The 138036-nt window shown below is 39.2% G+C and overlaps 21 protein-coding genes, 3 non-coding genes and 2 pseudogenes across 32 annotated transcripts; 12 read left to right on the top strand and 14 right to left on the bottom strand.

Moving 5' to 3' along the window:
• Positions 1 to 1720: 1720 nt before the first annotated feature.
• Positions 1721 to 7847, top strand: LOC121775505. Its single transcript, XM_042172583.1, has one exon. The coding sequence runs from the start codon at positions 2085 to 2087 to the stop codon at positions 7719 to 7721; it is 5637 nt and encodes a 1878-aa protein (XP_042028517.1). The 5' UTR covers positions 1721 to 2084; the 3' UTR covers positions 7722 to 7847.
• On the bottom strand, positions 2637 to 2743 carry LOC121775634. The gene has a single exon (XR_006045180.1). It is a non-coding gene; the product is annotated as a small nucleolar RNA R71 (small nucleolar RNA).
• A 5276-nt stretch (positions 7848 to 13123) lies between the features above and the next one.
• Positions 13124 to 16290, top strand: LOC121775549 (myosin-2-like). The gene is made up of 7 exons (XM_042172638.1): positions 13124 to 14015; positions 14324 to 14417; positions 14511 to 14609; positions 14684 to 14784; positions 14956 to 15156; positions 15326 to 15750; positions 15851 to 16290. Exons 1-7 carry the CDS (start codon positions 13599 to 13601, stop codon positions 15870 to 15872), a joined length of 1359 nt encoding a protein of 452 aa, XP_042028572.1. The 5' UTR covers positions 13124 to 13598; the 3' UTR covers positions 15873 to 16290.
• LOC121775550 (putative transferase At4g12130, mitochondrial) lies at positions 13928 to 25377 on the bottom strand. 6 transcript variants are annotated; one of them, XR_006045146.1, is made up of 6 exons: positions 24608 to 25377; positions 23649 to 23872; positions 23403 to 23501; positions 23142 to 23300; positions 22785 to 23077; positions 13928 to 14037 (listed from the first exon to the last, which is right to left on the bottom strand). XR_006045146.1 is itself a non-coding variant. In XM_042172640.1 (6 exons), the coding sequence occupies exons 1-6, from the start codon at positions 25045 to 25047 to the stop codon at positions 22842 to 22844; spliced, it is 1059 nt and encodes a 352-aa protein (XP_042028574.1). In that variant the 5' UTR covers positions 25048 to 25377; the 3' UTR covers positions 22653 to 22841. The 6 variants fall into 6 exon arrangements, 2 of the variants coding, with proteins under 2 accessions (XP_042028574.1, XP_042028573.1); XR_006045147.1 differs by lacking the exon at positions 13928 to 14037 and adding an exon at positions 17922 to 18056; XR_006045145.1 differs by lacking the exon at positions 13928 to 14037 and adding an exon at positions 20636 to 20772.
• Positions 16744 to 18116, top strand: LOC121775552 (annotated as a pseudogene).
• On the top strand, positions 19580 to 22457 carry LOC121775548 ((+)-bornyl diphosphate synthase, chloroplastic-like). The gene is made up of 7 exons (XM_042172636.1): positions 19580 to 19819; positions 19921 to 20197; positions 20447 to 20828; positions 21113 to 21331; positions 21482 to 21611; positions 21707 to 21955; positions 22127 to 22457. Exons 1-7 carry the CDS (start codon positions 19580 to 19582, stop codon positions 22403 to 22405), a joined length of 1776 nt encoding a protein of 591 aa, XP_042028570.1. The 3' UTR covers positions 22406 to 22457.
• Positions 25378 to 25518: 141 nt separating the features above from the next.
• Positions 25519 to 27916, bottom strand: LOC121775551 (ribosomal protein L11 methyltransferase-like). The gene is made up of 7 exons (XM_042172641.1): positions 27581 to 27916; positions 27417 to 27497; positions 27085 to 27225; positions 26574 to 26639; positions 26304 to 26471; positions 25843 to 26160; positions 25519 to 25719 (listed from the first exon to the last, which is right to left on the bottom strand). The coding sequence occupies exons 1-7, from the start codon at positions 27857 to 27859 to the stop codon at positions 25621 to 25623; spliced, it is 1152 nt and encodes a 383-aa protein (XP_042028575.1). The 5' UTR covers positions 27860 to 27916; the 3' UTR covers positions 25519 to 25620.
• A 54-nt stretch (positions 27917 to 27970) lies between these two features.
• LOC121775369 (PRA1 family protein H-like) lies at positions 27971 to 30219 on the top strand (the record flags this gene model as incomplete). The annotated part of the gene is made up of 4 exons (XM_042172447.1): positions 27971 to 28455; positions 28643 to 28779; positions 29637 to 29708; positions 29812 to 30219. Coding segments are annotated over 4 exons (789 nt in total), but the record flags the coding sequence as incomplete, so codon positions are not given.
• Positions 30220 to 30889: 670 nt separating this feature from the next.
• LOC121775368 lies at positions 30890 to 31537 on the bottom strand. Its single transcript, XM_042172446.1, has one exon. The coding sequence runs from the start codon at positions 31523 to 31525 to the stop codon at positions 30890 to 30892; it is 636 nt and encodes a 211-aa protein (XP_042028380.1). The 5' UTR covers positions 31526 to 31537.
• A 5311-nt stretch (positions 31538 to 36848) lies between these two features.
• Positions 36849 to 40229, bottom strand: LOC121773513 (PAP-specific phosphatase HAL2-like). Of its 2 annotated transcripts, XM_042170390.1 has the most exons (5): positions 39917 to 40229; positions 38324 to 38993; positions 37612 to 37976; positions 37439 to 37487; positions 36849 to 36933 (listed from the first exon to the last, which is right to left on the bottom strand). In XM_042170390.1, the coding sequence occupies exons 1-3, from the start codon at positions 40068 to 40070 to the stop codon at positions 37673 to 37675; spliced, it is 1128 nt and encodes a 375-aa protein (XP_042026324.1). In that variant the 5' UTR covers positions 40071 to 40229; the 3' UTR covers positions 36849 to 36933; positions 37439 to 37487; positions 37612 to 37672. The 2 variants fall into 2 exon arrangements, with proteins under 2 accessions (XP_042026324.1, XP_042026323.1); XM_042170389.1 differs by lacking the exon at positions 36849 to 36933 and having other exon boundaries at positions 37264 to 37487.
• Positions 40230 to 43253: 3024 nt separating this feature from the next.
• LOC121775354 (pyrophosphate-energized membrane proton pump 2) lies at positions 43254 to 49200 on the top strand. 2 transcript variants are annotated; one of them, XM_042172431.1, is made up of 15 exons: positions 43254 to 43411; positions 43798 to 44117; positions 44750 to 44953; positions 45269 to 45420; positions 45540 to 45687; positions 45804 to 45936; positions 46073 to 46245; positions 46475 to 46595; positions 46710 to 46897; positions 47029 to 47466; positions 47552 to 47716; positions 47829 to 47984; positions 48071 to 48182; positions 48383 to 48602; positions 48944 to 49200. In XM_042172431.1, the coding sequence occupies exons 2-15, from the start codon at positions 44025 to 44027 to the stop codon at positions 49041 to 49043; spliced, it is 2403 nt and encodes an 800-aa protein (XP_042028365.1). In that variant the 5' UTR covers positions 43254 to 43411; positions 43798 to 44024; the 3' UTR covers positions 49044 to 49200. The 2 variants fall into 2 exon arrangements, with proteins under 2 accessions (XP_042028365.1, XP_042028366.1); XM_042172432.1 differs by having other exon boundaries at positions 43301 to 43441.
• Positions 49201 to 59752: 10552 nt separating this feature from the next.
• Positions 59753 to 60922, top strand: LOC121773359 (zinc finger protein CONSTANS-LIKE 4-like). The gene is made up of 2 exons (XM_042170189.1): positions 59753 to 60431; positions 60515 to 60922. Exons 1-2 carry the CDS (start codon positions 59904 to 59906, stop codon positions 60770 to 60772), a joined length of 786 nt encoding a protein of 261 aa, XP_042026123.1. The 5' UTR covers positions 59753 to 59903; the 3' UTR covers positions 60773 to 60922.
• Positions 60923 to 62444: 1522 nt separating this feature from the next.
• LOC121773668 (universal stress protein PHOS34-like) lies at positions 62445 to 65015 on the bottom strand. 2 transcript variants are annotated; one of them, XM_042170570.1, is made up of 3 exons: positions 64201 to 65015; positions 62813 to 62858; positions 62445 to 62677 (listed from the first exon to the last, which is right to left on the bottom strand). In XM_042170570.1, the coding sequence occupies exon 1, from the start codon at positions 64909 to 64911 to the stop codon at positions 64201 to 64203; it is 711 nt and encodes a 236-aa protein (XP_042026504.1). In that variant the 5' UTR covers positions 64912 to 65015; the 3' UTR covers positions 62445 to 62677; positions 62813 to 62858. The 2 variants fall into 2 exon arrangements, with proteins under 2 accessions (XP_042026504.1, XP_042026505.1); XM_042170571.1 differs by having other exon boundaries at positions 64224 to 65014.
• A 723-nt stretch (positions 65016 to 65738) lies between these two features.
• TRNAS-AGA lies at positions 65739 to 65820 on the top strand. Its single transcript has one exon. It is a non-coding gene; the product is annotated as a tRNA-Ser (tRNA).
• A 1697-nt stretch (positions 65821 to 67517) lies between these two features.
• Positions 67518 to 67952, top strand: LOC121775367 (tRNA (guanine(37)-N1)-methyltransferase 1-like). Its single transcript, XM_042172445.1, has one exon. It carries the CDS (start codon positions 67518 to 67520, stop codon positions 67950 to 67952), a length of 435 nt encoding a protein of 144 aa, XP_042028379.1.
• Positions 67953 to 75322: 7370 nt separating this feature from the next.
• LOC121773678 (tRNA (guanine(37)-N1)-methyltransferase 1-like) lies at positions 75323 to 78922 on the top strand. The gene is made up of 9 exons (XM_042170583.1): positions 75323 to 75724; positions 76129 to 76227; positions 76494 to 76613; positions 76730 to 76896; positions 76980 to 77050; positions 77505 to 77647; positions 77892 to 78003; positions 78288 to 78400; positions 78484 to 78922. The coding sequence occupies exons 1-9, from the start codon at positions 75485 to 75487 to the stop codon at positions 78616 to 78618; spliced, it is 1200 nt and encodes a 399-aa protein (XP_042026517.1). The 5' UTR covers positions 75323 to 75484; the 3' UTR covers positions 78619 to 78922.
• A 2461-nt stretch (positions 78923 to 81383) lies between these two features.
• LOC121774120 lies at positions 81384 to 82422 on the bottom strand. The gene is made up of 3 exons (XM_042171041.1): positions 81975 to 82422; positions 81787 to 81894; positions 81384 to 81717 (listed from the first exon to the last, which is right to left on the bottom strand). Exons 1-3 carry the CDS (start codon positions 82338 to 82340, stop codon positions 81532 to 81534), a joined length of 660 nt encoding a protein of 219 aa, XP_042026975.1. The 5' UTR covers positions 82341 to 82422; the 3' UTR covers positions 81384 to 81531.
• An 8609-nt stretch (positions 82423 to 91031) lies between these two features.
• Positions 91032 to 91104, bottom strand: TRNAR-ACG. Its single transcript has one exon. It is a non-coding gene; the product is annotated as a tRNA-Arg (tRNA).
• Positions 91105 to 91435: 331 nt separating this feature from the next.
• On the bottom strand, positions 91436 to 96021 carry LOC121775543 (cyclic nucleotide-gated ion channel 4-like). The gene is made up of 6 exons (XM_042172632.1): positions 95185 to 96021; positions 93909 to 94127; positions 93488 to 93801; positions 93197 to 93305; positions 92664 to 92987; positions 91436 to 92155 (listed from the first exon to the last, which is right to left on the bottom strand). Exons 1-6 carry the CDS (start codon positions 95665 to 95667, stop codon positions 91640 to 91642), a joined length of 1965 nt encoding a protein of 654 aa, XP_042028566.1. The 5' UTR covers positions 95668 to 96021; the 3' UTR covers positions 91436 to 91639.
• Positions 96022 to 99085: 3064 nt separating this feature from the next.
• On the top strand, positions 99086 to 100124 carry LOC121773263 (probable dynein light chain). Its single transcript, XM_042170075.1, has 2 exons — positions 99086 to 99634; positions 99849 to 100124. Exons 1-2 carry the CDS (start codon positions 99326 to 99328, stop codon positions 100008 to 100010), a joined length of 471 nt encoding a protein of 156 aa, XP_042026009.1. The 5' UTR covers positions 99086 to 99325; the 3' UTR covers positions 100011 to 100124.
• Positions 100125 to 100603: 479 nt separating this feature from the next.
• LOC121773261 (3-deoxy-manno-octulosonate cytidylyltransferase, mitochondrial-like) lies at positions 100604 to 103404 on the bottom strand. Its single transcript, XM_042170074.1, has 8 exons — positions 103063 to 103404; positions 102846 to 102891; positions 102571 to 102657; positions 102349 to 102473; positions 101706 to 101845; positions 101555 to 101606; positions 101356 to 101466; positions 100604 to 100994 (listed from the first exon to the last, which is right to left on the bottom strand). The coding sequence occupies exons 1-8, from the start codon at positions 103300 to 103302 to the stop codon at positions 100902 to 100904; spliced, it is 894 nt and encodes a 297-aa protein (XP_042026008.1). The 5' UTR covers positions 103303 to 103404; the 3' UTR covers positions 100604 to 100901.
• Positions 103405 to 103676: 272 nt separating this feature from the next.
• LOC121773264 lies at positions 103677 to 108498 on the bottom strand (annotated as a pseudogene).
• A 2667-nt stretch (positions 108499 to 111165) lies between these two features.
• On the bottom strand, positions 111166 to 115417 carry LOC121773260 (probable ubiquitin-conjugating enzyme E2 26). The gene is made up of 8 exons (XM_042170073.1): positions 115018 to 115417; positions 114829 to 114943; positions 113674 to 113763; positions 112648 to 113547; positions 112454 to 112517; positions 112104 to 112243; positions 111724 to 112035; positions 111166 to 111631 (listed from the first exon to the last, which is right to left on the bottom strand). The coding sequence occupies exons 1-8, from the start codon at positions 115062 to 115064 to the stop codon at positions 111329 to 111331; spliced, it is 1971 nt and encodes a 656-aa protein (XP_042026007.1). The 5' UTR covers positions 115065 to 115417; the 3' UTR covers positions 111166 to 111328.
• A 2814-nt stretch (positions 115418 to 118231) lies between these two features.
• LOC121773850 (stem-specific protein TSJT1) lies at positions 118232 to 120299 on the bottom strand. The gene is made up of 4 exons (XM_042170767.1): positions 119978 to 120299; positions 119039 to 119279; positions 118649 to 118769; positions 118232 to 118548 (listed from the first exon to the last, which is right to left on the bottom strand). The coding sequence occupies exons 1-4, from the start codon at positions 120187 to 120189 to the stop codon at positions 118352 to 118354; spliced, it is 771 nt and encodes a 256-aa protein (XP_042026701.1). The 5' UTR covers positions 120190 to 120299; the 3' UTR covers positions 118232 to 118351.
• Positions 120300 to 131680: 11381 nt separating this feature from the next.
• On the top strand, positions 131681 to 135810 carry LOC121775366 (mitogen-activated protein kinase kinase kinase 18-like). The gene is made up of 2 exons (XM_042172444.1): positions 131681 to 133180; positions 135757 to 135810. The coding sequence occupies exons 1-2, from the start codon at positions 131888 to 131890 to the stop codon at positions 135808 to 135810; spliced, it is 1347 nt and encodes a 448-aa protein (XP_042028378.1). The 5' UTR covers positions 131681 to 131887.
• A 761-nt stretch (positions 135811 to 136571) lies between these two features.
• Positions 136572 to 137958, bottom strand: LOC121773528. The gene is made up of 2 exons (XM_042170405.1): positions 137591 to 137958; positions 136572 to 136890 (listed from the first exon to the last, which is right to left on the bottom strand). Exons 1-2 carry the CDS (start codon positions 137874 to 137876, stop codon positions 136724 to 136726), a joined length of 453 nt encoding a protein of 150 aa, XP_042026339.1. The 5' UTR covers positions 137877 to 137958; the 3' UTR covers positions 136572 to 136723.
• Between the last annotated feature and the right edge of the window lie 78 nt (positions 137959 to 138036).

The raw sequence follows: 138036 nt of genomic DNA, 5'->3' as shown, positions 1-138036 counted from the left end.
CATCAGCTATTAAGCAATGTAAGTAGCAAGTAAATGAATAATGAATTTGCAAACTACACTCTTATCAGGAAATTTGTCCACAAAGTAACACTCCACCTTTGCAAAATTGAATATAGTGACTAATTAATTAGCCATGACTAACTAAACATGAAAACCATAAACCATAAACAATAATATAGTGTGGAGTAATACTAATACTTCACACTATTGGTAGAGATTTTTGGCAGATTTAGTCCTCAATACCTTGCTCTCACTTCTTGAAATTTTCTCCACTGACTTCCCACTTTTCGACAGAGCTTTGGCTAGTGCCTTCGTCTTCCTAACTGATGCGAAGCTTATTTCCTATTCTTTACCCCGGATTTCATGTTAATTATAACTCACCAAGTCGTGCTTTGAGTGTAGTTTCGGGTGTTAGAAGCTGGAAGTTCGTCGGAAATGCATAGCTGAGATTCCAGAGAGTTCGCCCGGTCGGGCGTTTTGATGTTGCTAAACGCCCGATCGGGCGTTTCCATTTTGTGCATGCGGAGTCCAGAAAGTTCGCCCGGTCGGGCGTTCTGATTTCAACTAAACGCCCGGTCGGGCGTCTCCCGCGAAGCCATGCAGAAGCATATCGCCCGGTCGGGCGATTGGTCCTTCTAAGTTCGCCCGGTCGGGCGTTACGCATGAGGATTCCAGAAAGTTCGCCCGGTCGGGCGATTATTGACGACACAAAATGCCCGGTCGGGCGTTTCCCCACGATACCTCCAGAAGCCTTTCGCCCGGTCGGGCGATTATCCCTTCTAATTTCGCCCGGTCGGGCGTTTGGTGGTTCAACTGCATTTCAGCAGTTTTCTCGGCAGTTTTGCTGGGGAAATAAAAATAGAAAGGAATTTACAGAGAAGGGGGGACAGAACGGAGAAGAAGGAAGAAGAGAAGAGAAGGAGGAAAATCTACCCGACACTCCGACGATCCGACTCCGCCATCCAATTCTACTCCGAAAGAGCATGCCTTCTACGGTTTTAATCATTGAATTTATCATGTATCAAGACTAGGCTCATTTGTTGCTCCAAGTTGTGAATTAGACTCGTTAGAATGCTTCTACACTTTTGAACTCATGTTTGATATCATTGATTGTGTTTAATGCGTAATTCTATTACTTTAGAGGCATCTTTTGTGATAGATATCTAATCCTTGTTTATTGTCTCTTTAACATAGACATGGATGGATTAATCAATTGTTTGCTATCAAATTAGAACTGTTCAGGGGATAAATTGATAGTGGATTAGGTAAGTGATTATAGTAGACGACGTTCGTTCCCGCGCATCTGCAGGAATTAAATGTCGTTGAAAGTTGGTTCATGGAACAAGTGTTCAGCTGACTGTGAACTATACGTCGTAGACATGTTCAGTGCACGCGATTAGGTTGATAAGTTAATCCCAAATTTGTGTGTGATAAATGTGTAGAATGATTCGAGTCTAAGGAGCAACTTGGAGTGACCTGTTTTTCTCGTGTTTAAAATCCTTGCGTAGTTAGTTTGTTAACTTAGTGTCATTAATCATCAAAACCAAAAATCGAACCTTTTTATGCTTTGTTTAGCGTTGAATTTTAATAATCATTCCCTTCCCTGTGGATCGACACCTAAAATACTACACACGAAGCTGTATTCTTGCAGTTAGTGATAATATTTGGGTAATTAAATTGAACTTGCGTGCGAAATTGATTTGTTTTACAAACCAGTATTATCTACACCAAGTTTTGGCGCCGTTGCCGGGGAAGGCAATCGATTATTTAGCTTATAGTTTTTGTTTGTTTTTATTTTGTTTGATTTTACTTTTTGAGTTTTATAGGTACATTGTTCGTGTTCTACGGTGTGATAGCCATCTACCACGTCCGGACTTGAAGACGAAGGAGTGTATTATTTTAGGTAATATTTAGCTAACTCTTAGTTTAGTTTTAGGTAGTTTTGTTCGCACTCTAGCACACACTTTTTATAGTACTTACCCCGAAGTTGTCGAGAGGTCTCGCTTTCGGTAATAGGAATTATATTGTGCTTGTGCTTGGTGTATTTTCTGTTGTGTAGGTAAAAATAAAAATAAAAAAAGTGAATGCACACGCGATCACAGGGTACACCACCGTTTGGGTTGCTCTGTTATCAAAGAAGAAGAGTTAGAGGATCGCCTACTGAAATCTTCCCGGACTATCCGAGTCCAATCAGAGGCAACTTGTTCAGCGAGCCGAGTACAGAAAGAGATTCAGAATCAGAAAGTGAGATGGCAGATAACAATGAGATACCACCACCTGTTGTGAGGTTTGGCGATACACTGAGATCGGGAATTGAGTACCCCGGAGAGTTTGCTTATGCGAACAACAACATCAACATTCCACCTCACTATATTAGTTTGGTGAATGGGGGGAATCTTTTCCATGGACGGGATGATGAGGACCCGGTGAGCCACCTCAATGCCTTCTACGAGTTGACGAACTCTCACAGACCCCCGAATGTGGAACACAATCTAATCAAGAGGGTCTTATTCCCATTCTCTCTGAGGGAGAAAGCAAGAGCTTGGTATGACTCTATCCCGGGCTACAACATAGCAACGTTCCAAGAGTTGAAGACGTTGTTCCTCTTGGAATACAATTCTCCTATGAAGATTGAGAAGTTGAGAGAGGAGATCACCTCTTTCCGACAAAAGTATGACGAGTCCTTCGCGGAAGCATGGAAGAGATTCACGGAATTGATAAGGAAATGCCCAAGTCACGGACTAGCTCCGGGGCATGACCTTTTGAAATTCTACAAGGGACTCAACAGTGAAGGCACGGGATTGGTGACTGCAGGTTCGAATGGGAACCTAGATGATCTAACTCACGATGAGGTGAGGGCTTTGTTTCAAAGGCTGGCCAACAATCAACGGAATTGGCACAATCCAAGGCGAGGGGCTGATAGAGCGGGAGATACATTTGGTGCTACCAAGGATGCGGAAAGAGTGACCGCAATTGAGGCTCAACTGGCGGACATTAGCACTCAAATGTCGTCGATGACAAAGGCAGTTAAATCTCTTCAACTGACTCCTCAACCCCAAGCTGTGACGGTGATGAGATGTGGATTGTGCCAAGGCGGGCATCATACTGATCAGTGCCCAAGTCTTCAAGGACCACCTGTGGAAGATGTGAACTATATTGGCAACAATCGCCAAGGGTTCAATCAAGGCAACCAATTCAACAATCAGCAAAATTGGAGACCTCAACAAACGGGATGGAATCAGGCTGGTCCTAGCAACAACTCGGGAAATCAATGGAGGAACAACACTCAACCGCCGGGTTATGAGAAGAAGCCAACCGTCGAGGATCAGTTGGGGCAGATTCTCTCTTTCATGACTAAGAGTCAAAAGGAGAACGAAATTTTCAAGGAAAGGACGGTGGAAAAGTTTGGGCAGATGGATGCGACAATGAGGAATCTTGAGACGCAGATAGGGCAGCTTGCCACGGCATCACACACGAGGATTCCTAACACCATCCCGAGCAATACCGTACCTAATCCGAGAGGCAATGAACAGTGTAAGGCAGTGGTCTTGAGAAGTGGTCGTGAGTTGGATTCGACACCATCAATGGACGGCCAAGGTACTTCCGGCATCTCACACGCAGGGGCGGATGAGATGTTAGGCTTGCATTCCTCGCACGCAGGGGCGGACGAGGCATGTAAGGGAAGTCCCGCGTTGGTGCAGGGTGCCCAACATGGTCAAGAACAGGCTGCATCCGGCAGCAAGGAAAATGGTGTAGAAGCCGAGTTAAGTGAGAAGTTTTTGGCAGAAAAGAAGGGAAAGCAGAAAGTAGAGATGGGATCAAATGGACAGCTGATGACAAGTCCGGCATTAGACCCGAAAAGCAAGTTCAACTTCCCTGATCACATTCCTCCTCCACCATATCCACCGAAGAGGAAGAAGAGAGCTCCAAAGGAGAAAAGCTTCGAGTGGATGATGAACGTGATTCGAAAAGTGAATGTGGATGTATCGTTGGTGGACCTCTTCACTAATTTCCCCAAGTTCTCCAAGTTCTTTAAGGACATGATGGCAAACAAGGAGAAACTTCAAGACGAGGGAATAGTGGCATTGAGCATGAATTGCTCACAATTGATTTCGGGAATGATGCCCATGAAGAAGAGGGATCCGGGAAGTTGTGTGATTCCTTGTGAGATAGGCAACACAATTTTCACCAAATGTCTATTGGATCAAGGATCGGGGATCTCACTGATGGCATTGAAAACAGCACGTGCCATTGGACTGGAGAACAGAATGGAGCCCATCGACATTGCCCTACAACTGGCTGATCATTCCATTGTGAAGCCCACTGGAATAGTAGAGGATGTCTTGGTCAAGGTAGACAAGTTCGTCATCCCCGTTGATTTCATAGTATTGGATATGCCCGAGGACAAAGAGGTGCCAATTCTGTTTGGCAGACCGTTTCTTGCCACAGGGGACGTGTTGCTAGGAGCAAAGGACAACTCGGTCACGTTTAGAATTAATGGTGAGCAAGTGACCATTAATGTGGAGAAAGCGATGAAGCATCCTAGTGATGCAAAAGCGTGCTTTAGAGTTGATGTCCTCGACAAGTGTATCTTTGACAAGATGCGTTGCTCGGCAAGTATAGAAGGAAGCGTTTATGATAAGGGGAGCTTGGAAAGAGACTTTGGTTCGATAATTAAAGTTGATTTTGATTTTGATGAAAGTGAGGATGCTCAAATTGATCAACCAAGTCTAGAGAATGAATGTGTGGTGGATACTTTCGTGGCGGATGTGCAGCCCTCAATTGAAGTACCACCAAAGCTAGAATTGAAGCCACTCCCGACAAATCTGAAATACGCATTCCTTGGTGAGGATGAATCTTTACCGGTTGTGATATCGGCGATGTTGAATGATGAAGAGGAGTTGAAGTTGATAGAGCTACTGAAGTCACACAAGAAAGCTCTAGGTTGGTCCATTGCCGACATCAAAGGAATTAGCCCCGCAATATGCATGCATAAAATCTTGATGGAAGATGGAGCTAAGCCGGTAAGAGAGAGACAAAGGAGGTTGAACCCACTTATGCAGGAAGTGGTTGAAAAAGAAGTGAAGAAATTGCTGAAATATGGGATGATCTATCCCATTTCCGATAGTGAGTGGGTTAGCCCGGTACAATGTGTACCAAAGAAAGGGGGAATAACCGTGACCGTCAATGAGAAGAATGAGGTTTTGGCAACTCGATTGGTGAACTCATGGAGAGTTTGCATGGATTATAGAAAGTTGAATACGGCGACGAGAAAAGATCACTTCCCGTTGCCATTTCTGGATCAGTTGCTCGATAGGATTGCGGGTTATTCCCATTATTGCTTTCTAGATGGATATTCGGGGTACAATCAGATTGCAATTGCCCCGGAAGATCAAGAAAAGACGACATTCACATGTCCTATTGGAACTTATGCCTTCCGTCGGATGCCTTTTGGTTTGTGTAATGCACCGGCTACATTCCAACGTTGCATGATGGCAATTTTTTCTGATATGAATGAAGACATCATGGAGATCTTCATGGATGATTTCTCCGTCTTTGGATCCTCATTTGACTTTTGCTTAGAAAACTTGAGACGGGTCCTACAAAGATGTGAAGAATCAAATCTCGTGCTCAATTGGGAAAAGTGTCAGTTCATGGTCAAGGAAGGCATAGTGTTGGGACACAAGGTGTCAGAGTTGGGGTTGGAGATGGATAAGGCGAAGATTGATGTGATCTCAAAGTTACCTCCCCCAACGAATGTGAAGGGCATCCGTAGTTTCCTTGGACATGCGGGATTCTACCGACGTTTTATAAAGGATTTTTCAAAGATTGCAAAGCCACTTTGCAACTTGCTTGAAAAGGATGCCAAGTTCGTCTTTGATGGGAAATGCCTTGAGGCATTTGAATTGCTGAAGAAAAAGCTAGTCGAAGCTCCTATTATTATCACACCCGACTGGTCAAAGCCGTTTGAGCTGATGTGTGATGCTTCGGACTATGCTGTGGGGGCCGTTCTAGGCCAAAGGAGAGACAAGGTTCTACACGCTGTCTACTATGCTAGCAAAGTACTCAACGAAGCTCAACTGAATTACACCACGACAGAGAAGGAAATGCTAGCAGTAGTGTATGCTTTTGAGAAGTTTCGTGCTTACTTACTTGGCACGAAGGTGGTAGTGTTTACGGATCATTCGGCTATCAAGTACTTGATGAACAAGAAAGATGCAAAGCCTCGGTTGGTGAGGTGGATCCTTTTACTACAAGAGTTTGATGTGGAAATCAAAGACAAAAAGGGGACCGAGAATTTGGTAGCCGATCATCTGTCTAGATTAGAGGGATTGGAAGAGACGGAAGATGAAAGAAAGAAAAGGATAAATGAGAAATTTCCCGACGAGCAAGTGTTGCAAGTGGAGGCTCGGGAAACATATGTGCCGTGGTTTGCCAATTTGGCAAACTACCTTGTCACGGGCATTATACCAGAAGGGTTGTCATCTAACCAAAAGAAGAAGTTTTTGAGTGACACTCGCACATATGTTTGGGAAGATCCGTTTCTCTTCCGGATTTGTAGTGATGGAGTGATTCGAAGGTGCGTTGGAGAGCATGAGCACCTTCAGATTTTGTCTGCATGCCATGATTCGTTGTATGGCGGCCACTTTGGAGCACGACGAACTGCTTTTAAAGTGCTTCAGTCCGGATTCTTTTGGCCATCGATCTTCAAGGATGCAAAAGCCTATGTAGAACGATGTGACAGTTGCCAAAGAGCCGGCAATATCTCGTGGAGAAATGAAATGCCGATGAATAATATTCACGAGGTAGAACTTTTCGATGTTTGGGGAATAGACTTCATGGGACCGTTTCCCAAGTCTAATGGGCAGCAATACATTCTCGTTGCTGTCGACTACGTATCTAAGTGGGTAGAGGCAGTGGCCTCGGCAACCAATGATGCCAAAGTGGTGTTGAAATTTATCAAGAATCACATCTTTAACCGCTTTGGGACACCACGAGCCATTATCAGTGATGGAGGAACTCATTTTTGCAACAAATTGTTTGAAAACCTCCTAGGAAAGTATGGTGTCCAACACAAGGTTGCTACCCCTTATCATCCCCAAACAAGTGGTCAAGTTGAAGTCTCCAATCGTGAGATAAAGCGGGTGCTTGAGAAAGTTGTAAGGCCGTCTCGGAAGGATTGGGCTCAAAAGCTAGATGATGCTCTGTGGGCCTATCGAACGGCGTATAAGACCCCGATTGGAACTTCACCATACAAATTGGTATTTGGGAAGGCTTGCCATTTGCCGGTAGAGCTTGAGCATAAAGCTTTTTGGGCTTTGCAAAAGCTTAATTTGGATTATGATGCTGCAGCCGAGAAGAGGATGTGCGATATGAATGAGATGGATGAGTTTAGGCTTCATGCATATGAGAGCGTTGATCTCTACAAAGAGCGTGCTAAGAGGGTACATGATGCAGCCATTAAGCCTCGTCAATTCCATGAGGGACAACTGGTCCTTTTGTACAACTCTCGGCTTAGACTGTTTCCGGGCAAGCTCAAGTCAAGATGGTGGGGTCCCTATGTGGTGCACAAGGTATACCCCTATGGTGCTGTGGATGTTCGGGATCAGAAGAATGGTAGCATTTGGAAGGTGAATGGCCAACGCTTGAAGGCCTATGTTGGAGTTGAAAGTGGCACGGAGACAGAAGAGGTGGTCACACTAGAGAATCCGAAAGTGTAGACCAAAGATGAAGAAGGTCGAGCCAACGACTATAAACAAAGGCGCTGATTGGGAGGCAACCCAAGTTTTTATCTTTCTTTTATCTTTTGGTTTCATATGTTGGAGGTTTTGTTTGCTCAATTCTTTCCTCCAACATTTATTTTGAATTGAGTGTTCTTTTTGTAGTTTTTGTTTTTTTTGTAGGAGCAATTGGGAGTTAGGATTGGAGCTTAGGAGGAAGCACACCTGCAAAGGATTTTTACACCCACCCTCCCACCCGAATGCACTATGGACGTCATGCCAAGTTTGGGGGAGTTTCCTTTCCCTTTACTTTATTTGTCTTCTTTGCATGCATTGAGGACAATGATGCATTCAAGTTTGGGGGGGTTATGATTGATTTGTGATGTATGTTTTTTGGGTGTTTTGCGTGATAAAGATGTTTTGAATCTATGTAGTTGACGGGTGCATGCTTTATCTTCGGCTTTCTGGTTAGGAAATCTTACTTGATTTTACTTCATCTTTGAAGCTTAGGATGAATGGAATGGGTGCATGAATCTATTTGAAAAAGCATGTTGTGATTACATCCGATTTCTTAAGTTGAGGAGAGTATGAAAATCGCATGACTTGTGGAAATTATTTTGGATTGATTTGTTTTATCGAGTGAAGTGCTTGCGTTCGTTTGTGTTAACGATATGGGAGGACAAGGCACTAGGATGAACTCCATGGCCAAATGATCACATGCCTAGTCCTACACATGATCCCCTAGAAGCCACTTTGAGCTTAATTTCCTATTATTTGTGTAAACACTTAGCCAAACACTTAGCCACTGAAATAAGCCTAATTTTAGCCTCATCGAAAGACCTTGCTACTGTTTGGGTGCTAAATACTAGTTTGAGCTTGGTGGTTGAATGTTGAGTGTTGGGTGGTGTATTGCAAAAGTGTAGACATTTCTAGACTTGATAGAAGGTGAAAAGAATGAAGTTCTAAGAGAAAAAAAAAAAAAAAACAAGAAAAAGAAAAAGACGACCTCCAAATTCACAAAAGTCGAGGTCTTTACAAAAAAAAAAAAAAAAAAAAAAAAAAAAAATAAGTTGATGAAATAAAGATAGAGCTTCTATGTTTGTTTGTGTAATCTCGTCTGGAATAGATCTCAAGTTTGGGGGAGTGTGGGTTTGGTTGTAATTTTGTGTTGTTCGATCTTTGGAAGGATGTTGTAGGAGGGAAGATTTTGGCACTCAAATGTGTAGCCTTTGAGCTCACTATCCATACTTATCCTACCTCGTCCCTAGCCCCATTACAACCTTGAAATAAGACCTTGGACCTTATCGTTGATGCTTGTGGATGTTGTGTAAAGAACTTGGTAGAGTTAAAGAGGTTCGATTTGAAATCTGTGAGTCTATGTGGTTAGTATTGCTTAATGAGTCAATGATGATGGTTTGAGTTGTTTGATCGCATGCTTGGACTTATTTTGAAGTGCACCTTAACTTGACGTTCTAGGGGGATGAGTGATTGTTCTTGAGAGTGGGAAATCTCGATTGGAAATGTTGGGGGTTTAGATTTTGTCACTCACGTCCCTACATGATTCTTTGTGATGAAAATTTCTCTGCGGGGTAGACTTGCGTTGAGTTTTTGTGCTAAAAAATGTACCTTGCTCGGGGCGAGCAAGAGCTTAAGTTTGGGGGTATTTGATGCGAAGCTTATTTCCTATTCTTTACCCCGGATTTCATGTTAATTATAACTCACCAAGTCGTGCTTTGAGTGTAGTTTCGGGTGTTAGAAGCTGGAAGTTCGTCGGAAATGCATAGCTGAGATTCCAGAGAGTTCGCCCGGTCGGGCGTTTTGATGTTGCTAAACGCCCGATCGGGCGTTTCCATTTTGTGCATGCGGAGTCCAGAAAGTTCGCCCGGTCGGGCGTTCTGATTTCAACTAAACGCCCGGTCGGGCGTCTCCCGCGAAGCCATGCAGAAGCATATCGCCCGGTCGGGCGATTGGTCCTTCTAAGTTCGCCCGGTCGGGCGTTACGCATGAGGATTCCAGAAAGTTCGCCCGGTCGGGCGATTATTGACGACACAAAATGCCCGGTCGGGCGTTTCCCCACGATACCTCCAGAAGCCTTTCGCCCGGTCGGGCGATTATCCCTTCTAATTTCGCCCGGTCGGGCGTTTGGTGGTTCAACTGCATTTCAGCAGTTTTCTCGGCAGTTTTGCTGGGGAAATAAAAATAGAAAGGAATTTACAGAGAAGGGGGGACAGAACGGAGAAGAAGGAAGAAGAGAAGAGAAGGAGGAAAATCTACCCGACACTCCGACGATCCGACTCCGCCATCCAATTCTACTCCGAAAGAGCATGCCTTCTACGGTTTTAATCATTGAATTTATCATGTATCAAGACTAGGCTCATTTGTTGCTCCAAGTTGTGAATTAGACTCGTTAGAATGCTTCTACACTTTTGAACTCATGTTTGATATCATTGATTGTGTTTAATGCGTAATTCTATTACTTTAGAGGCATCTTTTGTGATAGATATCTAATCCTTGTTTATTGTCTCTTTAACATAGACATGGATGGATTAATCAATTGTTTGCTATCAAATTAGAACTGTTCAGGGGATAAATTGATAGTGGATTAGGTAAGTGATTATAGTAGACGACGTTCGTTCCCGCGCATCTGCAGGAATTAAATGTCGTTGAAAGTTGGTTCATGGAACAAGTGTTCAGCTGACTGTGAACTATACGTCGTAGACATGTTCAGTGCACGCGATTAGGTTGATAAGTTAATCCCAAATTTGTGTGTGATAAATGTGTAGAATGATTCGAGTCTAAGGAGCAACTTGGAGTGACCTGTTTTTCTCGTGTTTAAAATCCTTGCGTAGTTAGTTTGTTAACTTAGTGTCATTAATCATCAAAACCAAAAATCGAACCTTTTTATGCTTTGTTTAGCGTTGAATTTTAATAATCATTCCCTTCCCTGTGGATCGACACCTAAAATACTACACACGAAGCTGTATTCTTGCAGTTAGTGATAATATTTGGGTAATTAAATTGAACTTGCGTGCGAAATTGATTTGTTTTACAAACCAGTATTATCCACACCACTAACATTCTTCGATCTCTTCATGGGTCTCTCGGCCTTCACTTTCCTGCACGATAAATATGATTACTCAAATGTTGGGACATTCGAACTGATGGCAGCAACACGATTATTTCCAACCCAACACCAAGATACAATCGTCCTTTGCCACTTGCAAGAATTATGGCTAAATTGAGTTTTCTATAAGGCGTAATTGCAGAATATATATCATCAACTTATACTCTCCATTTTGTAATTTCAGCATCAATTTCTTGAACCTAAGACCAAGGGTTGAAATAGAAAAATGGACATAATTTCGTGATTTATTTTGAAATTACTCTCTTATAACAATAGGGTGAAAAATTAGAAAATTTTAGCTGTTAGTGAGTACAAGTAATGTAAATATTAAGTAGTCAAGAATAGATAGGTATAAATAAACCATATAGTAGTATTTGATGTGGGTTAGTTGATCAAACAAGAAATCAATCAATCCATAAAAATGGATGGTAGACGAGGCATTTTATTTTGGTAAATGATCAAATTATTTCCAATAATCCTAAACTATTTGTCTACTCCTAAAAATATCCCAAATTTAGAATATGTCAATAAAAGACCCTTAGGCACTCACTATTTAGATTGTACCAAAAACATTTTTTATCGACCAGAAGCTAATAGTTATTTCTACGTGAGCAAAAATTACGTCGCATATATGAGTGGGGGGCAATCTCATAAACAGGTGGAGGCAGTGATCCATTAAAACTGCCACTATCTAGTATGACCAAAGATTCGCCAAAAATGATCTGAATTACGGAAAAGGTAGACTTGCTTCTCCTAAATCAAATGCTCTACTTCTCTCTCCAAATAAACTTCGCATTTCTGTGCATCCATTGTTTCCTCCGATATCCAGCATAGCAAGTGAGCACTAGCTCAATATAAAGAGCAACATGAGCACCTTATGAGAAAACAGAGACGTGCAGTTCCTTGGCTTCATCATTCACTTCATTTGAGAACTTTTCAGCAGCATCAATAAGCCTCAAAACATGCTTCAAGTGGTTTTCACCCCAACTAGAAACAACAGACTCAAATCCAACTAATATCTTGTAGAAACGACATCTACAGAGCCAACCATCTCGTCAACCAAAACTGCTAGTGAGCACATTCTTGGTTCAATGTAAATACTTCGGGTCTTCTATTGATATTATTGAATGTTCACATTTTTTGGGATTATGCAAGTAGTTTAGGATTTAATCTGATAATTTCCCTATCACCCCCAAATTAGACGCTTATGCCGTAGTGTGACAAACTAGACTTAGAAAAGTTGGTGCAGCAGCTCAATCATTACACGTTATTAGAATATGCATAAATTTGAATAATTTAGCGCTTGATTAAAGGTGTTAGCTCAAGGAAACTGGAATTAAAGATTCATCATTTTTGGTATTGTAATGATCCCCTCAATCAGACCTAGAAACTAATTAATAAAATAAACAGGATAACAATGAATAAAATTCAGAGAAAGAGGGGAATTAGAAGCAGAAGCTGAGCTAACCTGAGAAGTCCTCCGCCAACATAATCTCTTTTGGCGGTCTCAGATACGTCCATGGCTGAAAAATTACGAATTGCAGAAACAGAAATAGAATCAATCCCCGATTCAGGTGTTAATACTAACACATACATACAGAAAGAGAGAGAGCTGCGACCTTGAGGTTCATCTGCTGCAGAATTGTTGGCGGTGGAAGAATCGACGGCCATAGCAGTCGAACTATTCTTCTTCTTGTTCCTGTTCTTCGCCATTGTTGTCGTCTGTGGCTGAATTCGGTTTGCTTTTGTTAATCAGAAATCGAAAACCCTAGAAGAAGATGCCTTTTGAGAAAAATGGATTTTTATTTTGTGTTGATTGGGCTCCCAATGGTTGCTATAAATGGGCTTGGGCTGATGGTGCTCTATGATTAAATGGGCTTGGGCTGATGTGCGCTCTATGATTAAATTAGTTGATTAACCAAATTAATTAAGAATGATTATCAGTTAGTCGAAAACAGAATATTTTTTATTCCGGTTAATGTTCAAGAAATAATTTGGTTGCTAGCTATAATGATGATTAATCAATTATAAATGAAGAAAAAACACATGAGTCCACTGTATCATCAAAATTTAAGAAATAAATAACGTTATAAAATATGCTGACGAGACAACTACATCATGATAAAATGAAAAACTAAGCTATCATAATATCAGAAAATCTACAATTAAAATGCACAAAGTGGAAAATAAGCACCTACATGCTGGTTATATTATATTGAACTCAATATCTCTAGCTAACAAAAGCACGAAATATCAACCTTACTTACCAATTCCACCCGTTTTATATTTGGCGCTAAAATAAGAATAGTAGTAACTGATTTTTGTCCCAAAGATTAACCGCTTTCATTTCCCTCGCAAAATCTCTCTCCACCGTTTCAATTCTGTTTCCTGATGTGAATCCTCATGAATTTCCCCAAAAAAGCCCCTAAAATCTCCTAATCTCATCCGAAAAAGAAACCAATATCTCCACAAATATCAATCTCCTCGATTTTTCCGTTGCTGCAAATATCAATCTCCTCGATTTCCGATGCGTAAATCGATTTTCTGCAACACGCATTCGCGGCGGGAAGACGAGCTCTGATTCCGTTTCCGCTTCTTCAACGTCGAAATTCTGGTTATTCGTTGTCTACTTTTTTTCTCCTCTAAATAGCTGATTTTGTTATTCGAAATCTAAATAAAACGGCGTCGTTTAGAGAATCGTGACTCGAATTGGATGAGTTTCGGCGAATTACCTCCCGGAATTAGGGGGAAAAATGTCGTCGTCAGCCGCGCCAGGTTCGTTGGAGGAAATGCTGGAGAATCTGAGGCGAAGAAACCCTCAAAAGCCCAAGGACTTGCCTCCGGCTCTCCCGGCGCGGCCGACCTCCCGCACGCGCCTTCCATCCAACAGGCGCGCGGCGCTGCCGGATATCGTCGAAGCCGTGATGGAGCTGAGCTCGTTGAATCATTGTGGGAACTCGGAAGGATCTAGGTGGAAGAGCGCCGCGGCGAAAACGGTTAGACAAGTGAAACTAGGGGAATTACCGTGCGTCGCGGCTGCTTCGGATGAGTCCAAGTTGGAAGAGAAGCTTGCTAGCCTTCCCCCGGCCTCCGAGCTATGCCACGAAAAGGAGGGGTCGAGCTTTACCGAGTCCGAGCTGCAACAGGATACGGAATGTTTTATCGAACAGGTATAAGTCCGTTTCCCTTTTCCTGTTAGGAAATAAACACAGACAATCACGAACATACACAAAATAGACACATAGAATTGTTTTCTAATGTGGAAAAAAATAGTGGAACATGTGACCCACTTTTATATATACTGAAGATTTATAATAACATGTGAGTGCGTGTAGTGTGGGTCCACTTAGCAGAAATGGAAAAACAATATAGGTCTTTAAATTGTGGACATGACAAAATGAGTCATTATGCTGTGGACGGAGGGAGTATTTTAAAATCCGGCGATGTTTCGTCTTATAATTATCGACGTTGGCTGCAGATTGGTGCGGTTGAGATGCAGAAATGCTTCCGCGGTCATCTTGCATGTCGGGATTTTCACCAACTTAAGGATGGAAGTATCACATTGCAGTCATGTAAGCCATCTCTTTCTGGATCATCATGTTTAGGGTGTGTTCGATACGTATGGAAATCAGTTTTCGTGTAGAGTGAAAAATACATAACTGCAGATGTTCGCGGTGAAATAGCGAGAAGAGAGTATATTGCATTGTTGAAGAAGAAGGTTGATAGCCAAAGGCTGGATGAGGCAGTTGTGCAACTACAATCTAGTAAAGCTTCAATATTTTAGTAGAGTGTGACTTCGTATGAACTTTTTTCGGTTTGAAAGTATTTTCTCGTGCAGTAATTCGTGGATGGGTGATACGGAGACAATATATCGAATGTCGAGAACTTGAAGAATCGAATACCAGTGAAGCACCGGAGACAATGATTTCTCAAACGCAGGTACTTTATTGTACTTAGTAAGCCATGACTTAACTACTATCATCGTCCACAAAAAATAGTCCTGTTTTTTCGATTTCATTTTTTTTTTCTATATATCTATTACTTTACCAATTATGTATTAAAACTTACGTTGTCCACTGCCAAATTTCAAAGCCTTTATTTGTTGAGTAGGAGGTTCGAACAGGACCGTCACTCTCTGCGAACGAACTGCAAAAGCACCTAGTGATAGCAGAATCGAATCTTGCAAAAAAGGAAAGAGAAATTGTTGTCTTGAGAGAGCAACTAGAACAGTATGAGGCGAAGTTGTTGGGATACGAATCTAAGATGAAATCGCCAGAGGAGATGTGGCGCAACCAGGAGGCATCGTTACAAGTGAGTTATTCGTTGTCACGACTGATTTTCTAAGTTGCAGGACAGACAGAATTTGACTAAAATTCATGGTTTTCCTATGCGTCTTAATATGCCTTAACTCGACCGTATGTATGAAACCATTATTGGTTCGAGAAATGGTTGACAACTAGACAAGGACTTATTGTTGCAGATGAGTTTGGTTGCCGCAAGAAAAAGTACCAGTTCTGAGAAAAGTAACACTGAAAAATCATCAGATACTGAATCGCCTCAGTTTTATGATTGCGATGATGCCTCTTCTGTAATTTCTAGTTCGGGTTCCCTCGCCAAATTTCCCTGCAAGAGTATTACAGCTTCTACATGTGGGGACATGGGTGGCTTAGAGTTAGCCGTTCCTCTCGTGAATGAGCAGAAAAGGCATAAGTATGGTGACGAAGCCCGGGCAATGATTAAGTTGAAGTCATTGAATATACCTTGGTTAAGTCCCATAGATGAACTGCATAATCTAAAAAATAGGTTATCTGCATGGAAAATGGGTTTCAAGAGCCGGTCAAAGGATGCGAACGCGAAATCACAGAAGCCGGGGGAAGCTGATGGTAACAAAGCTCGTCGAAAATGGTACTACAATTTAGGATGTTGAGTTAGAGCTTAAATGTTTATAGTAATTGGTACAATTTGAGTAAATTTGTTGTGTAATTTTACAATCTTGATTTTGTAGGGCATCTTTGAAACTGAAGTAAAAAAAAAGGCATTATTATCGAGCGGAAAAATGTTTCAAGGAATTTAATGGAGAAGAACAAGAAACCGAGCGGGCAGGGCGACCAAGTACAAATGTGGACAGCGACGACCTCTAAGGGCCGCTTGAGCCCAGCCGACACTGGGCAATAGGCTGCCATTGCCCAGCGGCGGCCAGTGAAGAATTCCTTTGCAACTTCCCATGAAGAACATGAGTTGTTGCTTTGTTTGTAAGAATTCCTTTTATTTCAAATTCTTAGTTTAATCTCATGGTTTATTTTGTCTTTTGGTTGAATATTTTCTTTTTGTTGAACTAGTTTGTACATAGAGAGTTGTCGTTGTTTGTAATAAATAAGGCGTTGTCTAATTGAATTGTTCAAAAGTTATTGTTTTGAATTATTATGTGTGACATGAAATACTATATTTTTGGGGTTTCAATTCTATAAAGGGTTAACTTTGTTATTTTTATAGTTTAGGGGCAAATTATGTTGTTCACTTTGGAATCTATGCACTCCCCTAAATAAAACTCACCACAACTCCCTATATTTATTCTTTGAAAGAGCATCAATAATGGTTGTCGAGAAGACTCAAACAACTAATTTATTATATCTACACTTCATATCTAAATGTATTAAACCCTATAAAACTAATGCAATTATCAATTAACTTAGTTATCTTATCATATCCTATAATCCTAACATGCCACATCTCTACCCTAACTCAAATAATCTTTATTTTGATCATCTCCATATATATATATATATATATATGGGGAAAGTACTGATCTACATATTGCTATACATAGATGACTTATATAGTGTTTGACAGAGAAACTAACTAAAACCAAGAAGCACAAGATTTTAGTTGGTCATAAAAATGTCTACCATTAGCATGCATGTAGCAATCCTTAGCAAGCCAGTATATCTCCAAAATTTGGAGATGATTAGAGCTTCAAAGGAGGAATATTTCTCTCGTACTACACCCGCCTCCCACCTCTACACTTCTTGCTCGACACAACCAGAAGCTCATCAAATCCAACGACGCTCTGGAAACTACAAGCCTTCCCTTTGGGATTTCAGTTACATTCAGTCTCTCAACAATCCGTATAAGGTATCGTTCATCGTCCCTTCCCTGCAAATCTCGTTCCAATCTATCTTTAATTATTAATTGAGAGTTAAGTTGGTTATTGTTGTCAAGAGTCTTATTACATTAGTGGAGCCATAAAGATAGGTTTAGCTAATAGATAAAGTAGGTGATGTTTTATTTTTAGCTATAAAGAGAAATGACTAACTTGGGACGGAGGGAGTACTTCAGTTTCATCCCTGATAGAATATAGATGTATTTGTATAGGAGGAGAGGCAGTACTTGGACAGGAGAGAGCAGAACTGATTGTGCAAGTGAAGATTTTGCTTAAGACAAAGGAGCATGTCCAACAGTTAAGAGTTGATTGATGACTTGAAATATTTGGGACTGTCTTATTTTTTTCAAAATGAGATTAAACATATTTCAGGCTCTATATATATTGAGCACAAATGTTTTCACAATAATGAAGCAGATGATCAAAGGGATTTGTATTTCACAGCTCTTGGATTGAGAATTCTCAGACAGCATGGTTTCCATGTTTCCCAAGGTGATAAAACTTGTTACATATATGTTTATTTTGATATATTCACATGCGATTTGTCTCACATCGAAGATGCAAAATAAAAGTTATCATCCTAATCATTCTAAATATCTAATGAGTCACTTCTCCTATATATAACTGGGATGACGGATGAGATCTCACTAGGATTTGGTTGGTATCCCCTTAACGTATCAAGTGTGCTTCAATGATCCGTAAAATCTAACAATTTATAACTGCAGAGGTGTTTGATCGTTTCAAGAACGAGAAGGGTAGTGATTTCAAGGCAAGCCTTGCTCGAGATACTAAAGGAATGTTACAACTTTACGAAGCAGCTTTCCTTTTGATAGAGGGTGAAGATACATTGGAGCTTGCAAGGCAATTTTCCACTAAATATCTTCAGAAAAAACTTGAAGATGATGAACTTGACGACGATCTTTCATCACGGATTCGCCATTCGTTGGAGATCCCTCTTCATTGGAGAACACCAAATCTCGAGGCAAGATGGTTCTTGGATGCATACGCGGTGAGGCCCGACATGAATCCAATCATCTTTGAGCTCGCCAAACTACATTTCAACATTGTTCAAGCAACACAATTAGAAGAACTCAAACATATCTCAAGGTGATTAATACTCCCTTCGCCCACACCACAAGTCTCATTTGCTTTCAACACGGGATTTAATGAAATGGTTGAGTGTGTTATGAGTTTAAGTGAAATGAGTTAGTGGAACGCGAGTCTCATTAACCAGATATAGAATTCTAATAGGCAGATGGGGTATTTCTTTCGAGGATTTTTTTTTAATATATATATTTAGTTTGCTAAAAAAAAAACAGTTGATCATCAACGAACGAAAGGATGACAGAAAAATAACGAAAGTGAACCCCAACTCTTCGAGGTTGGGGTGGAACTCCCACACCGTGGGCTTGGAACCAGCTACAAAGGCTGAATTTAACGAAGTTTCCCTGTCTTACCTCACTTGGATCTGTCATTGCTAGTCTCTAAGACAAGTTACAATGGATTATTCAACCGTCGCAGATTGTTCTGGGATGGACTATATTCTGTCGGAAATTGTGTTGGCTCTGGAAAAGGAAGCAGATCCTTCGGTGCTAGCGACTAAACATTATCATCAAATTCCTTCGAAATAGCCTATTACGAAACCAATTATGTTTCAATTCATATATAGAACTTTGTTCTCTGATCGATCTTTCTTGAATTCAGCTTGAGATGAAGAGAGGTGACGAGGCAAAATCAGTCCAATGCTACATGAAGGAACAAAATGCTAGCGAGGAAGAGGCGGAAGAACACGTAAGGTTTCTAATAAGGGAGGCGCGGAAGGAGATAAACACGCGCATGGCGGACTATCCAGTCGGGGATGATTTGGTTGTGGCTATAGCTAATACCGGAAGAGTGGCGCAGTTCATGCATCTCGACAGAGATGGCAACCACTCTCAATTACATCAACGGATTGCTAGCATGCTGTTTCAGCAATATCACTAACAATGACGGATCTAAGTGGGGTTGGGGTCCAGCAAAAAACTCAATAAATTCGGGTTTTAGAGCTAGCTTCGCCCCAACCCGACATCCATTGCTTCTGACAGCGACAACCACCTTTCTTCTTCGTCATGTCCGACCCCACAAGTTCCATTTTCTGGATCCGTCATTGATCACTTAATGAATCAGAGAGTGCTGTCACAACCAATAATTTTTGTCTAGGAATTTAGATAGCGTATTATTCATGTAATATAATAGCTGTCAATACTCAAGATACACTGGCTGCTTAAATATAATATTAGTAACAATAGTTTTTAATTTCCTGATCTAGATCTTGCTTACATATAATACTATATGTAGCAATAGTTATTAATTTCCTGATCTAGATCTTGCAATTTATAGCTAAACGGCAAATAATAGCCTCTTTTTTCATAATAAAATAAAGTAGTAGTATAATTTTAAAGGCCACATTATGGTGGACCCGAGTCACTCGATCCCAATACATTTGGATAAATAGCCTCTCTTAGTAACCCGTTATATTACTTATATATATTTGGAAGAGAAGCCAACTAAAACCAATAAACACAGAGGCCAAAAATGTCTACCATTAGCATCTTGCATGTAACAATCATTAGCAAGCCAGCAAATTATCTCCAAAACTTGGTGTCGGGAGCTTCCAAGGCGAAGCGTCTCCCTCCCTGTACTACACCCGCCTCTCGCCTCCGCGCTTCTTGCTCCACAAAACCAGAAGCTCATCAAATCCGACGACGCTCCGGAAACTATAGGCCTGCCCTTTGGAATTTCAGCTACATTCAGTCTCTCAACACTCCATATAAGGTAGTACCATATTTTATTTCTATATACTTTACTAATGTTACATTAAAACTTGTGTCGTTCACTTGCGTAGTTGATGACAACCTCTAGATGTGTTTGTGTAGGAAGAGAGACACTTGGACAGGGAAGCAGAGCTAATTGTGCAAGTTAAGATTTTGATTAAGAAAAAAATGGAGCATGTCCAATGGTTAGAGTTGATTGATGACTTGAAATATTTGGGAATCTCTCATTTTTTCCAAAATGAGATTAAGCATATTTTATGTTGTGTATATAATGGGCACAAATGGTTCCACAATATGGAAGCTGATGATCAAAGGGATTTGTATTTCACAGCTCTTGGATTTAGAATTCTCAGACAACATGGTTTCCATGTTCCCCAAGGTGCTAAAACTTGTTATATATATATATATGCTTTTAACATTTTTTATTTCTAAGTATATCAAATCCAGAGAAATGGCATGCTATACAAATTTACAATTGATACGAGAACCATCCGTGAATACTTTTCTCGTTTCCATATTAGCATTATTTATGTCATTTATTTAACAAGTTACAAAAAATCAAAGCTCGATTTGTCAATTTTATTGATTCCCTTGACGAGCCATAAAATCTGATAGTTTATAAATGCAGAGATGTTTAATTGTTTCAAGAACAAGAATGGTAGTGATTTCAAGGCAAGCCTTGCTCGAGATACCAAAGGAATGTTGCAACTTTACGAAGCAGCTTTCCTTTTGATAAAAGGTGAGGAGACACTAGAGCTTGCAAGACAATTTTCTACTAGATGTCTCCAGAAAAAACTTGAAGATGATGATACTGACGACGATCTTTCGTCATGGATTCGCCACTCATTGGAGATCCCTCTTCATTGGAGAACACCAAATCTAGAGGCAAGATGGTTCTTGGATGCATACGCGTTGAGACCCGACATGAATCCAACCATCTTTGAGCTTGCCAAACTACATTTCAACATTGTTCAAGCAACACAATTAGAAGAACTCAAAGATGTCTCAAGGTGATTAGTACTCCCTCTGTCACTCTTTAGAAATCCAATTTGCTTTCAGCACAAGTCTTAATTAACTGTGTCATGAGTTGAATAATTGAGTGGAATGTAGGTCTCACTTTTATAGTATTTTTATAATAAAATGCGAGTGGAATCAATTATCGAAACATAGACATCCTAAAATAGTAACATGAGACTTCTAATGAGATAGTACATAACTCGGGACGGATGGAGTATTTCTTTTGCGCTTAAATAAAGGGAAAAAAACTCATTTTATTTCAAATATGTATCTTTAGGTGGTGGAAAAATTCAAGCCTAGTTGAGAACCTCCCATTTGTGAGGGATACGGTGGTGGAAAGCTACTTTTGGGCAGTTGGAGTGTTCGAAGCTCATCAATGTGGGTATGAACGAAAAATGGTTGCGAAGGCTACTACTCTGATAACAGCTCTCGATGATGTTTACGATATCTACGGTACACTAGACGAACTTGAATTGTTCACGGACGCAATTAGAAGGTCTGTACAATATTATCACATCGTTGATACTTTATACGTTCAGTGCAATCAGTTCTCACGTTATCATTATGAAGAAAACTTTTATTCGAACTATTTCTACAATTCTAACAACAAGAAGTTAGATTGATTGAGATTACGCATATATTTCAGATGGGATATTGAATCAATCAACCGGCTTCCCGATTACTTGCAATTGTTTTATTCCGTAATCCACAACTTTGTTTCCGAATTAGCACGTGATATTTCTAAAGAAGATGATATCACATCTCTACACAGACCGGTAAAATTAGACGATTCCAATGTGACCGTACGAATTCCATTTCCTGGATCCATCACTGATTATATTATTTACACCTGGATTGTTGTTGACTGCAGTGGGTGGATTTGGTTGAAGCATATTTACAAGAGGCAAAGTGGTACCAGAGAGGATATACACCAAGCATGGAAGAATACCTTAACAACTCCATCATTTCAATAGGGGTTCCTGCAGTGATATCTCAACTACATTTTATGTTAGCTGCATCCAAAGAGAAGCTAGTCATGGAGGACTTGTGCAAATACGACAACGTAATTCGCCTTTCCGGGATGCTTGTACGACTTCCTGATGATCTAGGAACATCACAGGTAATCACATCATTTATTACTTCTAATTGATGATACATCTTTGGTTCGCTACACAAAAGCAGTTGATCGTCAACGAATGAATGACAAACAAATAATAAAAGTGAAGCCAATTATGTTTCTTTTCATATATAGACGTTCGCTCTCTGATCGATCTTTCATGAATTTAATTAGCTTGAGATGAAGAGAGGTGACGTGGCAAAATCAATCCAATGCTACATGAAGAAACAAAATGCTAGCGAGGAAGAGGCGGAAGAACACGTGAGGTTTCTGATAAGGGAGGCGTGGAAGGAGATAAACACGTGCATGGCAGACTATCCAGCGGGTGATGATTTGCTTCAGGTTATAGCTAATACCGGAAGAGTGGCGCAGTTTATGTATCTCGACGGAGATGGCAACCACTCTCAATTACATCAACGGATTTCAAGCATGTTGTTTCAGCTATATCACTAACAATGGCGGACCTAGGTGGGGTCAGGGTCCACAAAAAACTCTAATAAATTCGGCCTTTGGTGCTGAAGCTGCCGACGTCAACCCCATGAGTTCTATTTTCTAGATCCGTCATTGACCACTTGATGAATTGGAGAATGATCTCACAATTATTCGTTGGAGTTCTAGATAGTGTATTATTCATGTTCCGGATCAAACTTTTATCGGGTTACAATTGTATCGTGAGCAAAAAACAGTGACGAAGCCAAGGTTTCAAGTAGCAAACTAGTCCATGAGATATAGTATAAGCTATATGGATGAGATATCATTCTTAATTTACTCTACGGCTCTACCAATATCAACGACTCAACGTGTGTAGAACAAAAAGGGATGCAATGCTTACCTTGAGCTTCTGATTCATATTGCAAAAAAGTTCCCTGCTCGAAGTCGCATACAAATCCTACGTCTTCTGTTGCTGATGAAGAAACCACTCCGGCGGCCACCATTTTGGCCTAATAGTCTCGACTTTGATATCTTCCCGGCCGTTGATGGTCAAGGCGCCCGCCTCTTTGAAAGCTTCCTCCAAGCGCACGAGTGCCAAACCACGAGACCCAAGGGCAGTCATGACTGTCCCGGCTTTCTTTTTAGAAGCATTGCCTATCACTTCCGAACCTGGAGATACTTGTTGCTCCACCTCTGAAATTAAATCAACGCAGAAATTATCTCGGTGAATCACCAAGAAACGCTTTAAAAAGCTTACCTTTTCCGCTACCACTCAAGAATCGAACAGGAATCAAACGTTTTCGGATTACTCCACGGTGATGTGTACGAGCAACAAGTTCTTGGCCAACATAACATCCTTTGTCAAAGCTTATAGCATTTAGACCAACAAGATTGTACTCGAGGGGTATTGCCTCACCTAAACAAAATGACGTCGACTTTCTATTTTTAGCTTAAAATCCGAAACCCAAAAGCAGTTAGAAATACCCAAACAGCGTAAAATAAGGAAGTGTGAAATCACCCTTTGGAATCTCAGAAGAGCCTTCTGCAACTCCCTTCTCTAATCTCCAAAGAAGAAAGTTTCGTTCATCCGTTTCCTTGTCCTCCTCGACTAGAGGCGCTACAGAAAAAAGATACATGTACCAGATCAATACAAACCGGATATAAAGTCACATGCCACAAGTGAATCGAAACAAATGTGCCAATTTGCAGTTCGGAACAATTGAAAATTTAGTGGTCGATAAAGGGGCTAAAACAAGAAGCATACGTGTTGCATTAGACGGAAAGATGCCCCTATATCCTAGACAAGTCAGTCGGGGATCGTTATGCCAATTCCAACCAATGTTATTTCCTTGTGAAGAGGATACATCTGACTGACCAACTGTACCACCCCAGCCAACAGAATCAAGTTCAAGGCCTCGACCAAACCGTTGCCAGCAGGAAAAGTCCTCCCCGACATTCTCAATATCAACCTTGGACCTCAAACGATATCTGTTAAATCGAGATCATAGCAAACATTAAATAGTAAACCATGTCATCACAAAGGTGCTGAAGCTTAAAACATTCAGTCGGTCTACTTATTCAAAATAAAGGCTCGCCTCACATCATAAAGAGTAGGTTAGAATAATTTCACATCTCCATAAAGGCTCGCCTCACATCATAAATAGCTATTTAGCATCCACTTTATAAGTATGATGCCGTTATAGCATTGCTCAATCCCAAGTTCCATTGTAGGATTACAGTTACAACTACACATTACCCCCAAACTGCCAAGAAGGCCTAATTTTCCCTTAGGGTCGGCCAAAAACGCCATGGCTGCCCACCAATATGCAATTTTTAAAAAAAAAAAAGAAGACTCGAACGATTTCACCTAGGATTTTTAATTAAAGTTACGTTCGAAGATAACAATTTTAGCTTCGTGTTCACTTTTCAACCCCCATTTTGTTCACTTTATGTTCAGTCCCCTTTCGTTCACTTCAGACTGCAAACTATTTCAACCCAACGGGTCTGCACATCCTAAATTATCACTCCTAATATTAGAACTCCAACAACACAATTTCAAACATAACCATCTAATAAGCACATTATTTGGCATCCAAAATAATCCAATTTCAGTTTCACATATCTTTAGAGTTTAGAGCAAAGACAAAAAAATTCAAGTAAATTTACACAAAACTCTACAAATATCAAGTCAGGCAATATAAATAAAAAAACGAAATCGCTCACTTTTTCAAGGCAGCCAAGAGCTCGTCGACGACAGATCCATCCACATCCGCATAAAGCTCCAGCTCACCCGGGTCGGGTCGGGGCGGTCCGTACAAGAAAAAATCGTAGAGAAACCTCCCTTGAGGAGTCAGCATCGCGGCGTACACCGGCGCCGCCGCAGTTGGCGGATCGTCCAAGCTCCGGACGTCGTTGGTGAGCAGACCTTGGAGGAACTTGATGGTTTCGGGCCCGCTGAACCGGATTATGGATCGGGTTTTTAAGAGACACGCCGTGGGACCGGCGGAATGGAGATTGGGCTGCGTGGAGAAGAATTTGGATGTAAGGAGGCGGAGAGAGGAGTTGAGGCCATGCATTTTTTGGAGGTAAGCTGGGGAGGTGATGGAGGAGTACTGTACCTGTTCGATGAAATGTGTCTTCATAGATGAATAGAATCGTCTCATTTGGAATTACTTGAAATTATTCAAATTTGAAATAGGAATTAATTTATAAATTACTACCAGTATTTTAATATGTCAAGCTACCTAATTGTCTTAATTGAAATTGACTTCATGTATTATTTTTGTTGTATGATTGTATCTACTGAAATATATAGAGAAACGTCTTATCAACTAAGTTGCATGTAGTTGTCAATCACGTTCGAGACTAATTTCTTCATTTTTCACTGAAACCGGTAAAGCCTAACAAACCGGTAAACCAGAGTATATTGGTGTTAAGTTTAAAAAAATAAAAAACAACTTACAAAACCTCAGCACCACACAACAATATCGGACTCGCCTATTTTGCAGCACACACATTACATCCTAACAAAGCCCACACAATAAACACAATCTGCACACATTATCGTCCCCTCAAATGAAGCAAGCAAAGAGAGATCTGATAAGCACAAATAGCATGAAACGGATAACTCATGATAATAAACCAAAGCTATAACTTAAACTAGTCGTTAGTTTTCGAGAATTTAAATGTGTACTCGGTGAGATTGAAATAAAAGGACTAACTAGACCACAATTCACTCATGCTTTCTTGACACCACTAATGCATGCCCAATCATCCATCATTGATATATTGATGTCTTCCAACAACTGAGAATAACGTTCCATCACCACAGGGACCTGCACAAGGAGTAGCAACAATTATCCAACAATATTGATGTTCAATTTGTTTGGTGAAAGTTGGAAGCAATTGCTTGTTTCCTCAACCATGATATCAGAAACTACAAAGGAACAAGTTTTTACCTGCTCGGATATGATCCCGGAGATGGCGACTGCGGCACCGGGCTTCGCATACGAGACGATCCGGTCCGCCAAGTCCAGCAGTGGATACAGCAGTACGTTAGCAATAACCACATCATACTTGTCTTTCTCAGCAATGATCTTTGAGTCGTATGGCTCGTCAACACTGATGTCTTTGCTCTCAATTTGAGCACCGTCCTTGCTAGGAACGAGACTAAGCTGCAGCTCCTCCGGTCCTATCTTGTTCAGAGCGGCGTTGTGGCGTGCTGATGTGATCGCCTGTGCCTCTATGTCGAATCCAACTGAGAGATGCGCTCCAAACTACACTACTATGGCAAAGTAAGCCGGAGGAACAAGATATATAAACAGTCATAAATGTATATTTTCCAAATCAAAGACCTATTCATTGGGATTTCAGTTCATTTTTTTGAAAGCTGAATAGAAACACATTCGAATTTAAATACCTTGAGTGCCGCTATTGCAAGAACTCCAGATCCTGTACCATAGTCAAGAAAATACTCTCCTCCTTTTATTAGCTGATGCAGCAGCAGTAGGCACAGCTTTGTCGTAGGATGTTCCCCGGTTCCAAATGCCAAACCGGGATTCAAAACTATGTTCGTTGCTTGAGGATCCTGTTTGTTCAATTTGGCATAAATTTGTACCCTCAAATAATTTCTAGCATTGCAAGATCAATACTTGTGGAATTTAAACACATGTAAGACTTGGAATCTCACTGGGGGTTTTCTCCATTCAGGCACAATCCAGAGGCCCTCTGTTATTTCCACGGGACGAAAAGATTCCTGGAATTTGCAGAGAAAAAGCAGAGCCAGAAACATCATTATGGTTCACCATAGCACACTAGATTTTCCCCTGAGGTTGGGTTTAGGGAAAAATGTCAAAGTTAAGATATAATCAGTCATTTTTAAAGTAACGGGATTGACCAGAACTTTACCAAACTTAGTGATTTTTCTGGCAAATTGCCCTATTTTTTAATGGAAACCATACTATATAGTACATAAGAATCTTAACAAACCAGTTGGATCTCAATATCATACCAAATATCCACTTGGTCTAGTTTTAACAAACTGAAGAGTACTGAAGATTCCAGTAGCAGCCAGTTGGATCTCAATATCATACCAAATATCCACTTTCTACCTATGTTTCAAAACCAAGAAAGCTCATATCTCAAGTTCTCAACTTATAGATTTGGACACAGAAGCTAAAATATCAGTTGGTTCAAAATACCTGAGTTTGTTTAATCCAATCCATGTGATCTTGCTTTTCAACTTTGTATTTAGGTATCTCTTGCAATCCAACCGAGTCTGCAGCTAGTGCAATGCACTCGTTAACATCCTGTTCTACATCGAACGTAGAACCGATCCATATCTGTCAAAATCAAATAATCATAACTTGGCTATCACTAGATCAAATCACAGTGATCCACAACTAGATTGAGCTAAAAGGAATAGTGTTATTCCATATAGCCCTAATCCAAAAAATAATCAAACTTTTGTTATCAATTTGGGCATTTTCCTCTTTCATCACAGAAATTGAAATTTCACAATGTTAAGTTATACCTCATCGGAATCGGAGCCGTTTTGTTCGTCAATGGTGGTAGAACTCGCTCCAAAACACATGAGAGACTCCGACAGCGCGTCCTACCATCAAAATTCATCTCTCAAACAACGCACCATATACACAAAAACACAAGTAATACAGAGAAGAAATCGAGAAACTTTACAGAGATGTGTTTTGGGCAGCAAATGTGAACGGAAAGGTAAGGCGAAGTGAATGAATTGTGGCTAGCGCCATTGTTGAATGGAAGTGTGGAATAATTGGCAGCGGCAGACCGTTGCTGCTGCAGCTGACCTGCTCCGATTGGGGGGAAGAGCGAAAAGCAGCTTAGGGGAGGAGGATTCCGGTGAATGCGGCGGTGCAAGGAGGAGAAACTGGAGGCTCGACTGTTGAACTTAAAGTGTTTGAAGAAATGACTGCGAAGAGAAGAGAGTGAAAGTGACATCGGCGGTTATAGTCGTTTGCAGAGAGAGAAGTGAGAAATAGGGATTGGAGGGATAAATATCGAATTAATTAAAATAGAAATTAATCAAATTATTTATTTTCTGTAAATAAAAGTAGAGTCTTTCTTCCTAAAAAACAGAAATCACTCAACCCGAAACAGATGTTCGACCCGAACCCGCTATCTCTAAGCGTACCCGAATCCGAATTCGAATCATGGCTCCGCGACTCCGGCTACCTCGAAATCGTCGACCAGCGCGCCACCGACCTCCACCGCATCTCCACCGCCGCGAAGCCATCCGATTCCGCCGCGGAATCAGCCACAGCTAAAATTAGCAGCAGCGGAGCATTCATCGTCTCGCGATTCCTCTCCCGTGTATGGACTCTGCTGTCGCTGCTCACCTTCAACCCTTTCTCGAAGCTCGCCGCCACCGATTTCTCCGGCGACACGCCTCCCTGGACTGTGGCTTTCTTCGGCTCCTCCGAATCGTACTCGTTCCCGTCCTCTCGCTCCCAGGCGCGCCTCCGTGTCCACGAGAACGTCAAGCGCTATGCTCGCAACTACACCACCCTCTTCTTCCTCTTCTTTGCTTGCTCGCTGTAAGTAATTGTATTTTCTGGATTTGTTGAGCAAAAATTTTGCAGGTTTTGGATTAAATTGGGGGAAATTTGTGCAATACCGTTTTTCCCCCAAATTGAAGCTTAAGAATTTGAACAATTGAAACATGAATATAGGCTAGAGAGAGTTAAACCACAAATTGCACTCATAGTGTTTGATGTAATGCAGGTATCAGCTGCCTTTAGCTCTTTTTGGTCTTCTTTCGTGCTTGGCGCTTTGGGATGCATTTAGGTTCAGTGGTGATCGATGGAGATTGGATGGATACCCTCTCTTGAGAGAAGCTCTGATTCGTACCGCTCAATGCTGTGAGTTGATTTTGCCGCTTTCGTATTTTTTTAGTACTGGGATACATGAACAAGAAGCTGTATGAGTATATTATCATGCTTATGTTTTGCAAAATCAAACATTTTACTTCATCGGCATAAAGCTGTTGGAGGCTGCCAGCCGTGTCTTTCCAGCCTGCCGGGGGGATTATAGGCTCGGGAATGGTCATCATACACCTCCTCCCTGCAGCCTACAGCACGATCAGAGCTGCCTCCGGGAAGCTGATATCCAAGTACCCGACCGCTCCGGCCTACTCGATTCTCGATAATCCAATGTGTTACAAACCCGAGTGGGTGCACGAGTGTGTCAATTCCAATCATATCTTGATCATCTTCATCTATTCATGACTTTCCTTTTGGATTGTAAAATCTTAAATTGATTATCTAGCTTAGGAGAACTTAGTGAATGAACATAGCTAATTTGAGCCACATTACACCATAATTTCTCCCTCTAGAGACCAATATTTTCTTTGTAAACGTTGTTGTTAAACCAACCCCCCCTCCGCGCCCACAATAAGCGAGACATCTTTTGCGCAAGAGAATTAAAACAGTGGTGTTTAGTGAGTCAGGTGAAGAGATAATAAAGTAAATATATGAAGAGGAACAAGGATTATTTTTTGCCAAATGAGGAAACTCGGTACATCAAGAAAAGGAATATCAATTACTGTGGGACGGAGGGAGTTATCCTTCTTGCCAGTTCTTTTTTGTTTTAACATAAGGTTAGATAGTTTTTTGTCTTCTGTTATTTGGAGAATTGTTTTAAACTCTTTTTCATTCGGGAACGAACTTTGTCTGCTATTATGCGCCATAGGAGTATTGACTAATCTCACTTCTTGCAGTGGCCGCAGTAATTCTGTTTATTTCCAATGTCCAGTTCGCCGTATTCTGCGCTACTGGTGTCAGTTTTGCAGGTATATATGTACTCACAATCATTGTTTCGCTATCTTGTTGCTGGTCCTTCCACGGGCTTCTCGTGATTCATACGAGCTTGTTTACTAACTCATATGTCTGCAGTCATGATTCTGCATGCTTCATTTAGGAAATTGACTCCAGCAAAGCAACCCGATCAAAGAGGTGGACAAAGGACGATGACGAGGGGACATGGCTAAATAATTGGATGCTTCATGTGGTAGTGGTACGGTTTCCTCTGCTCCCGTCGATTCCACTTGCAGAGAAATACCAGTTGTATCACAGATAACTCAAGCCTTAGCGTGGGGTTTGCCGTTCATTGCCTTCCCAAATGTGTTCAAAAAATCGCACAAGAACTCATTTTTTACTTCTTTAAGTTATGATGAATCAGTTTTTGTAGCTACAGAGAGTAGTCTGATGTAGTCCTTGTGTTATGGTGTAATTATGAATATACTCGGCTGAAGTTGCAGGCTACGGATGAGTGATGGCAATTTTTTGAGATGTTGAATTAAATGAATTATGTGTCGCTTTGTCATAAATAATTGACGTTAGAACACGATGAAATGCAATTTAATTGATAGTAAGATACTTATCCATATAATAATAGGTCGAGGTTCGAGTCACAAATGGTGCAAATAGGGAACCATTATTGGTCCTCTCAAAAAAAGTCTGATGTTACAAAATCAAAGCAAAAGAAAGTGAAGAATAGCACCTAAAGCCCGAACATCATATGAAGAGTTATCAATTGGACCAACCCTCTTGAAATGCACTCTGTCCCGACATAGGCTTCATTCGCTCAGAGTGAATGGATCTACGTCGGGCTCGGACAAAAAGAAACAAAGTGGCTTAAATAAATCATTTTATGCTGACAAACTCATATCAATCGAATTTTGATTAATACATAATTGACCGAACACTATTTGAAAATGATTCTTTCGCTCAGAAACCAAATGTTCCCCGAAAATCTTGCTCCCATTGGACCATTTGTATCTACACGCTTCATGTTCTCGATCGATTCATGAATCTCTAGTCGGTTCGACAAATCAAAATTATAAGAGGATCGAACCGTTTCTTCAAACTCTTTTTGAAACTTGATAAGTCCGCAAACTTTATCAGCAAAACATTATTTCCTTAATCACCACTGAAATTATCAAACCTTAACCCCAAATCTCCGACCAAACCCTCATGTTTTAATCGCATGGCACTCTTGGCATGCATTCACAAACCGCTTAAACCAGTTTGATTTCGCTTTCTTCGCCCCTTTCCGATCAGCAACGGCGCCGCTCTGATCACTCGCCCTCCTCGGCCCTGACGACGACGACGATCCCCGCTGCTTCAGCGCCGGTGCCGCCGCGATCAGCTGCCACCGCCGCGACGCCCCATACTGATACTGACAGCTCATCACCACCGGCGACCTAACAGCCCTCTCTCTCCTCCCGACGGCGCCGCCGCCGCCATAGTAGTGATGGTCACGAGCCCGCAGCGGCCGCCTCTCCGAGGCCTCGCTCGTGCTCGTGCGGGCGCTGCTGCTGGTGCTGGTCCTGCTGTTGGTGCTGTTGCTCCGCGACGACATCACCGACGAGTAGTCCTTGCTACTCGCGCGGCTGGTCGACCGCGAGTACGAGTAGGAGAAGGCGTTTCCCGCTTGCGCGGGGAACGCGTGCGGGAGAAGCTTCCCGTTGGCGAAGAGGCGGTCGGCCGGGGAGTTCGGGGACGCGGGGGATGCCACGCTCCCGAATTCGAACTCGTCCTGGTTTATGACCGGGAACGAGAACATGTCGCCGGACGGGATGCGTTTCGCCCGGCGATTGGTCTCCATCAGTCTGATTAATTAGTGAGATACAATATGAGATAAAGAACGATGAGTTTGGTCTAGTTTTATGTTTTTTTACAAGATGGATTGTATTTATATGAATAGAGAGGTGTTGTTAATGTAAAGAAAGGGTGGAAGGTTGTGTCTTTTGGGGTCCAATGGGGTCCACTTGTCTAGGGATGAGAATTAAGGTTGGGTGGTGTGCATAATTATGTTGTGGGGTTAATTAATTAGTTAGTTTGATTGGGATTTGGATTAACATGGTTGTTAATGATACAAGGAGCGTGGTCGTGCGGCTGACTTAATGAGTGCATAATCACATATTGTATGTGATCTAATTGTTCATCCATGTAATCATCAATTGTTACTTTACATACACACATATACTACTGTATGGTTTGTATAAAAAGAAAAAAGATGAATTAGGAATTGTATTTAGCAAAGGCGGAGCTAGAAATTTGTAGTATGAGGGACAATTTTGCATATGAAAAAATTTTAAGAATTTGAGGAGGGGTATTTAGAGAGAATTTAAAAGAAATAAATTTTAAGATATGTAATATATATGGGGTGGAATATATGAGGAGGGGCAGAGCATTCACAATGGCGCCTAGCGCACCGCCTAGCCGAGCCCCGGCGCTAGGCGGTCCGCTAGGCGAACCATTGTAACCGCCGAGCCGGTTTCCGGAAAAAAAATCACCTAGCGCTAGGCTGTGTGTGGGCGCTGGGCGATGCGCTGGGTGATCCGCTCGGCGCCATTGCAGGCTCCGGATCGCCGAGCGCATCGCCCAGCGGATTTTTTTAATTTTTTTTATTTAATTTTTTTTTATGAAATTCATTCTTGGTTGTTTCTCTTTTATAGAGACATCCTTGAATGTTTTATGTTCCACTTTCGATGTGGGACAAACTCATTCTTGGTTGTTTCTCTTTTATAGAGACATCATTGAATGTTTCTGATACGATCCCATATCTTAGGAACAATTATTTAGTAATCTTTGATTCACCAAATCTTTCTTGTTAGTTAGGTTTTAGTATTATATATATGATAGATTGTTATCATTTTATGCAATCAATGAATGAATGAATGAAAATCAATCTTTTGCCCAACAAACGTGTAGAGAATCTCGTGTTGCCCGACGGAGAGGAACTCCCGCTCACAGCCGGTTCTTGCTACCGCCGATCCTTCGCTAGGACGCCGGAGAAAGGGGATACGACGTAGGGCCGTATCATCTGGTGCTTTCATCCTGTGTAACTCATGAAACGATTTAACAACAACGGAAGGGAGCGTTGGGGTGCTTCTCGCCCGGATACCTTCCCGAACGGATCTTCCTGTCGCCAACACCCTATTGGCTGCCGCGATCCCACCAATTACCAACGCCAGCAGTTTGACGAAAGTGAATTCGAGAGTAGACCCATGGACGAGATGCGTCCCGATGATTCGGTTGGCAACAAACTGGATCGATTGATGGATAGGATGGATAAATTAGATGCTTGGAGAGAGGAGACGGACCGGCGGTTTGAGGATTTGGAACTTGCAATCCCGCGCGTGTTCAGCCAGTCGCTTGCCTGCGATGACGACGATGAATCGGAGTATGAGGATTATCGTCGCAAACGTAATTGGAATAGTAATCACCACATGGGATCGGTCCAAACCCGTCGCCCCACCTGTTGGTATCCTCCCGGTGATCGACCACGGCCGAGTTGCCAGTTGTACGACCCACCACAGTCACAGAGGCCCCCTTGTTGGGAACCACCGCCTCGCCGTGCATCGCGAGAATATTCGGACTCCTCATATGTACCGCCGTGGCAGCCGCGCTTCACCAACGTGGAGTCCTCATCAATATATGGGCAGCCGCACTTCACCAACAGGGATTCCTCATATGTACCGCCGAGGCAATACAAGCCCTCGACTATTAGGCAACCCACCTATTCGTCGGACGTACCACCACGAAATCCCCCAGAAATGGATCGTTTGAAGCTTTTCGACAGCGATGGCATTTCTTCAGACGACGACCTGTCCAAAATTGAAATCAACCAGGAATTTGCCAAAAACAAGAAGTGAGAGGAACTGCATAGGTACGAAGCGCTCAAGAAGTAGGGCAGAGTCGACTCGTCGTCCTCGGATTCAGAGGAATCGTCGTCTGGGGAGGAGGAGTTGAAGAAACCGAGTAAGAAGATTGACGCCAATTTTTTTGAGGTGTTGATTAAGGTGAAAAATCAAGACCCGATTTTGAGGGAGCAAGATGCAAAATTGTTCAAATCCGATGACGAGGATAGTGATGAAGAGGAGGATAATGCAAGTATGAAGAAGGGGAAGCCAATGTATTTGAAAGACGTCGTTTCGAAGCAATTGATTAAGGCGGGTCCAGAGCTAAGTGATGAAGAGGATGAAAGTGGGGATGATGGAGAGAACAATAAGTTGAAGAGTTATTCGCACGAGCAGAAGGAACTGAGGAAGTAGATTGTGAAATCTCTGGAGGAGGGGAAATCGGATGATAATAAGGAGCTGCCACATAGAGGATTTATGAAGTGCTTGCTAGCCACAAAGACATTTAACATCGGGCTAAACATGCCGGCAAATCCTGTTGTCTTCACGAATGTTCAGGAATTTGATGGGGATTACTATGTCAGGAGACGTTTGCCTATTTGGCGTGTGTTCGATCCAGGAGGAGACGCCTCACCAAAGCTTTTGCTTCCGACTATCGTCGTTGCTTCGTAATTTCCACCTTGAGGACAAGGCGGATTTCAACCGTGGGGGAGTTGATACGATCCCATATCTTAGGAACAATTATTTAGTAATCTTTGATTCACCAAATCTTTCTTGTTAGTTAGGGTTTAGTATTATATATAGGATAGATTGTTATCATTTTATGCAATCAATGAATGAATGAATGAAAATCAATCTTTTGCCCAACAAACGTGTTGAGAATCTCGTGCTGCCCGACGGAGAGGAACTCCCGCTCACAGCCGGTTCTTGCTACCGCCGATCCTTGGCTAGGACGCCGGAGAAAGGGGATACGACGTAGGGCCGTATCAGTTTTATATTCCACTTTCGATGTGGGAAAAACTCATTAATGAGGATGTTGTAATGTTATTTTAATTTTAATGAAGTGTGTTTTTTTAATTAATGTACTTTTTAAAATTTTAATATTATTATTGAATTTTTCCGTATTTGTGTCGTAAATTTAATTCCGTATTTTGTGTGATTGTTAATTATTTGTTTTATATAATTTTGAGTGATGTGGTTAGGCTATGGCTGGGCTATTTGCTTGTTTTGATGATGTGGTAGGAGGATTTTTAGTGTTGATGATGTGGTAGGAGGAGTTTGTGACTAAGCTATGACTGGGCTATTCCTATTGTGGATGGCCTCATGTCATCGTAGAGTCGCCGTCGATAGGCATCTTTCTTTTTCTTTTGTTGTTTAATTTCGTTTCTCTAATTTTTGTTGTCAATTTCTGTCTTCTACATTTTTCATTTTTGGATAGTGGAATATGAAGATGGTCCAAATGAAATCCCCTAAATATTAAGAATGGAAAACCATCATCAGTCCATCGATCATGAAGATTTACAATAGATGCATCATGCATGCATCTTTTTACCGTGATTTAAATTTCATAAATGATCTTTTTTTTTTCGAATGCAGTTAATTTCACGTGTTAGACTCTTTCACATGATAATTGTCTACATATATATACTCTTTCGTGTGATATGTTTTTAAATTATTGTGTTAGTTCCGACACAAGTATAATAGGTATAGGCAATCTTGCCAACTCTTGTGTCTTTTTTTTCATCATTTACTCTTTTATTTTCTTTCTCGCTGGCGATCTCCGCAATCTAAATAAAAGTTAAATCAATGATTCAATCTTGCCACTACTTATTTTCTTAGCATTGATAAAAAATGGTTCGAACTAAAAAAGAAGAAATAAAAACTCAATATAATTAAACTGATTTTCAAATTAATTTAATGTCTAGTTTGACTAGATTAGTGGATTTCCTGATCGGCTGATATCATAATTAATATCCTAATTAAAAAGACTAAATTTTAAGACCAAGAATAATGATGGGTTTTGAATCTCATAGCACCAATCCTATATTTTATCTCCATGGGTCTGAGAAAAAAGGGACTCAACATATACACGATACAACATGAATTCTGGCAATGCAGTAATGCCACTGGGCACTCGTGTCAATCCTAATGAATCATCGGCTAGCGAGGATCGCCTTAATCCTAATTACAACAAATTAAAATGCTTAGCCTAAAACTCAAGTCTTCAAATACAAATAACCTAAATTAGAAAGTAGTACTATCTAATAAGTACTTAGTTTATCTAATGATGGAAACATCTGTGGCAAGTGATGTTCCCCAACTGGCAGAACCATTGGGGCCATATTATATGTGAAATGTATCTCTGTCTTTCCACTTTAATCCTGGCTTTTGCTTCATTCTCATACATGCTTTTTTGTGTTGCTTTCTTGACCACCAAACCACCTTTTCTTTGTATTAAAATGTTCTACTACTATTATTTCAATTATTTTAGTTTCGTAGCTATATTTGATTGTCCGGATTCAACGACTGTAATATAATTCTAAGGCCCGATCTGCCCATTTCAGGCCCAAACATAAGCTAAAAGGCCAAGCCTAGGCCCGACCCAATCCAGAGGGTCTCCCTACCATGTTTAGGTTGACGCGACTCATTTGACACCTCTAATCTGAATGCCAAAGCAACATCACTTTTAGGGTTGGGTAAATGATTAACCGACCTAATCAGGTTTCGGTTACCGGTTATAACCGAGAACCGATTGGTTATAATAGTGAATCGGTTTAATAATATACTTAGTAATTTAATATAATTAATATTGTAACTTTTTTCCTTTTATTTCTTTTTTCCTCTTATTTCTTTTATTCACAATCACTCTAGTTCTTTATTTTTTTCACATATTCGAAGAGTTAGCAACACTAATATATATTGGAGATGGAGAAGCAATGTTATTTTTAATAAGGGATAATGAGATTCTAAAAACATTTTCCACCTTTTTATACTTATTTTTTTTTGCTATTTCAGTTCTTGGCCGGGTAACCGAGAACCGAACCTTATTCGGTGTCAATTCCGGTTCTTGGTTTTGTCAATTTTGGGTGTCAGTTAATCGACCAATCGGTCTGGTTCCTTCCCAGCCCTATTCGCTTTGATTCCTACTCATTTGTAATTTCTTTTGCTAAAATTCAATCCAACTTGTTAAAAAAATGGATAGTCAAATATCTTATATCACGAAACATAATTGTAAAAAATATCAATAGTTTTAGAAATATGGATAAAAGTCTTCCGCCACCAGCAAGGCCACGGGTCGCCGCCGTCGACAATAGGCTCCATCTTCGAAACGGCTCTCGTCGCATCTCCAGAGGCGCTTCAACGACACGGCCTGCAGGCCCGGAAAATAGGTTTAGGGGACGGGAAGGAAGCAAAGAGATGGCGAGGAGGGCATTAACGCCGCCGCCCACCCGTTTCTCCATCCCGTCTTCCTAAAACATTGCATAGTACAATATCTCTCTCCCTTCCCTTCACATGATTAGCAACTCTATGTATTTGTAAATCTTTTTAGATGATATACTCATTCGTCCGCCACTGATTGTCCCATTTGAGATCGACACGGATTTTATAAATGTGAAGGAATGTATGTGGAAAAGGTCAATGTAATGAGAGGCTCATTGTTATATAGTTTTGTGATTATATGTAAGTGAAATGAGATATGTAACAACGGAAGTCCCAAAATGGCAAAATGAGATATTTAATGGCGGACCGAGGGAGTATATAACAATGTCAAAGCATTAAGTTCTTCAACAAGATGACCACAGAGCTACTGAACATCCTTAAAACTCGGGCAGCTACAACGACGGTGTTTTTCTGAAGAAATTACAGTCACTCACCTCTTGGGTTGAGTGAACCAAACAACTCCATCATCCGGACTTCGTCACCCTGAAAGAAGCGGACACTTACGTAAAATAGAGACCAAAGCATCACCAACGCAAACGGAGTAGCCATGAAATATATTATATACGAGTACATTTCGAAACCAAATGTTACGAAAAGTTGGTCATACCTTCCATTAAGTCGCGAGATAGTATCTTTATATCCAGTTTGGTTGCTTTTTCGAAGAGAGGTCACAAGTTAGATGATTCCCAGCTAGCATAAACAGCTCCGATTAATTTCTCATGCAGTTGATGCCCCGAGCAAGCAATTATGCCTCTGTCGAGCCCTTCCAGGTATATTCCTTTGGAGAAATCGAGAGGGTGCCCTCCTGAATCAGTGACCACACCACCAGCCTCTTGCACGAGGAGAACACCTGCTGCGTGGTCCCATATTTTCTCTTTATATGACGAGCTTGCAAATCTCATGTAAATTTCAGCTTCTCCTCGAGCTATGGCAGCGTATTTAACCATGCTGTAAACACGTAAGGGCTTCTTTCTGCATTTAATATAGATATCCGTTTAGCATCCTTCAAAACAAATCTAAGTTGATCACAACAATGGAGACAAAACATTGAACTAAAATTCTGACATACATGAGATTGTAAACGAAACTCCAATATATAGCAGCTTAATTTAAACTATTTACACATCATAAATAGATTAATGTATTAAAGCTTCATGCTAGGGGCTAGCTGAATCAAGCTTCACTGGGAAACTTCAAGCACGTTCGAAGCAAAATGCATATTCCTGAGCTAGCAATGGCGTACATATATAATATTTACGATATTTGCTAATTTCTCAAGCACAAAAAGGGAGTACTAGTTAAGAGAATCAGTTGCACACCTCAGCCCAACGTTGCAGGCAACTCCTGCAGCAAATGAGTGATCCGAATTAGATTTTTCTACCGGTTCGCAGAATGTTGCTAGTGCAGGATTGCTAATGGAAGAAACCCGGATAAGCTTTGCAGAATTTGGCCACTCAAGCATCTCGTCACGATGAATTAAGGGTTGCATCCAAGCTTTTCTGCTGTCTTTCCTTGTGTACATCACACATCCTACTTCCCCAGATGGTTTATTCGACAATATAAGGTTTTGCTGGCTATACTTTTTTAGGCCATCGTCCTTCACAGGGTAATTTGGGCAGCCGAGCACTCCAATTTTGACATCCCCGCCATCAATCATAGCAAGGGCAATAGCATACTGATCTCCACGAACAAAACCTAGTGTCCCGTCAACTGGATCAAGTACCCAATGCCGGCCTGTACGCCCTCCGATGGAGCTACATCGGCTGATTGCATCTAGAACTTGAGAAGCACTGAGTGCGCTAACGGGACCCTGAAGACCAAACCTAGTTGCCTCCGCCAAGCATTCATTTACAACATCGACAACCCTTGCCAAGAGGGATGATGATTCGGGCCTGGATAAACTTTCAGTATCTTCTTCAGCAACAATGGAAATGTGGCTACCAAGAGCTTTGGCGAGCATCCAGCTTACCGTTGCTTGAACGCTCCAGTCTGTTAAGGAATAATGAATAACCAATAAAGATATAGCAATATCTTGGTTTCACTAAATGTTAGGAACTAAACGCACAAGTAATCATGAATATAAACGAGATTAACACGATAAATTTTTACCCAGATCGATACAATGGGCATCTACGTTTGGGGGTAATGCTAAGCCGGATTTCACATTAATTTTTGGATACAACTAACAAAGAGAGAAAACTTTGTACATGCAATATAGCGAGCCATAATCCTAGTAACAATATGAATCACATTGGTCCTAAAAAATGCACGCCATGATCGTGGAGTGATTCACTTCCTTCCCGGCTCCATATTCACAAATTGATCACGATAGCATGTTAGAGAATGAGGACGAAATACTTAACATGTTACATCAGCCATAAGGCAAGTGTTGAGTATGGAGTTTGGAAGGAAGTCATTGTATCCACGGTCACCGTGCCTATATTTTTAGGCCCAACCGATTCCTATTGTTACTAGGATTACGGCTCACTATCTTTGCCTATATATTTGTTCTCACATTGTAAGTTGTATCCAAAAATTACAGTGCATCACCCACAAACGTAGTATCGAACTACATAAGCAATTTCCGTGTTTATTCGTTTATATTCGTGATTACTTTATTTCCCAATATCAAGCTCCTCAGAGTCCAAAATTAAGTTAACAAAAGAAACACAATAAATTAAAGAACACAACAACACATGCCTACATTAACTTCTCCCACCTTGAAAAAAACATAGTTTCCCTTTTTCTATTCTCCACATTCATCCATTCTCAGAAGAATCGTTAACTTGGTCAAATAATCACGCCACCAACCCACAATATATCTATATATATTCATGATTTTTTAATATTATTAAAATGGGAACGAAATTAAGAATTAGGAATACCCAATTTAAGAATCAATGATTTTGTACCTGCGACAGTGACGAGGGAGTGATCATCCTTGGACCTAACTTGATCGGAGTTGGTCGAAATCAGCTGCTTTTGCACCTTTTCGCAGAGAGAGCAAGCCATGTGAACCACCCTCACCGCCACATTTAACTCTTTTGAGAATTCGTCATTCTCCATTTTCGTATGAAGAATGTGTTTGATAAAAACACGATCTTGAATTGGAAGAAAAAAAAATGGTGAATGTGGGATTTGGGATGCCCAAATTGTGGAATTTGGCAGGCTTTTTTCACGAATTTATGCCAATTTAAACCACAGAGATGTAGAAAGAGTGTTTCATAAAGTTGGGATTTTTATATGGTAGTGAAAGCAAAAAACACTTGATTTCAAAATTAGGATACTTGCACTTTTTTGTAACTTTTTATTTTCTTTTTCGTTTTCTTCACTTTTTATTTTCTTTTTCGTTTTCTTCACTTTTTATTTTCTTTATAGATTACGGGTTCAAACCAAATATGACTTCTATTGTGGAATAGAGGAGTCAAAATTAGGATACTTGCACTTTTTTGTAACTTTTTATTTTCTTTTTCGTTTTCTTCACTTTTTATTTTCTTTTTCGTTTTCTTCACTTTTTATTTTCTTTATAGATTACGGGTTCAAACCAAATATGACTTCTATTGTGGAATAGAGGAGTATACAAGAGGAACTCAATTGGTGCCTAATCTATAATCTATAATAATAATAATAAATATATAGAGCCACAGTTTTGGCTATTCACTTTTTGCCGCCAAACTTAATAAAATGGTACCCAAATCTTATTTTAGAATTTTTCAACAAGGATGAAACAATAATTTTTCAAATTGAAAAACTATACTACTGTATATCTGAATGAAAATTAAATGACAATATAAAATAAAAAACTTAACTTTGAACAAAGGGCAGAGCTATTGAGAATGACAGGATTTGTTTGCCCACTGCGAATGAAGTGTAAATCTTGGTATATACAGTTTAGTGACATGCACAAATAAATTGTTGATAAAAAACCATAGAAACATAAAAATTATCAAAAAATACTATGAAAATCAAGAGAAATATACATATCAAATTGTATATTTAAAAATTAATTTTATGATCGAGATGGCTCCATAGATCTACTTTTAATCGGCATTAGTTGCCAAGTTCCATAAAAATGCACTTTCTTTTGTAGATATTGATTCCAAATATATAAATACAGTAAAATACCAAATAGATGAAATACAATGAAATGAAAAATAATATCCTAATTAAACGAAAAACAATTCAATATATAAAAAGTAAGTAATTTATTTTTAGATCTATGTTTCTGGGCATTGTAATACGCCAAATTATATACTTTGGGCGTAGAGTTTGAAGGGTTACAAATTCGTTTTACAAAAGACGAATGCAAAATCTATGTTTCTGGTTGATGTTGCTAACAAAGCCCAAATAAGAGTAAATAACGAAAGCCAATTTACTTATGTACAGGAAAAAAATGTAATTTACGTCTCTGAAAATTTGTCCAATTTTTCCATTTTTGTCCGTCCCCCAAAATTTGTTCCATTTCACTTTTTACAATTTTTGATAGTGGATCACATATTCCGCTAACTCATTCCTACTCACATTTTATTATAAAACTAATATATAAAAGTAGGACACACAATCCACTAACTTTTTCAACTCACTTTCCATTACATTTCTTAAAACCCGTACCGGGTAAAAGTGAGACAAATTTTTAGGGACGGAGGTAGTATCTTTTATATTGTTATATTGACGTTTTAGTGAAGAAAAATGAAGATAGTGGACTTCTTTTATTTCTTTATTTCTCAATAAATTTAATATGAATATATATTGATCCACACTACTTGAATGAAATTACATGATTTCATGAAGTACTTATCATTTCTAACTAATCTACACTAAATTTTGATTAAACAATACGAGTACTATTAATTAAAATTAAGTCTACAAAAATACATTTTAGTCCACATAAAGTATTACTTTTACACGATTAAATATCTCAATTTAAATATCAAATTTATTTCATCTATAAAAATATTTTATTTGCAGTAATAAAATAGAAAAAATCATTTGGGAAAATATTTTTTTATTTTTTTATTTTTATATCATTTTATGGCTCACAAGTATAGAATGTAAAATTTGCAATTAGTTTTTAATACATTAATGTATATCATACTTGAATATTTAAATGATAATTTTTTACTTGTTTATATAACAAAAGTAATTATTTTATTAGTTGTAATTTTATGTATAAACTGAAAGCTACAGATAATAAACATATGCTAAAATGTTTACTTATCACACTTTTTATTGTAAATATTATTAAACCATTAAACTTATGTATATCAGAAATAACTAATATTTTAAAAAAATAAATATGGATTTTAATAAAGTGTTAGTATATAAATGAGATATGTCTTATTCTAATTAACATATTTACTAAAATGAAAACATAATTATTTCTATGTTATAGTATATTTTACTTTATTGCTTATCTACTCAACTCACAAAATAAAAATATAAAATACTATGCCGAATAGGAAATGTTTCACTTAGAGTTAGGAGGTAACTCTAAGGGAGAAGTACAAATTTTTTAAAGTGTACATAAGATATAAGTTTTTATTTCTGTTGAATTATTTATAAATTATAGAAGGATTCATTAAGTGAAATCATATGTCCCGTGCATAGTACGGGTGTTAATACCAGTAGATTAAAGGTTCGAGTTATCACAAGATAAATGTAAAATCGTCATCGGACATCTTTTGAAGAACTAGCTAGTCAATTAGGCAACAACTATATGAACCGTCAGCGATGGTATCAAAATGTTACTGATATGATGTTATTGAATCATTATTGGATCGCAAACGTGTTTGTATTTGAAAGACACAATAACAATTTGAAATAACACTTTCGACGATATCCAAAATGTTTTGATACCGCACTAACAATTCAAATAATTGTTGCCTAATTAACCGACTAGTTTTTTTAAGTCACGATAATAGCACGATCGAATATAATCAATTTCGAATACGATCAAATCGAGTTAATCTAATCATACCGACGTGATGATAACACAATCTATACAATTTGCCGAAACTTATTTACTACTCCACTTAATCAATTTACAAAATCAAATTAATTTAATCTGATCGTGTGATACGAGAACAATCCCGTATAGAAAATTTGCCAAAGCTCCATTTTTTTTTTTTTTTTTTGTATTTTTTGTGATTGCTTCAACTACAAGAGAAGAGAACCTTCTGAAAACACAATAACCGATGACGTGGCAGAGGATACGACGTGGCGAGACGTAATTGGCTTTGTCGTCAGTCGTGACAGGTAGAGTGTATACTGGTCGGGTCGCAGCGGAAATGGTAAAAGTAAAACCCAACACTCACAAAACCACCGTTCAACGCCTGAAACCACACTGATTCCGCCGTCGATTCCCGAATTCAGTCGCCGGAGCCCTACCGCCCAATCACGCATCACTCGTATTCTCCTGATCTATTCTCTTTTATTCAGTAATTGCTCATAAACTTAGTTGATTCTCTTCAATTAAGAAGGTCCTCGTTTCATAATGTAGTGTTTCAGTTTTCGGTGAATTGTAAGCCATCTGATTTGTGCTCAATGCTGGAAATTTGTGGCTTGTTTGTGCCGTTTCGATCCAGAGCCGTATTTATCCATATTCTATTTTGGAATATTTGCAAGCATTTACCTTTTTTGGGCATGATTTTGTTTTTTCTTATAGGTTTAGTTTGTATGTGCATTTGGATGGTTGGTTGCTTAAATTCAAAACGGGGAGTTTCTGATGCAATCTTGCTGAAAATTTATTTTTGGATTTGGCTGAGGGCTGATATTTATTCGAAATGCTTTCCAGGAAAGGGAATCATCAGAGGGGAGCACGTGGTGACAAGTGAAGTGGTGGGATAAAAGGGAGAAGCTATTCTTGATTCCGAAACTCACGAGCCGGTTTTCTACCTTTCGCTGCTGTAGTATAAAAAATTCAAGATACAGCGACCAGGTTCAGGGGGCGAGTTGCCCCAGAGTGGAGAGTTTATCCCTTTCCCCGTAGCACGGAGGGTGAATTCCTTCCAAAGTGTTGCCATGGATGATGATATGGAGGGTGGGAGCTTGGGGCCTTACCAGGAAAGGCCAAGGACATTCCCAAACATGCGTACTAAACCCTACACTCCACTGGTAAGTGCATCTATTCAACTTACGTATCATGTGAGCAGAACATATCATCAAACTGTATCTGTCTGTGCTCTAATTATCTTGATTTATACCTCTCCTGAGAAAATAATCTTGCTATATGTGGTCAGCTGCAAGTTCTTTGACATGTGACTAATGATTTAATGGCCATATGGATGCAAAAGAAACTTTGAACTTGTAATAGATTGCACATTCAAAATAAACTTTAGTTTGATATTACTTGTGTAACCGAATAAATCATACTCATGCCGGAGCGTGTACCCTTTTAGTATTGTGTTATAATGTTGCATGGCATAATTTACAGTTACAAGAAATGAATCTGTATTTGGGGATTAACTAAAGCTAAAACCATTATAAATGGTTTTAAAAACTATAGTTGGCTTCATCTATTTCTTCAAGGAACTTGCTTTTCTATCGAACTGACTAGAACCTCTTAGAATGTCCTTTTGTTCTGATAAACAGGTGATGTTTACATGGGTAAAAAGTATGAAGAATGAAGCTTTATTTTTTTTGTTTTTTCTTTTATTTTTCTTGCACTAGTTTTTACATCTTATCGTTGCATGTTTTTTTCCCTCACTCACCTCTGCTTAAGTGCTGACTGTAAGTTCTTTCTTCAGATATTTCGTCTACTGATGAGAATAAACAGCCGTGTTCTTTTGGTGCTTTTGATTCTTGGACTGGGAGTTCTCTTTTATATTGGTGCAATTACCTCGCCAACTATTGTGTTTGTATACACAGTTTGCATTGTCAGTTTTTTCGTGTCCATATACCTTACAAAATGGGTACTCTCTAAGGATGAAGGGCCTCCTGAAATGGTTCAGGTATTATTTAGTTTTGTTATTTTGGCTCTTTTGTGCAGTACCATTTTATACCTATTTCACCAAGATGCATACCAAAATATTGGTTATGACACATGCCTCCGTGATTTGCATTGACCTATAATTCATGTACAACTAAATTCCCAGAAGAAATTATATAATGTTAATTATACTTGGCTGGCAATAACATGCTGCCTTTTAGCCTAAATATTTTCCATCAAGGCTTTATTAGCCAGCATGACTCTCTGTATTCTCTCCTGTTGAGCTTTGAAGATTTCTTTTTCTTGATTTAAGTGACCGTATTGCTTTACATGCTAGATATCAGAGGCTATACGTGATGGTGCTGAAGGTTTCTTTAGGACTCAGTATGGAACCATCTCAAAAATGGCTGTTTTACTAGGATTAGTAATCCTGATCATATACCTATTGCGGAGTACAAGCCCACAACAAGAATCTTCTGGTTTAGGGAGGTCAGTCACCCAGCATTCGAAACTCCAGTCACCCAGAAACACACAATAACTGTACTTTAGCCCTCATATGCTACACAATTTCTAACAATGAATTTATCTGCTCTCCTGTGGTGATGCAGGGCAGCAACTGCTTATATTACTGTTGCTTCTTTCCTTCTCGGGGCTATTTGTTCTGGTATTGCTGGCTACGTAGGGATGTGGGTCTCTGTACGTGCAAATGTTCGAGTCTCAAGTGCAGCAAGACGATCTGCAAGAGAAGCACTGCAGGTGTCTGATTTTTGTTTTTCTTTTCTTTGGCATTACTCTCATATTTTGTTGGACATGTGTACTTCATGTTAGTTACAATGCATTTGAATTTCACAAGTGGCATGAATTTTTTTCAGATAGCTGTTCGTGCTGGTGGGTTTTCTGCTTTGGTGGTTGTCGGAATGGCTGTCCTTGGTATTGCTATTCTTTATTCCACCTTTTATGTTTGGCTGGGTGTAGATTCAACAGGTTCCACGAAGATCACTGACTGTAAGTTTCCCACCCCTGAGCTTCCTACCTTAATGGACTCTAAAATGCTGTTATTCTCTGTGTGCATTGTGTGATCTTTTCCTGCTCTAACACAAATTTTAGTTGCATCAGTCAACCATTATTTTTTCTCTTTCAGTGCCTCTTCTTCTTGTTGGATATGGTTTTGGAGCTTCTTTTGTCGCACTTTTTGCGCAGTTGGGTGGTGGTATATATACCAAAGCGGCTGATGTTGGAGCCGATCTTGTTGGAAAGGTGGAGCAGGGTATTCCTGAAGATGATCCAAGAAATCCTGCTGTCATTGCTGATTTGGTATGGAGGATTTCCTCTCTTTATTCTCTCATCATAAAAAGCATTTGGAAATTGTGTGCTGTTGTTGTGAGCAGCACAAAAACATGGTCCAAAAAATTACTTTGGCCCTCATTGCACAACATTTTTGGTGTTTACTTTATCATATGTGATAATATATATTTACCGGATTACCTTATCTGCCTTCATACATATTGATTGATATTTATTTCTTATCGTTGACAAATTAAAGGTTGGAGACAATGTTGGTGACTGTGCTGCTCGAGGTGCTGATCTGTTTGAAAGTATTGCTGCAGAAATAATTAGTGCAATGATACTTGGTGGTACAATGGCACAACGCTGCAAAATTGAAGGTACATGATCAATTCGTTTATGTAGATATCTAGTAATGATGTAACGACCTTACCATTTTGTATGTTTTTCTTGCTAAACTATAATAACCGATTCTTGATGTTATTCACTCGCAGATCCATCTGGTTTTATTCTGTTTCCTCTGGTTGTTCACTCATTCGACCTGGTGATATCATCAGTTGGAATCTTTTCTATTCGCAATACACGTGGATCTGGAGCGATTGGTGTTTTAGAGGATCCAATGGCAATTCTGCAGAAAGGATATTCTGTAACAATATTGTTAGCAGTTGTGACTTTCGGTTTGGTAAGAATTAATTCTGTAACAATGTTAGTTCTGGCTTTGTTTCCAGTAGAATTAATTTGTGCTTCTGTACATGTTTATTTTCTGGTGCACACTTTTACTTGTTCAATCTGGTCGTGGCACATATTTTGCAGTCCACCCGCTGGATGTTATACACGGAACAAGCACCTTCTGCATGGCTTAACTTTGCCTTGTGTGGTTTGGTTGGGATCATTACAGCTTACCTCTTCGTCTGCATCACTAAGTATTACACCGACTACAAGCATGAGCCTGTACGCACATTAGCTCTTGCTAGTTCCACTGGTCATGGAACTAATATTATTGCAGGAGTTAGTTTAGGCCTCGAATCAACAGCTCTTCCCGTTCTTGTTATAAGTGTATCCATAGTTTCAGCATATTGGCTGGGCCAGACTTCGGGTTTGGTTGATGAGTCTGGAAGTCCAACTGGTGGATTGTTTGGGACAGCTGTTGCCACAATGGGAATGCTCAGCACCGCAGCTTATGTCCTGACGATGGATATGTTTGGTCCAATTGCTGATAATGCTGGTGGAATTGTTGAAATGAGTCAGCAGGTACTTGAAATGATCTTAAGATGTTTACAAACCTTTAGATTACTTTTCAAGCAAGTCTAATGTTATGTGCAAACTAATGTCACAGCCTGAAAGTGTACGTGAAATTACTGATGTGCTTGATGCGGTTGGGAATACTACAAAGGCCACAACCAAGGGATTTGCAATTGGTTCTGCAGCATTAGCATCTTTTCTTCTGTTTAGTGCATACATGGATGAAGTAGGTTCATTTGCACATATAAAATTTCATCAGGTAAATATTCTAAGTCTTGCTATTTCTCTTTATACCTATGAAATAGGGGAAGTTTGAATCGAAGAACTCTTGTTAGGATCTATTAGTTTCATATCGTCTCGAACTATTACAGGTTGATATTGCCATTCCTGAAGTGTTTATTGGTGGACTTCTGGGCTCTATGCTTATATTTCTATTTAGTGCTTGGGCTTGTGCCGCGGTTGGTCGAACTGCTCAGGAGGTTGTGAATGAAGTAAGAAGACAGTTCATTGAGAGGCCCGGGATCATGGTTCGTACAGTAATTTGATCTCTCAAAATAGCTTGTACAGTTTTTTCCATCACTACGGTGCTCAATACCTTACTTATCTATGTCAGGATTACAAGGAGAAGCCTGATTACGGTCGATGTGTATCTATAGTTGCCTCTGCTTCTTTAAGGGAGATGATTAAACCTGGAGCGCTGGCCATCATATCACCTATAGTTGTTGGTAACTTCTTGCTTCCTTCTTTGCTCCGCTCGAGTGCACACATACTTCATTTATGCTCAATGATAGACATTCATGGATGCATATCTTTTGTGCCTTTCAACTGAATATGTCTGTGACTAATGTCAAAAATCTTGTGTCTAGTTAAGAGGTGATTCTAAGTGTTCGATAGATAAGCCATTAGAATTCTTTCCCTCTTGTAGGTATTGTGTTCCGGGTGCTGGGCTACTACACAGGCCAGCCACTCCTCGGGGCAAAAGTCGTGGCATCGATGTTGATGTTTGCCACAGTTTCTGGCATCCTTATGGCCCTTTTCCTCAACACTGCTGGAGGTGCCTGGGATAATGCAAAGAAGTACATAGAGACAGGAGCTCTGGGAGGCAAAGGGAGTGAGTGCCATAAAGCCGCTGTCACCGGTGATACGTAAGTTGCTCGCATTCATGGCTCTTGAAAAATCCGCAGGAAAAGCCATGAAGTTTGGGTTTGTTTCTAATTTTCCCAGAATGAACCAGAATTCGACCAACTTCATGGTTTTTCCAGCAACTTGCCCTCGTAATTTTCACACGACCTTTGAAACTTGCAATAATTTCACCATCAATCTGTTTCGGTCACCGAGGTGGTTGTGTCTGGCCGACTCTAGGTGAAGCATGCCATGTCAACTCTCTAGTTGGCGGCACGCTATTGCAATGTTTCATTGGGCATGTTGAAATCGCGAGACGAGTAAAGAATAGTAACGAATTACAAACTATTTTCCATTTTTGCAGAGTAGGAGACCCATTTAAAGACACAGCAGGACCTTCTCTTCATGTTCTCATCAAAATGTTGGCTACGATCACTCTTGTAATGGCTCCAGTCTTTCTGTGAAATGAATTGTCAGTCATCTCAGGAAATTACTGTTTCACAATACTCTTTAGCATAATGCGAATATATATATTATATACTTATATACGCTCGAGTTTTTTTGATGTAATCGGTGATGCCAATTGAAAGTAATATTAACATAACTTCTCTCTCTCTCTCATATTTTTTGCTTTGCCTTTAATTATCTATGGTTTCTTTGAGAAAAATTCTATTATGCGTGCACCCTCACGGTGCGCTCATACCCCGTTCTCCTCCACCAGCACTGAGCACGTGCTCTCCTTTTAGCCATCGCTCGTCTCCGCGGCAGCCACATCCGCCAGATGATTTCCTCTTCCTTGTTTGTTTTCATTGCCTCCCCCTGCACCGTTCTCACTGGCCGGGTTAAACTGAGATCCGGGTCGGGTTCGATCCACGTTCATTGTGTTTGGGCGTGCACGCGGTGTCTCCCTTTCTTTAATATGGTGCTAAAACCTTATGCTTTGAAGATGATATCAAATATTCCTACTATATAGGTGTAATAAGTTAAGAAATAAAGTTGTAATGCAAGTGTCACAGCATTCTATGCACTAGAACCTATATCCTTTAATAGAAAAAATTTATGAACCTGCCTCCATATTAATGCATTGAATTCGAATGAATGAACCCTATCTCGAAACTAGTGGACCAGTTCAAAAGTCAAACTATCCTTTACATAATCCACTTGGTATATGTGTACAAATCCACTTGAGATGGCAACAACACAACATCTAAACATTTTTATATATTAGACAATAAATCAAAATAGAGTCCAATTAACCCAAGGTATGGTTGAGTGGAACGTACTCATCCATCTTTAACCAAACGGCAAACGCTAGAAAATCGATTCTTGACTTTTAGTATGGATTAACCTCGGATCCGGATCCTTAAATCAGTTGTCTCACCCTTCAAAAAGCAAAATTAGTAAGAAAATTAGTCACTAAGTTCATTAAGTAGCAATTGAATTGATGAGGTCCACCAAGGATGTAAATGGATATAGGAACATGCTAGAGGTAGTTGGTAGATGATAGAAATAAAAATACAATTCCAAAAAAAAGGAACATGCATCAGAAATTGGATTCCAGACCCAATTCAGAGCATCAAAATCCTATCTCTTTAGCATCCACACATTTTTAATGAAGTATGAAGAAAGCTGTCCCATTTGCTTTCCTGCCCCGAATCAAATAACGGGTTGTTATTTAGACATGTCATCTATCAAGATTCCACAACACTCAATCATTTAATTTCTCATCTTCATCACACCCAATCTTCATAAGGGTATCCACAGTGGTGATAGCCCAGCAATAGCCCAGCCATAGCCCAGCCACAAACTCTTCCTGCCACATCATCAATACTAAAAATCCTCCTGCCACATCAGAAATAGCCCAGCCATAGCCTAGTCATATCATAAATAGCCCAGCCACATCAATAGCCACATCACTAATAACACAATATACGGAATTTAATTTACGAGACATATACGGGAAACATTAATAATACTATTTTAATTTAAAAAAAAGTACAATAAATTAAAAAAGTACAATAAATTTTAAAAAATGCTAAAATTTTTAAAAAGTACATTAATAATAAAAATTACATTAAAAAAAGTACATTTTACAAAATTACATAAATAAAAAAAACTAACTCCGAGCAGTCCTCCGCGCCCATAACTCTTCAATTAAATCATTTTGGAGTCGAATATGAGCTTCCGTTTGGCGCATGTCGGCATGTGCTTGTATAGAAATTAAGATAGAGAGAGTACTCGTTAATACAAGTGGTGCGAATGAAAATGAAGTGCAAATCGCGTATATATAGTGTCTCGAAAATTTAAAAAAAAAAAACAAAAAAACCGCTGGGCGATCCCGACGCTGCAATGGCGCCGAGCGCATCGCCCAGCGCCCGTCGACCGCCTAGCGCTAGGCGATTTTTAATTCCGAAAAACCGCTCGGCGGTTTTCGGAAGCTGCAATGGTTCGCCTAGCGCCGGCGCTCGGCTAGGCGGTGCGCTAGGCGCCATTGTGGATAGCCTAAATACTCATGTGCCATTCATTTATACATTTTCTGTTCATTTAATTTTTAAGTAGTTTAATTTTATGTTTTAAGTTAAAAGAGAATAAAATAAATAGAGCGGTACTTTCATTTTATGAAATGTTCCAGTTAAAGTGAGATGTTCCAATTTCAAGTAAATTGGAACTGATGGAGTACTAGTTTCTATGTCCGTTATTTATTTGTCATGTGTTGTCTCACAAATATTTTAATAATTTGATCGACTGAGTTTATTAGTGTATTGCGAGTAGAATATGTGTTTTACTTTTGAGAAAAGTATTGAATTATGGTTGATTCACCGGTGGAGAATTTGGTAAATAATTATCTCATATTTCATTTTTCATCCATTTGCAAATATTCGTCTCATTTACCTTTTTTAACTTACGGTAAATGGACCTCACAATTCCACTAACTTCTCTTACTCACATTTTACTAAAATTAATAGATATAAAATTATGAAGTATATTAAACTAACATTTTCTACTAACCTTGTCAAAGTAAGATAATTAATCACAGACACTGACAATATTACTCTCCTTCCTCAAGTAAGATTCATTTTTTCCCCAAAAATTATTCGTTTAATCGGGCTTTTATGATTATTTCCTTTAAATTATTTCTTTTTAAACATGTTCATCGAGAATATTAAAAATATTAAGATGCAAATTAAAACGAAATTGTTTTAAAGTGAGGTTGGGATACATATAAATAGGACAAAGATAAGCCCGCACGGGCTTAACTCAGTTGGTTCCTGGGTGGTAGATTGTCCCTAAGCAGACAGGATCGAATGCTGGCAGCCGCAGTGTGGGAGTTTCACCACTGTGGTGGCTCCTTGTGTGCTGGTTACCAGTGTAAGTTCCTCCCACCTAATGGGCCGCTGAGGTACCGTGTTTGAACCCCTCCATAGCGATGTCGGGCCGGGTTATGGGGGCGCTTGGGGTGAGCGAATCACCTTTTTTGTCCCTAAGGACAAAGATAACAATGGCTTCACAAGCTATGATTGGATTGAATCCGAATACAACACCCCATAGCCCATAGTGCTGTGCTGATCCAAGTGGGCCCCAGAATCCTAGTCAGAATAATGAAGCGGTTTCACGTGCCTCAATCCTTTCTATGGACGTCAATCCTCCATGTCACCAAGAATCTAATTTAGTTTCTTTAACGTGCCATGTCATCAAACAAGATAAAGCTGAAATCTCCTCATTGAAGTCACCACACAAATATCATTACTATCACTTGACATATTAATTTTTTAGGCTTCCGCAACGTGTCTCGTTGCTGTCTATATCTCGTATCAGAGAGACGAGACGGCACCGAGACGGCGTTGCAGGGATACGTCTCGGTCTCGTCTCGGCGGGTATCTCGTCCCGGAGGGACGGTTGGCGGGACAGCTCGCCATGCGACAGCGCCACGTGACGCGCGCTGGCGCTAGGCGTAACGCCCACTCGCCGGCCCGCGAGTGGGCGTCATCACGCTGACGCAATAAATCTTTTTTAAAAAAAATCGATTTTAATTAAAAAAATTATAACGGTAATGTTACCGTTTTTTACCGTTCAACGGTATTTTTTCTTATTTTTTATTTTTTTTTCTTTTTTACTCTATAAGGTCATCCGCAACGCTGTCTCTTATCCGTCTCTTAATCGTCTCATTTCTTCACTATTCATAGGCCACATTGTACTTTTCATCTCATCTCTTAACTAAGAGACAACATCTGCAACCCTCCATCTCTTAACCATCTCTTAATCATCTCATCCCTTAACTATTCATTCAATTTCATTTTTTATTTTTATTGCCAACAAATTCAATTAATAAAAACACAATTCATTAAATAAAATAAAATTACAACTTAAAATTTTAAAAAAAAAACACATAATTAAAATCCTAAAAAATAAAAATTACATAATTTAAATACAATTTTATAGAAATTGAGTAGAACTACTCCGCCGACGAATCATCCCCCGAAGACGGTGGCGGTGCACTCAAGCTACCTGGAGGCGGAATACCAATTTGTCTTGCCATATACTCAATTCCGGCAAGATCGGCTTGATGTTGGAGAGGCGTCATGCGGGATGTGTCAGCCATCATGGCGGTCAAGTACATAGACAATAGGGTGTTCGAGCCCGAGACCGAGCCCGCCTGGCTTGATTCGCCTCGGCCCCTCCTCCCTCTAGCCGCCTTCGCCGCCTTGGTCCCTTGCAGCCGACGATGCCCACGAGAGGAGCCCCCTGCATCGGTGGTCGTGCCCTCAACCTCTTGTGAGGCGTTGCCTGACCCGCCCTCACTAGATGAGTATTGGCCACCCGTCGTGTGCTTCGTGCATTTCGAGCTCGAGCTCATGCTGGACTGGACACCGTCGGCCCACCTTTCAACGTCTTTGACGGTCTCCCAAACATCGACATGTTTGAATTCTTTGCCGTTGTCGTCAAAAAAGACTCGCATAGCCGCTCTCATAATGTCGGCTCCACTGGCTCCGCTTTGGTATTGAGCCGCTTCATTCTTGTAGATGCTGCAAAATTTTTTGACATCTTTGTGACTCGGTTAAAATGACTTCGGAGCATCTTCATGGTGTGGCGGCGGGACCGAGACGGCTTGTTCTCATTGTAGGCGTTGGTGACCTTTTCCCAAAAACACTTGCGGGTTTGTTGATTCCCGACGATGGGATCGTACGAGACGCTGACCCAAGCGTTGAACAGAGTCATCGTGTCCTTGCGACTGTATGGATGACGACCTATATCCTCCTCCTCCTCGGCCGCATCCTCCTCTTCCTCCACGGCGTCGAATGCGCGACCCTTGGAGCTTCCACCGCCTCGTCCTCCTTCCGGATTGGGTTCATCCCGAAAATCCTCCCTAATTTGGGATAATCCCTGAGATTGCCCATACTTCGGGGCGGAGGGACAAGAGTATGCATCAACATCAAATAGGGTGGTTGGTACGCCGTCGGCGTCGACGAGCATTGGGTGCCCGACGTCGACGAACCGGAACCGGCAACTCCCAAGACATTGTACATGCCCCCCAGTCGCGAAACGTGTTCAAGTCATATTCACCAGAGCAGCCCTCGTTTCCGTCGCCGGACATTTTGAGATGAAAATTGGAAAGGAAAGAGAGATGATTTGAGACGAATAGATGTGTGTTTGTGTGTATAATGAGGGCGGGTGGCCAATACTCGTCTAGTGAGGGCGGGTCAGGCAACGCCTCACAAGAGGTTGAGGGCACGACCATCGATGCGGAGGGCTCCTCTCTTGGGCATCGTCGGCCACAAGGGACCAAGGCGGCGAAGGCGGCTAGAGGGAGGAGGGGCTGAGGCGAATCAAGCCAGACAGGCTCGAACACCATATTGTCCATGTACTTGACCGCCACGATGGCTGACACTTCCCACATGACACCTCCCCAATATCAAGCCCATCTTGCCGAAATTGAGTATATGGCAAGACAAATTGGTATTCCGCCTCCAGGTAGCTTGAGTGCACCGCCACCGCCTTCGGGGAATGATTCATCGGCGGAGTAGTTCTACTCAATTTCTATAAAATTGTATTTTAAATTATGTATTTTTTATTTTTTTTAGGATTTTAATTATGTGTGTTTTTTTTTAATTTTGAGTTGTAATTTTATTTTATTTAATGAAGTGTGTTTTTATTAATTGAATTTGTTGTTAATAAAAAAAAATGAAATTGAATGAATAGTTAAGGGATTAGATGGTTAAGAGCATCTCCAATGGCGGACGTCCGGTCGGACATCCGGTCGGACGTCGCGACGGGCGACCCGGACGTCCGCCACTGTGGCGTTTAGGGTCGGATACGGACGTCCCGTGAGGACGTCGGGTGTCCTCGGACGTCCCTGCGACGGGCGGGCGGACGTCCGCCACTGTGGCAAGGGTCGGACGTCCCGCTCGGACGTCCGAATTTTTTTTATTTTTTTTAAACCCTATATATACGGCTCGTTGAACTTCATTTCATTTGCACCACTTGTTGTTAACAAGTTTCTCTCTTCTTTTACAACAAATTTCATTTCTACTTTTAATGGAGAACGATAGGAACTCCCCGGCCACGAGCGAGTCACAGACTCCGGCGTTTCCCATCGACCTGGAGGGAAACGTAAGCGGAAATGCGACAACGGTACCGGGAATGGGACAGATGGGGGCCATGGGTGGGATGATGTCCCCTTATATGTACAATTGGATGGGACAGATGGGTGGTATGGGTGGTATGATGCCCAGGGCAGCCGGGATGGGGGGCATGACCCCAAATATGATGATGCCAGGGATGGGGATGGGGGGCATGACCCCAAATATGATGGGGGGCATGACCCCAAATATGATGATGGCGGGGATGATGCCGGGGATGATGCATGTGGGAGGGGGTGGCAGGGGTCCTGAACCACTAGCGGACGATGTCTATCGACCGGTTGTGGATATGCAGTCTACTGATACCCCTTCCACTTATGTTCCGGATACTCAGTTCACCGGCATAGACACTTTCTCTTTTGAGGAGTTGGGGATATCTCCAGTCAGGCAGACGCCCGATGATATGAGCGGGGGCAGGGGGAAGGGACGTGGCAAGGGCAAGGGGAAAGCCCCAGGGTCTTCCTCACGAACGGTGGCAGAGGAGGAGGATGAGGAGACGGGAAAGAGGACGATCTGGAGCCTGTGGGAAAACGTCGCGCTTGCGAAGGCTTGGATTGCAATTGTCGAGGATCCCTATGTCGGTGCCAACCAGCATATTGACAGACTGTGGCATCGGATCGCTGAAGCCTACCACACACACAAACCGGCTGGGGCGAAGCGTCGCCTTCCCGAACAGTGCCGGAAATAGTGGGAGCGGTTGAGGCCTAAGCTTAGTCGATTTGCTGGCCTCTACCAAAACAACCTCCGCCAGGCAAGCAGCGGTATGTCCGAGGAGGATGTCCGGAACCGTGCCTTTGCTCAGTACCCTGACAAAGCCTTGAAATTCAAACAATTCGACCAGTGGGAGGCCTTTTTCGTGGTGAAGGATTCCCCAAAGTTTTGTGGGGGAGTCGAATCGGGCTGGGCGAAGCGGACGAAGATCAACGCTTCCGGTGAATACAGCAGCAGTGCTGGTTCGCACGAGCTCCCGGAAGCCGACGAAGTGTCCCCGCTACCGCAATCAGACTCTCGCCGTCGTCGTCGCCCGGTTGGGCAAAAGGCTGCACAGCGGAGGGCTAGGGGAACCAGCGGCGGTAGTGGGTCGTTCGAGGTAGAATCGGAGGCCCCTACTCCCCAAGAAGATATCGACCGCCTCGCCCGCGCGCAGTTAACGACAAGCTTGGTCCGAACCATGCATAGGTGGCATAGCACGACCGATCCGCTGTACAAGAGGATGCTGAAGGATGTCATCGATGGATGTCGGCGCGATTTGGGGATGCCCCCCATTGGATATGATGGCGCCGAGATTAGCGGAGGGGACGATGGGGGCGGCACGGGCGACAGAGGCGGCACGGGCGACGAGGACAGCGCGGAGTGAGCCGGGGATGTTGGATTATGTATTTTTCTTTTTTTTGAATGACTATGTATTTTGCTTTTTTCTAACTATGTGTTTTTTATGTTTTATGAATATGTATTTTTGCCCGTATTTTGATTTCCCGTATTCCGTGTCAAAATTATATTTCCGTTTTTACGTAATTAAATTATTGTGATTTTTTATTGCGGGATGTCCTAGTGGGAAGGGCGGACATAGGAGGGGATGTCCTAGTGACGTGGCAGTGGGATGGGAAGTCCTAGTGACGTGGCAGAAGGTGTTTTTGGGATGTCCTAGTGGGATGTCCGCCCACTGGAGATGCTCTAAGAGATGGAGGGTTGCAGGTGTTGTCTCTTAGTTAAGAGATGGGATGAAAAGTACAGTGAGGCCCATGAATGGTGAATAGATGAGACGGTTAAAAGACGGATAAGAGATAGCGTTGCGGATGACCTTATTAGTTGTTGTTAAATATCTTGATCATATTAGTAGTGGAATAGTAATTTTCATTCATAATTTAAGCTTCAAAAGAATAATTTCAGGGGAGGGATTATAAGTTTTAACCATATGAGAGTATTTTATAAAATTACTATACATTTATTGTACAATTAACTATCTAAATATCATTTGTTAGGTTTGAATGCTTATTCAATAAAATGGTACTTCCTCGGTTCCATAATAAATGGCATATTTGGGGATTGACACAAGATTTTATGTGGTATTGTTTTGTGTGTTAGGTGGGGAGAGAAAATAATTTATATTAATGTGAGGGGGAGCTTTTTTTCAAAAAAAAAAAGAAATGTAACATCTTTTATGGGACAAACTAAAAAGGAAATTGTGATATCTATTATGGGAGGGAGGGAGTACACCACCGTAAGTCTTTGAGATTAGATAACTAAAAAGTTATTAGGCCATCCGCAATGGGCCGACGATGGCACGCCCGATGGTGCGCATCGTCCGCGCCATTCATCGTCCGCCCCCACTGTGGGTGTGTGGCATAGGCCGCGGACAATAGTCGCGGCCTATGCTTCGGGCGCGACTTAAACCGCGGATTATGGCCATCGTCCGCGCCATCGTCCGCTCCATTGCGGACGTCGCGGACGATGGCCATCGTCCGCGACAACGTCCGCCCCATTGTGAAGGCCGCGGACGATGGCACGCGGTTTCGTTTTTTTATATAAATCTCGTTTCTCATTCAGTTGTGCATACGAACATATCGACTATCTCTTAACATATTCTCTCTCAACATCCAACGAAAATGAATCCCGACGAAGACACCAATAGTTCTAGTTCGTCTGATTCCGGTCGTTCGATTGACGAAGCATTAGATGCAGCCGTTGAAGAGGCTATGGCGGCATGCTATTCGCAAATGCAGCGCGAGAAGGCGGCAGCTGCAGCGGCGGCTGAGCAAGTCCATCGTCCTATTCGACATAGGACGTATGTCCGACGCAACCACGAGGAAGCTCACAGGCGTCTGGTTGAAGACTATTTTGCCGATCAACCACGTTGGGGCCCGACTGTGATCACACCCACTGCAGGTGTAGAAGGAGGAGGATACAAATGCTGACGTGGCGCGCCATAGGGCGCCCCACTGCTGATGGTCTTAAGCCTATTTTGTGCCATTAAAAAAGTAATAATAATTAAATAAGAAAAAATAGGGAATAAATATATTTTTGGGTAAATAAACAAGAATTGTTAAGTGAATAAATCGTTATTGTTTATTTGGTCCACGAATCCCACTGTTTTGATGTAAGCATCTAATTGACCACACAAATTAAATAAATAATTCTACTTTTGGGTGTAATCAAAACTTTCATTCAATCACTAGATATATTAAAACCAAAACAGGAATGAATACTGGGGGCGGCTTCATGGTTTTGGAACAGTTAGATTTCCGCAAGTAGATGCAACTTGCACTTCCCTTTATTAGAGCATCCACTGCAGGCGGCCTTCCAAAATAACCCTGCCCCTTTCTATGTCCACATTCCCAATTTTTTTATCTACAGCCTCAATTTTTTGTTTCCGCCATTATAGGCGGATACTTCCAATAGCCTAAAATTTTATAACAAATTTTCATTTTAATTTTTTCATTTCGTTTTTAAATCAGCGGGATTGAAATAATTATAAAACGAGGTAATTGAGACCGAATATTCATTGTATTGGCAAAGGTAAAATTATACAACGAACGTCTAAAAAAATACAAATAAAAACGCCGACACCGTCTAATCAGTGGCGGAGTCCGATTCCTCCTATAAAAAATACAAATAAAAAATGGTGAAAATGGATGGTGGAGGAGTGGTATTTATAAGAGAATTTTTTTTAAAAAATAAATAAATTCGAGGGGGCTAAGGCGCGTCGGCCATCGCCCCACTATAGACCGGCGCGCCTATCCCCCACAGCCCCGTCCTCGCTCCCTTCCCGCCGCTACCTCGTCCGCCCCACTCTGAATCGTCCGCCCCGGGACGGACGTTCCAGCCACTACAGATCGCCCCCTCCTAGCCGTCCGCCCCTTTCACCTATAGTGGATGCTCTAATGACTAATTTCTTCCTTTGTTAATGCTAATAATTATCACTACTAGTATTTAAATAAACAGTATACTACTAATATAAAAAGCTAATACTACTGCTAGTATTTTATATCTCAAACTATCACCTTTTCATCTATAATAGCTTAAAATTTCAACATTTTACGTTATCGTTACGTTGATGTTCGATTTTCAAGATAAAATAATATCAAAACACAATTTAGGATTGAGTTATGAAATTATTTTAGTCATTGGAGGTTAGCTATGCCTAATTATTCTATGATTATCCATCTAAGATTGAGTTGTGGGGTTGAATCTCATGAACCAAACACACTACAAATTTAATCTCGGATACAATCTTACCACTTGAACATCCCTACCCCTATGTCATGCTAATTCTCACCACGATTTGATATTCAACTTGTTTTCCATTCTAGTACATGGAGTATAACTCAACATCGTTTTGGCAAAATTAATTTATACTAGTATTGTTTTGTGTCTAAATAATCTACTTTTTGTGATTGAATTTTTGAACTTCCAAGACATTTTATAAAAATGTTAAAAAATTGGAAAGTGAAATAGAAAAGCAATGACATTTTTATAAAAAATAGTGAACATTGAAAATATAAAATAGTAGTAGTAGTAGTCCACTTTTATAAATATCATGCCCACATTCAAATCCCCCATTTCTATTGCTCTCCAAAATTTATCCAAAAACAAAGAAACACGTCTACAAAAATCTATCCATACATAAAACAGAGCATATCTACATAGAGAAGGATAAAGGGGAGAGAGAGAGATCGGATTGAATCAATGGCGAAAAGCAGGTGTGAGCTGTGCAGCAATCCGGCGAGGATGTTCTGCGATTCCGATCAAGCGAGTTTATGCTGGGACTGCGACGAGAAGGTCCACGCCGCCAATTTCCTGGTGGCGAAGCACTCGCGCACGCTCCTCTGCCACGTCTGCCACTCTCCGACGCCGTGGAAGGCCGCCGGCCCCAAGCTCGGCCCCACCGTCTCCGTCTGCCACTCCTGCAGTCGCCGATCTCAAACCGCCGAAGACCGATCTCGCAGCGGCGGCGAAAGCGACAGCGACGGAGAGGATCGGGAGTATTCCACCGCCGAGAGCGACGATTCGAGCGAAGACGACGACGATTACGATGAAGATGAGGAGGAGGAGGAGGAGGAAGGTGACGTGGATGAGAATCAGGTGGTGCCGTGGTCGGCCTCCGCTTCCGATTCGCCGCTGGCGGTTTCGACCAGCGGCGGCGAGGTGGAGGAGGAGAATGTTTCTCTCTCTTCATCTAAAAGAGCGCGTGATGATCCTTTTCCCTCTTCTGAGGTAATTTCTCGTAATTTTGATTCTTCTTCCGTCAAATCGGTTCGCATACACGTTCAATTTGATTAATTAGGGCTGGTGATTAGGATGAGGATGGATGCTCGTCGTGGAGGAATGGGGAAATGAGTTATGAAATCGAATCCTATGAGAAATGTAGTTCATCGTCGTCGGGAATGTTGAGACCATTGAAGATGAGGAGAGAGGGCGGTGGTGGTGCGCCGGCGGAGGCGTCGTCGGGGACGGCGGCGATTGTGGAGAAGCTGCGGAGGTTCGAGCAGGAAATCGTGAGGGAAGAGAGAAGTGAAGCCATGATATTAGGTCTCTGCAATCTCACTAGAGATTGATTTCTGGAATTCTGATCTACAACAATTTTTATTTAATTATTTTGAGTTAGTTTTTGGTTTTGAAGTAATAAAACTCCATGTGTATTAAACTATTGATAGTTTTTCTGATCATTTTTTTCATCATGAATTCTAATTATCTCTTTTTTATTACTTCAAATTAGTTATTCTCAGTTTTCGGTTAGGCAATTTCAAGCCCGCTTAACTGAACAATACTCTAAACATCGTGTCATAGTAAAAGCGTTTCTTTAGATGGAGCGAGTGTCCTAGTTTCCGAAATCGACGTTCCCAAAACAAAAGAGCAATTTCGATTAGTCTCAATTAACCAACTAACGGAAAGCCAATTGATTCGGGTTCCTCATTTAGAAACTTTCCAAGATCGGTTATTACTTTAAATTAGTTATTCTTAGTTTTCGGTTAGGCAATATCAAGCCCGCTGAATTGAACAATACCCTAAACATCATGTCATAGTTGAAGCATTTCTTTAGATGGAACGAGCGTCCTAGTTTCCGAAATCGACGTTCCCAAAACAAAAGAGCAATTTCGATTAGTCTCAATTAACCAACTAACGGAAAGCCAATTGATTCGGGTTCCTCATTTAGGAACTTTCCAAGATCGGTTATTACTTCAAATTAGTTATTCTCAGTTTTCGGTTAGGCAATTTCAAGCCCGCTGAACTGAACAGTACTCTAAACATCGTGTCATAGTAGAAGCGTTTCTTTAGATGTAACGAGTGTCCTAGTTTCTGAAATCGACTTTCCCAAAACAAAAGAGCAATTTTGATTAGTCTCAATTAACCAACTAACGGAAAGCCAATTGATTCGGGTTCCTCATTTAGGAACTTTCCAAGATCGGTTATTACTTCAAATTAGTTATTCTCATTTTCGGTTAGGCAATTTCAAGCCCGCTGAACTGAACAGTACTCTAAACATCGTGTCATAGTAGAAGCGTTTCTTTAGATGTAACGAGTGTCCTAGTTTCCAAAATCGACGTTCCCAAAACAAAAGAGCAATTTCGATTAGTCTCAATTAACCAACTAACGGAAAGCCAATTGATTCGGGTTCCCTAGATCGATTAGTAGTCAAAATCGATTTGATTAGTTTACAGCCATAAGTTTTTGACGATTGAATTACAAGCAAAATACAATAATTAACAACTAAGGACCCATTTATTTTTAAAGATAATACTCTCACAACTTAATTCTATACGAATAATCTCATGATAATGAGTCAATAGTGACGTCCTTCAACTAAAATAACCACTAACTTCGTCTTAGAGTTATAGCAACAAAACAACACCTAAGAATAAGTTAGGAATCGTAGCAAAAAACCACTAATTCATAATTGAGGTATTCTAATTTGTAGAGCAAAAAATCACCAATTCACACACTCTCTCTCTCATACTAATACTTCCTATCTCTCTTATCAAATTATTTTGTAAAAGCTAGGGTTTAGGGTGATACACACATCTATTGTTCAACAATCACAAGTAGAAAAGACTCACAAACTTCGTATGTCTAGAGTTCTCTTCTCAAATTCTAATAAAAGCTAGTATTTGCAAATAAGAAGATATTTGCCTGGTGATATACACATACATCTATTGTTCTATATTCACCAGTAGCAAATAGCCTTAAAGAAAAGTATCAAGAAGATGATGAAAAACCAAAGTCACGAAATTAACCAAATGTAACTCAAATATCATTCAAACTGATGGTACAAAGGAAATGAGAAGAAATCTTGAGGTATACAGAAACTAACAGTGATTTACATATTACAAAAGACAATGACATGGTTTCGCACACTCAGCACATAAGATACCGTTAGGATACAAGTGAAAATGTTACATAAGGATGGGACGCAGTAACAATGATGGAACGAAATACTGCTCACGAAGATGCCTTCTATTGTGCTGCACTTAACAAGGAATAATCATCAGAATTTGACAACACAAAGAAATACACTCTCAAGAAAAGCTAACTTCTATAACCATTAGGCAGTATATGGTAATATTGACAACAAAAACTCGAAGAAAGTAAATACAGACCGGTGTCCATGAAATAGAGCTTTGAAGCCAGGTTGTAATTAGGAATCTGCAAACAAGTAACCCATAGTGATTAGAAAGGCAGATGTTTAGGGGGTGTTTGGCTGAACTTAAAAAGTGTTCAGCAACAATTCTAGAAATGCATAGTGATTAGGAAAGGATACTCTGAATCATAGAACCTCTTAAAAATGTTCGGCAAAAAAAGTTCCTAAGAATAAGCTCCGACAGCTTATAAGCCTTTCAAGTAGTTTTTTCAACTCATCTTCTTGTTTCATGATCTTATAAGTATTAATGAATTTACAAACACGTCAACAAAAACAGCTCAGCCGAACAACCTGTGTCTTATAACATGTCAAAAGTGCATGAAAATGCAGTTCAGGGAACATCCTCCCATGAAGGACTTAAATCTAGACATTCCAAACCCCAAGTCAATAAACCTAGCCAACATCTCAGTCTTTCAATTCAGCATCAAAGTTTTGTTAATCCAAGTCATGGTGAGGCTCGAGCATATGGGTTCAATGTCAATACCTAAACCGACTAACAAGCCTACTTGTATGAACAAATTTGAACTGAGCATCACACATACTATATTAGAAGTACATTAAACGGGAAAACAGAAATGAGTCCTCATTTCTCTAAAATTTGTTTAATTTTGGACTGCACTTGTATTAAGATCTAAGCTGTAGATCTTCTTCGACAAACTTTAAATTCCACAGCTGAGTGACTATTCAGTACATAAAACTCATCATTATTAATCTAACAAACACGCAAAAGCAATATCCTTTCTGGCAAAAACACTTAATCTACACAAGAAAATGATGCACTAAATTAGCAAGTTGGATCTTTAGTGCCTGTCACTACTTAAAACGAGTAAAAGAACCAAAATTTTCTGTTCGCAGAGAGGCTTGCACAAATCAAGAACTTCGACGGTCATTTATATTGCAGTGTCCAGGTAAGAAGCATTGCAAATAAGGTTTTCTAGATAAGTAATCTTAAGCGAATGTAATCCCGAAGTATCTACAAGTGAAATACGTGTATTTAACGTGCCGCAACCAAGGGGAAGATTGAGAAATTAAAGAAAACAGACATTATGAGCAATACATAAATGGACTAGCTTGCCCTAATTGAGCAAGGATCAAACAAATGAACATAAATACATACCAAATATAGATAGCCACACTCATCCCACTAAAACTACAAGGAAATAGGGCACCAATCGGTATAACCTCGTCAATTATCATACACCAATTCAAGCATTTAATTTTGACATCCATCATAAACAATCACACAATTCTAATTAATTCCATCTAAATTGGATATGATTGATCAAATTCGTCGATCTAAAACAGCTTGAATTTACAATGAATGCGTACAAATAGAAAAAAGCAAACCTAACATTGACGAGAGGGCACACCTTTTCTACCATCAGACGCATCATGATACTCAGGCTCATCCTCATCCTCGGCCGCAGACGCCACGGACACGACAGCCCCTTCAGCGCTCTCCTTCTCATCAGGATATCTCACAACAACAACAGGACAGACGCAGTGCCTCACGCAGTAATCGCTCACGCTCCCGAGCCTCCCATCGCTCCCCCTCTTCGTAGCCCCAAATCCCCTTCTCCCCATGATCAAGGCGGAAAGCCCTAGGCGCTCCACCTCCAAGCAGAGGCGCTCCTTCATGTCGTGATCCTTCACAATGTGGATTTTGAACGGGATCTGCGCGTCGACGAGCGGCTGCGAGAGATCGGAAGCTTTGGTGGTGGTGAAGGCGTCGAAATCGTCCTCGAGCTTGCGCTGCGACTCCTCGTTGTCGGCGTCGACGATGGAGAGGTCGACGGAGCCCCAGTCGGCGCCGTAGAGGACGGAGGTGGGGCGGACGTGGACCAGGATGACGGCGTCGCCGGGGCGGATGTAGTGGCTGACCGCCCACTTGACGGCGAAGGCGGACTCGTCGCTGAGGTCGACGGCGATGCCGATCTTGCGCTGCGCGTTGGCGGTGGGGGTTTCGGTGGAGAGGGGGGTGGTGGGGGGAGGGAAGCGGGGGGAGGAGGAGCGGACCTTGATGGCGGCGAGGGGAGGGAGATCGGAGTCCGGCTGCATTGCGGTGGCGCTAGGGTTTGAGTTTGGGGGCGATTTTGGTTTGACTTCCAGCTGGATTTGAGTGAAACTTCATTTATTTTTCGAGGTTTGAAAATCGGAGAGGTTAGGTGGTTTTTATTTTTAAATGACTAAAATAATAAGGAATATGCCTAGAAGTTTCTAGGCGCATCTACATTATATGACATCTTTTTTTTATAGAAGTAATTGGAATCAGTATGTTTGCTATGGATTATCATCTTCAATTATACTTCTTCCATTTAAAATTAAAATTAGGTCTAAGTTAGTACTTGTTCAAATTAACTCTGTAGTGGAATGATCAACTGAACCTTGCTTGTCTTATCTAGTAGCAATTGTTAGTAGCCATTACAGGGAAGTTTTATGTATGATGGATGTACTTAAATTATATTCATATATGGAAAATCAAGATCGGGTGATTTAGGGGAATCAGGATGGTTAGGTAGGTCAAAGGATTAGAGCACGTGGCTATAAATCAAGGTGCCGGTGGTTCGAATCTTACTTCGCTTTAATGGGAAGGTAAAGAATGATGACTGATGAGAATAATAGACCTAAGAGTTATGGAACGTATGACTCTTTAGACCAATATGCTTTGTTTATGGAATGCTATGAAATTTTAGAAAATACTAGTATTAGTTTATTAAATAGAGTATATGATTTTAGAGTTTGATGGATAATTCTCCTCACAATTAATCTCCTGAATAGATGATTATTTTATTTTGTTTTATTTTCATTTTAAAAATACCAAATTAATTTATGCAAGTTAGAAAACAAATATATATAATTAAAATATTCGTAGACAAGACATGCCAGTGGACGTGCCGGAGTGGTTATCGGGCATGACTAGAAATCATGTGGGCTCTGCCCGCGCAGGTTCGAATCCTGCCGTCCACGTTTTTAACATTTATTTTATTTATTTTCATTTTTCTATTTATTTTGTTTATATTCTCTTTTTTCATTTAGGTATAAGCTACTCTATAGATAGTACTTATTAGATTTTATTTCTTGCCTATGTTTTGTACATTTATTTTAAACTTTTTTTAGTTACGTGTATAATAAATAGTATACTTTGTATTTTAAAGGACTACTAGTACACTAGTTAGAATATAATCATGACAATGTAAATAGAATGTAATTGGATAATTAAGTAAAGGTTGTTGCTGCACTAGTAACGCTGGGCCTTAGATCTGGAGCTCGTTTCAGAATCTATCTCTATTTCTTTTTGCTACGGCTGCAATCCATCCTAGAGCTTATCTCCGTATAATGAGCGCCTATTCCACAACTGATCTCATTTCCACATCATCAGTATTTTATATATTTCACTTTTAATTGTCAGTGTGAAATAAAATGATAATAACAAGAAAAATAAATTAAAGACAACTCAATAAAAAAATAAATTTCATTAAAAAGAAAATATCCTACATTAAAAAAAAAAGAAAAAAATAAACTACAAACATTGAAAAACATTGTGATTGGAAATTAGTACTTAAAATGTAGAGTGAAATTAAAATGAAGTGGGATGAATGTGAATAATTGGTGAGAATATGGTATATATAGGGGATAACAATTGAATAAAATTTTAAAAAAAGAGGATATCGCCGCGGCCGCTAGATAGGTCTTTGGGGCGGAGGCGGTTAACAATGGTGATCTGTCCCCTCACCACAATGGGGGGCCAATGATGGCCGCCGAGCGATCGGCCACCATAGTGAATGCTCTTAAGGAAGTTACATATGTTGCTGCTGGTTGTATCATCATTCGAAACAACAAACCATGTTGATTTTACAACTATTCACGAAGCGTATGATTTTCTACCGTTAATCCTTCCCGATTGGCATATGAATAATATTAGATGGTTTGAAGTTTCCATGGCAACATGACCTTCCCACATTAGACTTGAAATAGATCATTCAATCATGGATTATGGAATAAATAAATTTAAGACAATAATAGCATCCATGGATAGACAGTAATAGCATATTTTTAGGGAGACCAACACCACAGCCAATTTTCCTGCATTTTGGTTGACTAAGAGATTGCTACAACTAAATGTATTCAATTCTCATTCAAGAGGTTGACTCAATATTCTACTACCATCTTGTAGTCCTTGACTCTGTCTTGTTTAGATTTAAAAGTTCGTCCCTTGTTCTATAACTAAAAAATCTCAATCTTTCAACATTTTTCAACCTTTTAGATGTATAGTAAATCTATCCATTTTAAAGTGTCACAAATTTTATACTACTATTACTACTACTACTAGTTTCAAAATTCATACTGTACTAATATAATTGTACTCCTATAAAATATGCTCCCTCCGGAATAGAAGTCTCATTTCATTCTGGCACGGATTTTAAGAAATGTTAAAAAAAATGGATGAAAGAAAGTTAGTGGAATATGAGGTCCACTTGTATATATTAATTTTAAATGATACGTGAGTGGAATGAGTTGGTGGTACGTGAGGTCTCTTTACCATTTATAGTAGTAATGAACTAAGACTCCTATTCACGGACGAACTAAAATGGAAAAACGGGACTGGGATGGAGGGAGTGCTTATGAATTGACCTCATCAGTCTCAAGTTGCCGTTGGCGCAACAATGGCGACTAAGCTTTCCCTCTTCCGACCAATCACACTCTTTCCCCCGCCGCATTTCGCCGCCAAGCCCCGCTTCATCGCAGCCCTCTCCTGCAGCGGCAATTCCCCTCTCTCCTTCTCATACGGCCCCTCCCTCCACAAAGGCCACTCCCCTCTCCCTCTCGACTCACCAATTCCCCCCTCCCCCTCCCTCGACGAAGCCGCCTTCACCCGAGTCTTCGACATCTCCGCCCTCCGCGTCCCTTCCGCCATCTGCTCCACTCTCGAAAACCGCCTCCGCGGCCACCTCCTCAACTGGTCCCGAGTTAGGAACATCGCCAGAGTCCCAGGCGACGAAATTAGGTCAATTTTGCCCCAATCCGACGAATTAGAAGATGAATCGCTGGTGGCGCTGAACCGCATGTTGTACGGGATGGCGGAGGGGGACGGAGAGTGATGAATCCGCGAATTTTTGATGATGATAAATGCTCGTAAAAATAAATTACGACACAGAGATTTACGTGGTTCGATTTACTGAGGTAAATCTACGTCCACGGGAAGAAAAGAGGGCAGAGTTGTATTGCTTGATCTGTTTTCTACAGCTTACAAATACAAGCTTGCTATATGATATTCTCTCTCTTAGAGTTGGTGTCTCCTCTATCGGATCTAAGTTCCGTTTATATATAGAACTGAGATCGTGGCTTGCATCACCACCCTAAGTCGTGGAGGTCACGGAGGTCATGAGATCCTGCATGGCCACTAATTAGGCGGTGGCTTACATCATCAGTAATTATGTCGTGGATGTCGTGGAGGTCATGAGAGCCTGCATGGGTCCACCACTAGATAGATCGTGTCTCCCAGTCCGGTATTGCCGAGCAGCTTTTGCCGATGCTGAGACCGAACTGCTGAACTATTGCCGAGCAGCTTTTGCCGATCTGAGAGTAGAGCTTGATGCCGACCTGAGGGCAGAGCTTGATTGGTTGGTTTTTACTGAGCTGTAGGCTGAGGCCGAACTCTTTGGTCATGCCGAACTGATACTCTTTCTTGGGCTTTGTGCTGGCTTGTTTAGTACGTACTCCATCACTACCCCCCCCCGAAAAGCGAAGTGAATCACTTCGGCATCCTGGATAATGGTACGGGGTAAGTTGATGTTTGTCCTCGGTCTTATGAAGTGAACTCTTCTTTGACCAGACTTAGTCCTTGGTCTTGATGAAATAAACATCTTTGACCGGACTCGTCTTTGGCCTGATGAAATAAACATCTTTGACCGGACTAAGCTTGTGTCCTAATTTGGCGAGTTTTATCGCTCGGATCGGACTTTCCGTTGTCCTAATTTGGGGATCGGACTTTCCCTTGTCCTAATTCGGCGAGTTTTATCGCGTGGATCGGACTTTCCCTTGTCCTAATTCAGGCAAGTTTTATCGCGAGAATCGGACTTTCGTTGCAGTTCGTTTCAGACGAAGTGCTTGATTTTTAAGCCGAATTGTGGTCTTGTATCCTCTTTAGAAGCTTGGACTTCACAATCGTTGGCTTATTGCAGCTCGTTTCAGACGAACTGCTTGTTTAAGCTGAATTGTGGTCTTGTATCCTCTTTAGAAGCTTTGACTCACAATCGTTGGCTTGTACACGTTCTAAGAAGGGGATCAGCCTTCGAAGAACAAGATACCTCAGTTACATTTGTAAGAGACGACACTCACATAGACAGACACAACGCACGTAAGACAAACAAAAACGCACATAGGCAAAGAGAGCAAAATAAAAAAACAAGGAAAGCACATAAGACTGACTGACCGACCGGACTGTCTCTTACAAATGGAACTTCTTGAGGTTGGAAATGTGCCATGTTCGGGGTACCTGCTCTCCTGACATGTGAGCCAATCTGTAAGACCCTTTGCCGAGGACTTCTGACACCCGATACGGACCTTCCCATGTGGGTTCGAGCTTGCCCAGCTTTTCTGCTCGGCTTACTTCGTTGTTTCTCAAGACGAGATCTCCCACTTGAAATTGCAGCTTCTTCACCCGTTGGTTGTAATACCGGGCTACTTGCTCCTTGTACTTGGCTGCTTTTATGCACGCCAATTCTCTTCTTTCTTCGGCCAGATCTAACTCGGCTCGCAGTCCGTCATCATTCATTTCTGAGGAGAAATGTAGAGTTCGTGGACTGGGTACGCCGATCTCAACCGGAATCACGGCTTCAGTGCCGTACACCAGACTGTACGGAGTTTCACCGCTGGAGGTTGTGGGTGTAGTTCGGTAGGACCATAGGACTTGAGGGAGATTTTCTACCCATTGTCCTTTGGCTTGTTCTAACCGAGCTTTTAACCCTTTCACCAGGATACGATTTGTTACCTCCGTTTGTCCGTTTGCTTGTGGATGAGAGACCGAAGTGAACCGCTGTTGAATATTCAGCTCTTGGCACCAATTCTTGAACGTCTTGTCGGTGAACTGAGTCCCGTTATCCGAGATGAGGATGTGGGGTATGCCAAATCGGCACACTATGTTCTTCCAGACGAAATCCAATGCCTTCGAGCTCGTTATCGTAGCTAATGGTTCAGCTTCCACCCACTTCGTAAAGTAGTCCACGGCAACGATTAGGAATTTCATTTGCCGAGGAGCTTGAGGAAGTGGTCCCACTATGTCTATGCCCCATTGCATGAAAGGCCAAGGGCTCTGCATAGTGGATAGATCGGTCTGCGGCATCTTTGGGATATTTGCATGGATTTGGCACTTCGGGCAGGTCTTGACGAGCTGCACTGCTTCTTGTACCAAGGTTGGCCAATAATATCCCCATCTCAGAACTTTTTTAGCTAAAGCTCTGGCTCCGATGTGGCTACCGCACGATCCTTCATGAACTTCTCTGAGGATGTAGTCCGTCTCTCCTGGTCCTACGCACCGCAATAATGGCTGGAGGTAAGACTTTCTAAAGAGGACTCCTTCATGAAGTTCATACCGAAGTGCTCGGCACGTGATCTTCCGAGCTTCTCTCCTATCCTCGGGCAATTGTCCTTGATCCAGATACTGCAAGATCGGCGTCATCCAGTCCGGCGAGCTGGATACCGAATGTACCTCGGCTTCATCAATGCTTCGATGCATTAATTCTTCCGCCTTTGAGCTCGGATCTGAGGCCAACTTGCTTAAGGTATCTGCTCGGCTATTTTCCGCTCTAGGAACGCGGATTATCCGAAAATAGGAGAAACTTCGGCTGATGCTTTGCGCTTTGTCCAAATACTTCTTCATTCTCTCGTCACGAGCTTCACTTGTACCCAACATGTGATTTACTATGACTTGTGAATCACAATGGACTTTGAGAGATTTGGCGAGCAGACTTTGCGCTAACTGGAGTCCGGCAAGAAGGGCTTCGTACTCGGCTTCATTATTAGTAGTGGGGAATAGGAAACGAAGTGAGTAGGTTACCTCGTGTCCGTCGGGAGCGACAAGTAAAATACCAGCTCCACTTCCCATCTTGTTTGAAGCTCCATCTACGAATCCGCTCCAGCAGTCCGGCGGCTCTACTTCGGATTCCAAGGGCTGTGCTAGTTCGGCATTGGCAGACTTTTTCTGTTCGGCAATGACAGGGATTGCTTGATCGAACTTGGCCTCTGTAAGAAAATCTGCCAAGGCTTGTCCCTTGATGGCTTTCCGAGGTAGGTACTCGATTGAGTGTTCTCCCAGCTCTATGGCCCATTTGGCGATTCTGCCTGATGCTTCTGGTTTGGTCAAAACTTGCCGAAGAGGCAGATCGGTTAAGACGCATACCTTGTGAGCATAGAAATATGGCCGCAGTCTCCTTGCTGCATTTACTAATGCCAGAGCAACTTTTTCCAGAGGTTGATACCTTGTTTCTGGACCTCTTAATGCTCGGCTTGTAAAGTAGATGGGAAACTGCTTTAGGCCTTCTTCTCGTACAAGCACCGCGCTGATGGTTTGATCTGATGCCGCTAAGTATAAGAATATTACTTCGGCTCCGGTTGGAGCAGAGAGAATAGGAAGCTCGGCTAGATAACTTTTGAGCTCGTCAAAGGCCTTTTTCTGCTCGGCTCCCCACTCGAACTTTGGTGCCTTTTTCAACACCTTGAAGAACGGCAGTTGCTTTTCGGCTGCTTGGGGAAGGAATCGATTCAGTGCGGCTAGACATCCAGTTAGCCTTTGCACGTCATGTATGGACTTCGGCATTGTCATGTTCTGAACGACTTGAACTTTGGAGGGGTTTGCCTTGAGTCCGTCCTTTGAAACCCAACAACCCAGAAACTTCCCGAATCTACCAAAAAGGTACACTTTTGGGGATTAAGTTTGAGGTTGGCTTTCTTGAGCACGTTGAGAGTGGACTTGAGGTTGTCTTCGTACTCCGAAGTGCTTTTGCTTTTGACAACTATGTCGTCGACATACACTTCAACCTGCTTTCCGATTAGGTGCCGAAAAAGCTTGTCTACCATCCTTTGATAAGTGGCTCCGGCATTCTTTAAACCGAATGGCATCTTTTTATAAGCGAAAATGCCGACATCGGTAATGAAAGCTGTTTTCGGAGCGTCACTCTCATCCATCAACACTTGGTGATATCCTTTGTATAAATCAAGAAAACAGAAAATTTCGAAGCCGATCAAAGCTTCTACTTTTTTATCTATATTCGGAAGGGGATAGCAATCTTTAGGACAGTGCTTGTTTAGATCGGTAAAATCTATGCACATCCGCCATCCTCCTCCTTTTTTCTTGATCATTACAGGATTGGCCACCCAGGAAGGATATTTTACCTCGAATAGTACATCCGCTTTTAGTAATTGGCGGACTTCGTCATGGATGACTTGGCTTCTTTCTGCCGCAAAGAGTCTTTGCTTCTGTTTTATCGGCCGGACCGAAGGATCAATATTTAACCGATGAGTGATTACCTCGGGGGGCACTCCGGTCATGTCCAACGGAGACCATGCAAAGACGTCTTTATACTCCTTGAGGAGCTGGATGGTTTTTTTCCCGGAGTAGAGGCGTTCCTGCGAAGCCGATCTTGACCACTCTGGATGGATCATCTTCGTATAACTGAACGGTCATTGAGTTCGGCTCTGAAGTGACTTCGGTCATCTCGCTTGCCTCTGACTCCGGTTGCTGTGATTGCTATGCTTGATGGTGCCGAACTGGTTGCTCGGCACTTTTAAGCGCAATCTGCAGACATTCTTTTGCTCTCTTTTGATCACCTCGGATGACCGCTATCCCACCTTTAGTGGGGATTTTGATGGTGAGGTGATAAGTAGAGCAAACGGCCCGAACTGTGTTGAGCCAGTCTCTCCCCAGGATGATGTTGTACGGGGACCGAGCTTTTACCACAAAGAACTCGATCATCGTATTGGAGCTTGTAGGCGCTTTTCCCACCGTGATCGGAAGGCTGATAATACCTTCAGGGCGGGTGTCTTCCTGGGCGAAACTTTTCAGAGGAAGTGGAGCCGGACTGAGCCGAGCTGGATCCACTTCCATTTTATCAAAACATTCTTTAAAAAGAACGCTGACTGACGCTCCTGTATCCACAAATACTCTGTGGATCAGTTTGTTTGCCACTCCGGCTTGAATGACAATAGCGTCTTGGTGAGGAGAGATGGCTGGGACGGGATCGGCATCTGAAAATGTAATCACTTCGTCTTTCTTCAGCCTTTTATGTGTCGGCTCCTCTTGATTGGAACCTCTGCGTTCTGCTTTTAGGGACGACTTAGTTTTCCCGGCAGGGAGAGCATCAATAGTCTGGATTACTCCATCATATTGCGGCTCGTCGTCGTCTTCGGGATCTTCATGCCTTTTCGGATCCTGAGGATTGCAGTTCGCACCTCTCTGCTTTTTGTTCTTTTTCGGCTGCTTGCTTTGGTATTTTTTTAACGTTCCTGTTTTCACAAGAACATCAATACCTGCAGCCAAATTTCGGCACTCCTCCGTATCATGACCGTGGGCTTGATGGAAGGAGCAATATTGATCCTGAGGTCGCCGCGCGGCTGATTTCGTCATCCGCTTTGGTTTTTCGAACATATCGGAATGTAGTTCGAAAATTTCCGTTCTTGACTTGTTTAATGGTACGCACTGAGCGGGCGGCTTCCCAGGATTGAGCCGTGGCCCCAATCTGCCTTGCACCGGTGCCCTTTGAATTCTTTCAAAAGGAGTTCGGCGAGGAAGCACCTGGCCGCTTTGATCGGGCTTCTTTTTCTCTTCTTGGGATGAGCTGTCTAAAGACCGTTTTCGACGGTCTGCCTCATCCGCACGGGAAAACTGGTCCGCAATGTCCCACATTTCTTGAGCTGTTTGCGGGCCGCACTCCACGAGCTTTCTGTAGAGAGCTCCGGGCAGGATTCCATTTTGGAATGCCGAAATGACAAGTAGATCGTTAAGATCATTTACTTGTAGGCATTCCTTGTGGAATCTCGTCAGGAAGTCGCTGATCTTTTCGTCGCGACCTTGACGTATAGAAAGCAGCTGAGCCGAAGTAATTCGGGCTTCCGCTTTCTGAAAGAACCTCCTGTGGAAAGCATCCATTAGATCTCGGTAGGATCTAATGCTGCCTTGAGGAAGGCTGTCGAACCACCTTCTGGCGTTCCCGATGAGCAGCTCGGGGAACAGCTTGCACATGTGGACCTCATTGAGACCCTGGTTCGCCATATTATACTGATAGCGTCCCAAGAAGTCATGAGGATCCACGAGTCCGTCATAGGTTATCGACGGAGTTCGGTAGTTCCGCGGCAAAGGAGTTCGGATGATATCGTCCGAGAACGGAGTCTTTAACGCTCCGTACATGGCGAACCCGACATCTCTTCGGTACGGAGGAGAAGGAGTTCTCCTGTGATTCCGGTGCCGAGGAGAAACAGGAACATGTCGGGGTTGAGGATTCTCTCTCCTGGAAGACACGTCACTACTGCGGTAGTGACTTTCATGCTTAGACGAGGAGGGAGAATCCGTCGTTGTCTTCTCCGGCTGTTGGCTCTTCTGCAGGAAGGTTAAGAACTCCTCCTGCTTCTCAGCCAAGAACAGCTTGACAGCCTCATTCAAATCAGGCTGCTGGGAAGACTCGGTGTGTGGACCTTTTGAGCGGCTTGTTCCTTCACCGTGAGAACTGGATACAGACTTCTCACGAGGCTGCTTTCCAGGCCTATGGGCTGCTGGGTTAGTTTCCTCATGGTCATCACGGATGGAGGCACGGGAGTTGTGCGGTCTGGCATGCATTTTTTTTTTTGTTTTTGTAGTGGAAAAAGGGTCAAAAATTCGCTTTATCACAGATTTGGTTCTCTGTTTCCCACAGACGGCGCCAGTGATGAATCCGCGAATTTTTGATGATGATAAATGCTCGTAAAAATAAATTACGACACAGAGATTTACGTGGTTCGATTTACTGAGGTAAATCTACGTCCACGGGAAGAAAAGAGGGCAGAGTTGTATTGCTTGATCTGTTTTCTACAGCTTACAAATACAAGCTTGCTATATGATATTCTCTCTCTTAGAGTTGGTGTCTCCTCTATCGGATCTAAGTTCCGTTTATATATAGAACTGAGATCGTGGCTTGCATCACCACCCTAAGTCGTGGAGGTCACGGAGGTCATGAGATCCTGCATGGCCACTAATTAGGCGGTGGCTTACATCATCAGTAATTATGTCGTGGATGTCGTGGAGGTCATGAGAGCCTGCATGGGTCCACCACTAGATAGATCGTGTCTCCCAGTCCGGTATTGCCGAGCAGCTTTTGCCGATGCTGAGACCGAACTGCTGAACTATTGCCGAGCAGCTTTTGCCGATCTGAGAGTAGAGCTTGATGCCGACCTGAGGGCAGAGCTTGATTGGTTGGTTTTTACTGAGCTGTAGGCTGAGGCCGAACTCTTTGGTCATGCCGAACTGATACTCTTTCTTGGGCTTTGTGCTGGCTTGTTTAGTACGTACTCCATCAGAGAGCAGCTGAGTGCGGTTCTGTATCGGGATAAGCTGGAGAGGGCTTTCAATTCGATAGGGTATGCTAGGTTTAGGAATCTGGCGAAGATGTCGAGACCGAAGAAGGGGAAATTGAGGGATGGTGGTGAGAAGAGGGTGGTGAAGGGTGTTAGGAGGGGCGGCGCGGCGTTGGTTGAGGTTGTTGAGTTGAGTGATGGTGAAGACTTGAGGGGTTTGCTGGGGGAGGATGCTCCGCGGCAGCAGAAGTGGCGGGGCCAGACGAGGCTGCTGCTTTTGGATGAGCGGCATTCTGATAAAAGCATTGAGGAATTGCCTCAGGCAATCAAGGTTTTTGTGTTTACTTGTTTTGCTTTGAGTATTCGTTATGAAGGTTTACTTTGTGAACTCATGTTTGTGGCAAATTGAGCTGTTAACTTTATTTGTATTTGGTTTTGAATGAAATTCAGCTGTTAGTTTAGTTATTTAGCTTAGGAAGCTTATAACATGTTGCTAAAGATAAGCATTCGAGTTGTGGGAGTTGGAGCCTTTTTAGGATCTAAAGGAGAAAGCTTTAAGATAATTAGTTATGAACTAAACATGTCCAGTCTGGCTACTAAATTTCCCGGCAGTGAAATTTACTTTGTGCGCAACTTTCATCCGACGCGACTCTTACTATTTTTGTCGATGTGTCTTCTTAGGATGAAATGTGGTATGACTAAGTATTTTACTGATGTTAATGTTGTGTGGTTCAGGTTGTTTTTGAGGAGTATGATAGGCAGCACGCAAGATCAGCTTTTGAACTTGTGAAATGCAAACTGACTCTGTTTTATGATTATTGGCAACTGAACGAGGTATTTCACTTGACCAATATCATCTATTTGAGTTTGTTTTACTTTGTTTTCCGGCTGTTGTCCTTTTTCTCCCCTTCTATTTTCATATGGTGCTCAATGGGAAGAGGGAGGATCTCTTAGTTTTTTCTTGTAGCTTCCTCATTTAGAATCATTACTTTATTTTAGTTTAGGTTTTGTGGATAGGATTTACATGTGAAACTCTCAACATTTACTGCTTTATGGTTCCATAAATTTCATATTTCCATTCCGAAAACATAAATTTGCAGATTCTGGAGGCTTTGCTTCCGAAAGGAATGATCATTCCTTCATCTTTTGAAACAGTTGGACACATTGCGCACCTGAATCTTAAAGATGAGCATCTTCATTATAAACACCTCATTGCTAAGGTATCTCCTTGTTAGTACAGATAGCTTTTGAAATCGAGTGGAATTATAAATTACTTTAAGATATTTATCTATCATTTTCCTCGGGTTTATTTTCTTTCTACTTATGTTGACATCAGGCGGTATTGGATAAAAATAAGCCAAAGATACAAACAGTCGTAAACAAAGTCGATTCAATTCAAAATGACTACAGAACAATGCAGCTTGAAGTTTTGGCAGGAAACAATTCTCTTGTGACGACATTAGTGGAGAATGGAATCCGATTTCATGTTGATTTAGCAGCAGTGTAAGTCCAAAACAAGCGGTATGTAACTTTTGTTCCACCACGAGGTCATAGTTTAATCTTAAATCTATTGTTCCTATTTGTAGATATTGGAACTCGAGGCTTGCAACTGAAAGGCAGCGGCTGCTAAGTTGCTTCACCAAGAGCGATGTTGTGTGTATGTTAGTATACTTTACCTGAATCATTCATAACTTAAAGTTCCCTAAAATTTCAAAATCACTTATGCTAGTCTAATGAATTGTTATTTATTATTGTGTTGCATACTTACAAACTGACATTCTGGCATTGCCCTAATCTGAAGCACCAAATGGCATATTTAAATCAGCATAAGGTGACAAAAATGTAGATATGCAGTTGAGTTGCTTGAAGCTGGTGCATGATAAAAACTTATGTTGATTTAATGATCTCATGTCAAACAGTTGAAATGCGAATTATATGCTGGCCCATTTAGTGTCGAGCATCCATAGTTTTGACATCCTATACTAGCTGACATTTTCTTTTGAACTTGTTAATGAAGATGGAGTTCTTTGTCACCTTGAACAATTTTATAGCATTCCACTTATAAATGATAAATTTGGTTAACCTTCAGCAATCCCTCTCCCCTGATACAGGTGATGTTTTTGCTGGGGTTGGTCCCATTGCCATCTCTGCTGCAAAGAAGGTCAAATATGTGTATGCTAATGATCTCAACCCTTGTGCTGTTGACTATCTTGAGAAGAACTGTGTCCTCAATAAACTTGAAAGGAAAATTCAGGTATGGAGTGCCATCCTCGTGCCATTTTTTAGTTCTAGTATATTCCAGATAATCACGGAAAGTGATCACATTTTGAATGAAGAAAAACTAATTTTCCTTACTAGCTTCCACATTCCATGAAAGCTGTGGAATCCTGTTTTTTGTTAACCAGTTCCCCTTTCAGACACATTCACCATTCGACAGATTGTTCTGTCAAAGCCTGTAGAGGATAATTTCATCAGCTTCATGTTCTGCCTATTTGTAGGTATTTAACATGGACGGGAGGAGATTTATTGAAACTGTTTTTGCTTGCCAGAAAGCTCAACCCATTACTCAAGTCGTCATGAATTTGCCACAGGATGCAGCTGAATTTCTTGGTATACAAAGCCACATACCTTACTTTTCTTCTTCCAAGTGTTTCATCTATGCACCCTTATGTTGGTTCATGTCTATGTATTTGTTACTTTTTTTAGAATGGACATATTATTCTCTTCATAACTCTACCATAATATAATGTGTTCCATCACATTTGGTCTTAGAAATTATATTTCCTTGTTCGGTAACTCTATGGTTGCCTATGAAAATCCCCTAAATCAGTCAGGGCTAGCTAGTATTTGCATTTTGATGTTCATACGAAATTTAAGCTCTCTCGCGAACGCAGATTCCTTCAAGGGACTTTTCCATGGACTCAACCTTGGTAAAGGCTGTACTTTGCCAAGAATTCACGTTTACGGTTTCTCAAAAGCTCAAGATCCCGAATTCGATTTTCACGAGGTACAATCTTATCCGTGCATCACACATACAAGGTTGAATTGGTTGTTAAGACTGAAGTTGTTTGATCATAATATCATCTTCAGAGAATTAGAATTGCACTGTCAGAGGTGGCTTTCGATGTACAGATGCACAGGGTCCGCCTCGTCGCCCCCGGAAAATGGATGCTGCGTGCCTCGTTTGTCGTGCCGGGAAGAGTGGTATACTGCAGAAGAGGTTAGAAATCATGAAGAAGACTGAATTATTTTTGTTTTGCGAGTTTTTGTAGAGGTGAGAAAGTAGGTTGGTTGAGGACCACATACACATGGTACAGTGGGTTTTTATTGGGTTTTGTTAATTTACTGTCTGTGTCAAGGTACAAGCACAACTAACAGGAGACAGGCAGAGCAAACTTAGTTTGTTTTGCATGAAAAAAGGGGTGTTGAAGAGATGTACTTTTTGAGTTGATTTACAGTACAAGCACACATTTGATATTGTGATGTGTATACATATGGCCCAGATTTAAGCCTTAAATCTTTCTTTCAAGCCTATTTACTTACCACATCTGATTTCACCCAAAACTGTAATGCACTGTTTCTGTTTGTATGAGAGAGAGAGCGATTGCAGATATGAATCCCAACTGAGATTTGCTTCTCTCTCTCACCACAATCCACACCAATCAAATCTTTCATTTATTGCTCAACAAGGCCAAGGCCAAGGCTCAAGCCAAGACTGATTCTATGTGGCATTGTTAAAAGATTAAGTATTGGGTCTTATGTATTCGATCGAACAATAATCATAAGACTCAATCTTATTTAACAACAATGAAGACTGAAACCAAGGCCAATTCTATGTGGTATTGTTTCGAGATTAAGTATATATCGGGCCCTATAGTAGGGTTGGCACATGAAGTTCTTAAGTCAAATCCCAGGTTAACCGGGGGCATCGATGATCACTAATACTTGATAAATGCTAATTCTACATATATTTAGTTGTTAGTTTAACCGTGTGTTTTGCCCATTTGTGTTGTTATCGGAATTGTAACGTTTTAGTATATATGTTTTCTTGTGAACAATGACGGCGGATTTGATCGGAATGTTCATCGGTTGTGAAATCAAATCAAACTTTAGCTTAGCAACATCATTCAAATTTTTCCTAAAACTAAAATTTGACAAGATAGTTTTAAATTTTTCTGGCAAATGAAAATGCCACCTTAATCATTGCATACGAACAAAGAATAGACCGAGACAGTCAATGGAGTGAGGGAGAATGTGTTCGATTCAATTTGGAGCCAAACTTTATTTTTATTCCTAAATTGAGTATTTACAAATTAATAAGAATAATAATAAATTTAAAATGAAAATGTTAAATTCTTTGGAAAATTTCTTTGAAAGATAGTACTACTTACTTCGCATATTCATAAACGTTATTATTCCTCGTAAATTTTGGTGTATGAACTTATTGCCACACAAACTTATATTTTATTCTCTATTGTCAATTTGTCACTCTACAGAGGATCGATTTTTTAAAAAATAAATAAAAAATATAAAATTAATCATAGTACTTAATCAAAATTAACGAGCTAGCCCAAGTTAATTATCTAAATTATACACAAACACAACAAATTTAAATAGAAATGGATGGCATAATTATAAAGATTTGTAAGTGGAACACATAAAATTGAACCGATCGACAATGTTAATGTGCGTTAATAAATACGCCCTAAACGAGCCTAAAATGTTTTTTTATTAGTACCATATTGTAGTCACCGAGTAACTGAAATAACTACCTAAACTCCAAAGATCACTAATATATACTCCTCTTCCATTTGCTTCGAAAAATAGAAGATCTATTAGTATCCTAATAACATTTGGTTGGTACATATATAGCGAAATGCTATGCAAATTGAGCTTTATTTATGATTACTACTCTCGTCTAAGTGAAGTTACGTTGGTCTCATTTGTTTTGTTTTATACTACATATATTATGATTCTAGCTCAACAACTAACAATAAGGAGTATTAATTTTACCAATTACTCCATATAACTATCAAATGCTGTTCATTTTCGTTATACATTCAAATTAATGAATAAAAGAAGAAATCAAGTTTCAATTCTAAATCGTCGAAAACTAAACAAGCAATGTCAATGCTGACTATCGATCAAGTGAGCGATACTAGATATTGAAGTAAAGATTGGTACCAGGTTTTTCGTCCCCAGTCCCCAACCGTGCTTTTCTAACCTCAACTATTGTTTATGAGCGGGTGCCCTAGAGTTCGATTTTCTTGTCGTCTTTGTTTTGTATTTTGCTGTTTGGTTGAGATTCCACTACTGTTTTTTTTATTTGGGCGTTTTTGCAATATGGCTCTTGACCGCTACCCTTTACTCGTTGTACTAAGCGAAACGACACTTGCGAACTTTCCTCACATATGTTATAACATTATATGAGATATCTATTTATCATGAAACATACCTTACTCACATTGCAATTCCTCCATATTTACATAATTTATACACAGAAAAGTAGTTTAGGGTATGCAGATACCACAGTTGAAGGGCCAATAAGAAATAGGCTAAAAAGAGTGTTTTCTCCCACAGCTTTATTGGTTTTACTCACAGTTTCCTGTACAAATCTATACTCATTACACATCTTGTACTTGTTCATGCAGCCCCTTTGCCCGTATGTATGTATATATATATATATATATGTATTTGTTTGTTTGTATGTTTACTCCCAGTTAGAGTAAGTTCTCAGAGATAATCCCTGTGTTTCAGCTCTCCCGATGCAGAATAAACTGCGCTGAGGAAATGCCTCTCTTAAATCGCCTCTGACACTCACAACCCTCTCTAGCTAGGGTTTCCGTACACTTAATTCATTAATTAATTACTCTTGTGGAACAAGTAATTTAATTCATTATTTCATAGTAATTAATAGTGTGATTAAATAAATAAAATGCATGGGTGAAAGCTGTAAAATCAAGTATTAATGAGAGATAGAGAGAGAGAGAGAGAGAGAGAGAGCGACGGTGGAGCCTAGAATTTCAGAAAATGTATCGCCGATTGTGGAGATGAAAGTAGTTTAACAACCAAAAAAGTAAGCAAAAAACGCTGTGATTTCGGAAGTACGCAGAGATATGCATTCCTTCTCTTCTCCCGCTAGTAAGAGAGCTTCAGCGACAGATCAACGCTATCAAATGATCCCGAATTCCTCATTTCCCCCTCCACCACGTCGTTTCTCCGCCCCGATCTCGCCGCCGGCGGGAAGAAATCGTACTCCATCACCACGTTGTTTCCCCCTTCCCAACCGCCGCCTGCTTTTCTGTGCACCGCCACAACATCCACCTGTAAAATTGTAAATATAATTAAACAAACAAATCTTCAAAGTAAAAGCGAGATGGCGAAGAAGAAAACCTGCGGCGGTTCTGGATTATGATGAATCAACGCATCTCCGAAATCGAGACCTAGAAATTGGCGATGATCGCCGCATTTATACACGGCAGCGCCGTTGATCTTCTTCTTCTGCAAAAAATCAGATCAAAACCAGCTCAGATTCTATTTCTAGGTCAACATTGATGGAAAATAGGGGTTTCTCATTATACCTTGTGGCAAGCATTGCACTGGAGAGAAAAGCACTTGTCGTCGCCGTGGCTCTGCAGAATCCGGCGATCGAGGCCGTAGAGGCCGGGGAAGCCGACCGGATTCCAGCTCGGTCCACACGATTGGAGCTGCTGATGCTGGAATCGGTGGTGATTCATCTCCGGAAACGGCATCGGGAAGCCGGATCCAGCTCGATCGGGCTCCGTGACGACCTCGCCTTGCTCCCGGAGGCGCTCCAGCTTCGCGACGCCCATCCCGCGGCGAGGCTGCTTGTGCTTCTTCGCGTCGCCGCCGTTTCCTCCGCATTTGGACTTTCTCCGCCCCGAACTGCGGCGCGGTGGCTGGTGATCGGTGGTTTCGTGGTCCATTGCTGTGAATAGAACAGTAGCGGTGTGTGGAAACGGAAATTGCAGAGAAAGGGAGAGAGGAGAGAGGAAGGGGAGAAGTACAGCTGAGAAATGCGAAATGTGTCCATATGAGCAAACATGGAGATTTATGTAGAGTTTTTGGGAATTTGTCTTTAGTCATTTTCAGCTCTTTTTTTAAAAAAAAATCTTGGGTTTTAGTTTCAATGGCTGAGATTGATTTCATTTGTCTAGATCAGATTTAAGAGAATTTTGTTTGAGATTCCCAATTTGATTTAAGTGATTCAGTACTGTGAAAACAGATTTATTTTCAAAACCCTAATGTATCACCCATAATAATTTTTTAAGAATTTTACTTTATAATTTTATTTAATCGTGGTCAAAATAAAAGTAAAAATAGCTACGACATTTATGAATAATGTTTGTGAAGTGCTTGAGTATAGTGCCACAAGTCCTAGTAAGATCTAAAGTGTCTTATTTTACTCAACTTATTACCTTAAACAAAGTTGCATCCGAGTGTAAGAATTATGGGCAAAACGAATAAAGTAGCAATTTTTCCTAGTTATGAGGTATCGTTTAGTGTAACATGAGTACTTAAGCAACTGTGTGTGTGTGTGTGTTTACAAAACTATAGGTCTATTTAATGCTAGAATTCGAACATAAGATCATCCTAGATTTTTGTTTCAAATTAAGAAACAATGTCTAAACATAAAGATATTACTACTTTATTACTTTCACATGTTGTAAGTACTCTTAAAAAAAGCAATCATGATCCCCAACACCTAGTAGTAGTCAAAACCTATCTTTTTGAAATAATACCATAATAAGATCAGTTGGAATTCCATACTCACACAAACATTGTGTATTTTATTATTGAACACACACACACACACACATACATGCATACATACATAGATGCATGCATATATATATACATACATGAATTGATTTCCTAAAATAGCATACTGTCGAGGCGAAAAGCATGAAGTTGAGAACGTAGGGCTGCAAGATATGAACCATAGGCTTACTTGTTTTGGTTGTTCATGTTTTGAGTGTTAGGAATAGGATGTGTCACCATTTCCAGCACTCATACACACTCAGATTTGCCTCACCTTTTCTCCTACATTTCCTCATAATTATCCTATGCTTTCTCTTTCTCTACAAAAGCTGGTTGCTAGTATTTTATTACTATTAATATTATTATTATTATTATTATTATAAAAGTTTGTTTCTAATAAAGTTTGATGTATATTGCTATAGCTTATATGTATGTGACATTGTTACTTAATTTCAATTTCTATGGATGATTTTAGTAGTTCCATTTATAGTGATATAAGATGACAATCATTTTGTGTATGCTTTTTTCCAAGTTATGATAATTGTTTTCAAATTAATGATATTTGTGAGTATATATACTATTAATTACTATTTGATTAGTAGTAGTTTCATTTCTAGTGATATAGGATGACATTCATGTTGTTTACATTGTTTTGTAAAGTTGTGATAATGTTTTCATCAAATGAATAATTTTTGTGAGTACTATTTATTCAACTAGTAATCAAATGGATAAATGTAGTTAGCTCTTCGTCTTATTGTAAGTAGTCTATTTGGTTTGGAAATGTAGATTAAGTAAATTTTAGTTGGTGTGTAAAGTGAAAGTTCTACTACTCCCTCCGTCCCCCATAATTTGTCACCATTTGACTTGGCACGAGTTTTAAGAAATATAGTAGAAAATGAGTTGAAAAGTTAGTGGCATGTGGGTCATACTTTTATATATTAGTTTTATTTTATAATAAAATGTGAGTGAGAATGAGTTAGTAGAATATGAGGTTCAATATCTAAAATAGTAAAAGTGAAAGGTGACAAATTTTTAGGGACGAACGGAAATGGAAATAATTGACAAATTTTCAGGGATGGGTGGAGTAACTTTTTGTACGTAAAAACATCATTTTTTTCAAAATAGGTTATTTATAATGGGACATTCCAAAATGATACAGTATATAAGGTTTGAATTGACATTATATGTTTATTTGTATGGCATAAAATCAGATATTGGTTAAACTTTAATAATAAAAAACAGTGGGAAATACACTTTTACAAATTTTTACTATTTTTATATGTTTTGTAGGATGGATATTGGATAGTTTTCACAAATCAAGCAAATAATCTCCTATAATGATGAAAATAAATGTGATTGAATTTTCTTTTGAAAATGCAGGGTAGTGTTTGGGGCGCATAGGCCGAAAATTGAAATTCTATGCAGAGGTTGCTGTTGGTGGAAGAGCCGCAAAATCCGTCGTGTCTCCCCAAAATCAGCACAAAATCGAACAGCCAAACACATCCCCGCCAAACACGTGTCTCCCGGCACGTGCCAGCTAGAGCCGCCTTCGCTTGGCGGAGTAAAGATTCCCTACACCGCGCCCACAGCGGAATAGACCAATGATATGAAGAGAGAGGGGTTGGGCGTAGGGGGAGGGGACCACCCATATCAAGTAAAAAATGATTCTTACCGTTAGCTGTTTGGGTTGAGGATCGTCTGTGGATTTGTACTAGGCGTGGAAGCCGCTTCGGGAAAGTGGGCCCCCTTGGGTGACGTGTTCGCTAATTACTAGTCTACTCACTAGAGCGCCGCTCTACTACTTTCTCACTGGATTTTTTTGTCACTATTTTTACAATTATTTATTGCTCATTTATGTGTTTTCAAGTTTTTTTGCTATAGTTAAACAAATGATCAAAAGCACAATGATCGATGTGGTTTTGTTGGGATCATTTTACATTTTCAGCACTTTTTCATGTTATTAATATTAACAAAGATAGCACTATTACCAAAAAAATATATTCCCTCTGTCTGAACTAAGTTGAGACATAACTTTTGAGCACGGAGATTAAGAAACCGAACACCACCCTACCACCTTAATCGACTAACCATTATCCAAATTAGTTAATCCTAAACCGACTAATCGATTCTAAAAAATGTAAATAAAGGCCCCACATGGATCCAACAAACACCATATCTCACAATTCAGTCCAACAAACATAATTCCTTTTTAATCCTTTTGGTCTTCGTAATGGGCCATAATGGACATTTGGTCCCACGCTTTGGCCCAATAAACTATGGTTTTAACCTATCCACATCACAATCCATCAACAACTAGAGTATTTCTTATACATCAAAATTCAAGATTTTGAAGACCTTTTGAATGATTTTTCGGTTTTGAAATCAATCCCAAACTTTCACATGAGATGAGACCAAATCACTCCATAAATATTTCCTATTTGTGGCAATTGGAGTAGCATTATAATGATACAAAAAAATGAAACGACTCTAGGGGAAGAAGCACCATTTATTTTTTGGAAAATAAAGCATAATCATATATATATATATATATATATATATATATATATAGGGTTGCGTTAAAGATAGAACCATTCTTAAGTGTAGAACCTAGAACTCTATATATTTTATTCATTGGATGAGGAAAAAATGACGGTCAAGCTTAAAAATCATACGTATTAGACTATGTTTTCACGACATTCCGGACTCAACATGTGAAAAAACTCACATGTTGATGGAAGAATGAATGAAACGAAGAAGAGTCCATGCATGCTTTATTTTTTCACTTCTCTGCATTCACCCATTAATAATAGTTTTGGTTGTAATAGGAAGTTGCTGTGCAAATCAACACCATTGGATTAAAAGATCTAACGACCTCCGTTTGGCATTTGTTCTACGTTTAAGAATGGTTCTATCTTGATCACAATCCTATATATATATATATATATATATATATAGTTGTATTCAAATCCTTTTCCCCTTACTAATCCTTTCTCCTTCTTAATCTCATGCGTTGATTTATGATGATCCAATGGTTTAAATATTTGGCTGAATTTATCAAATTGAATCAATTTTTTACGTCAAAAGGGCAAAATAGAGAATCACTATTGGAGTTAGTTATGGAATGGTCCATGATTTCCTCCGATTGAGGATCTCTCCAGTTTTTCAACAAATTTTCTTCACATTTCGTTTTATTCTTTCTCCATAAGTCCGCGATTTATCGTCTCCATCAGTACGCGATTTATTTTGCTTCGATCACACGGAGATAAATTCGTTTTTCACAGCTTCATCGTCTCCATCATGCTGCGATTTATTTTGCTTCGATCACACGACGATAAATTCGTTTTTCACAGCTTCATCGTATCTGAATCAAACGCATACTGATTTTGATTTTCCACCATATTTCAATTATCAATGGAAGAAGGTAATTTATGCCCATGTTTGTTGATTTGGATGTTTTCAAGTTTTTTCCACAAATTTTCAATTTTTCATATTTCGACTTCGATTATCAATTTTCCACAAATTTTCTTCAGATTTCGTTCCATTCCTTCTCCATCAGTCCACGTTTTATTTTGTAAATGGTCCATGATTTCCTCCGTTGAGGCTCTCTGCGGGTTTTCAACAAATTTTCTTCAGATTTCGTTTCATTCATTCTCCATCAGTCTACGTTTTATTTTGTAAATTATTTTCAGATCAGTCGCCGATCCGAAACGTTGTTTAGCAGGAAATTCGTCTTGGGTTGCAGCGATTCAGCCACCAGACTCTTGCGCCGAGGAAATCGTCGTGGATCGTCCGATTGTCGTCGAGCGATAAAACAATGTCGTTTGATTTTTTGCCGACGGAGAGGTTGGTGAAATCGGAGTCCTCGAGCGACGGGAGGGAGGTGAGGTAGAGCGAAACACAGTGGTAGAAGAGGTTGCGCTGGTGAGTTGAATAGTTCAACTCGGGGACTTTGAAGTGCTGGTGAACGTGAACTCGGTCGTCGATCCACATAATGTACATATTGTATAGTATAATGCGTAGTTTAGTTTCTGTAATGCATTATTTGTGATATGTAATGAACATTTATACTAACGCGTTTAATTTAAGTTGTGTCGTGTTTCGATGTTTGGCGCATGTTTCTTGTTTTCCCTAAGGGTTTAACAAGCCTAGGGGCTAGGGTATAGTATGTTCTAAGTCTAAAAAATGTTTTCCAAATACACGAGCTGCAGTAATTCGTCTGGGGTTGCACATAATGTATATTTTGTATAGTATAATGCGTATTTTAGATTCTATAATGCATTATTTGTGATATGTAATGAACATTTATCCTGACCCGTTTAATTTAAGTTGTGCCGTGTGTCGTTGTTTGGCGAACGTTTCTTATTTTCCCTAAGGGTTTGACAAGCCTAGAGGCTAGGGTGTAGTATGTTCTAAGTCTAAAAAACGTTGTCCAAATACACGAGCTGGAGTAATTCGTCTGGGGTTGCACATGCATAACGCGCGGGTATATTTTAAAACAGATATACATTATGTACATATTGTGTAGTATAATGCGTAGTTTAGTTTCTGTAATGCATTGTTTGTGGTATGTAATGAACATTTATCCTTACCCGTTTAATTTAGGTTGTGCCGTGATTCGATGTTTTACGCACGTTTCTTATTTTTCCTAAGGGTTTAACAAGCCTAGGGGCTAGGGTGTAGTATGTTTTAAGTCTAAAAAACGTTGTCCAAATACACGAGCTACAGTAATTTGTCTGGGGTTGCACATGCATAACGCGTAGGTATTTTTTAAAACAGATATATTATGTACATATTATGTAGTGTAATGCATAGTTTTAGTTTCTGTAATGCATTATTTGTGATATGTAATGAACATTTATCCTGCCCCGTTTCATTTAAGGTGTGCCGTGTTTCGATGTTTGGCGCACGTTTCTTGTTTTCCCTAAGGGTTTAACAAGCCTAGGGGCTAGGGTCTAGTACGTACAACAGCAACCACGTGATGCATAAAACAAGATAAATAATGCATTCAAATAGCCAAATAATGTACAGAATCACTCAAGTAATGAACATATAAATATTGCATTCATTCTTAGACTCATGTACAACATCAATCTAATGATGCATAAAACATGATAAATAATGCATAGAAATAGCTAAATAATGTACAAATATTGCATTCATTGTTAGACTCATGTACAAGTTCCGTGACGGCTTCCTTCTGCCGAGGAGTTAAACTCTTTATACAATTCAGAAACTCGGTAGGGGTTCGTCGAAAATACAGATGGTCGACGTTCCTACCCCTTGGTTTCCTATCCTCCATCTCTTTCGGAGCTGTACTAGTCCCGGCCTCTGATACTCGCTCCCGGAATTTCTGGGCAATTCCTACTGGCAGTATATCATCGACCTCCTCGTCGATGTCCAATCTTAGCTGCTTTGATGCTGTATAACATACAGAATAATAACATATAATTAGTTACATAATGTACAAACTGAATAAAATAATGTGGACAATTATACTGCATTCACTTATACACTATTGTACAGAAGCATCAAAATAATGCCTAAAAACTGATACATAATGCATTTTAATAATCAAATAATGTTCAGAATAAATCAACAAATGCACCATGAATATTGCAATCACCCATTGTCTCATGTCCAACCATAAACCATGATAAATAATGCACTAAAATAACTAAATAATATACATATCCGGTCAAGTAATGAACATACAAATATTCCATTCACTCTTTGACCCATGTACAACAGCAGTCACATGATGCATAAAACAGGATAAAAAATGCATTCAAATAGCCAAATAATGAACAGAATCACTCAAGTAATGAACATATAAAAATATTCCATTCACTCTTAGACTCATGTACAACAGCAGTCAAATGATGCATAAAACAAGATAAATAATACATAGAAATAGCTACATAAAGTACAGATTCAGGCTAGTTATGAACATAAAAAATATTCCATTCACTCTTTAACTCATGTACAACAGTAGACACTAGATGCATGAAACATGTATATAATGCATAGAAATAGTTAAAAAATTGCACAACATCAACCTAATAATGCATAACATTAACCCAGTAATGTACATTTAGAAAATAAACATTCAGCCTTCGCTCATACTACAATAATGTACCACACCAACCAAATAATGCAACAATACAACAGAAATAATGGACTCAGATTGCAAGAACAAGACCTCAATCATCAAACAGTAGTTATTATACTGCAAATTTTGAAATATGCTAAAACAGGGTCCTGCAATAATCTGGTCAATAATGTCTCACATCAAACAAATAATGCATGCACTCAAACAGGCAAACAATGCACTTTGCAAATCAGGTAATAAACATACAAATAGTCCATTGACTCTTTGACCTTATACAACAACAGCAACATGCATCATGAAACATGAAATATAATGCATACCAACAGCAGTCACTTGATGGTTCTACCAGCGAACATAATGCATTCATATAGGCAAATAATGCAGAGATTATATCAGGTAATGACCAAACAAATATTCCATGTACTCTTTGACAATATAAAACATCAGTGACATGATGCATGATACATGATATATAATGCATAAAAATAGGCAATTAATGAGCAGACTCATTGAATTAATGAGCATAAAACTATTGCATTCACTACTTAACCAATGACCAACGACAGTTGGTTGAAGGTTGTACCAGTGAATATAATGCATTCATATAGGCATATAATGCAGAGATTACAACAAGTAATGCACATACACATATTCCATTAAATCTTCGACAATTAAAAACAGCAGTTACATGATGCATGATACATGATACTGTAATGCATATAAATACTGATATAATGTGCAGATCCATTAGAGTAATGAACACACTAATATTGCATTCACTCATAGACTAATTTCCAGCAGCAGACACATAATGGCTACTTAAGGGTTATTAATGCACACAATTAGGTAAATAATGTACAAACGCGATTAAAAAATGTGCATATGAAGTTTGATATAAACCCAATACATCAAGCACAGAATCAGTCCAACAGTCTGTACAAGCGCGATTAAAAAATGCGCATATGAAATTTGATATAAACCCAATACATCAAGCACAGAATCAGTCCAACAGTCCATGTATTCAAAATGCAAATGAAATTGTTTGCTCACCCTCCTTCTGTGATTGTTGTGAAATTGACGGACGTCCTCTTTTAGAAATTTTAAATCTGCGAAAGACACCAAATAAACATAACCCTATAAGATTTCATCTACAAAATCCCTCACTACAACTGAATGGTGAAAAACGGTTGAATCGTCGTGTGGGTGGTGTGTTATGATGGGAAAATCAGGGATAACGCTTGATGGAACTCAGAAAGTAAACCAGTAAATTAAAGTTCGAAAAACCCTACCTCCTCGTCGACCCGCGGAAGAAACTTGCACAAAACCGGAAGGGTTGTTGGACAGTAAATCCGACATCGATTGAAGTTCAGAGAGAACGGCGGAACCTTGAGAAAAGGCGGCTAGGGTTTTGAAAGGGGATGGAAATTGGGGGGAAGAAGCGGGTAGAGAGATTGATTCGTTAATACGAATGGCGTGAATGATGTGTAGAGTAGATGGAAGGTCGTGGGTATATCCCGCTTAAATCTCGCACATGCCGTTTTCGGGAGTTTTTGAGTGTATAAATTTACTAATTCACCCCCATGATGCACGAAATGCACCAAATAATGAACCTACGGGATCATATCTAGGCTTATAATCCGGAGCGTCCATCAATCTAATCCAACGCTCTATATTGAAAAGGAACTTAAATCTAAGGGGAGAAAAGGAGATTAACACTACCCTATATATATATATATATAAAAAGCAACGACTCTGCTGGGGATCGAACCCAGAATCTCTGGTTCCGTAGACCAGCGCCTTATCCATTGGGCCACAGAGTCTTTGTTGATATTTGGTGGAGGCTATATAAAATATATCGACAATAATAATGAAAAAGATAAATAATAACACAAATAAAATCTAATTTAATTCTTTTATTTTGTACAAATCTGTTTGTCAGTCCTTTTCACTCTTCAATTCTCGTCTTTGTAATTTCTCCAAAACCCCTCCTCATTCTCTGAATCTGGTGGTTTGGATAGAAACCGATGCTTAGTGTGGAGATTTCAACCCGATTATATCTAAAGAAAAAGAATAACATATTAGTGCCTTAGGCCTTTTTGGAAGATATCTTAAATTCAATCTTGCAGTTTTTCATGATTTGGGTTTTCCACGTAAAATAAATCTCCTTTACGATTTTATATTCTATTATTTTCTTGGTTAGATTCCAATTTTTTATCCTCCAAGAGAATAAATAGTTATTCGAGTTCCTATTAATTATATATCATCACTTTTTCCAACATTAAACAAGACATACCAAAATCCCACAAACAACTAAAATCAACAAATCAACACACACCAAAAACACACAAAAAAAAATCAAAAATCAAAATCATCATGATTAGGCTTAGGAGAAGTGAGCAAAGCCGTGTAAAGCCTAAGCCTATCCTCCCCAAGCGACGAGCACCTCGACAGCGGCCGCCTCGGCCTTATAAAAGAGAGAGACGTGAGCGTGAGGCGGTGCCGGTACCGCCTCCACGCCAGCTGGATCGCCACGGCCGCCCATGTCCGCCACCCGGGCGAGTAGTACCGCGCGCTCCGCTTCACCTTCTCGCTCACGAACGTGTAGCGGAAGTGCTGCGTCACGTACTTCACGTCCTCCGCCTCCAGCCCGAAGGCCTCCGTCGTCTCCAGGGTCACCAGGGACGAGGAGGACGGCGGGAGCCTCTCGACGAAGGGCCTCCTCAGGCACCACGAGAGGAGCTCGTCCCCCGAGAAGTTCCCCGGCCCGAGCATGCAGCAGCTCTTCACGCCGTCGCGGAGGACTTGGCTGCTCTGGAGATGGCCTCGCACGATGAAGAGCATTCGTTGCACCGGGTCGCCCTCTCTCGTTATCTGAAAGAAATGTTAAGTTGCGTCACGTTTAGGGATTTTGGCTCCTAATATCGCGAAACTTTCCAAACAGTTGTTTTTTTCCCTAACCAACGACAAAATCCGGCTACATTTCATTTATTATTGTATCATTATAAGATATGGTTATCATTGAAAACTAATCGTAATGTGATTACAAAGTCGCTAGAAAGGCAGAGATACGGTTATCCATTTCATTTGAATGTAGTTGGATTTTGTTGTTAGTGAAAAAAATTCAACCGCTATTAAAGTTCGTGATATTATATGCAAGTTCAAAGTTCGTGGAAAAAACAAAAAGTTTGGTGATACTAAGTGACAATATCCCTAGAAGTTATTATTGGTGTAGTTAATTAAATATACAAAGTCGATTTGTTGAGTTTCTGTGTAGCTTCAAATGAATGAATAAAAGCCAAGTGATTTTTGAAATTTTCGTAAATTGTAAACTTTATGAGCATATACTATTATGTAAAATAATTGATGATTATTTACTTACCGTTTCTCCTTTTGTGAAAATGAGAGATTTGACTCGGTCACATATGTTCTCGAGCACGAGATTGTCCATGTGCTGGAACAGCGGCACCTGCCTCACCAAATCCAAACAGAGATGATACTTGATGTCTCTCCTTAGGCCTTCTGGAAGATTCCGAGTCATCTCACATTCATCGACACCGCGCATCGCAGCCCACCGCTGCCTCTCGTAGTTGCGCACCCTCTGCTTGAACGCCTGCGGCAGCCGCCTCTTTCTCATCCACCACTCTATGTTCCGCATCTTCAGCTGCATCGCTTGCTTCTTTGACGTGGTCGCGTGCAAGAATACCTAGTGCACAATTTGAATGATTTTTAAGGGGTAAAATTGTAATTTCACCACTTAGGTTAAAAGAAATTGTAATAAGGGGCGTCCAATTCGTTTTTGGTTGATTCTAAAGGAAAATTAAGCGCTCCCGGCAGTTTGGAGGGTCGGCCGCCCGACTAAGTATGAAGTTGAACTGATTTAAGCTACTCGATCGGAAGATTTAATTTACGTACCTTGATGTTACCGATCAGCATTGTGACGAGCAAGAGCCCGGTGGTGAGGACAATAATAATGAACACCACTTCTAGCCAGTCAGTTGTGCTCTCCAGGTTCCCAAAAGTACTGTTGTTCAATTCACAAATTCATCATTTCTCAAATAGTGTAAACCAAATGTTACCGATCAAACTTGCAAATTCATCCTATTACACCCGGTACGAATTGTACCGACTGTACTAGGATGTTGCGCGCCAAAGCTTGTAAAAAGATAGTCGAGATGCAATATTTTAAATGGTACTATATCATACCTTAGTGTCATCAGTCCCCAAAATATGGGAAACAATACTTTCTCAAGACGGTTATTATTGGTGACGAGCTGCACGGTCCACTTATAAACGCCATAGTCGAAATTGTCGTAATTTTGAAGGCATGAAGACCTCGCATGCCTATTCTCTCCCCATATGAATCTCGTTCTATCACTAATGAGATCTTTATTCCCATAGTAAATTGAATGTTGACATGCCATCATTTTTATGTCGCAGCCTTTGGTCGTCATGCATTGATCCCTCAAGCATCTCGCACCTCGCTGGATGCCAAGTAAGTACCAACACGCCCCTACAGCCTGGCTTGCAGCATGAAGTGAACGAACGAGGAAATAGAAAACATCTTACCAATTAAGTTGCGGTTAGCTAGAACGAAGAAATATTGTTGCGTTGTTAGAGTACTTACGTGGGACGCGACAAAGTAGGCGATCATGTTGAGAGCAATGCCCCACCAAACGGAGCTGAAAATGTAGGTCCCGGAGAAATTTTGCATGCGGCGGAGCAGACATACCGAGTGGTAGATTTTGGGCAAGTATTGGAACACGAACATTACCAACAACACCGTCATCACCACCGTCGTCCATCCTCTTTCTAGAAACTTCGGGATGATCACCCAGATTACTATCTGCGCCAAACATATCCTAATTTTTAGTAATTGAACCAATTCTAGTAGTACAATCTTACAAATTCATCAAACATATGCCAATCTTTAACGATTTTATCACTTCCATCACACGTTTTTAATTATGTGCTGTGGCTCAACTATTTTTATGATTTCTAGACATCAATTTGATATGAACTAAAACCAATTTTTTACTAACTCTTCTGATAAAATGATTTGGTAATCTTAGGTAAATAATTAAATTAGTTATTTTAAAAATATTATATTTTGCATGCATCACATACATCTCCACCCCACTATTGAAATATACTACTAGTTGTGGAAAAAAGGTGAGGACTATAGTTATAATATTGAAAATAAAACTAGATAAGTGGAGTAACTTATTGCATGGTGAGGAGACGATGTTGTTGACACGAGTCAACACAAACAAACACAAGAGGACATAAACAATCACATGAGCTTGTGAGAAACAATCGATGTGAAGCTATCATATTAATACACAAACACAATTCAACATCATATTTTGTCTCGTTGCTTCATAAAAACTACATTGCATAATATGCGGTCTATAGTTCAAATAACAACAATATACCATGACTTTATACGTTCAGTGCAATAAATCTGTAGAAATTTGACAAATTTTTTAAAAAATTCTAATTTCATTATGATATTAATTTGGAAACAAAGAGAAATTAATAAAGACAGTGAAACGAATCAGCCATAGGATTTAAGCTTAGTAGGCCTATGACAAATTCTCAAGCATCAAATTTAATTAAATAATAGTAGTAGTAATATTTTCATTAACTATAATTTTAACATAAAATTACAAATTTAGACTCCTATAAGCTAATGCAATTTTAAGTTTTAACGGTATTTTAGTAGGATATCAGTATCAAAAATTGGTTATACCAAAATTTCGGTACACCGAAAAAGTTCGAGAAGACAACGGTATGATATTTACTCATGACGGTGTTTTCGATAAGATATGCGGATATAACAGTTTGAGTCCACATTTCATATAGTAGTAAATATTGTAAATCTTCGCGATCGAATGACTGACCTGGGGCAAGGGGAGGATGACGAAGAGGTCGAACGAGAAGCCCTTGCGCGACTTGAGGTACTTCAAGGCGACCGTGGCGCGGTCATGCACTCTCCGGTCGTCGGGGCTGCGGTTCATGTTGAACTGCAGCCACACGTTCCAGAGGTGCAGCGCGTCGATCATGCAGCGGAGGACGGTGACGGTGACGGCGAACCACCCGTCGACGAAGAGGCACATGCAGCTCTCGCTTATCGACAGCGTGTAGAAGAAGAGCGGGTCCACGAACAGCCCCACGGCGCAGACCAGGAGGAACAGGCGGTTCCACTCCTGCACCCACGCCGCCCCCCAGAGCCGCCACTGGCGGCCTCCGCAATCGCCGCCGCAGATTTCCGAATTGATAGCTTCCTCTTCCTCTTCCTCTTCTAATTCATCTTCGTCTCCATCGGAATCGGAGCTGGTGGCGTAATTGTAGGCGAGGCCTTGCTGCTGGCGGCGATTCGGCATGGTTGATTGAGTTTTTTGGGGGTGAATTAGGGATTGGATTTTGAATCTGGTGGAATACTAGGTTGGTGAAAGCTGAGAGATGAAGGAATTTTGATTGCAGATATGGGAAGGAGAAGATGGGGTGTGGAATTACGGAAATGGCCCTGTGGTTATACGTCGATTTCACGGCCTTGTTTTGGAGTTATTTGGTGTTTTGTTTGTTTTTTTCATGTTGAGGTTTTATTTTATGGTGGAGGATATTCTTATAATAATATTTTTTTTATTTGGTTGTGTCGAAATTGATGTATGATGTATGTAAATGTGTATATTTACGTTTGTATTTACTTGCTTCTTATGTTTTTTGGAAATCTGACAGTGGGAAAGTAATATGTCCATTTTTCTTTTTGTGTATAGGATGTTAGGTGTTACTATAATAAATTAAAAGATGTTTTAGTGTAATTGAACATTTTTATTTGTGTTCAGATTGATAGATGGAGTACAAGATTGAGTTTATGTATAAATATTGTTGTTCTGAAAAATAGACGAGGTCTGATATATAATCTCGGGACAATGTTACGTAAGATTAGTATTGGCATTTTTGGGTCGTATCAATTAATCTTGGATATAATCTCGGGACAATGTTACGTAAGATTAGTATGGAGCTACAAAATTAATCTTAGATATTCTCGAGTCAATTCAATTTCAGGCAATATCGGTACAAATTCATCTTGAGCATCCAAGCACCATCACGTGTAGAGGTAAAGTGCCATATGATATCATTCTTGAGATATAGTGTAACAAATTTTGTGTTCCATTTTATTTCTCTTTCAATTTTTTCTGATTTGTATGCATTAGTTTAATCTTATGCTACTAATTATTTTAGAGCTTAGAGTTAGTATATTATGATTAATATAGTAGGAGTAATATTTTTATAATTAATATTTTTAACAGTAGTGATACACTAAATTACGGAAAATTGGATTTAATTTCATCTGGTGTAATAGGGAGGAGATATACTAGTTGTACACAAAAATTAAGGTCATGAAGGATTTTATTAATGTGTGAGACCATTAAATGTTTTTTAATTTGTACTCAATCTATAAATATAAATGTACCGCTTGTGTCCTCACTTTCGAATTTAAAGAATTCTCGTTGAGTTGTCTCATTTCTCATAAATTTCTATTCGTATTTCAATATGAAGTTTTGAGATTTTGTAAATTAATTCTTCAAATATATCTATTGTAGATCTTCGCAATTCAAGGGGTAGTATATATATCTTTTGTTCCTTTATATGCCTCACATGAATTTCCCATCAAATTTATTATTTAATGATCTTATAAATCAATCACAAATAATTTATGTGGAATCATAGCCGCAATATAGTAATTTATCCTCTCCCTTATCCGATAATTTAGTTTGTCGAAATCTATGAAGAAGGCCAATCTTTCTTGATTTGCTGTGATACAAGTGATGCGTTTGAAAGGGAGAAAGGGCAAATATAGGAAACTTAATTTCGTAGAGCATCGAAATGATTTGCCAAACTGATATTATTCTCAAATAAGTTCGAACAACACAGTTTCCATGCACCTTCGTCTCTTTTGTTCTTTAGCCCTTCAATTATTTTATGCAACCAAACACACATGCATATAACATATGTATATATATTAGCCATTAGACCGGGTTTGGGGTCGATTGACGGCCCCACCCTGCCGGCTCATGAGGGTCGGAAAACTCCACTAAATTCGGCATCTGAGATTCCTTTTACTCTATGGTGTGGCAAATCCGTCCCGTCTCTTCTAATAATAGAGCACGCACGATGTAAGAAATAAGGGGTGTAAGCACCGGCCAAGTTTTTTAATAATCATTTTTTCAATTTCGTAAACCATTGTCGAATATTTAATATTTCGTGTGAACAGAAATGCAAGAGTCGCAATAGTTGCAACAAAACATAGGAAAATTATTGTCTCGAACCCATGAGGGCTGAAAAACCCAACCTTTCGACCAATGGCGGACACACATGTACGAATTGAGAGGCTTAGGTACCTACCAAAGTAATAAAATCATTTGTTAAAATCCATATACAATTAAGTATCAATTTTGTGTAAATTATTATGCAAAAGTCTCTATCTTAACAACGATGCCTAGGAAAATTGAAGTCTCAAAAATTCCAACTCAAAGTATCAGAGTATATAGCTTCCACCAAAATAAATTTTTGCTTCTACAGATCTGCCTGGGTTGAGGTTCGCTTCTGTTCTGTTCTTTGTCTGTCATCCATTATCAACGAAGCTATTGCACCACATCATATGTGCCTTCCGGAGCGGACGACGACTTCTTTTACTGTATCCGACCCCACAAGTTGATCTGTTTCTTTGATCATGGATATGTATATATAATTGTAGCATCAAACGACAAAGGGGCGTACAAGCATAAATCACGTCCCATATTGAAGAGCCGTTTTATGATAAAACTGGTATATATCATTTTCAGGTTGGGAAGAATCAAAATGACAAACACATCCCACCCACCGTTCGTTCATTTTGTACAATTTTTGAGAGTGAATAATATACTAAGTCGTGCAAAATGGATGTTGGAAATCAAATACTACCCATTAACTAAATTTCAATAAACTTAATCTCGATTTAAAAAAGATTTGAAAAAGGAGTAGTATTTGAAACTTGTGCTTTTTTCAAATAATAAACAAAACTTCTAGTAATTACATAAATAAGGCCCAGCTGTAATGTTTTTGTATTAATTGGGCCTAACTATTTTAGAAGGCCCAAATCTAATCTAAGTCCCAATTCAAGAAGAATACATCAAGGGCCGTTTATTTTGTTCTCATGCCAATTTTATTTTAAAAAATACACAGTTCACATAGTCACATAATTATATTTAATTTAATATAGGACGGAGTATAAAAGTTAGAAAATAAAAAACAATTTAAAAATCGTAATTTCTTTTTTTGATGAGATTAATATAGTAGGTAATTAAAAAGAGTAAACCTAGAGTACCTAACCCACAAAAACGAGGAATAAAATATTTTCTTTGTAGCGTTTGAAAACAGGGTCCGAAATCAAAAGCTGATGCTACCTTTTTCTTTTATATTTGGGTCAATCATCGTATATATCTCAATCTTTTCATTATCAATATATTATATAACTTTTTGTAGTTACATTAATAATTTAATTATATCACAATATTTTAAATTTATCAACCCACACCATTTCATTAAAATAACAGTATTTTTTCCTTTTTTTTTCTTTTCATATTTTAATAAAATAATACTAGTAATCATTTATAGTGTTACCAAAAACTTCGTTTTATTCACAAACAAACAATGGAAAACAATATAAACTTCTGATTCAGTATTCCACTTTCAAATCTGATAAAATAAACGAATTTCATAATTGAAAATACTTTTTATGCATTAATACCACCAACCACCTAGCCACATTTTTCTTGCTTTTGTTGGACTTATATAGCTAGTCAAAATTCAAAGATATAGCCTCCCTTGGCTCAACAACTCCATTTCTAATCCCTGTAAGTATACCCCACACTCAATTAAAGGCAAATTGGTACCCCACACATATTCAAATATTCAACACAAACTCGTTGAACCCAACATTCTTTCTTCCAACAAACAATTCAAATATCTCAACACATATACCTACTGCATGTGGAAATGGAGACGACCGCGCCGCGCAACCATCCCACATTAAAACAGCTCATGCACAGCGGCGGCGACGGCGACGGCAGCGGCAACGGAGTCTCCCCTCGGCGGAAGCCTCTAATCCACAAACACAAGCAAGAAGAAGAAGAAGAGGAGGTAAAGTTAGCTGCCTTAGCAATCAGCTTCAACATGAGGCTGAGGTCCGCCGACATGCCGCTACCCATGCAAGAGCGCGCCCTCCGCCACGCCCGAGCCCTTCTCGACGCGGCCGCCCACCGCCGCCGCCCCAACCCGACCCTCCTCGCCCGCTCCCTCAAGAAGGTATATATATATATATATAGGGACGGAGGCAGAATAAAATATTGGTAGTGGATGTGTTTTTTAAAATTTATTCGAAAATATAATTTTTTAAGTGATTCAGATCATTGATAGTTTTTGCGATTTTAAAGATTGTATGAAAATTAGACTTGGTAGAGACTTTAGCCTTTTTTGCTTCATTTTATGTTTGAATTTAGTTGAAGAATTATGTTGGTAGGAATTTGACTCGGTGTATGGGCCGGCGTGGCACTGCGTGGCCGGGAAGAGTTTCGGATCGTTCGTGACTCACACACCGGGTGGATTTCTCTACTTCTCGGTTGACTCACTTTCCTTTCTACTTTTCAAGACGGAGGTTCATCCCATCTCACAAACATCTTGATTATGTTGAGTCTAAACACACTAAAAAAATTTGCGTTGTGATTTGTGTATAAACTAAACATTATAATTTCCAATACAGTTTTTTATTTAACATGCCTAAACGGATTAATTTGGAGATATGGGTTTCAAATGTTTGCATGGCTTAAACGACAAATGTGGTCGGAAATTGCATTAAATTGCCTGAAGTTGACAATCATGTCAACAAATATTACCAGTTTGGTAATTTATGTGTTTGGATTTTGGAGGCAGAATTTTTGGTTTATTTACAAAAATTTGTATATTTAGACACAATTATTACACCTTTCATCTTGGATATTTAGTTAATCACTATTGGTGCATTTCAATTCAAATCTTCAAATGACTCTGGAAACACTGAAACACATACTTCATCATCACAAAACTTGATATTGACCGTGAAATTTCAAAAAAAAAACAAAAGGTGAAACATGCGCAAAAAAGGAAGAGCATGAGCATTGAGCATCAACATAAGATGGGATTTAAATATATAAAATATAAATATTCACTGAAATTGAGAAAAGGAAAAGTCTGTTTGGGGGTGCTGTGGCCTTAAAAGTCAAAGACAGATTACGAGACTTTTTTGTGCCCTGCATAAAAGGTTTAATTTTTAATATTGAGGAAATGTCAAATCAAAGGCTACATAATATTCGAGTCATTAATATACACAACCACACAAGATAGTTAATAAATGGAATAAATATTACTCTAGTACAAGCACTTATCCCAGGTGAAGAGCTCTGTAACAAAAAGAAGAGAAGAAAGAAAACTATTTCTTCAAAAACTATAAATGGACAGGCTGAGGAGAAGAGGCTTGAGACCATTATCTGCACCGTGCACATTGAAAATCAGTTGTATCCAGTGAGAAATTATACAGCTAATGCATGTTCCGTTCGCGCATGTAGCTCTCTATTTTATCTACATCTTCTGGGACGTCAACACCGTGGGCCTCATGATCGACTTTTATAACCTGCATAGGAATTATTTGGATCAGTCTCAAACTACACTTATTTGATCACAGTCTTCAAAAACTCAATCCTATGTTTTATGAATCTATCATATCACTCAAAGTAAACATCTCCTACGTATTTGCGAGAAATGTATAGATACAGTGTGTTGTTATAAACTGCATTTACATGAGTATCTGCTTCGTTTGGGATAGCAGTTGGAAGTTTAGTTTCAAATGTTGGATAAAATGTCAAAACATATCCTCTTCAATGCCTATGTGGTATCTTAGCAAAGTTTTAGGATTTCCACAGACGCAGATAAAATACACACAGAATTTATAGAAAGGAAAGGAATGAGGAAAAGGAACATAAGCAGAAGGAAACCTTCATCTTGTATCCATTTTCAAGAACTTTCAGTTGCTCAAGATCTTCCTCCAACTGAAGTGGGGTTGGGGGCAGCTCCGGGTATATGTTGAGAAACTTTGTATCATAGCTCTGTCAATATATCAGAAATGCAGCATTAGAGCTTGATGATTGCTTGGAGCATTGACAATCTGAGCCATTTCGTTAGTTAATTCAATACCTGAATCCCCAAATGAAGCAAATATGGAAAATGAGGGTTGACAATCCCGGACCTGCATAAGTTATGATGACATAAGTTTCTATATTTTTCAATACTGAAAGCAGGATACACTGGAGAACAGAATTAAATTCTGTGTATGAGAATAACTAACTTATTAAATGGTATTAATCCTCGAGAGAAGTAAATCGCATAGCCATGGTTATCCACCACACATTTGACACGATTTGGATCATGTGCATCTTCAGGTTTCAGAGAAGTAACTGCAGTGCTGAAGACTGCATCTGGAGCAGCCTGCATTTGCCAAGTTTTAAATATGAGTACTAATCCAGAATAACTGATGGGCTTATATGCTTTTTGTTCTTCCACATTTTGCCTTTTTCCTACTCTATCCTTAACATAGTAACAAGAAACATGAAGGCATAACAATGGTAGAAACATGAACTTAATCCAGTGGCAGTCTCATGATCAATCTATAAAAGTCACTAGACCACACAAAGAATTAAAGCAAGTAGTTGTTTTATTTGTATAATTGCCCTTTTCAGCCAGTCTTGTGTTAGATATAGTAGTACATAAATATTGGAGAAGTCATTAGCTAGACAGGGAGAACTTCATGAAATTCAAAAATTGTGAAATTCTCTCTCTGTTGTGTCAACTTCCTAGTGCAAGTACCATTGCCCCTCATCAAATCAACATTCTAGATTGATCTCAACATCCCAGAAACCACGTTCAATACCTATTAAGCCTGCATTTCCATAAAAAATCAATGAAAAAATCCAAGAGTAAAGCTCATCTACCTGCAGCGCTTTGACAATGCCGTCTATTATCTCAGGTTCGATGAGCGGCTCATCACCCTGGATATTAACAACAACATCATATCGCTTATTCAGCTTGCTAAGTGCTTCATTACAACGCTCCGTCCCTATCATTGTCAAATCCAGATTAAAGAACTATTTAGTGAATATCCTTCAATGGAAGAACCTTTGTGCAATTTGGAGCACGAATGCAACATCTCATACCATTTCTGCACGATTCCGATGTCATCATCACATCAGCCCCAAATCCTCTACAGCAGTCAGCAATTTTCTCATCATCAGTCGCCACAACTACACAAGCAGATCCTAAATCAACAACTAAACTATGCACAACTAGGTAGGTTTCTACACACACAAAGCAAATCCAAATCAAAAACTAAACTTAGGTAGGTTTCTACACACAAGCATATCCAAATCAACGACTCATAATTAGGTAGGTTTCTACAAACATATAAGTAACGAGGTGTAGCAATGGATACCAATATGATCCAATGAGGTTGCCATTTTAGCTCTTTCCCATGTTCTCTGCAATCAACCAACCAAATTAAAGCAATCAATAATGCAAACAATACATATACAAATGTGTGTTATCAAAGCATTAAATCAGCTCAATTTTTGTTTTTTTACAGATAAATCTACGAAATCAAACGGTAACCAATTATCAATCAAATTGTAGATCTGGTTGGAGACGAATACCTGGATCATAGGCTTGCCGAGGATGTTGACGAGAGGCTTGCCTTGGAAGCGAGAAGAAGCGTAGCGGGCGGGTATAATTCCGACGACTCGGCTCCGGAACTTGCCGGATCGCCGATAATACAAGTAATGGGCGCCAACCGCCAAAGCAGCGGCGGCCCCCGCCGCCACGCCGTGGATAATCCACGACTTGGTGGAGCCAGAGGAGCTTGACGAAGACGATGGCGGATCGGAAATCGGCATTTCCGAGCAAATGTAGCAGAATTCTCGGCCGATTGAATGAAGACGAGCTGCTTGTTTTGATTCAGTCAGTCAGTGATGATCTCGACCGAGGCTCACACTAATTTTATCCCTAATAAGTTAATTATTTAATTTAATAATACAATATCGTTTGTTATTTCACTGCTTATTCATAATGTGAAATAAATAAGTAATCAAATCATAATAGCATTGAAATTTTGATTAAGAACAAATCAATATTTTGATAATTTACAAAGCATTACTAATACTCCATGTAAAATCAGAATTTAGCAAAAATTAAATATTCCATCTGTTATTAACTATTTATTATTTTGTTATAAAAGTAGTATTTCATAAGCTTATTACAGAGAAAAACATGAAAGTAAACTAATTTAAAATTAAAAATTAAAAATACAAGATCTAAGACATTAGTATCTCCTGCAGATCACATTTCCTATATCAAAGGGAAAAACTAAGCCTCTATCAACCTTGTAAACAAGTGAAATTTATTTATATACTGAAATGATACAGTTACAACATGATTCCTGTGAAATCAGTGATCACGGATGTCTCTATTGCCATTACTAGCACTATTCTGATGGTGTCTCCCTCATGTCCCAGCCTCGGCCTCTTTGCACTACACTGAGCCATTTTTGTGGATGTCTACCGTTGGGGTGGCGTGAACTTTTGCCTTTTTAGACGATCTTCCGTCTCTAGAAGCCGTTCTTTTTCTTTCCCGGGGAGTTCTACCTCCGCGAGGAAGTGATTCTTCTTCCTCTTCGTCGTTTAAGGCCCAGTTACAATAAATTTCCTGACGATCATCACCGTTCAGCTGCTCCAGAGGCTCTCCATTACCAGGGAATAAGTTATTGAATGTCAATTTCCCATTAGACCCTCCCTTTCGTTCCAGTAGTACTGCATCTGGCCTGATTATAGCACTAAGAATACTCCTGTTCGGACCAAGATGCTGTATGGTCCTTGCATTAGTCAATGTAGTGAAAGCCATCGCAAATGCAGATCTAGCCTGCACAACACCAAGTGGTAACAGTTTAGTGATGCAAACATATTCAACGTGAAACCACGCATAGGTGAGGGTAAAAGTAAAAGTACAAATCGGTAAACAAATGTCTAAAAACAGATGAGGATGTTGATACTACAAAAACAGTAAAAATGCTCCACTTTGCATGAACAAATTGTTGGTTTGTATAAGAAAATAGATTCTTTCATTGAATCGATAGGAATTTCCACGATTAAGTTGAAATCAATATTGATAACAGTACATCTCTAATCCTCACTTTATTTAAGTGTCTAGTGCATCTTGAAAAAATAAGAGAAACAAGAACTTATAAAAGGTTATAAACAGACTTGCCTGATAATAGTTGAACGAGCTCTTCCCTATATCGTTATCCGGAGCCTGTTTTAACGTGTAAATGTATGAATTATAGAATCATAGAGTTGCCTGATAGTTGTTTCGGGGTATGCAAGAATAATCAGATTTCAAATGGTAACCTGAGGATCTTCAATGGCAATTAGAGATGGTCTGCCTACAACAGAAAATCTGAAATTCACAAACAGATTTTATGTTAAATAACAGAAGTTTAAAATAAAGTTAGAAAAAAAGAATAGAAAATTTTAGTGGGCTATTGGCTGCAAATTCATACACTGATTGTATGAAATTTGGACAAAATACAAACTTTTTCCATAATTTCCCATGAATCAAATTCTGCTCAAATGCTCAAAGTCAGATGAAACATCTATGCATCCATTTGGCTATATAAAATTCCATGTTAGCAATTGAATGCTTAAAGTCATGTGACATTGAAATTTCAGTGCCAAATCAGTTTCAAATTGACTGGCAGAATTCCAATTTTGGGAAATTTTGTATCAAAGTTTGTGTATTTTGTCACCAACTTCATATTGTATGGGATTTACATCCAACTAGCCCAAATTTAATTGACAACTGGTTACCCGTTACTATATTTTTCGAAGAAAATGCATTCACCATTGCAAGATATGCCAACGTCAGCAGTGTTTAACTTACACCCATACAAGTCAAAAAAGTTAACCTAGCATCCACAAGAAAATTGTGTTAAATTTCTGATTTTGATTATGAAATTAGGGAACTTCCTTTTTTTATACGTTCACAGGTTAGGTTTCCAATAGGCTACATAAAAATCTCAAATTACAAATCAGGAAAGACGGTAGTTTTTCTTTACAATCAAAAGCAAACAGTACGACTAAATTACGTCATCCATGTATAAGAAATACTAAAACTAATTATGGAATATGGTAAGAGAAAGTAACAACATACCAGTAAGACTCCTAGGTTACATTCTGGAGAAGTTTGGCTATCTCGATGAGTCTGCAAAATAACAGATCAGGAAAATTTTGAAAAATAAATGTTAATAAAAGGAACCTATTATCCCGCTGAATAGCCACTGAAGTGGGATAATATGAATAGCCATGTATATCCCCTTTTACAGTACAATCCATATCTGCAGTGCGTGTAGAACATCATGGTTGCTAGTTACACCCAACAGAATAGCCAAGGAAATTTTGAAACATATTGCAGTCCAGTTATTAGTAAACTGAATGAAACAACAAGTGATTTCTCATAAACAACATGGATATCATGGTTACCAACTAATATGCATATCTCATAGCAACATTAACCTACTTTCCCTATTTGAAAAACTAGTATGCGTACCCGTAACATTGCTATAAGCATAGACAGAAGTGCATAGGATCCAATTCCACCTGTGTACACCTGGAGGATAGTGGCAACTTGAGCTAAACACAAATGCAATTGCAAGGAAAACAACAAAATATATTTTACCTCATTTAACTCTCTTTGCTGAAGGAAGACTTTCAAAATCAGACTCAGTGGTTTAAGAGGGGGCCATGTAGACACAGCATCCAGCAAATGAAAGAAAAATAAATGAATTAGAATGATATATAGTAGAAATTAAAACCAACCAAACTAAACAAACAAATCAGCAGGCAGGAAAAAGTGTACCTTTATAAACTCTGCAGCTTTTGATCCATTATGAACATCAAAACTGTTAATAGATATAGATATATTAATTTCGAAAGGCACATATAAAAAAATAAAACTGAAAGTTTATTTACAGGCATACATGTTAATGTGATGCAAACTGCAAAGCGATGAGAAATGAAGTTCAGCACACATTAAACAATATTAGATGATCTCTCTAATGCAGACAGAAGCATATATCAACAAAATGCCCAGAAAAATTGGGTTAGTCTATGTGAGTTGGGGTGGAGAGATAGGAGATGAAAATATGTTCTAGAAATGCAGCTTAATCGTGGTTGATTCCACTTGAAACAATAGTATGGATATCCTCTTTCCTTTCTGCTAATGTGTTACTAAATTACTTAACAGCTATCTGCCAAATCAAATTCTGTGGAAGAAACTAAGGAGACTAACCTTATATCAAAAGAAAAACCACTTTTTTTCTCCACAAATTTGATAATTGGTATCCGTGCTTTTGCAATAACCTAATATTGTGAAATAAAGAAGACGGTAAAGAATGATAAAGCACAAAAATGGCAACAATGAGTTTAAGCGCCAAAGATACCTGCATCTTTTTAGCAATTCCCCTTTGAGAGAGTGCCCTGGAGAGAGCCTGGAGACCTATCAGAGGAGTTCTTACATTTGAACCTAATATCACAACCTGCCAAGTGATCAACTGTCAAGTAAGACTGTTTATGTACTGGTTGCATATGCCTAACAACCATGTTCGTAATAATTAAAAAAATGTACAGACCCAGAGAACAATGTTCTTGTCATAACTACAAACCAATGATAAGCTGGGAACAACATTAGGTTCAGTGTAGACATAGTCGATTTCCCAACCTTTCATGGGCTCAGGTGAAGTCAGAATTACTCTAGCAATGTGACAGCGACAATGTCAAAAATATTTTTGAGGCGTGTACTCATCAAACGATCACTATATAAGTACATATATTTATCTACATCACGATTAAAGCACTTTCCGGTTTATAAATCCGTATTGCTTGGTACCATAGCTTGCAAGATGAAAATAAGGCTATGAGAATAAAAGTCACTATTGAATCCTGCATATTAACAGATGAGCACAAAAGTAATGAACTTCTAACTCAGTCATCACATTTCAGGAACGATTCAACTTCAACTACCAAATTGATAAACCGATTTTCAAGTAATCAGAAAAGAATATATACTCCTACACAATAACCACTAACATGACAAACTTACATCAATATCACTGGATGGAAGGTAAAGCCCCGTCTCAAACGATCCAAAAACTTCGGCCTGTATGTCAAATTTATGGAAAGTAGTCATGATACTGACGATATACACCACTCACCCAAAACAAAATCCATTTGCATTTTGCAAGCAAGCAAATACACTCCAGTCAATGTACCACAGCATTAGGCCAGATGTAGTTGATCACATCAAACACGGATTTTATAGCAGCATTTCTAGATTCTTGCTCCTCAGCAGTTGGCGATAAAAACTCACAAAAATCAAGAATCTCTGCACCCAAGCAAAAAAGATTCACAAAAATCAGATACTTCTCTACATATCCGAGATAATCAACTTAACAAGTTATACTCAGCAGCAAAAAATACCAATACAAAGCATGAGAAAGCTCGAAAAGAGCTGGTTCTGCACTTACCAGCATCTCACGAGCTCTAAGCAATAGCTAAACAGAGATCCTAGCTAAAACAACTTAGCAAATATTCTATCAGCGTTAACGAGAACACAAAGAAGAAAAACTAATCAAACCTTTATGCAGACGAAGCATGGGGGTTTTGAAGCGAGAATTGGCGCGAAACCAGCTGCCTTCCAGGGCTCTATCTTGAGCTGGAGAGGGGGTTGGGCCCGGCATCGCGCGACGGCGGAAGAGTGGCTGAAACCGATGTCAATTTATCTGCTGCATCGTTCACGTCGAGGGAGAAGTAGTCAGGAGCAATGGATTCCGGTGAGGGGAATTGGATGGTGGAGAGGGAAATGTGGTTGCGCAAGACGACGTAAGGCTCAATTTCTGGGGAGGAAGACGCCGGAGGCAGCGGGGCCGGCGATTCGTCGGCGGCGAGGGGGGTTAGGGTTTCATAACTAATTTCGTTATTTTCCATTGCTATAGGCTGGGAAAGAAGCGTACGGACGAGCGGAAATTCTATTTTCAAATGTGGATTTTATATTTCAGACCAAATTCCTTTTTTATTTTCACATTTTCACTTTAACTTCATTTTATTAGAGGTCGTGTTTATTTTTATTACTTGTTCGATCTAGTCGGTCCAATTTCGCACTACCACTATTTTGGTCGATTATCCATTCATCCCCACCCCTACGACTACTTATTTCATTGTCGTAGCCACTATTTTGATCGATTATTCATTCATCCCCACCCCAACGACTACTTGTTTCATTGTCGTTGTTATCTTGCGCTATTAATTGGGTCATTTTCTATTTTTAAAAATTCTCAAATAATTGTATTATTTTCTTTTTAACAATCTTATATCATACATTATTTTCTTTTCATTTCTATGATAATTATATTATTTCTAATTTTAGAAATAAATATTACTATTTCCTAATCTTCTCTTTATTTCTCATCTTTTATTCTTTGTTGCCTAAGAAGGGAGTACATTATATAGTAAAATGATTCTTCTTTTTATTTCTTCTTGCAACCTCAAAACATTTTTTTTAAATAAAAATAAAATCTCTCGGGAATAATTGATTTGACTTGGGAGATATTATAAATCAATTTCTAAAAATGAACTCAAATGATATTTTTATATTCCAAAATACAATTCCTCCTAGTGAACAAATAATTACCATACATATTGTTAAACTTCAAACCTTAATTAATACTCCATTTTCATTATCAATAATATCATGATTCATGAACTATTAAAGATAATCTTTCATCAATTATTACTCCTATTATAATAATTTCAATGAGAGTAAATACATTATTTGAACATCAAATTTGTATATCATCACTGAGAGCACGATCAACGCATCATTTATGTATATGAAGTATAAATTCCTACCTTCCTTTCCATTTTGATTCATTAAAATGAAAACAACAACACATCAAAGCAGCAGCGCAATCGCAAATCAAAGCTAAATCATCCAACTCATTCACTGCGCATCGGGATAGTCATCCGGATCTTCATATTCGTCCTCATCGTCGAACTCGGATCCACTGAAGCTCTCGAGGTCGTCGAAATCGATCTCATCGTCGGATCCCGCGGCGCCGTCGGAATCCGCATCGATGTGACGATCGCCACTGGCGACGTAGCTCCGCGCTGCACCGAATCGAATCGATGAATGCAAATAAGCGTTGGAAGAAATAACTTGCGATTTAGCGCCGCCGCTTCTGAGGAGAAATTGGCTGGAGGTGAACGGAAGCGTAATTTTTGAGGCGGCGGCGGCGGCGGTGGGGGAGTGAAGGAGGTGGCGGCGTATGAGGCTGTGGAGTGCGGAGCTGCGGAGATTTAGGAGCTTCGATGTAAACAGCGAAGAAGCTGCCATGGTTGAGGTAACTGTGGATCTGATGCAGAGAGAGAGAGAGATGGAGATGTATATAAAGGACGGCCGGAGGGTTTAAGCAGGGGATAAGGGTTCCGCTTTCTAGAGAGTTCTGTTTGTTTATTTTAAATAGTCTATGATTTAAATAAAATAATACTACTAATGGTTAAACAATTTTGTGGTTAAAGGTAAACCGTGGAGTATTGTAAACAAAATTTAATTAAATCAACTATTTATGTTTTGATTTAGTATAATTTAAAAGTTATCGTGATGAATAGATGTACAATTAAACAATTCATAATTGAAACTATATTGGAAGTTACCTCTTATAAATAAAAGGTAAAATAATGTGTGCAGTGATAGTTAGATGTAGCTGAGATACTTTAGAGATATTATTCTACTATTTGAGAATAATCCATTGGTGCAATTTACAAATAATTATAACAGCAATAATAATACTCCTTAGTGGGGATATTCTTGGTTCAATGTTGATATTTTGGATGCTTTATTAATATTGTTGAAAGTTTATGAGATTAATACAAACCAAATAATTTCCTGTTTAATCCAATTGTTCGTTAATTAGCCGTAATAATTGTACTGAAAATTGGATCTTTGAATAACTAATTTAGAGCATCAGCAAAGGCGCCAGTCTCGGCGGAATTCCGACTGGCGTGCCGGAAGTCTGCCGGAAGTCCGCGCGGGACGTCCGCCATTGTGCAAGGGAGGCACGGATACGGACATCCGCTGCGGAGACCAAAGTTCCGCGGCGTTCCGCGGATATTCGTGCGGACGTCCGTCATTGCGTTGACTCCCACAGACGTCCGCGCGGACATCCAGATTATTGCATTAATTTCTTTTTTTAAAAATTCTATTGTGGAAAGTCTGTTGGGATGTCCTTGGAGATGTCCGTCACTGTGCAGTGGGATGTCCGTATGACGTGATAGCAGCCGAGGATCCATCCCCCATTTTTTAGAACGAAAAGTACAAACTTATAATCGTACAAACCACAATTTATAAAATCAATCTTATGACATCACTTTTTTTTCTATTTTTTATTTCCAATATTAATTTACCTTCGCCAACAATAATAGTAGTAAGTTTTTATGTCTTCCAACTTACCAATTTTACAATAAAACTCTAGTAGTCTAATGTCATTAGTCCATTAGAAGAGCTTTGGATATTCGAGTTTACTATAAAAACACATGTTGGCTAATATCAATAGTAAAGTGTTATGAATCTTGGAGTTTACTATAAAATTTGTACTATCATCTAGTAACACACAGAAGATTGATTGCAATTTTTTTAAAAAAACCAGTAACGAATTTTAGTAAACCGCAGCAAAAGATATATATTAACAATTAAAACTATTATCATCAAAACAAAAACAAAAAGATCAGTCTAGGATCATGATAAGGAACACTGTAGTTTCTGAAATAAATAATCAGTTGCAAAGAAAAACCCCAAAACAAGCATCAGATCAGCAGCCTACATGTAGAATCTCCCAGCCCCCGGAGTGCCAGGAGTGGGCGCGGTCGCTTTTTGAGCTAAAGCCCGGAATTCTTCACAATCCTTGGCTCCGATATTAGTAAACTCGTTAATGAGTGTCGTGATGTACCCAGCCAAGTTGTTCCTGAATTCCCTCGAGCAGCTCTTGTCGCCCTCGTCCACATCCTGAACGCCCCCTTTCACGAGACACCCCACCTGAGCTCCATCCGTGTAGGCTCTGCACGACACTAGGATATCTCGTGCACGCTTGCAGTAGTGGCCCACGACGTATGCTTCAAAATGCTACAGTAGCAAGAATGAAAATCAGATCAACCAAAACAGTAGATAGAGATTAAGTAACATGATGAGATGATAAGTAAAGATTAAGTCTTTACTTTCGGAGGCCTTCTCATGGCGTACACCATCGTCTGCAAGGTAAACATGAAAGTCCTCTCGTTGTAGTCCAACGACTTCTCTTCACCGTGCTTGGTGCCACCCAAGTTCGCATAGCCTGGCTCGTTGAAATAGGGTTTGGCATTCAAAATCAACCCTTGAATCGAGACCAGAACTTGCAACATTGTTGAAACTCCAGAAATCCATTTCTCCTGGCCGTTACCACTCCAGGTATTGAGAAGGCTCAGGCATACTTTTCCACAATTGTACAAATTGGGATTCAGACGAAGGCCACCGGAATGGTAATGGACTTTCTGTCAATCAATAGAATCGAGTAAGTAACTAGTATATTGGCAACACGTGCTTGCACAAAGAAACTTACCGGAGGAACAATGGGATAATTGCTGGGAAACATTACATCGAAGAAGAAGAGACAATCATGGTATGGAGTTCCCTCGGCTCCTATAATGACCGCTCTCAAAAGATCCATCCTTGATTCGTACGCCCTCACAAAGATCGTATCTGTTGGAGCAACAGCACAAGAATGCACGGAGATGGTACATTCACAATAATCGAAACATGAGAAAATGGTGGCATAAATATACAAAATAAACATAGATTGACTAACAAGAGTAGGATCATCCAAACTAACAAAATATTCAATGTGCTAAATTAACAGTCGAAAACATGAAATACATTGCACAATCAGTGCACAAAGAATTCAATATCAACCTGGCAAGTCTTTTTCCAATATCTTCCATTCTTCTTGTATTTTCTTAGCCCAGTTCTTTTGTGCCTGTACCAGATGATATTAATTAAATCACAAAAAAAAAGCAAAGTCAAAACACCACAACACACACATCCCCGATCCGAACTTAGATCAGACAAGAGAGGAAAGGATAAAAGGATAAAAAAAATGCACGCACCACTCTTGCTGAGGGAGCATGTTTGGCGAAGTGGTGATCCGAATAATCTTCAACGATATCAAAGCTCTTGAAAGATACAAAGTCCCGTTGTATCTCATCCGCACTTCTCTTATCTACTCTGGCAGAAGGTGGTTTCATATGGTTGTTGGAGTAATCTGGCACCATGGGCAGATATGCAATTCCAGATGCAAATGTAGACGGGTCAATAGGAGGTTCTGAGATTTGCAGGGGTGGATTTGACCACATAGGCATGTGCATTCCCACTCCCGGTGCAATAGCATGCATGTTTGGGGTTGGATAGCCGCTGCTGTGATAACTACTTTCATACATTTTTGCTGAAGAAAAAGAATTGGTTGAACTTGCACTGACACGCGACCTTTTGCTTGTCCTTGAAGATGGTAAACTACTACCAGGAGGTAGGGAACCATATGGGTATTTCCAAGCAAAATAATCTGTACTGCTACTGGAAGGAGTCACAGTTTTCTTTACATTGGGACCAATTCCAGACCACGGGTTCTGGCTCGCTGCTTGACCACCCATCTTTGATGACGTTATTGTCAGACCACCAGCCTGAATTTTGAATTGCGACGGTTGGTGCACGTGCGAGTCTTGAGCGATATTAGCATCGTTAAACTCAAATTGTGAAGTTGAACTAGCTGATAACCAAGGAAATGGTGCTTCAACTCCAGACGGAATATTCATATGATCAAAATGTGATTCCAAGACTGCGGAGTCATCATATACTATGTCATCATAATATTTTTCCATGAAGTCATCCTCTCCCGAAGAGATATCGGGATTGAAATCATCAATAGTTTCATGCTTTGACTTCGGAGTATCACTTCCAGATCCGTCAATCGTTAAATTACGAAGGCTCGGCGAAGAATCCAACAAAGTTTCCTGCACATCAGGATTAAAGTAAATATACATTTATAGATATATATATATATATAGAGAGAGAGAGAGAGAGAGACAGAGGGCGGGATAAAGTTATAGCTATATGTGTTAGTGAGAACTCTGAAGTACCTTTCCTTTGCCTTTCCCATCAAAGTGCAACACATCAGCGTCATCTTCTTCTTCGAGGTCGACATCTATTATGTCATTATAAATCACCTTCTGCAAGTTTGGAATTTTGGAGGTTAAGACATGATTTTTGGAAAATTATTAACAGAGATATATAAAAAATAAAAAACAAAGCACACCCAAACTGAAAATCTCATTCACTGTTTATTAACATATGATATATTTGAATGTAGTGCAGATAAGGATGTCTAAAAGATAACACATGGAGTGCAAGAATGTGCATGAATTGTGCGACGCCATAACAGGAAACCTAAGCCAATTTAGACAAATGGGATTGCGATATGACGTGATCGAATCACCTTATCCAAATTAGGAAATTGAATATATAACCAAAAGTACATTAAACCGTACCAAACACTACCATTTTAGGTACATTGCATGCTATGACAAATCTTCGGGTGAATCTATTAATAATAATCTATACGAAGAGTGTACAATGTCTGTTAGCTAGCAAGAAGGGAAACTGATTAGATTCAAGGACACGGTTTTTCCGCTACAGCAGTAAAGCTTAATCCCACCGTCAATCAATATGCTATGCCAAGTGGCTTCAGAAGTTGCCTCGAGAAAGTTAATACAAGCACCATATCTAGATCTAGACGGAAACTTTCATAACATAACGAACAAAAGCAAAAGACAGCGGAGAATCTCTCAAAGGTGTCAATGTAACGGCTAAGAAACAGCTCGGTATTTATGTTTCCACTCGATCCTCACTTTTTCTACCTTTAAAGATGTAATCATCTTTTAGTTCTCAGCATTGACAACCATTCCTCACAACCTAGTGGTTCTACAGCGATTTGATCAAAGAAAGGTCTGAATACGACGAACATGATAAAAGCATTTTCGATTTTGAATGAGGGAAACAGATAGGAATGAACTCACAATAGCACTAAACAAGACACAAACATTTATGGATTCATCCTCCAGTTAATATCAATTAGCCACATACAACTCAGCATTTACTAGAATCAAACAAAAAAACAGCTCAGATAATCACAATTCTGAAAATTAATTCCCTTAACCAATAGAACAACCCATCAACAACAAAACCCTAGCAAATTACAACACAAAATTGAATAAAAATAAAAAACAATCTTAAACCTCTTTCTTCTTCGAGGATTTCGACCTCGAGCCGCGATTGATCGAAGAAGGCGGAGGAGGTATCTCCATAACATCATCCACATCATCTTCAAACACCGACGATGACGAAAACACCCTTTTTCCTGACCATTATAAGCATCAACGCAGAAAAATAAAAAATCATGAAAACCCAATAGAGAAAATCATTACTTGTTGCGCTGGGCGACGTATCGAGAGACCGGCGTCGGCGACTCCATTGAGATCGGCTCCGAGAAAACAAAACACACACACAAAAATTGAGGAAATGAAACTAGGGCCGACGGAGTGATGAAATTCGGTGAAATTCGATTATGAAAGACGGTTCAATTTCCTCCCGTTGTTAAAGGAAACACGGATTGAGAAGGAAAAGAGGGATAGATAGATATACAAGGAGATTTGGAGATGAGAAATTGATATAAAATAGGTAGGAAATTTCAATGTGCAACAGGAGTTATGCTGTGAAGTGAAACTTGTTGTTGGCTTAAGTAGAGAGTGAGAGAGGAGAGAGAGGGGATTTCTTTGTGGGCTTCGCGCCCACTTTAGCAGTTCGGATCATCTCTGTAATCTCCTTAGGTCTTCATTGAAAGGAAAAAAAAGGAAAAGAAGGAAAAAAAGGACTCTTGGCTTTCTTGTGAATTTAATTGTGTGATTATTGGTTATACTAGATTAATGTGTATGCTAAATGTGTGTATGGTGTTTGATTATTCGATATTATTGATAAGACTGTGATTAGTCTTACATATTGTTCAGAGATTGAGATGAATTGGCCCAGTCGGACGAAATTCGTGTAATTCGATCCTATATAATTTATCAAACGTGAAACTCTCGCCGATTGTTTTGTTTGCATGTGTGTGTGTGTGTGTTTCGGCGATTGAAAAAGATCATAGATTGCACTGCGATTATGGGTTGTGTGTGATAGATCGGAATTTATGGTTGCATGCAGGGTGTTGCAGAAGTCGCTAGTGAATGGATGATGGGTTGTGCAAGTCAAGTGTCGTTGTATTTCCCTGCGAGCATTCGATCTGTGATCACATATTGATCATATTTATAGAGAAGAGAACCAACTAAAAACTTTATTGCGAGTTTTAATGCGAAATTGACATCCGAAATAGTAGAAATTGATGAACGTGAAGTATATTGTGAATTTATGATTGAATGATTGTGTTTGATTTAGAGTAGTATGTTTATGGATGATCTTGAAGTATATTGTGAATTTATGATCAAATAACTGTGTCAGATTTAGAGTATGTTTAAACATTAAGGCGTTACTCTTTTGTCAATACGAAAAACATGTAATATTTTTTAATTCTGAGGGTAACGTGAAGACGAGTTAATAGTGAGTCTCAAAGAGTGAAGGGACCCAATTATAGGAAGCGGTAATTTGACTATTGCGCGCATATTGAATGATATGGAAGCAGATTTAAGTGTTATGAATTGTATAAAAGCATCCGAATGATGAAATAACGGGAGTGGATATTGATCATATTTGTCAATAAGAGAACCACGTGGCGAACTTCATTGAGAGTTTTAGCGGGAAACCGTCATCTGAGTTAATGGTACTGGATGAGATTTCAAGTAGGTTTTTAATTTATTATTGAATGATTGCACCCAATGTAATGGGGTAAGTTTAAACGTAAAGACGTTACCATTTTTTCTATAGAAAGAACACTCTTTTCTGCTTGTTTTCAAATTGAGAGTAACGTGAAGACGAGTCTCGGAGTGAGTGCTCCACGTCGGAAGATATGGTTAAATTGTTTTGTTAATTATCTTCGTGTTAACATTGTAGACAATGTCGAGCAATACATAATACTCTTTTTGTCACACAAAAGGAGTAAAAATTTAGCAATTCGGACATATTGCCACGTAATGTATCCATGTATCCAAGTAATCACAATTATAAGAAAAGAGGAATAATACTTTTACAATTGTGATTATTTGGATACAACCACATGACAATATATTTATTCAAACCACTTAAATTCTATTTTTTAAAAAAAAGGGTCTCGCTTCATATTTCTATTTTTTTAAATGGCAAATTGACTTTTTTAGTCTCACAACAATGATATCATATCTCTATTTTTAAAAATGGCAAATTGATGCAGACAAGAATGATACTCATATTTCCACTTTTAAAAATGGAAAATTGTCATTAATACCTCAACTATTTTTGTCTTACTTCATCATTATTCAAATTACATTCTGTATCTGCATGAATATAGTCAATCACATTTCACAAAAGTTTCTAAAATTTGATTTCACCCTCATCCCTATTCCCTAAAGTATAACAACTTCACCGACTGGAGATAGATAGGGCGTCATAACTATATTTTGCTAAAGAATATTTATAGAAATCATAAATTATGGAACATTAAAATACACTATTTTAGCCCCCTAAAATACATATAATGAGATGTAGCATGGATTTTAATAGAATTGGTTGATAAATTTTCAATTATTACTAGTTATCGAAATTGTAGACTCTAAATTATCATCATCTAATTCAAATGAAATTCTGAAGTGCTACAAATTTATTGACTCGTAATATGATTTTGTGACTAAACTTTACCCCGAATTTCATAAAATGCCGAAATATGATGCCACAATCAAGCTTGTAACTTTTTTTTGTAGAAAGAGCTATATAAATTGATTTTAAGGCAGTTGAAGCCTTATTATTATTATTATTACTATTATTATAACAATAATTAATCTATTATAAACGTTTTTTAATAAATTATAATTTTCTCAATTACACTTCGGCCCATTTCAAACTGCTTCAATTTGGGCCTTCTGAAGCCCAATGTAAAGACCATAGGGCGTTATTAGTAACAGTTTGTCAAATAAAACGACGTGTGCAGAATTTTTAATTTTTGGATGTGAATTTATCGATAAATAATTGTATAAAGTAATTTATTTCTAAAATATACATTGTGATATGATTCCAACACGTCAGGCCAGACGTGATTCCACAATGTGTCATGTTTTAGAGATCTCTAAGGATAAAAAGTATATTAAAAACATTTATTTATTTTTATTTTTCTTCTCAAAATAATTATTATAGTACAGTCCTTTTTGAAAAAGTACTGCACAGGTAAATTTAAAACGACAAAATTTAAAACGACAAATAAACATGAGTAACTTTTTATTTTTTTTTTATGAAAATGATAAATATAGCTTTTCAAAATTAAAAAAAATATAGTAATACCTTTTCAATAATTTTTCTATTAAAAAATATTTTTTTGACGAGTAAATATGATAGTTAATTTTGTTTACCTCTTCATCTACTCCGACTTGGGACGGGCTATTTCAAAGTGAGTTCAAGTAAATTTAGATCAGATTCACACTACAATGAGACCAGAGATTTTCACTTTTTTTAAAATCCCACAAATAAAATGAACAATTCTTTTACTTCTAATTAATTCATTAAACACAAGATCAACATTCCAATCTAACATCTCTTGATATATTTAAAACAAATTTATTGATGATAGTAATTGAGAAAGTAATTTCAAGACTGGTGAGATGCCCAATCGACCCAATTAGTCTCACTTCCAACACGAGGAATGCTATCGACTCTTGAGTATAAGTCGACTTTGAAATTAGCCCCACAAATCGCGCCTTCGCTGTCGACCCTCGGCATCGCCCTCAGCTTATGCATCGGATGTTCGAAGCTCATCAGCCCCGCTTCACTATGAAATATGCATCCTAAACGAGTAGTGCTATTTAGTCATATTATTATGATCGACGATAAAGTGTTTTTTTCAATACTTCAATACTATCCCATGATAAAAGTTAATGATTGTACCGGTGGGAAATGGGGCAAATGATTTTGCGCAACCGGCTTTAATCACATCTAAATCATCGGAAATCACCACTGAGCCATCGGCGGCGATACCCCAATATAGTTTTACTCTGCCGTTGGATCCCTACAACAAAATTATCGTTTTGATCATGATCAAGCCTAAATACACGAACTTTCACATAATTCTGATTATGCATATAAATTAAAATTATGCTACATATATATATCTTCGATTTTTGATGATTAACATCGTCACGACTAATTAAAATTACAATCTATGGTCGATGTGACCAGCTAAATTACCTCAGACATCCACCCACCTTTCTAATACATTAATTATCTACAAAATTAGAATGTAATTAAAGAAGAAATTAATTACTAGTATAAAATTACCAGGGCAGTAAAAACAGTTCCAACTTTGCTGTCGTAAAGAACAAAGGCGAAGGTACCATCGAGATCCTTGATGACTTGATCGGCCGGATACGGACCTCGGTCGCGTAGCGTCTTGTACGCTTCGATCACAACCATAGCTTCGTTGCTGTTTCTCGACAATCCATATTGCTTTATTTGTGCACATAAATTGTTCAAACTCCCCATGAAAAGGCAGTATACGTCGTCGTATCCACAAAACAACCTGCTTCAATTCCCCGGTTAAATGAGACATTTACTTTGAATCATATCATCAATTTATAAAACATGGAGTAGTATTTTTAAAAGAGACATTTACTTGAAATGATAGTATATGAAAAATTCAAATTATAATTCATTTATAATTTTAAAAATTGAAGAGGTAAAACTAATAAGTTTTGATTTTATTTACAATTATCTTAAATTAAAAAATATAATTGTCTACATATAATTGTTAATATTTTTCAATCAAATAACATCAAATCTTTATAAATACACCGACACCGACACCGTTTAACTTACATGGAAATATCCGTGCATAATTTCCTAGCTATCATAATTTTACCAAATCTTTTGTCGCGGTATAATCGCAAATAAATACTTCCTCCGTTCCTAGGTAGCTTGCCTGTGTAGCTGAGTCGTATTTCTTTTTAGGTTATTCCTCCGTAGCAGAGTTATTTCCTTTTTTAGTAAAAAGTATTTTACTCCTTTTTATTTTACTCTTTCCACCTTTTTCATGTATGCTCCTTTTACTTAACTCATTTAAAATAATTTTTTTTAAATTCTGTACCGAAAATAAATGCATCTACTACGGAGGGACGGGGGAGTATAATTTTCATAGTTAAAAAATAATTGCAAAAGGAATCATAGTGCGATTGAATTTAATGTTGATATTATCGAAAAAAAAGTAGATTAATTTGGTACCTTTGATTTTGATGAAGCAAGGAATGGTTAAGGGGTGTGACGTAAGCGAGGACAGCAGCATCGGCAAAGCTCATGGAGAAGGCGTTGGTGGGGTGTGAAGTGAGGAAGCTTCGGAGAGTTTCCTGCGGAAGCTGCGCCGCCTTCTTGTCGGAGGCGGGGCTGCGCAGCTCTTCCGGCGGATGAGCAAACGTTTTGTGAAATATAGCCAACATTTTTGTATGTCGATATTTTGATGATATGATATGATATGATTTGATGAGGTTTGTTTTGGAATGGTTTTATACTGAATTTGGATGGAGTTTAGGTTTGATGTTGATCTGGATAAGGATTGTTTTTATTTCTCGTACTTCGATGTCTTAATTTATCCATTTGCAGAAATTTCCTATTTTTGGATTATGTTTCTTATGATAATTAATCACTTCTAGTAGTAATTTTTAGTTGTTGAGCAATGTGATTAAATTAGACCGGAATTGAATCGAAAAGTGGACAAATACATTTTCTCAAGTTTTAGTATGACGTACACTAGACCTTCATTAAAAAATTGATGACATACTAGATTTGTTACTATAAAAAAAATAATGGTAACCATGCAGTTAAACTATAGTATTTCATTTGTAGAGTTTTATGAAGTGTATAATTGGTTAGACTCATATTTCGAGTTGTTTCCTGAAATAAATAAAGTTGATGAGATTTTAAAGTTTTAAATTACTATAATTATTTATCACACTCCTAAATAAAAAATTCAGTATTCACTATTATGAGGTTGCTGCAACGTCAAAATGTTATAGTACTTTAAATCTATTTGTGGACACGCATTATGGGAGGGGCTTAAGCCCCTACCAACCTTTTTTTTTTGTATTCTATTATCGAATCTGTTCAAATTGTTAAAATTATCTTCAGATTAAGATTGAATAATTAAGGACTGAAATTACATAACAAAAGACAAAAATGAGTTTGAGAGAAAAAATATATTACTTCCTCCGTCTGAAGATGACTCACTTTCATTTTTAGTTTATCTCAATTAAGATAACTCATTAATAAAAATGTAAACACCTCTATCTATACTTTATTTCCCATCTCTTACTTTACATTTTTCACTTAACGCACAAAATAAGTTGTATAAAATCTCGTGCAGCTCAAGGAAAAGGTCATCTTCATTGACAGAGTATAGAATGATTACATTAACATAAATTACATAATCACCGTATCACATATACTATGAATATTTTATTTTCTACACCTACCCCCATTTATATCCATTCCAAGATATGATTTATATACTATGAATATTTTATTTTCTACACCTACCCCCATTTATATCCATTCCAAGATATGATTTTTAATACATACATGGGTTGTGAATATTTTGGATAAAAATTGTCAAATCATTACTGTATTTCTATTTTATGATTGAATCAACTTTTGCTTAGAAAACGGTTAATTTGATTTTTTGTCTCATTATATTTTGCATTTTTGTTTCTTTAATTGGAGAGTATATCTCTATATATATCTTATCCCCGCGAGTCGGATGTCAGAGTATAGATATTGTTTTACCAATTGAAAATTGTATGGTTTCGTTCTATTTCTGTGGGCTTTCCAATCATACTCAATTATTCTTCACAAACTTTAGTGGTTTTATACTATCTATGGATGGTAGAAATATTTGTGTTATCTACAATTCTGAAGTCATAATTTGTTAGGTTTATCACCACTAAATATGCATATTTTTGTTTGCATATGTTGGGAAAATCTCAAAGCCAAAAGGGTTTTGGTCTTTTAGAGCACCCGCAACGCGGGCCGCCGGCGTTCCGCGTGCCGTTCCGCCAGAACGACTTTGCAGCGGAACGCGTTGCGGAGCATGGTTTCGTCGAGGTTCCGTTCCCATGCCGTGCCGGGTGCCGACGGCACGACTCGCGGCACGGTCTGTGCCGCCACGCGCTTCGGCGACGTGGCTCTCCCCCGCGTCGTGCGTGACGCCCACTCGCCGGCCCGCGAGTGGGTGACGTCACGTGCTGACGCAATAATTATTTTTTTAAAAAAAATCAATTTTTATATATATAAAAAAAATTAACGGTATTATTACCGTTTTTTTTACCGTTTTTTATTTTTATTTTTTTTTATTTTCTTATTCGATAAATACTCCTAATTCATCCTCATTTCACACACAACTACACATCTATTCTTCCTAAATCAACTTCATTTCCTCTCCAATTTTCATATTCAATCTCTTCACAAAATGTCCGGCGACGGCAACTACGGCGGTGGCGGCTCCGGTGGGAGGGATCTCAACGCGTTCGGCGATTGGGAGACCATGTACAACACACTTGGTGGTTCCGGTTCGTCGACGCCGGGCACCCAGGGGTCGGCGACGCCGGGTGGGTACCAACCACCCACTTTCGATGTGGATGCATACGCTCGACCCTCCGCCTCGGGAGGATATCCCCGTTGAACCCACCCACGGAGGAGGCCGAGACGGTGGAAGCTCCAGGGCTGCGTCTGAGGCGGCCGAGGAGGAACTCGAGGATCTGGGTCGGCATCCGTACAACAACGAAGAAACAAAGGCGGTGTACAACGCCTGGCTCACCGTCTCGTACGATCCCATCGTCGGGAATCAACAAGCCGCCAAGTGCTTCTGGGAAAAGGCCCGTGATGTCTACCACCAGATTAAGCCGAAAGGGGCCCGGAAGCGCAAATATACAATGCTCCGTGCTCACTTTGGCCGAGTCGACTTACAGGTCAAAAAATTCTGCGGCATCTACTCGGCCGAAGCGGAGCTTCGGGCGTCGACATTCTGAGGGCGGCTTTGCGCGCCTTCCACCAGGACACCGATCTACAGTTCAAATTTGTTGATATTTGGCAGCTCGTCAAGGACGAGGAAAGGTGGGCCGGCGGTGTCCGCTCCAGCTCGGGCTCAACCTCAAAGCGCACGAAGCACACAGCGAGCGGCAACTACTCGTCTGGTGACACCGGGGAGGGCAGCGAGGGTGAACCGCAGGTGTTTGCGGGTACGCCCAGCGAATACGGGGGGATCCAGCCGTGGGCGCCGTCGGCCGCAAGGGACGAAGGCGGCGAAGGCGGCTAGAGCGAGGAAGGGCCGAGGCGAATCAAGCCAGCCGGCCTCGGGATCGGGCTCGCGGGGAGGCTCGGACACACTTATGGTGGCGTACATGACCGCCACAATGGCGGACACTTCCCGCTTCTCGTACGCCCAATTCGCAGCCTGGTGGAACGGAATTGTGCATATGGCAGCACAACTTGGCCTTCCGACTCCCCCTCAACCTCGACCGCCTCCGGAGGATGATTAGCCGGCGGAGTAGTTTTTTTATTTTCCCACGTTTAATTGTGTGTTTTTTATTTTTTTTAAGTTTAAGTTGTAATTTTTGTAATGTGGTGTGTTTTTTAATAAAGTGTGTTTGTTTTAATTGAATTGGGTTGGAAATAAAAATAAGAAATGAAATTGAATGAATAGTAATTTAAGGAACGGCTAAGGAACGGAGGGTTGCAGGTTCTGTTCCTTAGTTAAGGAATGGAGTAAAAAAGTACAGTGGGGCCCGCAAATAGTAGTTTAAGGAACGGTTTAGGAACGGTATAGGAACAGCGTTGTGGATGGCCTTATCTTCAACGAAAGCCTTGGCCTTTCAGTTGATCATAACCGTCGCCGTCCGATATTGATATGACTTGATGATTAGACATTTGTTAGGTCATTTCGTTCTAAAAAATTTATCTGGCAAGTTCCCCAATAATTATCGTGTTTAAATCGCTTTTACACGCTAGAGGAAATTGTATTATGTGTAGAGAAAAAATACTATATTGGAGGCTATTTAAGGCGTATGTTGTCTTACGGGAAGAGTGATCTCCTTGACTCGACATACAACCATTTTGTTAATTTTGTTTTACTATTGATTCCAATTCTTTGTTGTTTTGTTTTAAGTTAATTTGTCTAGTAGAGATCCACCTTTTTAACAATTATTTTATTTGTAGTTTTCAACAGTATAAATATCGTAAATTTTTCATATTATTTCGAATATATAACATATGCTTGTAAGAAAGATATATGTCGATTTTTATGACACTATTTTAAGTTTAATCCACCATGACCCATTGGGCTTCTTAGTTTTAGGCCATTAATTTTTTATATTGTTGGGCTTGCTTGTTTTACTTGGTTATATACTTGTATAGTATAATGAAGTATACTAGAGTCCATTGAAGCTCAAATAACCAATCCATATTTTTATGTTTCAGAACAATTTGGGCCTTTTGAAACACGTTGCAATTTGAGATTAAAATAGTACTATAGAAATTAGCAACTTGTGGCATATTATAAAATAATGTTTCGTATGCAAATAGTAAACAATAAATTTATTACTATAGGAATAAATATGTATCTAAGAAATCTTGTTTTTTATGATTACAGTTATATATCGATATTTATCCAAAAAATTAAGAAATTATTCAACTTTAAGTTGGTCCCCATAGATATGAGTTGTCGTGAAAACTACCTTTTCTAGGGATTGTGATAACATTGCATTGGGCATGACATGTTGTTGGATATTTTAGTGTAATTGGATTAACTTGATTGATCAACGTAATCATAATGAGACATCAAATAAGTTGGAAGTACGGAGTGTACACTTTTTTGAATTCGTTATGATTAGACGGGGGTTCGGGGGCAGCGCCCCTGAGTAGCGGGGTCCAAGGTGCAGAGCCCCCGGCTAAGGTCCAGCTGATTAATAACGGTTAACTAAAGAAACTTAAGTGTTGCATTCATCCAATAAAAGTTTTCTTTAACAAAAATGATTAATAACGGTTTCTCATTTACACTGAAACAATTGATACACGTATGCTTGACAAGTGTCTTGTTTATTAGTAATTGGTATTTAGTTGGTGGTTAGTTACATAATAATTTGTGGCTGTTGATTAGAGAAGTTAGGTGACTTCAAGAGGTTGTAATGTTTATTCATCACAAAGCTAACCAAAATTCGTTAGTTAATTAGGCAAAGATAAAGCTAATATTGGGTTAAAGGAAGGAATTAAGCTGCCAATATAAAACTAATTGTGCTTTTCTTCACGAGTGTAACGTCACAGATCAGCTTCAAGTGGAAAAGGAAGAATTCATGAAAAGGAAGTCCACCTAATTTAATCTAACAAGATTCGTTTTTGATACTATATTTTAGTTTTGGGAAAATAATTTCGTTTGGTTGAAATTGAAATACATCAACATGTATTACACTTAGTCGAGCCAAATCAAATTCAAACTTCATGATTTTTTTAGCTGATTTTAAACCACGACACCAAATTTTATTATTTTCCGGCCATTTGTGCTCTTTCTAGTTTGATAATCTTGAATTTGCAATAATATTATTTGAAAACTTAGATCATGGAGTATATATTTAACATAACATTTTGTTTATATCCAAAAAATAGAATCAAATAAAAACATGTTGATATATATATATATATATATATATATATTGATGAATATCACCGCCTACCATAACTTTAAGCATAAGGGGCATCATCTAAACTGTTAAACGCCCACTTTATCTTTTTGGCTCAAAATAGTTGGGGGGTTGCGTTTATATTTGCTTTTGCACTCCATCAAGAATCTTACTTTATTATCATTTCGTATGTTGCAACCTCCTCTTGCAAACTAGATTTATCATATAATAATAAAATACATTCTGGTGAATCAATGTGAATTCTCTATAGAGCATTATATAAAAATTCAATGTAAATATATTGGGACTTTTGCCTTTTATGTGATTATGTTACTCAAGGATGAACATTCGGTTTTCAATTCAATTTTTATCAAATCAAACTAAATTAATAACTAAAAATCAAGATATACCAAAATTATGATATTTTTTTTAAATATAATAAAGCTGGTATTTCAGTATTTTCCTGACCACTACCATTCCCCGAGTAAAAATAAATTAAAAAAATTAACAAAATAAGTAGTGGCATCATAGTTACTCCAAGGTAGCACTGCTAAATTTATGATTAATAACATAATGTACATTTATTACATAAGGATTGAGCTGTTTTTAGTTACAAATTCAGGATTAATAATGTCCATGGATATTCACATTTATGTAAACCTATCTTCAAAGACCAACTTTCATCCAAAGTAAAAGGTTTTGATGGATGAAGTAATGTGCAAGCCACGTGACGTTTACAATCTTGAAATCTAGTCATTTCCAATTCCAGCCAACCTAAACCTTACCTGTACAATTCACTTTTTTTTTTATCTAAAACTATACTACAAAACATAGTATTTTTAATAATTGCATGACCAGCACATTCCATATTGCATCGCATAGATTTCATGTAGTTAAAAGGATTATTCTTAAATTATATTTCAAACTTTGATCTCATTGTGTAAAACTATCATTATTTCAACATCTAGGATGTATTCATTTTCTATCTTCAATGCAAAATCAACCTAATAGGTGATGAGTTATCAGTTCAACTTCAATTGCAGAAAGTTTGCCTCGAACTACTAAGTGAATAACGAAGATAAGTCCAATCTTACTACTTTTTTTTAGATTATCATGCCCAAATGACGCCGTTTACTCGTCCACATCAACACATTAATACACGTTTACATCACCAAATTTCAAACATGTAAGCCAACTTCACATTGCCTATGCAAAATTGTCGTGGGACAATTGCGAATTCCTTTAAACTTGAAATATCTGAATTCGACCAAACTTCGTGATCTTACATACAATTAACCCATTTAGTATTTTAGAATAACCCTAATTCTTGCAATCGACCTACGTTTTAATTGAATATCCTACACCTTATCTTTGGTGCAGCCCAAACTTTAATATCACATTAATCACTCATCCAATTGAGGTGCAATTTCAAGACATTCAACTTCACCTGCCCCTAAACCTATTCCCCAACTACTTGTGAGTTGGTTTTTTCCTATATAATAATATTTCTTGGTAGTATGATTTAATCAAATTATTTCCCAACACCAAACATGTGATAAAAATGAAGATCCAATATAACGTGGCTGATTAAACAGCCTCATATTTTGAGGCTGCCCTAATTTTAAACATGTTCAGCTTTATAACTGCTTTCAGACCAACTTTACTTTTACTTGTTGCTTCAGCCTTACACTTACACTAAACATTAAATGTTTCTATTACTTTGATTATTAATTAATTCATAGTAGTAATTGCGGTAAGTGCACCCAATAAATAACTGATTCATAAATAACCAGCCTCGTTACCTAATTCTTGCGACTCTAAAATGTAAATTGGGACCAATCTTTATTTTTCTTGCTGGATGTAACATTATTGTATATCATGTGAATTTATATTATGATCAGCTATGACATTGAGCTTTGGTGGCTGATTGGTGGCCCTACATTTGCTTTTTTGTTTATTGTGAATTGTGTTTCATTAAGAGCATGCTATATAAGTTGTTGTTCGTTATTACGAGTAATATCGGCTTTGATCATCTATCTTGCAATCTCCTGTGTTTCATTGTGCCACAATAACATTTTCTATGAAATAAAAATTTATTACTATTATATACTCCCCCGTCTCCTAATAATTGTCCACTTTGGTTCCGACACAGATTTTTAAAATGTAAAAGAAAGTGGGTTGAAAAAGTTAATGAAATATGAATTCCACCTTTATATATTAGTTTTATATACTAATAAAATGTGAGTGGAATGAGTTAGTGGAATATGAGACCTACTACTATTTATGGTAAAAAGGTGAAAGAGGACAATTAATAAGGGACGAACGAAAATGACAAAAGTGGACAATGAATAGAGATTAGAGGGAGTAAGGCCATCCACAACGCTGTTCCTATACCGTTCCTAAACCGTTCCTTAAACTACTATTTGCGGGCCCCACTGTACTTTTTTACTTCATTCCTTAATTAAGGAACGGAACCTGCAACCCTCCGTTCCTTAACCGTTCCTTAAATTACTATTCATTCAATTTCATTTTTTATTTTTATTTCCAACTCAATTCAATTAAAAAACACACTTTAATAAAAAAACAAACACACTTTAATAAAAAAACACACAACATTAAAACAAAGTTACAACTTAAACTTAAAAAAATAAAAAGCACACAATTAAAATCCTTAAAAAATAAAAATACACAATTTTAATAATTTCATCCGCCAAAGTGATTGTTCCAATATTTGACGCATTTGTTCAAAAGTGAAAATTGGGGTGGAAATAGAGAAGATTTGAGAGGAATAAATGTGTGTTTGTGAGTGAAATGAATATGAAATAGGAGTATTTATAGAGTAAATAAATTTAAAAAAATAAAAAAAATTACAAAACGGATAAAAATAAACGGTCATATTATCGTTGCAAAAAATTTTTTTTTTTATTAAATTCGATTTTTTTTTTAAAATGAATTATTGCGTCACCGTGACGAAGCCCACTCGCGGGGCAGCGAGTGGGCGTCACGCGTGCGCTGAGAGCACGCCACGTCGCCTCGGCGCGTGGCGGAACGTGTCGTGCCGCGTGCCGACGCAACGACACCCGGAACGGCATAGGCACGGAACCGCGACGACACGGAGGCTGCAATGCGTGCCGCCGCGGAACCGTTCCTCCGGAACGGTATAGGCACCGCAACGGCACAGCGTTGCGGGTGCTCAATACACTATATGATGAGCATTTATAACAATATTTTGGAATTTTAAAAAATCATATACCAATTTTTTGTAATAATCAATTAAAATAATAATTTTTAATACAATACTTTATGCTACAAATATTATTCATGATGTATTGCGTTTATTTTAAAATAATTACTATACTATGCATCCTAAATTATAATTATAATATTTATAAAATAACTAACAAATGTAACATTTTAACCAAAAATACAAATTAAATATAAATATTAAACACAAACTCTAATTGGAATAATATTTAAAAGGTTATATGTATATACATTATATTGATGAAAATTTAAAAATTTTCATATTGTGCAAAGTGCAAACACAAGAATATTACAATAAGAAAATTTCATATTGTACATTAAAAAATAAGAAAATTTCGCATTCACATGATGAACTCTAATTGAATGAACTGCATCCAGTCACAAAAGATGTATTGATCCCTCATAGACCTTTGCGATCCAATGATTGAAAGTGATTTTACATTCTCATGGTAAGAAATGTTCTCAATTGAATATTTTCCTGGATACATAATGTATATAGAAAATGGTTCAGATGAGAACCATTATTTGTTGTATGATAGATAACCATTTTCAACTTTTCGATGACAAATATTTAATCTTGCTAGAAGAATACATCACCTAAGTTTAACCCCCACAAGGATACGATGAATCGAACAGAAAAATGTACATATTCTAAATTAAAATAAATATCAACCAAGAAATCAATGAAAGCTGTTCCTTGTTCACAATAAACCTAATAAAATCATGTGACCACATCTCTTCAGATCAGTGGCGGATCTAGGGGGCAGGAGGGGGCGGTCGCCCCCTCCGTGCGACTATTTTTCCCTTATCGGGATGTAAATTTACCATGTCCGCCCCCTCCGTTTACCTCCGGCGTCGCCCCGAACAACAAAAAAAATAGCCATGTCCGCACTAAACCAAACTAATACTATATATTCCGCCCCCTCCATTTTCGGATCCTGGATCCGCCACTGCTTCAGATCTTCCAGCTGCTTTCAGCAGATGCCATTGTTTGTGCCGGAAAACAATAAATCTTCCAATATTCATATTACCACAATAACAATAAAATACCACTAAACAAAATCATGTGACACCCCACATTTTTGGCTCTCAATTTTTTCACTGTAGTCATGTGATGAAAATCCCAAATATAATCATGGTTCATTCACCCCACCATTTCCCCACATTTCACTAATTACATCAAATCAAGTTGACTTAACTACAATAACCTCGGTAGTTGTACCTAGCCCGAATCCGAATTATTACAATAATTAAAACAAGTTAAAAAACGTTTTATTTTCTTTATTGTTTTTATTTTCTTAATTAGAAAAATTGAGATGAAAGCAAATTAATTAAATGGCCGCCGCAAAGAGCCTGGCCGCATCAAACATACATATATATTGATTGGTTGCGTAGAGCGGTGATAGCGGCACGTGCTCACGTGCCGGCCTCCTGTGGGGCCCTCCTCTTTAACAAAGAACATCGTCGGCTCCTCTCCCGTTCCGCCACGTGTCTCGCTCCCAACGCAAGCATCCATCTTTTCGGAAAAGAAGAAATTGGAAATTTTGAATTGAAAAAGCGTGTGGCCGTCAATCGCATTCGTATAATGATAGGTGTATGTAAAGAAGATTCCGTGTAGCAAAAGGATAATACTCGTAATTAATAAATTATGAATAGTGTTATTTAGTAAAATATACTCATGTTTCATTATAGTTGTGGCGTTTCTTTTTAGTTGTTCTTTTACAAAAAATAATAATAAATAGTTAAAATGGAGAGAAAATAAAATAAGAAAGAAAATAATAAAATAAGAGAGTGAATAATATAGAAGAGAATATATCTATATTATTCTCTTACTTACTTTAATTTCTCTCTACTCTAACTATTTATTAATATCATTTTCGCAAAATAACGGCCGAATAGAAACGCCTCACTTATAGTGTGAGGGATGTGGTAGTATTTCATTCGTTTCAATAAATATGTTTATTTCAAAAAGATAAGATGTTAGAATTTACTCATATTATTTAGTGTGTAGCTAATAAAGATTTCATGTTGCAGAAGGATAATAAATTGAGTCATGCTATTTGATTATATTATAATTCACCATGAAACATAATCTATAAAGATATTTCAGTTATTGGATAACACAAGATTTTAGAGTGTACTATGTAGCTAATGAAGATTTCGTATATCAACAAGCTAAAAGATGTTTCAATTTTGGACAACGTAAATGAGATTTTAGAATGTACTACTCAATTAGTGTGTACCTAATGGAGATTTCGTGTAGCAAAAGGATAATAAAAACAATTAGTATAATTTGGCCATATTAGTCAGTCATATAACACAGTTTATCCATCTCAATAAAGATTTTTATTTACTGGTTAAATGAGATTTACAATGCGTTGCCAATTAATGTGTTAAATACGACGAGAAAAATTATTGAATGTATTAGTGTAAAAACATTTGTTGAAGTAATAAGCAGAGAAAGAAGATACAATTAGCTCTATAATGATGCAAGATTTCTTAAAAATAAAATGTGGCATTTTTATTGAGACAGATAAAAAAGTGAAATGCCTTCATTAGAACAGATGAATTATTTTAAAGATGATTTATCTCTGACATTTCTTTATCTAGCATTATTCTACTTAAACAATAAATTATTTAGTCATATTTATATATTTGGCAATATACATTCTATTTTTTTGGCATCACGGATTTAGGAAATATAAGAAAATATGATTGAAAAATATTAATGCAATATTGATCTCATTCTCATATTTTTATTATATAATTATATGAGTGAAATAAGTTAATAAAATGCAGTAAGACATATATATCAAATATAATAAAAAAAATACGTGATGTTGATCGTTTTAAAATAACAAAATAAGATACGTACTTAATAACAAATGGAGTATTAGACAAAGAAATGGATATAGTTTATATCTAAACCATAATATAGACAAATAGTACTAACTACACTTTTTTTATATTATAGGTTAATTACATTTTAATTATTGCCGACTATATTATAAATTTATGATCTATTCCCCAATAGAGAGGAGGGATATACAACTTTTATTATAAACTACTCATATATAGATTATACAGCTAATAACTAATTTTACATACCCTTTTTTCCTTCTATAAATACTTCCACCACACTCATTTCAAAACCGAAACCAACTGTTTTTTTCAATTTTATTTATTAAATTCAACATTCTCTCTCTAAATGGAGTGGAAGAGGGGTCCGGTAATCGGCCGCGGCTCCACCGCCGCAGTTTCGCTCGCCACCACCGCCTCCGGCGACCTCTTCGCCGTCAAATCAGCGGAGCTCTCTTCCTCCACCTCCTTGCGCAACGAGCAGGCTCTGATTTCTCAGCTCTGCTCTCCCTTCATAGTGAAATGCTTCGGCTCCGAAATCGCGCGGGAGAGAGACGAGTTCGTCTTCAACGTTTTCCTCGAGTACGTCTCCGGCGGCACGCTCTCCGATCTGATCAGAAGCAATGGCGGCTCTCTCGATGAAATCACGATCAGATTCTACGCGGATCAGATTGCGAGGGGGCTAAATTACCTCCACCGCGTCGGAATCGTGCACTGCGATGTAAAAGGGGAGAATCTCCTGATCGCCGGCGACGGCGGGCTGAAAATCGCCGATTTCGGATGCGCGAAGCACGCAGCCGGCGGCGGCGGCGGATTCGCCGGAACGCCGGCGTATATGTCGCCGGAGGCGGCGCGCGGCGAGGAGCAGGGGTTTCCGGCGGATGTGTGGGCGATGGGGTGCACGATCGTCGAGATGGCGACCGGAGCGAATCCGTGGTCGGGGATGAAGGATCCGGCGGCGGCGCTGTACAGAGTGGGGTACTCCGGCGACTCGCCGGCGATCCCGGGGTGGCTCTCCGGCGAGGCGAGGGATTTCGTGGCGAAGTGCCTCGTGCGGGATTCCGAGGAGCGGTGGACGGCGGCAGAGCTGCTAGGGCACCCGTTCCTCGCCTCCGCTGCAGCGGAGGCGAGCAACGAGGTTAGGAAGTCGACGAAGAGATCGCCGACGAGTGTGATGGATCAGTGCTTTTGGGATGAATTGGAGGTCCCGGATTGTGCATCGGATCCGACGGAGAGTCCTTTGACTTCGGACTCTCCGGTCAGGAGGATCAGGTGCTTGATCGGAGACGGATTGAATTTGGATTTCTCGGCGGCGGCGGAGGAGGGCTGGATAACGGTGAGGGACAATGGGATGGGAATTGAAGGAGTTGTTGAGTTGAATTATGAAGAATTGTTGAATGGAGATAGTTTTAGGGATTTGGGGATTGGTGGAGAAGAGATGGAAGGTTTAATTGAAGTTCAGGAATCATTGTTTCATTCAAATTGGGCTGAAATTAGTAGTAGCAATATTGATGTTAGTAGTTTAGAATATATTCTTGGTGATAGTGATGCACATGATTCTGTACTAATAAGTGTGGCTTTGGAAATAACAGTTATGAAGGATTTTTGTGATACAAATCAACTTTTTAATGCTATCCTTTTTGTGTTTTCATTTTCCTCTCTCTTATACTCTATATTACTGCAATCTTCTCGTGATTCATATCAACTTTTTAATGCTACCTATTTTTGTGTTTTCATTTTCAACTTTAGCAAAACAAGCAATTTTTGTAGTGTGAACAAGTACATATTTTATTTGTAATTAGATTTAGGATTCAAATATCACTATTTCCTTTACTCATTTTTTCTAAAAAATCTTTATTTAGACTACAATACGTGTACAATGATTTACTATCATCTAAGCGGAAAGTAAACGAAAATGAATGAAATTAGGACATTTTGTTGAAACAAATAGTATTGGAATAAATTCTTGAAGAAGTTTTCTTTCCTTGAAAGCGATGAATGGATTTTTCTGCATTTCTAGAATTGTAAACGCATAATTCTATTATTCCACGCATTGAATTTAAAAAAAAAAAAGAATGTTGGAGAAGGTATAAAATTGGACGGTGGTGACATGGAGGGATTAGAGTTGACTCCGTGTAAGTACAGTAAGTCAAGTGTGAACAACCCTTTGACCTATAAAAGTCAACCACACCATTCATGTTCAGACCTCTAATGTGAACTCGAAGGACTATGGAGAATATTTAGCTCCATACTAGTATATAATTCTAGAAATGGGAAAACGTCAACACCTTTGTGCTTGAATTGGCAAAGTCAACCGCTACTTTATTTGCAATAATATACATAGCAGATTCAGAAAATGAAACGAATTCGGATTCAGAAAATGAAACTCGCCAAAGCATGTTGTGCCAGCATTAGAGGCATCAGAAGAGATGATTGAGGCTGTGTGGTAATCGTCACTGTCACTCTCAAAGCTGCCAGTGAGGTTGCCAACACCTTTGAAGGCCAAATTTAATGAAATTTTCCCGTCTTCGTGATCTAGCAGTGGGATCAATTGCCCCGATCTCACCTAGATCCACAAAGTCAACTACGAAACGGAAGTGGAGTTTGTAGATGAAGTAGGTTTGGATTGTTTGAAGTGGAACTTGTGTGACAAAAGGGAGTTGGGCTTGTTCAATTGTTGGCTCAAAAAGTAAGTAAAAAGCCAATGTGTATTATTATACGCAATTGGTGGTTGGGTTTGAAGGTGAAGACTTATCCATAAAACAAGAAATAAAGAAAGAAAAGAAGCTGTGCGGTGTGACCAAGCACCGACCCTTTTGGTGTTGTCTAGTCCTTTCCATTCCTAAGATTTGTCAACAACCTCTAATAATTTCCATCTAATTTTAAATAAGAATTCGCCACTTTAGGTAGACTCACGACATATAGTTTGATATCACATAAACATATGAGGCGAGATTTTTGAGACGGTAGGATCAATCGTCTACCATTCATTGAAGTGTACCTGATACTAATACGTGAATGAAGACCAACCAAAACGAGTGAGATTTCATGTGAATGTCTCACCAACTTTGTCACCCTATTTAGAGCTGAAAAAGAATTCCTTTAAATCAAATTCTAAATGGATAGCCAAATCATAATGAAGCTACCATCATATTTAACCCAACAAGGCATATCCTCTCTTGGAGAGGAAAGTAGGTTGCCTTAGCCAAAATGCACACCTAAATAAAGAGAGAATATTTATATCATGGTCCATTTCACTACAAAACTTCCTCAACCCTATTGATGGAGTAATTGTTCTCTTCCGTTACTTAGTGAAATCTTATAGTTGAGTGCTTCAATTTTCATGTTTAGGTAACAATTTTCATTACAAATATATAATTTTTTATTAAAGGGTAAAGGGTCGATTTTGCAAGACAATTTATTCTAAAAATGAAACGATGGGTACCAAATACTAGGTTTAGGTGGGACATTTTCGGGTAAACGTTCCCCAATGATGGAACATAATCAACCCTTGTAAAATCTCTAAAATAATCATACACTAGACGGCTGGTTTCGTTATATGATTGAATATTTAAAGAACATATCCTACAAGTTTTAGGATCAGATAATTCATCCAAGTAAAGGGTATAAATCAACTTATATTGTTTTAGTCTATCGATCATTTCACCCAAAATAAATGCCTTCAATACGTTAGAAAGCAAAAACACTCGATCTTCAACTCATACCAACAACATTATACGAAGGTTGGTCAGCATAAAATTTCTATGACAAGTTATAAATCCATCAACTCCAAATGTAGACAAGTCAGCAAGGGTTGGCAGCTTATGTCCAAACACAACCTAAAAATGTAAGAACATGTAATGCTACACCAACCACACAGGGCTTGTCCAGCTTTGGCTGTAACTTAAATGTAAACAAGCACTATATCCAGCTTCTCTGCTAAGTTAACTGAACAATGAGATCCTGAATCCTGACAGCTAATTTTGTAAAATCTTGTCAAGTGCCACGGGCCAATACGAACCCCACCGTCAAAGTATACACTAGGAGAAAAGGATAAGAGTAGGACCGGATATAAATCCAGGGCCATTGATTCAAGAGAGAGGAGTTCTAAAAATAACTCATATCATCTGTATATATCTTGATGGAACCCTTTTCCTACTTGCCCCTTAAGTTGAAATATCAATTCTTTTCTCATGTTAATTTCATATAAATCTACAGCTTGGTGCAAGGTACCCAGATATCACATCTAAGGTGGAGTCTCACCAAATGTGAATGGGTGCATGCCTCGGCCCAGCTAAGGCACACCGACGCGATAGTCTCATGTTTAGAGTTTAAAGTTCCTTGGTCCACATGCATTTGGGCTTCTTGAGGCTTGAAAATGAATTGGCTTTCATATTTAAGCATCTCTTTGAAGCAGGCCATGTGAAAACAGCCACAATTAAGACTCCCTCTCCTCTCACCTTTTATTTCTCTTTCATTTAATTATTAGACTTTAATTTGGGAGTTAAAGACTTATACCTAGTTATGAACCTATGATTTTCATGTGATTTTACTTGCTATGGTTTGATGTTATTTACCATTATAGGTATGAAGTTCATGTGTTTTTTTATGATTTAAGCCTCACAGGCCATTGGAAAATGTCTCGAGGCTTAAGACGCATTTTAAAACCTTGACCTACGACGAGGCGCACACACATTTCTTGAGCACCGCTCACATATAGTATCTATTAGTTTTTTTTACACATTTATTTTGATTCTATTACCTCATAAATAGTTATTGAAATAATTATTTTTTTTACAAATTACATATATAAAACTTAAAGCTCTGGGAAGAGGTAGCCTGAAACACTACCTAGAGTTCCAAGTTTAATCAGTCCCACATGACTCCAGATAATGTGTACACTATATTCATGTCACCGATCAAGATTCAGTGGCTTTTTAGCATCTAATTCGTATAACACGAAGCAATTGATGATAGGGACAATTGTACGGTAAGGCCAGAAGCAGCCTAACAGTTTTACATATGCACACAGATATCAGTAAATTCTCATTGATAACAAATTTCAAGGATAGCAAATCATTCATCAGAATCCACTGCATTACAGTCTACCTAGAAAAACATAGCAAACCAGAATGATAAATGCAGGGTTATTAACCTCCACAAAGCTGTTAGCATCCTGTTTCCATTAGCTTGAATCGTCATCATCCTCAGCTTTAGCCTTGCCCTTCGTCTTTGCTTCCTCCGACTTATGCTCGGACCTCTTAATGGCTTCCATGTGCTTCCTCAACATGCGAACCTCCTTAATGTAGTAATGGATTCTATCGATCATCAACGCCAGGAATAGAGCAAATCCTGCAAATCGGTCGAGTTTTCCTCTCAATTTCACTCTTACAGCTTCCAAAAAATCACAAATTATACCAGACATCATTACATCAGCTCACATTTTGCTTTTTTGGATTATAACCTTCAATCAGTGCAACCTCTTACAAATGAATGCAATGATAAAATTTGTTACTGTATAATCAACAGCATTCTCCTCTTAATTTCACTCTTATAGCCTATAGGTTCCTAACAGTGACAAATTTCTACTAGACATCATTACACCTGCTCACATTTTGCTTTTTAGAACTATAACCTTCAACCAATGCAACCTCTTGCAGATGAGTGTTACTATATAATTCGATATAATCAACCCCATTTTCCTCCGAATTTCAATTCCAAACAGTCACAAATTTCTACTACACATCATTACATCAGCCCCCATTTTGCATTTTAGAACCTTCAATCAACAACACAGCCTCTTGCAAAATGCAAATGAATATACTGATACAATCAATTAATCATTCAACAACTCGATAACCAACCGGATGATTCGAATAATCACATAAACAGAAGACCCCAACGCATAACGTCAATTTCAATATCCCCAAACAATAACTGTTCAATCATTGTATCTCTAGGTCAATTAATCAAAATCACAATCATAATTTTCACACCAAAAGGGGAAACCTCACTGAGGCAAGGGTATAAAGAGAGGGAGAGATTAATTAACCTAAAAGCGATGCTTCGAGGAGCTGATTAGCCAGGAGAACCTGATCGGTCGGATTGACCGCGCCGCCGCCTTCAACGGTGCGGGTCTGGATGGTGGTGATGTTGTAGATAAGCGACATCATGATGACGAAGAGAGTGCCGCCGGCGGTGGAGGCGACCACGGGGCCGCGGCCCTGCTTGAGGCGGTCGAGCAGCATCAGCAGCGGCTTCCTCAGCGGCGTCCGGAAAAGTAGGACCAAAATCACTGCCACTTCTCCGAACACCAGAGCGTAGAGAGGCTGGATCATTTTTCTCACACAGTTTTTCGTGCGGGTGTGTGTGGTTTTTTGGGGAGGGAGGGGGGTGTTGAAAGAGAATTTAAGAGTTTCGGTGTGGAATTGAAGATTCGTTGGGAAAGTTGAGAGTACCACTAGTGGCGCGGAATTCCCAAAATCACCTCCTGCCACG

Source organism: Salvia splendens, chromosome 17 (assembly GCF_004379255.2).
Source record: "Salvia splendens isolate huo1 chromosome 17, SspV2, whole genome shotgun sequence".
NCBI classification, from domain to species: domain Eukaryota; kingdom Viridiplantae; phylum Streptophyta; class Magnoliopsida; order Lamiales; family Lamiaceae; genus Salvia; species Salvia splendens.
The sequence above is the reverse complement of the archived record's forward strand: the minus strand, read 5'-3'. Positions and strand labels throughout refer to the sequence as shown.

Bases quoted from the DNA above. Each gene is read 5' to 3' on its own strand.
- LOC121775550 (XM_042172639.1), bottom strand. From the start codon at position 25,047: ATGAGACGATTCTATTCATCTATGAAGACACATTTCATCGAACAGGTA. The intron at 23,873-24,607 runs GTGAGCGATTTC...TCGATTTAACAG, and splicing joins CTCTTGGCTGCCTTGAAAAA to ATATCGTTTGAGGTCCAAGG. The intron at 23,502-23,648 runs GTATGCTTCTTG...TTTTTTCTGTAG, and splicing joins CTTTCCGTCTAATGCAACAC to CGCCTCTAGTCGAGGAGGAC.
- LOC121775551 (XM_042172641.1), bottom strand. From the start codon at position 27,859: ATGTCACTTTCACTCTCTTCTCTTCGCAGTCATTTCTTCAAACACTTT. The intron at 27,498-27,580 runs GTAAAGTTTCTC...TTTTGATGGTAG, and splicing joins GCTGCCCAAAACACATCTCT to GACGCGCTGTCGGAGTCTCT. The intron at 26,640-27,084 runs GTATTTTGAACC...TGCAAATTCCAG, and splicing joins ATTGGATTAAACAAACTCAG to GAATCTTTTCGTCCCGTGGA.
- LOC121773678 (XM_042170583.1), top strand. From the start codon at position 75,485: ATGTCGAGACCGAAGAAGGGGAAATTGAGGGATGGTGGTGAGAAGAGG. The intron at 76,897-76,979 runs GTAAGTCCAAAA...TCCTATTTGTAG, and splicing joins CATGTTGATTTAGCAGCAGT to ATATTGGAACTCGAGGCTTG. The intron at 77,051-77,504 runs GTATGTTAGTAT...CCCCTGATACAG, and splicing joins CACCAAGAGCGATGTTGTGT to GTGATGTTTTTGCTGGGGTT.
- LOC121773850 (XM_042170767.1), bottom strand. From the start codon at position 120,189: ATGTTGGCTATATTTCACAAAACGTTTGCTCATCCGCCGGAAGAGCTG. The intron at 118,770-119,038 runs GTAATTTTATAC...ATTTTGTTGTAG, and splicing joins GAACTGTTTTTACTGCCCTG to GGATCCAACGGCAGAGTAAA. The intron at 118,549-118,648 runs GTACAATCATTA...CTACTCGTTTAG, and splicing joins ATTTGCCCCATTTCCCACCG to GATGCATATTTCATAGTGAA.
- LOC121775548 (XM_042172636.1), top strand. From the start codon at position 19,580: ATGTCTACCATTAGCATCTTGCATGTAACAATCATTAGCAAGCCAGCA. The intron at 20,829-21,112 runs GTGATTAGTACT...ATGTATCTTTAG, and splicing joins GAACTCAAAGATGTCTCAAG to GTGGTGGAAAAATTCAAGCC. The intron at 21,956-22,126 runs GTAATCACATCA...GAATTTAATTAG, and splicing joins ATGATCTAGGAACATCACAG to CTTGAGATGAAGAGAGGTGA.
- LOC121773261 (XM_042170074.1), bottom strand. From the start codon at position 103,302: ATGCCGATTTCCGATCCGCCATCGTCTTCGTCAAGCTCCTCTGGCTCC. The intron at 101,467-101,554 runs GTATTGAATTAA...ATATATTGACAG, and splicing joins TGCTTCATTTGGGGATTCAG to AGCTATGATACAAAGTTTCT. The intron at 100,995-101,355 runs GTTTCCTTCTGC...ATTCCTATGCAG, and splicing joins AAAATGGATACAAGATGAAG to GTTATAAAAGTCGATCATGA.
- LOC121775367 (XM_042172445.1), top strand. From the start codon at position 67,518: ATGGCGACTAAGCTTTCCCTCTTCCGACCAATCACACTCTTTCCCCCG.
- LOC121773260 (XM_042170073.1), bottom strand. From the start codon at position 115,064: ATGGAGTCGCCGACGCCGGTCTCTCGATACGTCGCCCAGCGCAACAA. The intron at 114,944-115,017 runs GTAATGATTTTC...GTCAGGAAAAAG, and splicing joins TACGTCGCCCAGCGCAACAA to GGTGTTTTCGTCATCGTCGG. The intron at 112,518-112,647 runs GTGCGTGCATTT...CATCTGGTACAG, and splicing joins ATGCTCCCTCAGCAAGAGTG to GCACAAAAGAACTGGGCTAA.
- LOC121775354 (XM_042172431.1), top strand. From the start codon at position 44,025: ATGGATGATGATATGGAGGGTGGGAGCTTGGGGCCTTACCAGGAAAGG. The intron at 45,421-45,539 runs GTCAGTCACCCA...GTGGTGATGCAG, and splicing joins GAATCTTCTGGTTTAGGGAG to GGCAGCAACTGCTTATATTA. The intron at 46,596-46,709 runs GTACATGATCAA...ATTCACTCGCAG, and splicing joins ACAACGCTGCAAAATTGAAG to ATCCATCTGGTTTTATTCTG.
- LOC121773668 (XM_042170570.1), bottom strand. From the start codon at position 64,911: ATGCAGCCGGACTCCGATCTCCCTCCCCTCGCCGCCATCAAGGTCCGC.
- LOC121775543 (XM_042172632.1), bottom strand. From the start codon at position 95,667: ATGCCGAATCGCCGCCAGCAGCAAGGCCTCGCCTACAATTACGCCACC. The intron at 93,802-93,908 runs GTAAGTACTCTA...GCTGCAAGCCAG, and splicing joins CCTACTTTGTCGCGTCCCAC to GCTGTAGGGGCGTGTTGGTA. The intron at 93,306-93,487 runs GTATGATATAGT...ATTGAACAACAG, and splicing joins TGGGGACTGATGACACTAAG to TACTTTTGGGAACCTGGAGA.
- LOC121773263 (XM_042170075.1), top strand. From the start codon at position 99,326: ATGGAGACGACCGCGCCGCGCAACCATCCCACATTAAAACAGCTCATG. The intron at 99,635-99,848 runs GTATATATATAT...TTATGTTGGTAG, and splicing joins TCGCCCGCTCCCTCAAGAAG to GAATTTGACTCGGTGTATGG.
- LOC121774120 (XM_042171041.1), bottom strand. From the start codon at position 82,340: ATGGACCACGAAACCACCGATCACCAGCCACCGCGCCGCAGTTCGGGG. The intron at 81,895-81,974 runs GTATAATGAGAA...GATTTTTTGCAG, and splicing joins AGTGCAATGCTTGCCACAAG to AAGAAGAAGATCAACGGCGC. The intron at 81,718-81,786 runs GTTTTCTTCTTC...ACAATTTTACAG, and splicing joins ATAATCCAGAACCGCCGCAG to GTGGATGTTGTGGCGGTGCA.
- LOC121775505 (XM_042172583.1), top strand. From the start codon at position 2,085: ATGCACACGCGATCACAGGGTACACCACCGTTTGGGTTGCTCTGTTAT.
- LOC121773359 (XM_042170189.1), top strand. From the start codon at position 59,904: ATGGCGAAAAGCAGGTGTGAGCTGTGCAGCAATCCGGCGAGGATGTTC. The intron at 60,432-60,514 runs GTAATTTCTCGT...GCTGGTGATTAG, and splicing joins ATCCTTTTCCCTCTTCTGAG to GATGAGGATGGATGCTCGTC.
- LOC121775366 (XM_042172444.1), top strand. From the start codon at position 131,888: ATGGAGTGGAAGAGGGGTCCGGTAATCGGCCGCGGCTCCACCGCCGCA. The intron at 133,181-135,756 runs GTGTTTTCATTT...ATAAATCTACAG, and splicing joins TTTTTAATGCTATCCTTTTT to CTTGGTGCAAGGTACCCAGA.
- LOC121775368 (XM_042172446.1), bottom strand. From the start codon at position 31,525: ATGGAGACCAATCGCCGGGCGAAACGCATCCCGTCCGGCGACATGTTC.
- LOC121773513 (XM_042170390.1), bottom strand. From the start codon at position 40,070: ATGGAGAATGACGAATTCTCAAAAGAGTTAAATGTGGCGGTGAGGGTG. The intron at 38,994-39,916 runs GTACAAAATCAT...ATTCCTTAACAG, and splicing joins CTCCCTCGTCACTGTCGCAG to ACTGGAGCGTTCAAGCAACG. The intron at 37,977-38,323 runs GTGTGCAACTGA...TATTAAATGCAG, and splicing joins GCCTGCAACGTTGGGCTGAG to AAAGAAGCCCTTACGTGTTT.
- LOC121773528 (XM_042170405.1), bottom strand. From the start codon at position 137,876: ATGATCCAGCCTCTCTACGCTCTGGTGTTCGGAGAAGTGGCAGTGATT. The intron at 136,891-137,590 runs GTTAATTAATCT...ACCGATTTGCAG, and splicing joins CCTCGAAGCATCGCTTTTAG to GATTTGCTCTATTCCTGGCG.
- LOC121775549 (XM_042172638.1), top strand. From the start codon at position 13,599: ATGTCGTCGTCAGCCGCGCCAGGTTCGTTGGAGGAAATGCTGGAGAAT. The intron at 14,785-14,955 runs GTACTTTATTGT...TTTGTTGAGTAG, and splicing joins CAATGATTTCTCAAACGCAG to GAGGTTCGAACAGGACCGTC. The intron at 15,751-15,850 runs GTACTACAATTT...TTGATTTTGTAG, and splicing joins AACAAAGCTCGTCGAAAATG to GGCATCTTTGAAACTGAAGT.